The 144,179-nt window shown below is 42.2% G+C and overlaps 5 protein-coding genes across 15 annotated transcripts in view; 2 read left to right on the top strand and 3 right to left on the bottom strand.

Moving 5' to 3' along the window:
* Nucleotides 1-42,861, bottom strand: part of LOC139576363 (protein prenyltransferase alpha subunit repeat-containing protein 1-like) — a 72,054-nt gene extending 29,193 nt beyond the window's left edge. The window contains exons 1-4 of the mRNA XM_071402398.1: nt 42,777-42,861; nt 38,286-38,455; nt 25,127-25,193; nt 14,505-14,609 (exon numbers count right to left, since the gene is read on the bottom strand). Coding sequence (XP_071258499.1) covers nt 14,505-14,609; nt 25,127-25,193; nt 38,286-38,455; nt 42,777-42,859 — 425 coding nt within the window. The 5' untranslated portion in view covers nt 42,860-42,861. The remainder of the gene's footprint in view (nt 1-14,504; nt 14,610-25,126; nt 25,194-38,285; nt 38,456-42,776) is intronic.
* A 23,874-nt stretch (nt 42,862-66,735) lies between these two features.
* On the top strand, nt 66,736-81,601 carry ascc2 (activating signal cointegrator 1 complex subunit 2). 2 transcript variants are annotated; one of them, XM_071402376.1, is made up of 19 exons: nt 66,736-66,887; nt 67,331-67,454; nt 67,786-67,944; nt 68,063-68,236; nt 68,534-68,663; nt 68,775-68,842; nt 69,018-69,131; nt 69,392-69,504; nt 69,733-69,807; nt 71,816-71,920; nt 72,099-72,167; nt 72,405-72,479; nt 72,690-72,930; nt 76,007-76,203; nt 76,409-76,528; nt 76,749-76,976; nt 77,237-77,321; nt 80,144-80,238; nt 80,392-81,601. In XM_071402376.1, the coding sequence occupies exons 2-19, from the start codon at nt 67,368-67,370 to the stop codon at nt 80,567-80,569; spliced, it is 2,313 nt and encodes a 770-aa protein (XP_071258477.1). In that variant the 5' UTR covers nt 66,736-66,887; nt 67,331-67,367; the 3' UTR covers nt 80,570-81,601. The 2 variants fall into 2 exon arrangements, with proteins under 2 accessions (XP_071258477.1, XP_071258476.1); XM_071402375.1 differs by having other exon boundaries at nt 66,742-66,887; nt 67,312-67,454.
* Nucleotides 81,012-89,931, bottom strand: rnf215 (ring finger protein 215). Of its 4 annotated transcripts, XM_071402383.1 has the most exons (10): nt 89,540-89,928; nt 89,102-89,263; nt 87,767-87,838; nt 87,431-87,516; nt 87,019-87,073; nt 86,759-86,863; nt 86,403-86,519; nt 86,096-86,233; nt 83,609-83,711; nt 81,012-83,455 (listed from the first exon to the last, which is right to left on the bottom strand). In XM_071402383.1, exons 1-10 carry the CDS (start codon nt 89,774-89,776, stop codon nt 83,433-83,435), a joined length of 1,098 nt encoding a protein of 365 aa, XP_071258484.1. In that variant the 5' UTR covers nt 89,777-89,928; the 3' UTR covers nt 81,012-83,432. The 4 variants fall into 4 exon arrangements, with proteins under 4 accessions (XP_071258484.1, XP_071258483.1, XP_071258481.1 ...); XM_071402382.1 differs by having other exon boundaries at nt 81,012-83,711; nt 86,403-86,516; nt 89,540-89,931; XM_071402380.1 differs by having other exon boundaries at nt 81,012-83,711; nt 89,540-89,929.
* A 1,023-nt stretch (nt 89,932-90,954) lies between these two features.
* Nucleotides 90,955-94,671, bottom strand: LOC139576360 (putative nuclease HARBI1). Of its 5 annotated transcripts, XM_071402389.1 has the most exons (11): nt 94,270-94,671; nt 93,904-93,974; nt 93,640-93,816; nt 93,488-93,549; nt 93,322-93,405; nt 93,193-93,234; nt 92,951-93,124; nt 92,836-92,871; nt 92,183-92,737; nt 91,790-91,901; nt 90,955-91,695 (listed from the first exon to the last, which is right to left on the bottom strand). In XM_071402389.1, the coding sequence occupies exons 1-8, from the start codon at nt 94,425-94,427 to the stop codon at nt 92,836-92,838; spliced, it is 804 nt and encodes a 267-aa protein (XP_071258490.1). In that variant the 5' UTR covers nt 94,428-94,671; the 3' UTR covers nt 90,955-91,695; nt 91,790-91,901; nt 92,183-92,737. The 5 variants fall into 5 exon arrangements, with proteins under 5 accessions (XP_071258490.1, XP_071258489.1, XP_071258488.1 ...); XM_071402388.1 differs by having other exon boundaries at nt 92,836-93,124; XM_071402387.1 differs by having other exon boundaries at nt 92,183-93,124.
* Nucleotides 94,672-94,949: 278 nt separating this feature from the next.
* On the top strand, nt 94,950-142,311 carry LOC139576358 (SEC14-like protein 2). 3 transcript variants are annotated; one of them, XM_071402377.1, is made up of 13 exons: nt 94,950-95,510; nt 95,590-95,648; nt 96,373-96,448; nt 107,697-107,740; nt 115,448-115,510; nt 115,699-115,887; nt 119,142-119,237; nt 119,356-119,416; nt 119,957-120,040; nt 120,336-120,442; nt 135,807-135,946; nt 139,324-139,493; nt 140,455-142,311. In XM_071402377.1, exons 2-13 carry the CDS (start codon nt 95,595-95,597, stop codon nt 140,637-140,639), a joined length of 1,269 nt encoding a protein of 422 aa, XP_071258478.1. In that variant the 5' UTR covers nt 94,950-95,510; nt 95,590-95,594; the 3' UTR covers nt 140,640-142,311. The 3 variants fall into 3 exon arrangements, with proteins under 3 accessions (XP_071258478.1, XP_071258479.1, XP_071258480.1); XM_071402378.1 differs by lacking the exon at nt 107,697-107,740; XM_071402379.1 differs by lacking the exon at nt 96,373-96,448 and having other exon boundaries at nt 94,950-95,648.
* Nucleotides 142,312-144,179: the final 1,868 nt, after the last annotated feature.

Genomic DNA, 144,179 nt, shown 5'->3' with positions numbered 1-144,179 from the left:
GCTGATGATCAGTGTGCTGATCATTGAAGAGCTGCTCATGGTGGTGGTCGAAGGGCTCTGCAAACTTCTTTGCTGCATTGTAGATGTGATGACAGGAGACTCCATCAATGTCGAGCAGGGTTAGAAGGATCCTTGTCTCGATGCCGGTCTTGCTACCTCTCATGACGCTACAAGAATCCATCATCATGCTCACCAGATTTTTCCATGTTATGTTATGGTTGAAGAAGTCGCAGAGCACGTTGTCCAAACTGACGGCATTCACCTTTATGACTTCCAGGGACCCCAAGTGCTCCACCACCACCTTTCTCATGTCATCATGGTAGTAGCTTACCAGCATGGAGTGGACCTTCAAAAATCAAATCAAACAAAATCAGGGTTATTTTGTCAAATGCACAGTAAACAGATGTTGACTGGACAATTAAATGCTTTCTACTTGAGCTCTCCAACAATGTAAGATAAGAATAAAACAAGATACAAGTAGTGCAAATAGACTGAATAGAATGCCAAATTGATAAGATAACAATAATTAAATATGAGAACAACCTTTTTGTTGCTGTTAGATGTGCTCTCATCCAAGTTCAAAGAAAAAGGAAACCTCCTCAGGTTTGAGAAGGTCCTTTCGGAGAAGGTCCGCCCTAGGCCATTGACCATCTTGTAGGATGCCGCTGTTCACGAGAGCTTCATCCTCTCCAAAGCCACCTTGTCAATGGCAAGATTTTGCACTAGCTCAACAATTACTGGAGCAATAGCAAAGGGGAGGGAATGCTCTGCTAGGACACCAAGGACCATAGCCTATGCCCTCCTGGATGGAGATCAAAGGTGCCTTCTAAACAAAGGTTGCAAGACCCCACTCTCCTGGGGGAGTTGGCCAGTTTTATGACGGTCGTAAATACCTTGCAGGAACTGTCTCTCCCTGGCCACGCAGTATTGAGGGGAAATAACCATTTTGTTACAAGCAGATTCTTCCCGCCAAAACTACAACATCCAAAACTGGATAATGAAACAACATTCCTAACACAAAGAATGTGGGAAATGGTCAGGAGGGACTTAAAGAACAATCATGTCTGCATTTATTGTTTGGTGATATCATTAAAGACGTTATAACGGAAACATTGTAACTAAGAGCTTCAAATGTATGTCAGAGTTAAATCTAAATGTTGTAAAACTTATATAATTAAATATGAAACTATTTGTGAGAAGACCCCTCCTGAGGTGCGGACTCCGAACGCACCCCTAAAACTCAAGGGGAGGGTCTGGGTGGGCATCTGTCCGCGGTGGCGGCTCCGGCGCAGGACGAGGCCACCACTCCACCATTGTCTTTGTCCCCCTCCTTAGCGTCCTTTGAGTGGCGACCCTCGCCCCCGACCTTGGCCTAGGAATCCTCACCAAGGTCCCCACTAAATTGAGGAGACAGCTCAGGACAGAGAGGTAGCTCAGGACAGAGGGGCAGCTCCGGACAGAGGGGCAGCTCCGGACAGAGGGGCAGCTCCGGACTGAGGGGCAGCTCCGGACTGAGGGGCAGCTCCGGACTGAAGGGCAGCTCATGACTGAAGGGCAGCTCATGACTGGAGGGCAGCTCATGACTGGAGGGCAGCTCATGACTGGAGGGCAGCTCATGACTGGAAGGCGGCTCATGACTGGAGGGCGGCTCATGACTGGCGGGCGGCTCATGACTGACGGGCGGCTCGTGCGGCTCCTGACTGGCGGGCGGCTCCTGACTGGCGGGCGGCTCGTGCGGCTCCTGACTGGCGGGCGGCTCGTGCGGCTCCTGACTGGCGGGCGGCTCGTGCGGCTCCTGACTGGCGGGCGGCTCGTGCGGCTCCTGACTGGCGGGCGGCTCGTGCGGCTCCTGACTGGCGGGCGGCTCGTGCGGCTCCTGACTGGCGGGCGGCTCGTGCGGCTCCTGACTGGCGGGCGGCTCTGGCGGCTCCTGACTGGCGGGCGGCTCTGGCGGCTCCTGACTGGCGGGCGGCTCTGGCGGCTCCTGACTGGCGGGCGGCTCTGGCGGCTCCTGACTGGCGGGCGGCTCTGGCGGCTCCTGACTGGCGGGCGGCTCGTGCGGCTCCTGACTGGCGGGCGGCTCGTGCGGCTCCTGACTGGCGGGCGGCTCTGGCGGCTCCTGACTGGCGGGCGGCTCTGGCGGCTCCTGACTCCTGACTGGCCGCGGCTCTGACGGCTCCTGACTGGCGGGCGGCTCTGACGGCTCGGGACAGACGGGCGGCTCTGACGGCTCGGGACAGACGGGCGGCTCAGACGGCGCTGGGCAGGCGGGCGGCTCAGACGGCGCTGGGCAGGCGGGCGGCTCAGACGGCGCTGGGCAGGCGGGCGGCTCAGACGGCGCTGGGCAGGCGGGCGGCTCAGACGGCGCTGGGCAGGCGGGCGGCTCAGACGGCGCTGGGCAGGCGGGCAGCTCAGACGGCGCTGGGCAGGCGGGCAGCTCAGACGGCGCTGGGCAGGCGGGCAGCACAGACGGCGCTGGGCAGGCGGGCAGCTCAGACGGCGCTGGGCAGGCGGGCAGCTCAGGCGGCGCTGGGCAGGCGGGCAGCTCAGGCGGCGTTGGGCAGACGGGCAGCTCAGGCGGCGTTGGGCAGACGGCCGACTCTGACCTGCTGAGGCGCACAGTAGGCCTGGTGCGTGGTGCCGGAACTGGTGGTACCGGACTGGAGACACGCACCTCAAGGCTAGTGCGGGGAGCAGGAACAGGGCACACTGGACTCTCGAGGCGCACTATAGGCCTGGTGCGTGGTACCGGCACTGGTGGTACCGGGCTGAGGGCACGCACCTCAGGGCGAGTGCGGGGAGAATGAACAGTGCGTACAGGGCTCTGGAGACGCACAGGAGGCTTGGTGCGTGGTGCCGGATCTGGAGGTACTGGGCTGGAGACACGCACCACAGGGAGAGTGCGTGGAGGAGGAACAGGGCTCTGGAGACGCACAGGAAGCCTGGTGCGTGGTGTAGGCACTGGTGGTACTGGACTGGGGCGGGAAGGTGGCGCCGGATATACCGGACCGTGCAGGCGTACTGGCTCCCTTGAGCACCGAGCCTGCCCAACCTTACCTGGTTGAATGCTCCCCGTAGCCCGACCAGTGCGGGGAGGTGGAATAACCCGCACTGGGCTGTGTTGGCGAACCGGGGACACCATGCGTAAGGCTGGTGCCATGTATGCCGGCCCGAGGAGACGCACTGGAGACCAGACGCGTTGAGCCGGCTTCATGGCACCTGGCTCAATGCTCAATCTAGCCCAGCCGATACGTGGAGCTGGAATGTACCGCACCGGGCTATGCACACGTACAGGAGACACCGTGCGCTCTTCCGCATAACACGGTGTCTGCCCGTACTCCCGCTCTCCACGGTAAGCCTTGGAAAGTGGGCGCAGGTTTCCTACCTGACTTCGCCACACTACCCTTTAGCCTCCACCCAATAAATTTTGGGGGTTTCTTCTCGGGCTTCCTACCGCGCTGTCGTGCTAACCTCATTCGCCGGTATCCCTCCGCACATTGCTCCATCGAATCCCAGGCGGAGCTCCGGCACTCTCCCTGGGTCAACCGACCACCTGTTTATTTCCTCCCAAGTGGTGTAACCCAGATCCGGCTCCTGCTGCCGAGCTAGCTCCTCAAAACGCCGCCTCTCCGCTTTTGCTGCCTCCAGCTCTGCTTTGGGGCGGCGATATTCCTCTGGCTCTGCCCAGGGTCCTTTTCCGTCAAGCTCGTCCTCCCATGTCCATTTCTCCTGGTCCCGCTGCTGCTGCTGCTGCCGCTGCTGCCCATTGCTACGCTGCTTGGTCCGAGTTTGGTGGGTGGTTCTGTAACGGCAACCTTCCTTCTCTTCAAGAGAAGAGGAGGTGTAGCAGGGATCGGACCAAGACGGAGCTTAGCTCGTGTTCAACATGATTTTAATTACGAAAATACTGAACACTAAACAACTACAAAATAACAAATGTGGCTTACCGATACAGCCCTATCTGGTGCAGACAAAACACAAAGACAGGAAACAACCACCCACAAATCCCCAACACAAATCAAGCCACCTATATATGATTCTCAATCAGGGACAACGATTGACAGCTGCCTCTGATTGAGAACCATATTAGGCCGAACACAGAAACAGACAAACTAGACACACAACATAGAATGCCCACCCAGCTCACGTCCTGACCAACACTAAAACAAGCAAAACACATAAGAACTATGGTCAGGACGTGACACAGACGGCTCTTGCGATTTCAACAGAGAAAGACGACAGACATGCAAGCATAAATATCAGGGATGCAAACTGGTGAGGGCCCAAAAAAGGTGACACTTTTGTTTTGCACTGAAACATGCAATGAATCCCTGCAAGGGGAAATGCAGGTTTCAACTAATTAAACAACATATGATCAAGAATAGAATATGATCTACATGATCAGTCTCTGTGTGCAAAATAAAGTGGTTAATGTGAACCTAACTCATAGCTAAAAAATGTTTAAAAAAGCAATCCAATGTTATTTGTTGCCTAGACTGTTCCACGGATCGGGCAATTTTCAACAGAAAAAGACAAAGACATACAAGCGTAATAATGTACATTGCATTTCCAAATCCGAATGAGCGGTTGTTAGGCTGCTAAATATCCATACTGACGATGAGCGTATTATTCAACTATGTACGATAGTTTAATTAATTTGTCTCACCTTCTCCCGCTCTTTCTTTCCCCACCCCTTTTCATTGTGTAACAAGCTGTCATATCGGTTTAGTACACTAGGGACTTTTCATTGCATTATGTTAGTAATCAACGTATAATCTATCCTCTGTGTTTATGTAATTCTGTCTGATTATTTAGTTAGTAAATAAATAATTAAGCCAATTTGTGTATCGCTGAGCCATAAAGTAGACTAGGGTTCGTGCAGATTTAACCGATTATGCGACATTCAGAATTAGACTGCTATGATATCGAGAATGATATTCGAGTTAATTCGGGAAACAGTAACTCATTAAACAAACTTTTCCCGCGGAGCCCCAGGTTACTAATGAGTTAATTGTTACATTTAGTCACGTAATAATTACACAGTTAATTATTCGATAAATAGCATGTCATCGCATTAATGATAGTCATGTCACAACACCTAGAAGACACAAATTAGGAAATTAACTAAAAGCAGGCACACTACATATCTTGTGTAAATTGCTCAAAAGTGTTTATTTCACCTACACTAGTTGCCTAACGTGCTATGCTGACTTCTCAAATAGTGATGCTATTGACCTAACAAACTGCATTTGCTATGCGGTCTACAGTGGGCACAGGAAGCTGAACCTCTTGTTCCCTAATCTTCTCTGGCCCCTGGTGGAATGGTGCTGGTGGTGGGCAGTATCTGGGCTACACCTGGGCAGTATCTGGGCTACACTGCACGTTATTACGTTGTACACAGTCTACCTGTGGACATCTGTTCTACAATGTGCCAGAAGAGCATGAGACCCTTTGTTGGCATAATTTATCTATTTCAGGCAAAGAGTACACCTGGCATACCCCTTTTTATCCACCTTATTGAAAAACTGTGTGGTGTTATTGAAAGTGTGTGGTGTTCTTTTCACCTCTATAGTGACATCCAGTTTAAACCAGGCCCAGCTCCAGCTACACTTAATCCCTGAATCCACTTGTTAAACAAACAATGCCTTATCTTCACCTAATTCTTTCATTCTGAAAACTAGAGGGAAAACATCAAATCTAATTTTATTGGTCATATGGACATGGTTAGCAGACATTATTGCGAGCGTAGAGAAATGCTTGTGCTTCTAGTTCCAACAGTGCAGTAATATCTAACAAGTAATCTAGCAATTCATAGATATAAATTAGGTCGTTAGCTAGCTATCGAGTTAATATTTCACTCAGATTTCCATCAGGGTCCAGTGAGCAACTAATAGATGTTATAGCTTGAGGAACGTTAAGAGTCGTATACCAGTTAATACTATAGCTAATGTTAGCTCATCTGATGTTGTAACTTTAACTAGCTAGCTAAAGCTAGCTGTCTGACTTTGTTAGCCAGCAAATTTTCACACCATAAACTAAATTATTTGATCAGCTCATGAAGTACACCTTCTCACCTCCGTCGTATCCGTCGGCAGACTTCTAAACTACCTCTTCGTTCTCGTCAGGGGAGCGCTGCTGCTGGCAAACTGCTTTTCCACTTTTTCACTCTTTCCAAAGGGGGCGCTGATGCTGTAACTAGCAAGTTGGTAGTCTCTTCTCTCTTTAGTCGCGTGCTGCATTCTGTTGTTGTGTGAATGATTGGTTGAGCCTTGGATACAGCCAGTATTGCTCCAAACGCGCATCACCCCCCACCCCCCCTAAAACTTTTCTCATCTGATCTACACGAATCACGTAGGTCACCTATTTTGGATTCAAAATGTAGGTCACCTATTTTTGATTCACCTACTCAAGGAACAGGAATTAAATCATCAACATTTATTGATCACATCTTAACTAATGCTGCAGAGATTTGCTTGAAAGCAGTATCCAAATCCATAGGATGTAGTGATCACAATATAATAGCCATATCTAGGAAAACCAAAGATCCAAAGGCTGTGCCTAATATAGTGTATAAGAGGTCACACAAAAAGTTTTGTAGTGATTCATATGTTGATGAAGTAAAGAATATTTGCTGATCTGTGGTGTGTAATAAGGAGCAACCAGATGCTGCACTGGACACATTTATGAAATCGCTAATTCCAGTTACTAATAAGCACGCACCCATTAAGAAAATGATTGTAAAAACGGTTAAATCCTCTTGGATTGATGAGGAATTAAAAAATTGTATGGTTGAGAGGGATGAGGCAAAAGGTATGGCAAATAAGTCTGACAGCCCAACTGATTGGCAAACGCACTGCAAATTAAGAAATCATGTGACTAAGCTAAATAAAAATAAACTATACTATGAAACAAAGACAAATGATATAAAGAATGATAGTAAAAAGCCTAGGAGCATCTTAAATGACATTTTTGACATTTCAGTCGCTGAATTAGATGTCTCATTTATCACAAAACCCACTGATATTGCCAAATACTTTAATTACTTTTTCATTGGCAAGATAAGCAAACTTAGGGATGACATGCCAGCAACAAACGCTGACACTACACATCCAAATATATCTGACCAAATTATGAAAGACAAGAATTGTACTATTGAATTCCGTAAAGTCAGTGTGGAAGAGGTGAAAAAATTATTGTTGTCTATCAACAATGACAAGCCACGGGGTCTGATAATCTGGATTGAAAATTACTGAAGATAATAGCGGACGGTAATTGCCACTCCTATTTGCCACATCTTCAATTTAAGCCAGGCCTGGAGGGAAGCTAAAGTCATTATTCTCCCAAAGAATAGTAAAGCCACCTTTACTGGCTCAAATAGCCAACCAATCAGCCGGTTACCAACCCTTAGTAAACTTCTGGGGGAAAAATGTGTTTGACCAGATACAATGTTATTTCACACTAAACAAATTGACAACAGACTTTCAGCACGCATATAGGGAAGGACACTCAACGAGCCCGGCACTTACACAAATGACTGATGATTGGCTGAGAGAAATTGATGATACAATTATTGTGGGGTCTGTCTTCTTAGACTTCAGTGCAGCTTTTGACATTATCGATCATAGTCTGCTGCTGGAAAAACGTATGGGTTATGGCTTTACACCCCCTGCTATAATGTGGATAAAGAGTTACTTGTCTAACAGAACACAGAGGGTGTTCTTTAATGGAAACCTCTCCAACATAATCCAGGTAGAAGCAGGAATTCTCCAGGGTAGCTGTTTAGGTCCCTTGCTTTTTAAAATATTTACTAACAACATGCCACTGGTTTGAGTAAGGCCAGTGTATCTATGTATGTGGCTGACTCAACAACATACATGTCAGCTACTACAGCGACTGAAATGACTGCAACACAAAGAACTGCAGTTAGTTTCAGAATGGGTAGCAAGGAAGAAAGTTAGTCCAAAATATTTCAAAAACTAAAACCATTATATTTGGGACAAATCATTCACTAAACCCTAAACCTCAACTACATCTCGTAATGAATAATGTGGAAATTGAGCAAGTTGAGGTGAATAAACTGCTTGGAGTAACCCTGGATTGTAAACTGTCATGGTCAAAACATATTGATAAAACAGTAGCTAAGATGGGGAGAAGTCTGTCCATAATAAAGCGCTACTCTGCCTTCTTAACAACACTATCAACAAGGCAGGTCCTACAGGCCCTGGTTTTGTTGCACCTGGACTACTGTTCACAAAGAGGGACTTGGGGAAATTGCTGTTGGCTCAGAACAGGGCAGCACAACTAATGATATGCATGTCAATCTCTCATGGCTCAAAGTGGAAGAGAGATTGACTTCCTCATTACTTGTTTTCGTAAGAGGTGTTGACAAGCTGAAGGTACCAAGCTGTTTGTTTAAAATACTAGCACAAAGCTCGGACACCCATGCATACCCCACAAGACATGCCACCAGAGGTCTCTTCACAGTCCCCAAGTCCAAAACAGACTATGGGAGGCGCACAGTACTACATAGAGCCATGACTACATGGAACTCTATTCCACATCAGGTAACTGTTGCAAGCAGTAGATTTAGATTTAAAAAATTGGTAAAAATACACATTATGGAACAGCGGAGACTGTGAAGTAACACAAACATAGACACAGACACATGCATACACACACACACACGATAACATACACACTATACACACACGTACACATGGATTTTGCATTGTAGATATGTGGTAGTGGAGTATGGGCCTGAGGGCACACATTTAGTGTGTTGTGAATTCTGTAATAAATGTATTGTAATGTTTTTAAAATTGTATAACTGCCTTAATTTTGCCAGAGCCCAGGAAGAGTAGCTGCTGCCAAGGCAGCAGCTAATGGGGATCCATAATGAATACAAAATACTCTGCGTCTCACAAAGACACAGCGGTTGGAAACAAAAACCTCAAATTTGGACTCAAGGACAGATTTCCAACGGTCTAATGTCCATTGCTTGTGTTTCTTGGCCCAAGCAAGTCTCTTCTTCTCATTGGTGTCCTTTAGTAGTGGTTTCGTTGCAGCAATTCGACCATGAAGGCCTGATTCACGCAGTCTCCTCTGAACAATTGATGTTACGATGTGTCTGTTACTGCATTTATTTGGGCTGCAATTTCCGGTTGGTAACTCTAATGAACTTATCCTCTGCAGCAGAGGTAACTCTGGGTTTTCCTTTCCTGTGGCAGTCCTCAGAGCCAGTTTCATCATAGCATTTTTTCAGTACTACTTTAGTGCATGTTTTGGAATATTTTTTATTCTGTGCAGGCTTCCTTTTCTCTCTGTCAATTAGGTTAGTATTGTGGAGAAAGTACAATGTTGTTACCTTATTTCATCAATCAAGTACAAGGGTGGAACAAAAATACACAGACACTTGGCTCTCTGTGGAATGAGTTTGACACGTGCTTTTTTTTTTACCCAAATACCAACAGGTGCCCTTCTTTGCGAGGCACTGATCAACTGAGGGACCTTACAGATAATTGTATGTGTGGGGTACAGAGATGAGGTAGTCATTCGAAAAGCATGTTAAACACAACGATTGCACACAGTGAGTCCATGCAACTTATGTGACTTTTTTACTCCTGGACTTATTTAGGCTTGCCATAACAAAGTGGTTGAATACTTAGTGACTGAAGACATTTCAGCTTTTCATCTTTAATTAATTTGTTTAAAAAAAAAGAAAAACATAATTCCACTTATGGAGTATTGTGTGTAGGCCGGTGACAAAAAAATCCCCTTTTAAATTCAGGCTGTAGAACCACCATTCACCGTGACCATGTCTCAGTGTGACATAATAATCCCTATTCACATACTACAGCATATAAACAAACTGCTGCTGGAATCCCCAACTGGAACCTCCACTCTTCGGTAGACACCACTCTTCGGTAGACAGCACAAGATGCAATAATCCATCCGTCCGTCCGTCCGTCCGTCCGTCTATCTATCTATCTATCTATCTATCTATCTATCTATCTATCTATCTATCTATCTACAGTGACAAGAAAAAGTATGTGAACCCTTTGGAATTACCTGGATATCTGCATAAATTGGTCATAAAAATTGATCTCACCTTCATCTAATTCCCAACAATTGACAAACACAGTGTGCTTAAACTAATAACACACAAATTATTATATTTTTCTTGTCTATATTGAATATATAATTTAGAAATTCACAGTGTAGGTTGGGGAAAGTATGTGAACCCCAAGACTAATGACTTCTCCAAAAGCTAATTAGAGTCAGGAGTCAGTTTACCTGGAGTCCAATCAATGAGTTGATGTTCATCAGTCCATGGAAAGACAACTTGTCTACGAATGGAGAAAGTTCAGCACTGTTGCTACTCTCCCTAGGACTGTATTTCCCGGTTCCGTATTTCACTGAAAGAATAAACATTTTGTTTTCGAAATGATAGTTTCCGGATTCTACCATATTAATACCAAAGGCTCGTATTTCTGTGTGTTATGTTATATTTAAGTCTATGATTTGATATTTGATAGAGCAGTCTGACTGAGCGATGGTAGGCAGCAGCAGGCTCGTACGCATTCATTCAAACAGCACTTTCGTGCGTTTTGCCAGCAGCTCTTCGCAATGCTTCAAGCATTGAGCTGTTTATGACTTCAAGCCTATCAACTCCCGAGATTAGGCTGGTGAAACCGATGTGAAATGGCTAGCTAGTTAGCGGGGTGTGCGCTAATAGCGTTTCAATCGGTGACGTCACTCGCTCTGAGACTTGGAGTAGTTGTTCCCCTTGCTCTGCAAGGGCCGCGGCTTTTGTGGAGCGATGGGTAACGATGCTTCGAGGGTGGCTGTTGTCAATGTGTTCCTGGTTCGAGCCCAGGTAGGGGCAAGGAGAGGGACGGAAGCTATACTGTTACACTGGCAATACTAAAGTGCCTATAAGAACATACAATAGTCAAAGGTATATGAAATACAAATCGTATAGAGAGAAATAGTCCTATAATTCCTATAATAACTACAACGTAAAACGTCTTACCTGGGAATATTGAAGACTCATGTTAAAAGGAACCACCAGCTTTCATATGTTCTCATGTTCTGAGCAAGGAACTTAAACATTAGCTTTTTACATGGCACATATTGCACTTTTACTTTCTTCTCCAACACTTTGTTTTTGCATTATTTAAACCAAATTGAACATTTTTCATTATTTATTTGAGGCTAAATTGATTTTATTTATGTATTATATAAAGTTAAAATAAGTGTTCATTCAGTATTGTTGTAATTGTCATTATTACAAATACATTTTAAAAATCGTCCGGTATCGGCTTTTTTTAGGCCTCCAATAAATCGGGTTGAAAAATCATTATCGGTCGACCTCGACTAACTATAACATTTTCCGACAAGATAGAACTGACAAAGGGGGCGGTGTTGCAATCTACTGCAGAGATAGCCTGCAGAGTTCTGTATTACTATCCAGGTCTGTACCCAAGCTTCTACTTTAAAAAATCCACCTTTCCAGAAACAAGTCTCTCACCGTTGCTGCTTGCTATAGAACACTCTCTGCCCCCAGCAGTGCCTTTGACAACATATGTGAACAGATTGCCCCCCATCTATCTTCAGAGCTCGTGCTGCTAGGTGACCTAAACTGGGACATGCTTAACACCCGGGCCATCCTACAATCTAAGCTTGATGCCCTCAATCTCACACAAATTATCAATGAACCCACCAGGTACAACCCCAAATCCGTAAACACGGGCACCCTCATAGATGTCATCCTAACCAACTCGCCCTCCAAATACACCTCTGCTGTTTTCAACCAAGATCTCAGCGATCACTGCCTCATTGCCTGCATCCGTAATGGGTCTGCAGTCAAACGACCACCCCTCATCACTGTCATACGCTCCCTAAAACACTTCTGCGAGCAGGCCTTTCTAAACGATCGGGCCTGGGTATCCTGGAAGGATATTGACCTCATCCCGTCAGTAGAGGATGCCTGGTCGTTCTTTAAAAGTGTCTTCCTCACCATCTTAAATAAGCATGCCCCTTTCAAAAGAAACTTGAACCAGGAACAGATAAAGCCCTTGGTTCTCTCCAGACCTGACTGCCCTTGACCAGCACCAAAACATCCTGTGGCGTACTGCATTAGCATCGAATAGACCCCGTGACATGCAACTTTTCAGGGAAGTTAAGAACCAATATACACAGGCAGTTAGGAAAGCTAAGGCTAGCTTTTTCAAGCAGAAATGTGCATCCTGTAGCACGAACTCAAAAACGTTCTGGGACACTGTAAAGTCCATGGAGAATAACAGCACCTCCTCCCAGCTGCCCACTGCACTGAGACTAGGAAACACTGTCACCACCGATAAATCCACTATAATTGAGAATTTCAATAAGCATTTTTCTACGGCTGGCCATGCTTTCCACCTGGCTACCCCTATCCCGGTCAACTGCCCTGCACTCCACACAGCAACTAGCCCAAGCCTCCCCCATTTCTCCTTCACCCAAATCCAGATAGCTGATGTTCTGAAAGAGCTGCAAAATCTGGACCCCTACAAATCACCTGGGCAAGACAATCTGGATCCTCTTTCTAAAATTATCTACCAAAATTTTTGCAACCCCTATTACCAGCCTGTTCAACCTCTCTTTCGTATCGTCTGAGATTCCCAAAGATTGGAAAGCTGCCGCAGCCATCCCCCTCTTCAAAGGGGGAGACACTCTCGACCCAAACTGCTACAGACCTATATCTATCCTACCCTGTCTTTCTAAGGTCTTCGAAAGCCAAGGTAACAAACAGATTACCGACCATTTCGATTCCCACCGTACCTTCTCCGCTATGCAATCTGGTTTCAGAGCTGGTCATGGGTGCACCTCAGCCACGCTCAAGGTCCGAAACAATATCATAACCGCTATCAATAAGAGACATTACTGTGCAGCTGTATTCATCGACCTGGCCAAGGCTTTCGACACTGTCAATCACCACATTCTTATTGGCAGACTCAACAGCCTTGGTTTCTCAAACCAACTACTTCTCAGACAGAGTTCAGTGTGTCAAATTGGAGGGCCTGTTGTCCGGACCTCTGGCAGTCTCTATGGGGGTGCCACAGGGTTCAATTCTCGTGCCGACTCTCTTCTCTGTATACATCAATGATGTCGCTCTTGCTGCTGGTGATTCTCTGATCCACCTCTACGCAGACGACACCATTCTGTATACTTCCGGCCCTTCTTTGGACACTGTGTTAACTAACCTCCAGACAAGCTTCAAAGTCATACAACTCTCCTTCCGTGGCCTCCAACTGCTCTTAAATGCAAGTAAAACTAAATGCATGCTCTTCAACCGATCACTGCCCACACGTCCAGCATCACTACTCTGGACGGTTCTGACTTAGAATATGTGGACAACTACAAATACCTAGGTGTCTGGTTAGACTGTAAACTCTCCTTCCAGACTCACATTAAGCATCTCCAATCCAAAATTAAATCTAGAATCGGCTTCCTATTTCGCTACAAAGCATCCTTCACTCATGCTGCCAAACATACCCTCGTAAAACTGACCATCCTACCGATCCTCGACAATGTCATTTATAAAATAGCCTCCAACACTCTACTCAACAAATTGGATTCAGTCTATCACAGTGCCATCCATTTTGTCATCAAAGCCCCATATACTACCCACCACTGCGACCTGTAAGCTCTCGTTGGCTGGCCCTCGCTTCATTACCTGTCGCTCCAGGTCGTCTACAAGTCTCTGCTAGGTAAATCCCCGCCTTATCTCAGCTCACTGGTCACCATAGCAGCACTCACCCGTAGCACGCGCTCCAGCAGGTATATCTCCCTGTTCACCCCCAAAGCCAATTCCTCCTTTGGCCGCCTTTCCTTACAGTTCTCTGCTGCCAATGACTGGAACGAACTGCAAAAATCACTGAAGCTAAAGACTCATATCTCCTTCACTAGCTTTAAGCATCAGCTGTCAGAGCAGCTCACAGATCACTGCACCTGTACATAGCCCATCTGTAAACAGCCCTTCCAACTACCTCATCCCCATACTGTATTTATCTTGCTCCTTTGCACCCCAGTATCTGTACTTGCACAGTCATCTTCTGCACATCTACCATTCCAGTGTTTAATTGCTATATTGTAATTACTTTGCCACCATGGCCTATTTATTGCCTTTACCTCCCTTATCTTACCTCATTTGCACACACTGTATATAGACTTTTTTTCTTTTTTCTACTGTATTATTGACTGTATGTTTGTTTACTCCATGTGTAACTCTGTGTTGTTGTATGTGTCAATCTGCTGTACTTTATCTTGGCCAGGTTGCAGTTGTAAATGAGAACTTGTTCTCAACTAGCCTACTTGGTTAAATAAAGGTGAAAATAAATAAAAAATTTAAACCTGACTCCGTTACACCAGCTCTGTCAGGAGGAATGGGCCAAAATTCACCCAACTCATTGTGGGAAGCTTCTGGAAGGCTGGAAGGTTTAAAGTCTGGAAGGCTCCAGTCCTACCTGTGTATCCATGTCTCGGGGCTCTTGGGGAACTTGGTGAGGGCCAGTTTTCCCAGGTACAGGTCTCTCTCTGGATTTAGGGCGCCACATTGCAGCAGCTCCTTCCTGCCAAAACAGACAGAAGAGAGGAACTATTCAATGACTGTCAATCTCAATGTTCTCTACCGGATGTGAATTTTATGTTACTGCATTGGGCACATTTGTATGCATACTTGTTTTTGTTTTATGAAACAAAAAACTTCTCACAGGAAAAATAAGTCATTTGAATTAATCTAAGTTAGGCAAGTTAGATCCTCAAAGACACTCAATGTACACCATGGTAGTGCTGACTACTTTTTTTATTATCTGCCAAATGAGCAAATGTTTGAAGGCGGCTAGGGCTTAATGAAATATACCAGGCAACGATTAGGTATGTGACCTTGACAGTTGGATACGTATTTTGTATGACAGAATGATTTGACCAGGGTGTTGTCTTTAGCCCTATTCGCAAGGAACTAGTAATACAAGAGAACGTTGGTTATGTATTTATTACCCCAGAATGTCCGTTATACCAGAGAACGATTCGGACGGGATTAGGCTTCTTCCTTGCTGAGCGACCTTTCAGGTTGTCGATATAGGACTTGTTTTACTGTTGATATAGATACTTTTGTACCTGTTTCCTCCAGCATCTTCACAAGGTCCTTTGCTGTTGTTCTGGGATTGATTTGCACTATTCGCACCAAAGTACGTTCATCTCTAGGAGACGGAACGCATCTCCTTCCTGAGCGGTACGACGGCTGAGTGGTCCCATGGTGTTGATACTTGCGTACTATTGTTTGTACAGATGAACGTGGTACCTTCAGGCTTTTGGAATTGCTCCCAAGGATGAACCAGACTTGTGGAGGTCTATAATTATCTTTCTGAGGTCTTGGCTGATTTCTTTTGATTTTCCCATGATGTCAAGCAAAGAGGCACTGAGTTTGAAGGTAGGCCTTGAAATACATTCACAGGTACACATCCAATTGACTCAATTATGTCAATTAGCCTATCAGAAGCTTCTAAAGCCATGACATCATTTTCTGGGATTTTCCAAGCTGCTTTAAAAGCACAGTCAACTTAGTGTATGTAAACTTCTGGCCCACTGGAATTGTGATACAGTGAATTATAAGTGAAATAATCTGTCTGTAAACAATTGTTGGAATAATTACTTGTGTCATGCACAAAGTAGATGTCCTAACTGACTTGCCAAAACTATAGTTTGTTAACAAGAAATTTGTGGAGTGGTTGAAAAACGATTTTTAATGACTCCAACCTAAGTGTATGTAAACTTCCGACTTACGTTAATGAATGATTTACGCATTAGTTAAGCATGCATATTTAGCCAATGTGAAATGGCTAGATAGTTAGTAGGTAATAACCTCTTAAAATAATAGTAAATAAATAATATTGTTTGTTCTATCTCTCATACAGCTGTGGTAGAGAATAGCCTATGCCTAGGCTATAGACTTCCATTCTTGTTCTTTTTGAACGTGCAACTTTAGGACAACACCTTCTTAAACTAGAATATTTGGGAAATAAGTTACTGTTCATAACTTTAAAGCTGCAATATGTAACATTTTGGGCGACCCGACCAAATTCACATGGAAATGTGAGTTATAGATCTGTCTGTATCATTGAAAGCAAGTCTAAGAAGAGGTAGATCTGTTCTATGTGCGCTATTTTTATGCTTCCCATTCTTAAGTTTGTTCTGGAGTCTTTTACTTTCGGGTTTGGAACATCAGCTTCACAGTTGAAAATACTATCTTTTTGGTTATTGAACATATATTTCACAGCTGTTTAGATGGTACAATGATTCTCTACACTTGCTTGCTTGTTTTGTCACATAAACTGAAATTAGGCAAACTATTAGAATATTAGCAACCAGGAAATGGCACAGTAACGTCTGCATATTGCAACCTTTAACTTGTCTTAAAGCTTTTATGATAGGCTTAGTAGGAGGATATGTTACTGGCTGAATTTTTCTGGCGCCCATGGATCATTTCTTTCTTAATAAGCTTAAACTTGATTAAACTTGTCATTCGATTTTATTATAGGCTATTGACATTGTTCTCTCTCATTATTAGTCCCCTGGCTACCTTACGTTTTAAGGCTATTCAAATAAGGTTTTGAGATGTAACTCCGTTAGATTCATTGTTTTATTGGAAGAGGGCCATGCACAAAACGATGGAAGCAAAGCCAATAGCCCAAAGTCATACTCATAGCCTATCGAATGGAGAGAGAATGGAATATAGGCCAAGTTTTTAAAAACAGCTAGACAATATAGTTATGTTCTACATTTTTTTAATAGGTTTAGGCTGTAGCCTAAGGCCCATGCATCCGACAGAGAGAGAGAAACAATATTTTCTGACGACATTTTCCACTGCTTTGGTAGGATTCTCCGCTTTGTCTGGCCTACATTCCTCTCTAGCGTTCTGTAGAAAACATATTTATTGAAATAGGCTACAGCAAATAGAAATAGACAAATTACTCGGAATGTCACTTGTGTGCTACCCCGCTGTGCACTGCGAGACTACGTTAAGTTCAGATAGACCACCGTCTGTCACATCACAATGTCGTCACCATTGACGAAGGCCGTCAAGCCTCGTCGAAAGACGATGCTATCGGAATATCGCCCAACTCTAATTCAGAGGGTTACTGGTTCAAGCCCAGGTTGGGGCAAGAAGAGGGAAGGAAGCAATACTGTTACACATGGTTATCTCAACTCCGAATTCATGGATTGCAGCTCCATCACTCTGTCTCGTTGTTTCCATTGTTATGAACGTTCTACAGACGCCGCAGCATTGGTGCCCAAAAGTCGAGTGATGCCCAGTCATTTTGAACAGTGGCTAATGACTGTTTAGTCTAAATTACACTATAGTGGCCTGGAAATACACTGAACAAAATTATAAAACGCAACATGCAAAGTGTTGGTCCCATATTTCATGCGCTGAAATAAGAGATCCCAGAAATGTTCCATACACACAAAAGGCTTATTTTTCACAAATTTGGGGCACAAATTTGTTTACATTCCTGTTAGTGAGCATTTCTCCTTTACCAAGATAATACATTCACCTGAGAAGTGTGGCATATCAAGAAGTTGATTAAACAGCATGATCATTACACTAGCGTACCTTGAATCCCCAGCAGGACAATAAAAGGGCACTCGAACACAATGCCACAGACTTTGAGGGAGCATGCAATTGGCATGCTGACTGCAGGAATGTCCACCAGAGCTGTTGCCTGAGAATTTAATGTTAATTTCTCTACCATAAGCTGCTTTCAACGTTGTTTTCGAGAATTTGGCAGACCATGTGTATGGTGTCGTGTGGGCGAGAGGTTTGCTGATGTCAATGTTGTGAACTGAGTGTCCCATGGTGGCGGAGGAGTTACGGCATGGGCAGACAACGAACACAATTGTATTTTATCGATGGCAATTTGAATGCACAGATATACCGTGTCGAGATCCTGAGGCCCATTGTCGTGCCATTTATCCGCCGCCATCACCTCATGTTTTAGCATGATAATGCACAGCCCAATGTCGCAAGGACCTTTACACAATTCCTGGGAACTGAAAATGTCCCCGTTCTTCCATGACCTGCACACTCAGACATGTCACCCATTGAGCATGTTTAGGATGCTCCGGATCAGAGGTCGACCGATTAATCGGCATGGCCGGTTAATTAGGGACAATTTCAAGTTTTCATAACAATCGGTAATCTGCATTTTTGGATGCCGATTATGGCCGATTACATTGCAATCCACGAGGAGACTGCGTGGCAGACTGACCACCTGTTACGCGAGTGCAGCAAGGAGCCAAGGTAAGTTGCTAGCTAGAATTAAACTTATTTTATAAAAACCAATCAAAAGATAATCACTAGTTTACTTCACATGGTTGATGATATTACTAGTTTAAGTAGCTTGTCCTGCGTTGCATATAATCAATGCGATGCCTGTTAATTTATCATTGAATCACAGCCTACTTCGCCAAACGGGTGATGATTTCATTCGCCAAAAAAAAGCACAATCGTTGCACCAATGTACCTAACCATGAACATCGATGCCTTTCTTAAAATCAATACACAAGTATATATTTTTTAAACCTGCGTATTTAGTTAAATAAATTCATGTCAGCAGGCAATATTAACTAGGGAAATTGTGTCACAGCTCGTTGCGAACTGTGTGAAGACCATTTCTTCCTAACAAAGACCGTAACTAATTTGCCAGAATTTTACATGATTATGACATAACATTAAAGGTTGTGCAATGTAACAGCAATATTTAGACTTAGGGTTGCCACCCGTTCGATAAAATACTGAACGATTCCGTATTTCACTGAAAGAAAAAATGTTTTGTTTTCGAAATGATAGTTCCAGATTTGACCATATTAATGACCAAAGGCTCGTATTTCTGTGTGTTTATTATATTATAATGAAGTCTATAATTTGATATTTGATAGAGCAGTCTGACTGAGCGGTGGTAGGCAGCAGCAGGCTCGTAAGCATTCATTCAAACAGCACTTTCCTGCATTTGCCAGCAGCACTTCGCAATACTTGAAGCACAGCTCCATTTATGACTTCAAGCCTATCAACTCCCGAGATTAGGCTGGCAATACTATAGTGCCTATAAGAACATCCAATAGTCAAAGGTATATGAAATACAAATGGTATAGAGAAAAATAGTCTTATAATAACTACAACCTAAAACTTATTAACTGGGAATATTGAAGACTCATGGTAAAAGGAACCACAAGCTTTCATATGTTCTCATGTTCTTTTTTACATGGCACATATTGCACTTTTACTTTCTTCTCCAACACTGTGTTTTTGCATTATTTAAACCAAATTGAACATGTTTCATTATTTATTTGAGACCAAATTGATTTTATTTATGTATTATATTAAGTTAAAATAAAAGTGTTCATTCAGTATTGTTGTAATTGTCATTATTACAAATATATATATAAATAAATAGGCTGATTAATCAGTATCCAATAACCAGCAACTTCACACAGCCATTGAAGAGGATTGGGACAACATTCCACAAGCCACAATCAACAACCTGATTGACTCTATGCGAAGGAGATGTGTTGCACTGCATGAGGCAAATGGTGGTCACACTAGATACTGACTGGTTTTCTGATCCACACCCCTACTTGTTTTTTAAAGTATATTTGACCAACAGATGCATATCTGTATTCCCAGTCACGGGAAATCCATAGATTAACGGCAATTTTTTTTTCTTCAATTGACTGATGTCCTGTAACTCTGTTTCTTTTTGATTTATCTTTGAAATTGTTGCATGTTGAGTTTATATTTTTAGTTCAGTATACAATGACATTTCTAAAGTAAGCAGGTGAACAGTGTTCAATCCAACACATTGGTGCGGCTGGCTTCCGGGTTAAGCGGGCGGGTGTTAAGAAGCGCGATTTGACGGGTCATGTTTCGGAGGACACGTGACTCGACATTTGCCTCCTGAGCCCGTTGGAAAGTTGTAGCGATGAGAAAATATTGAAATTGAGGAGAAAAAGGGGGGTAAAGTAAAAATATATATATATCTTCATCAGTGTCAATTGACAATGCAATGAGGAAAACGTTGGGCGTCAGTTCTTAAACAAATGTTCATGAAACATGCAATTCATGAATAGGGCCCACAACTGAATACAACCTATAGCTGGCCAAAATACACTACATCAACAGAAGTATGTGGACACCTGCATGTTGAACATATCATTCCAAAATCATGGGTATTAATACAAAGTTGGTCCCCCCTTTGCTGCTATAACAGCCTCTACTCTTCTGGGAAGGCTTTCCACTAGGATGTTGGAACATTTCTGCGAGTACTTGCTTCCATTCAGCCACAAGAGTATTAGTGAGGTCAGGTACTGATGTTGGGCGATTAGGCCTGGCTCACAGCAGACGTTCCAATTCATCCCAAAGGTATTCGATATAATTGAGGTCAGGGCTCTGAGCAGGCCAGTCAAGTTCTTCCACACCGATCTTGACAAACCAGTTCTGCATGGAACTCGCTTTGTGCACAGGGGCATATTTTTTACTTAACACTTATTTTTCTTAAAACTGCATTGTTGGTTAAGGGCTTGTAAGTAAGCATTTCACTGTAAGGTTTCCTTTCCTGTTGTATTTGGCACGTGACAAATAAAATTGTATTTGATTGTCATGCTGAAACAGGAAAGGGCCTTCCCCAAACTGTTGCCACAAAGTTGGAAGCACAGAATTGTCTAAAAGGTCATTGTATGCTGTAGCGTTAAGATTTCCCTTCTCTTGATCTAAGGGGCCTAGTCCGAACCATGAAAAACAGCCCCAGACCACTGAAACATGAAAAACAGCCCCAGACCATTATTCCTTCTCCACCAATCTTTACAGGTGGCACTATGCATTCGTGCAGGTAGCGTTCTCTTGGCATCCTCCAAATCCAGATTCGTCCGTCAGACGGCCAGATGGTGAAGCGTGATTCATCACGCCAGAGAACGCGTTTCCACAACTCCAGAATTTTACACGCTACGTGCTTCAGCACTCGGCGGTCCCGTTCTGTGAGCTTGTGTGGCCTACCACATTGCGGCTGAGCAGTTGTTGCTCTTAGATGTTTCCACTTCACAATAACAGCACTTACAGTTGACCCTGGCAGCTCTAGCAGGGCAGAAATTTGATGAACTGACTTGTTGGAAAGGTGGCATCGCCACGTTGAAAGTCACTGAGCTCTTCTATAAGGCCATTCTACTGCCAATGTTTGTCTATGGACATTGCATGGCTTTGTGCTTTAATTTATACCACTGTCAGCAGCGGATGTGGCTGATATAGCCGAATCCACAAATTTGAAGGGGTGTCCACACACCTTGGTATATATAGTGTATCTCCAGAAAGAACAAATTGGAGAGTAGAGACCGACCGATATGGGATTGTTGCGTCCGACACCGATTTTTAGGGAGGCAAAAGTCCCCGATATATACACACACACATACATATACACATATACACACACATACATACAGTGGGGAGAACAAGTATTTGATACACTGCTGATTTTGCAGGTTTTCCTACTTACAAAGCATGTAGAGGTCTGTAATTTTTATCATAGGTACACTTCAACTGTGAGAGACGGAATCTAAAACAAAAATCCAGAAAATCACATTGTATGATTTTTAAGTAATTAATTTGCATTTTATTGCATGACATAAGTATTTGATACATCAGAAAAGCAGAACTTCATATTTGGTACAGAAACCTTGGTTTGCAATTACAGAGATCATACGTTTCCTGTAGTTCTTGACCAGGTTTGCACACACTGCAGCAGGGTTTTTTGGCCCACTCCTCCATACAGACCTTCTCCAGATCCTTTAGGTTTCGGGGCTGTCGCTGGGCAATATGGACTTTCAGCTCCCTCCAAAGATTTTCTATTGGGTTCAGGTCTGGAGACTAGCTAGGCCACTCCAGGACCTTGAGATGCTTCTTACGGAGCCACTCCTTAGTTGCCCTGGCTGTATGTTTCGGGTCGTTGTCATGCTGGAAGACCCAGTCACGACCCATCTTCAATCCTCTTACTGAGGGAAGGAGGTTGTTGGCCAAGATCTCGCGATACATGGCCCCATCCATCCTCCCCTCAATACGGTGCAGTCGTCCTGTCCCCTTTGCAGAAAAGCATCCCCAGAGAATGATGTTTCTACCTCCATGCTTCACGGTTGGGATGGTGTTCTTGGGGTTGTACTCATCCTTCTTCTTCCTCCAAACAGGGCGAGTGGAGTTTAGACCAAAAAGCTCTATTTTTGTCTCATCAGACCACATGATCTTCTCCCATTCCTCCTCTGGATCATCCAGATGGTCATTGGCAAACTTCAGACGGGCCTGGACATGCGCTGGCTTGAGCAGGGGGACCTTGCATGCGCTGCAGGATTTTAATCCATGACGGCGTAGTGTGTTACTAATGGTTTTCTTTGAGACTGTGGTCCCAGCTCTCTTCAGGTCATTGACCAGGTCCTGCCGTGTAGTTCTGGGCTGATCCCTCACCTTCCTCATGATCATTGATGCCCCACGAGGTGAGATCTTGCATGGAGCCCCAGACCGAGGGTGATTGACTGTCATCTTCAACTTCTTCCATTTTCTAATAATTGCGCCAACAGTTGTTGCCTTCTCACCAAGCTGCTTGCCTATTGTCCTGTAGCCCATCCCAGCCTTGTGCAGGTCTACAATTTTACCCCTGATGTCCTTACACAGCTCTCTGGTCTTGGCCATTGTGGAGAGGTTGGAGTCTGTTTGATTGAGTGTGTGGACAGGTGTCTTTTATACAGGTAACGAGTTCAAACAGGTGCAGTTAATACAGGTAATGAGTGGAGAACAGGAGGGCTTCTTAAAGAAAAACTAACAGGTCTGTGAGAGCCGGAATTCTTACTGGTTGGTAGGTGATCAAATACTTATGTCATGCAATAAAATGCAAATTAATTACTTAAAAATCATACAATGTGATTTTCTGGATTTTTGTTTTAGATTCCGTCTCTCACAGTTGAAGTGTACCTATGATAAAAATTACAGACCTCTACATGCTTTGTAAGTAGTAAAACCTGCAAAATCGGCAGTGTATCAAATACTTGTTCTCCCCACTGTATACATATATATATATATATTTATTTATTTTTGGGGGGGCAAAAGTCACTGAATCCTGGGGTGAAATGAAAAACCAACCGTTTCTTACACAAATTGTGCTCTAAAGGATTAGCAGATAATATAAATTATGATTTCTTAACAAAATATTACAATTAACATTATTTAAGAACATTTTATTTGTGATTTACAGGATATCCACCAAAAGGAAACTATATCCTCTATAAATACAATAGTAAAACTTGTTTAGTTTACCTTCTTAGGTACAACTTAAAGATGTGTCTATCTATGGCAGTGGATAAGAAGAATGCAAAAGTATGTGCTAAACCGCCACAAGGGGATCTGGCTGAATGAATTAAACTTTCTTTCAAAGTAAATCTGAAACTGCACTGTTCACAAATAAGCATTGAAATGGAGTAACATGTTGTTCCTAATCTCACCGCTAGGTGTCAGCATTTGTCTTGAGTAGATATACTACAGTGTTTACAATAGTCAAAGGTCATGTAAACAAACACTTTATGGCAACCTCGCAATGAGAGTAAGTTATGACAAGCACAAGCTAGCTGTTCATTACAACAATGTTTTCTCACAGAAACCATACGTACATTACACTGCAAAATGGCATGCGCGGATGACTGAAAACATTTATGCAGGCAAATGCTTGCCGCACTGGTTTTAGTCACACGTTCTAATTTATCTAGCTAGCAAACGTTAGCTACTTATCATGAATGCAAACACATGGCCTTAGTGATGAGGACAGGGATGCTTGCTTGGTGAAGTGTTCTTTTGATTATTTACTTATTCATATACACTGGCTGTGGCAAGCTATTCACCGTCAAACTACCATGCCTACTCTCTCTCACGTTGTGACCTAGGGCTGAATGATGTCAGGCACTCTTCAGGCAACCATTGACATTTTCAAAACATTACTGCAAATGAGCAGACGTATTTGTTTATTCTATGTATATAATATCGGTGCTTTATCTGTGGAATAAAGACGGATATAAATATTTTTGTGAAAGGCTAATATCGACTGATAACATCCGTCAACCGATTTATCGGTCTGGCTCTATTGGAGACTGAATCTCTTGAAACCTTGATGAAGACAGCTTGCTGTCGAAACGTTGATGAATAAATGATTGTAATTAGTGTTAAGAAATGATTGCATCAAAGCTACCCGAGTGTGTGGCTTTTCCTTTTCTTTTGAAAGATAGTGAATGTCTAACATCAAACCGTGAGATTGAAATAGCTAGAAAGAAGAACAAAAGACTGATGCAATGAGACAATATACAGCGCATTCGGAAAGCATTCAGGCCCCTTGACTTTTTTCACATTTTGTTACATTACAGCCTTACTCTACAATGTATAAATAAATGTTTTCCCTCATCAATATACACACAATACCCCATAAAGACAAAGCAAAAACAAATATGAAGGGACTCAGCGAAGGTTCAAACAAGTAAAGACAGCTTGGCCTAATTTCTTCAGAGCAGCTAAGAATTCAGGGTAGTTAATATTTCAACACAGTACTGACTGAAGCGTTCTAGAGAACGTCATTTAAAAAGCAGCCTCTGAGATCATAAGGAATACGTTTTGTTGCATGAAGAATTTATATCAAGGAATCTGGTCGTTTTTGTCTGTCTAGCTGATAGGGAGTGAGTGGACGGAGTGGGTCTATTTACAGGACTTTGTTATTGCAGCCACAACATATATACACACGTAGCTTATACACAATAGGGCCGGGATGATACTAGTATTGCAATATTTTTCCATGGCAAAAATGTAAACATGAAGCAGAACGAAAGCTTTGGTCCTTTCTAAACCTGCTGTATGTAAAATATTGCATGCTATAACTTGGAATATAAATAAATGTGACTCTGGATGACAAAATAATGTTTGTTTCCAATACTAACGAGTATCGCGATACTGCTATCGTCCCAGCCCTAAAACACAACACAGCTGGTGGGAGCTGGAGTCATTGGCTGGTGTCCTTACCTGACATTCCAAGCGGTGGTAAAGTCTGAGTTGAGCAGCAGTAGAGTGCAAGTAATGTCCACCAGAGCTGGAAGAGGGAGAGACAGAGCAGAGACAGGTTAGAATATCAAGTGATTATTTGTACAACTAAAGCTGTCTATAATGCAAAATACATTCTGGCCGTCCAAAAGGGTAACGAAAGGACCAGAACACTTGACAATTTTGACACATCCCCAAAAGCTCATCTATATGATTAACACTAGAGCCCGGCCGATAAATTGGTTGACCGATATTATCGGGCGATATTAGCCTTTCACATATTCCACAGATAAAGCACCGATATAGTGTACATAGAATTAACAAATATGTCTGGGGAACAGAGGGCACATACAGTTGAAGTTGCAAGATTACATACACCTAAGCCAAATACATTAAAACTCAGTTTTTCACAATTCCTGACATTTAATCCTCGTAAAAAATCCCTGAATTAAGTCAGTTAGGATCACCACTTTATTTTAAGAATATGAAATGTCAGAATAATAGAAGAGAGAATGATTTATTTCAGCTTTTATTTCTTTCATCACATTCCCAGTGGGTCAGAAGTTTACATACATTCAATTAGTATTTGGTAGCATTGCCTTTAAATTGTTTAACTTGGGTCAAACCTATCGGGTAGCCTTCCAAAAGCGTCCCACAAGAAGTTGGGTGAATTTTTTGGCCCATTCCTCCTGACAGAGCTGGTGTAACTGAGTCAGGTTTGTAGGCCTCCTTGCTCGCACACGCTTTTGCAGTTCTGCTCACACATTTTCTATAGGGTTGAGGTCAGGGTGTATGTAATCTTTCAACTTCAACTGTATGTGAAAAATAAAATTTAATTCGATGTTGATTTGATTTACTCAATCCAAATGCTGACACTGACACCTAGTGGTGACATTACAAACTGCATTTCACCGAACTTCACTCCATAGTTTGTATAAAGATTTACTTTGAGACAAAGTTTAATTCATTAAGTTATTCTTGTTTATTAGTGTGCTTGTGGTGCTTCAGCATAAACACTTCTGCAATCTTATCCACTGCCATAGATAGCTTTAAGTTGTACCTAAGTTATCTAAACTGAACAAGTGTTTTTTATTTACTTATGTATTTATAGAGGATGTAAACCACAAGTAAAATGTTCTTAAATCATTTAACTAATTCGTAGCACAATTTGTGAAAAAGGTCTGTTTTTCTTCCCACCTACATAAAAAAATATATCAGCAGATATATCGGTAATCGGTGACTTTTTGCGTCCCTAAAATCAGTATCAATCCCATATCGGTCGGGCTCTGATTTATACCATTACTTAATCCTTTCTCTAGATACCAATATGTGTGTAGAGGTAGGTTGTCAATAGGTAGTTATACAGTGCCTTCGGAAAGTATTCAGACCCCTTGACTTTTTCCACATTTTGTAACGTTACAGCCTTATTCTACAATGGATTAAATTAAAATTTTCCTCATCAATCTATACACAATACTGCATATGGACAAAGTAAGAACAGGTTTTAGATTTTTTTTTGCAAATGTACTAAAAATAAAAAACAGATACCTTATTACATAAATATTCAGACCCTTTGCTATGAGAGTCAAAATTGAGCTCTGGTGCATCCTGTTTCCATTGATCATCCTTGAGATGTTTCTACAACTTGATTGGAGTCCACCTGCGGTAAATTAAATTGATTGCACATGATTTGGAAAGGCTTACACCTGTCTATATAAGTTCCAGCAGTTGACAGTGCATGTCAGAGCAAAAACCAAGCCATGAGGTTGAAAGAATTGTCCGTAGAGCTCCGAGACAACATTATGTCGAGGCACAGACCTGGGGAAGGATAACAAAACATGTCTGCAGCATTGAATGTCCCCAAGAACACAGTGGCCTCCATCATTCTTAAATGGAAGAAGTTAGGAACCATCAAGACTCTTCCTAGAGCTGGCCGCCTGGCTAAACTAAGCAATCTGGGGAGAAGGGCCTTGGTCAGGGAGGTGACCAAGAACCCGATGGTCACTCTAGCAGAGCTCCTCTGTGGAGATGGGAGAACCTTCCAGAAGGACAACCATCTCTGCAGCACTCTACCAATCAGGCCTTTATGGTAGAGTGGCCAGACAGAAGCTACTCCTCAGTAAAAGGCACATGACAGCCCGCTTGGAGTTTGCCAAAAGGCTCCTAAAGATTCTCAGACAATGAGAAACAAGATTCTCTGGTCTGCTGAAACCAAGATTAAACTCTTTGGCCTGAATGCCAAGCGACGCGCCTGGAGGAAACCTGGTACCATCTCTACGGGGAAGCATTGTAATGGAAGCATCATACTGTGTGAATGTTTTTCAGCGGCAGGGATAAAAAACACTTGTTCAGTTTACCTTCTTAGACAACTTAGCTTTAAGTTGTACCTATCTATGGCAGTGGATAAGATTGCAGAAGTGTTTATGCTGAAGCACCACAAGCACACTAATAAACAATAATGGCTTTGGTCTCAAAGTTCAGTGAAATGCAGTTTGTAATGTCACCACTAGGTGTCAGTGTCAGCATTTGGATTGGGTAAATCAAATCAACATCGAATCATATTTTATTTGTCACATACAGTTGAAGTTGGAAGTTTACATAGAACTTAGCTAAATACATTTAAACTCAGTTTTTCACAATCCCAGACATTTAATCTTAGTAAAAATCCCCTGTCTTAGGTCAGTTAGGATCACCACTTTATTTTAAGAATGTGAAATGTCAGAATAATAAGAGAGAGAGTAATTTATTTCAGCCTTTATTTATTTCATCACATTCCCAGTTTACATACACTCACATAGTATTTGGTAGCATTGCCTTTAAATTGTTTAAATTGCCTTCCACAAGCTTCCCACAAGAAGTTGGGTGGATTTTGGCCCAGTCCTCCTGACAGAGCTGGTCTAACTGTGTCAAGTTTGTTGCTTGCACACGCTTTTTCAGTTGTGCCCACAAATTTTCTATAGGATTGAGGTCAAGGCTTTGTGATGGCCACTCCAATACCTTGACATTGTTGTCCTTAGCCATTTTGCCACAACTTTGGAAGTATGCTTGGGGTCATTGTCCAATTAGAAGAGCCATTTTTTTTTTTACACCTTTATTTAAATGAGGAAGTCAGTTAAGAACACATTCTTATTTTCAATGACGGCCTAGGAACGGTGGGTTAACTGCCTTGTTCAGGGGCTGAACGACAGATTTTTACCTTGTCAGCTCCGGGATTCAATCTTGCAACCTTACGGTTAACTAGTCCAACGCTCTAACCACCTGCTTTACATTGCACTCCACGAGGAGCCTGCCTGTTACGTGAATGCAGTAAGAAGCCACGGTCAGTTGCTAGCTAGCATTAAACTTATCTTATAAAAAACAATCAATCAATCAATCATAATCCTTAGTTAACTACACATAGTTGATGATATTACTAGTTTATCTAGCGTGTCCTGCGTTGCATATAATCGATGCGGTGCGCATTCGCGAAAAAGGACTGTCGTTGCTCCAACGTGTACCTAACCATAAACATCAATGCCTTTCTTAAAATAAATACACAAGTATATATTTTTAAACCTGCATATTTAGTTAATATTGCCTGCTAACATGAATTTCTTTTAACAAGGGAAAATGTGTCACTTCTCTTGCAACAGAGTCAGGGTATATGCAGCAGTTTGGGCCGCCTGGCTTGTTGCGAACTGTGTAAAGACTATTTCTTCCTAACAAAGACAGCCAACTTCGCCAAACGGGGAGGTTAGCAGGCAATATTAACTAGGTGAAATTGTGTCACTTCTCTTGCTGTCACGTTCCTGACCTGTTTTCCGTTGTTTTTGTATTTGTTTAGTATGGTCAGGGCGTGAGTTGGGGTGGGCAGTCTATGTTATTTGTTTCTTGTTTAGGTTCATGGTTAATTAGCCTTATATGGTTCTCAATCAGGGGCAAGTGTTTGACGTTTCCTCTGATTGAGAACCATATTAAGGTAGGCTGTTCTCACTGTTTGTTTGTGGGTGATTGTCTTCCGTGTCAGTGTTTGTACCACACGGGACTGTTTCGTTTGTTTTGTCTGTACCTGTTCGTGCGTTCTTCGTGTTCTGTAAGTTCTCATGTTCAGGTCGGTCTACGTCGTTTTTGTTATTTTGTAATTCATTCAAGTGTACTTCGTGTTTCGTCTTGTCTAATAAATTCATCATGTATTCATCACCCGCTGCATTTTGGTCCGATCCTTGCTCCTCCTCGTCCGAGGAGGAGAACGACTTAGACGCCCGTTACACTTGCGTTCATTGCACGCAGAGTCAGGGTATATGCAACCGTTTGGGCCGCCTGGCTCGTTGCATACTAATTTGCCAGAATTGTACATAATTATGACATAACATTGAAGGTTGTGCAATGTAACAGGAATATTTACACTTATGGATGCCACCCGTTAGATAAAATTTGGAACGGTTCCGTATTTCACTGAAAGAATAAACGTTTTGTTTTCGAGATGATAGTTTCCAGATTCGACCATATTAATAACCTAAGGCTCGTATTTCTGTGTGTTATTATGTTATAATTAAGTCTATGATTTGATAGAGCAGTCTGACTGAGCGATGGTAGGCACCAGCAGGCTCGTAAGCATTCATTCAAACAGCACTTTCGTGCGTTTTGCCAGCAGCTCTTCGCAATGCTTCAAGCATTGCGCTGTTTATGACTTCAAGCCTATCAACTCCCGAGATTAGGCTGGTGTAACCGATGTGAAATGGCTAGCTAGTTAGCGGGGTGCGCGCTAATAGCGTTTCAAACGTCACTCGCTCTGAGACTTGGAGTAGTTGTTCCCCTTGCTCCGCAAGGGCCACGGCTTTTGTGGAGCGATGGGTAACGCTGCTTCGAGGGTGGCTGTTGTCGATGTGTTCCTGGTTCGAGCGAGGAGAGGGACGGAAGCTATACTGTTACACTGGCAATACTAAAGTGCCTATAAGAACATCCAATAGTCAAAGGTATATGAAATACAAATGGTATAGAGAGAAATAGTCCTATAATTCCTACAACCTAAAACTTCTTACCTGGGAATTTGGAAGACTCATGTTAAAAAAGGAACCACCAGCTTTCATATGTTCTCATGTTCTGAGCAAGGAACTTAAACGTTAGCTTTCTTACATGGCACATATTTCACTTTTACTTTCTTCTCCAGCACTTTGTTTTTGCATTATTTAAACCAAATTGAATATGTTTCATTATTTATTTGAGGCTAAAATGATTTTATTGAGGTATTATATTAAGTTAAAATAAGTGTTTATTAAGTATTGTTGTAATTGTTATTATTACAAATACATCAATAAAATCAGCCGATTAATCTGTATCGTTTTTTTTTGGTCCTCCAATAATCGGTATCGGCCTTGAAAAACCATAATCGGTCGACCTCTAGTCTTAGCCCTCACCCTCCGATCCAACAGGTCCCAGACGTGCTCAATGGGATTGAGATCCGGGCTCTTTGCTGGCCATGGCAGAACACTGGCATTCCTGTCTTGCAGGAAATCACGCACAAAACGAGCAGTATGGCTGGTGGCATTGTCATGCTGGAGGGTCATGTCAGGATGAGCCTGCAGGAAGGGTAACACATGAGGGAGGAGGATGTCTTCCCTGTAACGCACAGCGTTGAGATTGCCTGCAATGACAACAAGCTCAGTCCGATGATGCTGTGACACACCGCCCGAGACCATGACAGACCCTCCACCTCCAAATCGATCCCGCTCCAGAGTACAGGCCTCGGTGTAACACTCATTCCTTCGACGATAAATGTGAATCCGACCATCAGCCCTGGTGAGACAAAACCGCGACTCGTCAGTGAAGAGCACTTTTTGCCAGTCCTGTCTGGTCCAGCGACGGTGGGTTTGTGCCCATAGGTGACGTTGTTGCCGGTGATGTCTGGTGAGGACCTGCCTTACAACAGGCCTATGAGCCCTCAGTCCAGCCTCTCTCAGCCTATTGCAGACAGTCAGAGCACTGATGGAGGGATTGTGCATTCCTGGTGTAACTCGGGCAGTTGTTGTTGCCATCCTGTACCTGTCCCGCAGGTGTGATGTTCGGATGTACCGATCCTGTGCAGGTGTTGTTACACGTGGTCTGCCACTGTGAGGACGATCAGCTGTCCGTCCTGTCTCCCTGTAGCGCTGTCTTAGGCGTCTCACAGTACCGACATTGCAATTTATTGCCCTGGCCACATCTGCAGTCCTCATGCCTCCTTGCATCATGCCTAAGGCACGTTCACACAGATGAGCAGGACCCTGGGCATCTTTCTTTTGGTGTTTTTCAGAGTCAGTAGAAAGGCCTCTTTAGTGTCCTAAGTTTTCATAACTGTGACCTTAATTGCCTACCTTCTGTAAGCTGTTAGTGTCTTAACGACTGTTCCACAGGTGCATGTTCATTAATTGTTTATGGTTCATTGAACAAGCATGGGAAACTGAAGTTATTTTGATTTTTTTTTTTATCTTTGAAAGACAGGGTCCTGAAAAAGGGACGTTTCTTTTTTTGCCAAGTTTATATTTTCTTTATCCCCTTCTCCTCAAATTCGATCTTGTCTCAGCCCTCGTTTTTGATCGAGTTTGAGAGTGTACAATTATGTTCACTCCGGGCCTGAATCGCCCCATAATTCAATTCACCATGATTGTACATCTGCTAAGAAAACTTACAACCAGCATTAATATGGAGAAGTCAACATACAAGTGTAAGTAAAAATGAATGTCAATATGTTAGAAATTGTGCTACCAATGCACGTCACAGCTCAAACACATATCATAAAAGTAATTATGTTTTTGTTTGGTTCGTTTTTGGAAATGTTATCTTGCACACAACTTTCCCTGACATCACACACATACATTGTAATTTTAGATTTACCTGATAATAGGATGGCTAACATTCGATGTCTGCGGATGCGTTGTCTTCCAGCCAAGATATGAAATGCAATCATAATTGACTGCAGCGCACAGAAGGCACACACAATAGTTCCATTTTGACTGAACGAGTGACAAATTTCCCTGCAAGTGTCAACTCGTCAGACGTCATGATACGTCATCAGTGTCCACTTAATTTGAGGGCTGAGGGTAGAGGGTATGTCTTAAGTGTTTGGAATGCAGCCCCTGACTAGTATCCGAGTAGCTTCTCTTCCCTATCAGTTGAAACTCAAACATTGAAACACAACCTAGCTTGAGAACAAAACAATGCAAATAGCCAAGAAACACAAGTACAAAGTCTCACTCCAGTAGACTTCCGTTTAAGTAAATTAAACACATTTGTATGCCTTCACGTGAGCACGCACAGCCCCAAGCCAGGCAGTGTTGCAGCACGAGGCAGAAATACTTTGCACATTTCAGTGTGCATTCAGTTCAGGGAGATACAACCATATTCTCTAGAATACCATAGTAGCTAGCCATAGCCTACAAACAATGCAAATGCCACATCAACTCCCGGCACACGAAACCTCGGCTCCAGGCCGACGGGCCCACAGACAGGCTGGGAGAGTAACATTTGCATTCTAATAGGCCTATTTTCCCAACATTGGAATGATGTTCTAATATTATACATTTCCATAAACAAAATATTATCATTTACATAAACAAAATATTGACTTTTTTTATTTTATTTAACTAGGCAAGTCAGTTGAGAACAAATTATTATGGGACTCACGGCCGGGTGTGATACAGCCTGGATTCGAACCAGGGACTGTAGTGACGCCTCTTGCACGGAGATGCAGTGTCTTAGACCGCTGCGCCACTCGGGAGCCCAGCCAGCCATATCATTGTTTGAAACCTGGACATTTTACATAGCCTATCTTACCTTGCTTTTAATAATGTACAGCCAAAATCCAACCATAGAAAAAAAGCAAAGATTTCCTGATATGCCATTGATACCAGCATTTCTTCTTCTACTGTCCAAAGGTATTAAGGCACAATCCTGCTGTTGCATATTCAGATATTCCCTTTTTCTAAGTTTCTACCATTAGGCTGCATATCCATCTCTGTCACATTATAAAAAACGCTCGCATCAGGTGCGCGTTTGAGAATGGCGTTCTCCCGTAATAGCATTTTGGAACATTCACGCATATGGCCGAGACAAGTTAACACATTGCTGCACTTGTAATGTGAATTATTCAGTTTATCAACTTTTAAGCTAAATGTTGTGATCTGTTTCATCAGCCTCATCTTTGTATTTAAACATTTTAGTATGGAAACACTGTTGTATGCATTTTATATTTTTCTGGTCTATCATCCCGCAACTGTTCCAACATGTGTTTAAAACAGTCCCAGACATATTTGTTTTTTTAATCATCCCCAGGATGACGGGACACTAGGGCTGGGCGATATGGCCAAAATCTCATATCCCGATATGTCATTTCATATCACGATATAGCACATTTTCTGTAAATTCAATTAATAAACAGTTTATATAAAATGACCACATGTAAAGGCCTATTTCTTATTACATTTTGAATTATACTCAACAAATAAAAGGTACTTACTCATATTTGATTATTTCGCCTTTTATTTAGAGCCTTGGTGCAAATTTGCAATTAAGCATGTAACAAAATAATAATGTATAAAATCTAAAAAGGTAAATAGAAAACAAAATAAATATAGGCCTAAAATATATATTTTGGGAGCTTGCCTGTTTTGCATGTCATTTTGGCATTAATACCTGTCACATATCAATTTGCATTTGGTACCTTGGGTCGAGTGTTAGCACCAACTCACGAAACCCCCGTTTCTCGATCGTGTAAATTGGGGCCATGTCTTTGCAGATGTAAGTTGTAATCTCCTTCCATGGAGGAGACTTAATCAAGCTAGTCGTCTTGACTACTTTCTTGTCTCTTTCTCTCTTGCATCAAAGGTTAAAACAGTTTTAATAGAAGACAGAAGGTGATCGGATCATCATCTAATTGGCATTCACATAACTCTTATAGATTTTCCACGTGGACGGGAATATTGGAAATTTAATCAAAGTTTACTGGAGGACAACTTTTTTTAACTAAGACAAAATAATTTATAACAGAATTTTTCCAGTATAATATAGGTTCAGCAAATCCCCTTATTGTTTGGGATACCTTTAAATGTACCTTCAGGGGTCATTTAATTCAATATTCATCAATAATAAAAAAGCAGTTTCTGGCTAAAGAAACAAGACTAACAAGGGAAATACATAAACTAATAGTACAGGTAGATAGCAATAAAAACGATACTACAGAGATACAAAATAAGTTAGAGGAAAAACAAAAAGAACTTGAGGAACTTTTTAAAAGAACGATCTAGTGTAATCTATTACAAAAATAAAGCAAACTGAATGGAATATGGAGAAAAATGCACAAAATTCTTCCTGAATCTCCAATACAGGAACGCAGAAACTCATTTGCAGAAACTCATTACTGAAGACGGAGTCATATATGATTCTCCGAATGCTATTTTAAAATAGGAAGCTAATTATTTTAGGCAGATGTTCTCTTTTCCGTCTCATCCTCTCCCACTGAATGAAGATTACAGTAAGGAATTATTTCCAAATAATATTTAAAAAATGTAATTAACAAATGTACAGAAAGATCAGTGCGAAAGCCAAATTACAGAGGAATAACTTTTTGAGGCTATTAAATCCTTTCAGTCTGGAAAACCCCCAGGGCTTGATGGCATACCGGTTTAGGTATATCAAGTATTTTTTGATATACTAAAAGCTCCATTGTTGGATTGTTTTAACTACTCCTATAGAAATGGTAGTCTGTCAGGTACTCAGCAGGAAGGTCTGATTTCTCTATTATTAAAACAAGACCCAGATGGCAAATATAAAGACCCAGTCTATCTAAAAAACTGGAGGCCCCTTACACTTCAATGTTGTGATGCAAAAATACTAGAAAAATGCATAGCACTCAGAATTAAAAGGGTTTTACCAGGTATTGTTCATTCTGATCAGACAGGTTTTTTACATGGACGATACATTGGAGATAATGTACAACAACTACTAGAAATAATAGAACATCATGAAACATATAAGAAGCCAGGAATGGTATTTATAGCGGATTTTGAAAAGGCATTTGATAAAGACTGGATTTTATTTATAAATGCCTGGATTTTTTCGATTTCGGTAATTCTCTTATAAAATGGGTAAAAATAATGTATAGCAACCCCAGGTGTAAAATAGTAAATAACGGCTACTTCTCAGAGAGTTTTGAATTGTCAAGAGGAGTTAAACAAGGGTGTCCTCTGTCACCATATCTATTCGTTATGGCCATCGAAATGCTAGCTATTAAAATCAGATCCAATAACAACATTAGAGGATTAGAAATCCTTAGAAAAACAAAGGTGTCCATGTATGCCGATGACTCAAGTTTTATGTTAAGTCCGCAAGCTAGATCCCTGCAATGTCTCATTAAAGATAACTTTTCTGTACTCTCTGGACTAAAACCTAATTATGATAAGTGTACAATACTATGTATTGGATCCTTAAAAAATACAACTTTTACATTACCCTGCAGCTTACCTATAAAATGGGCTGATGGTGAAGTAGACATACTCGGTATTCATATCACAAAATATATAAATAAGCTCTCCACAATGAATTTCAATAGAACACTTGTAAAAATAGACAAGATTCTGCAACCATGGAGAGGTAAACACCTGTCTATTTATGGAAAAATTGCCCTGATTAACTCCTTAGTCATATCTCAGTTTACTCACTTACTTATGGCGCTGCCTACTCCTGATGATTTGTTTTTCAAATCATATGAGCAACAAAATATTTCGCTTTATCTGTGATGCTGAACCATACGAAATAAAACGAGCCAATCTATATAATGAATATGAATTGGGTGGGTTGAGATTATTAAATATAAAAGCACTAAACCTCTCTCTAAAAGCTTCACTCATTCAAAAGTTTTATTTGAAACCTAAATGGTTCTCAAGTAGATTAATAAGAAAAGCTAATCCATTGTATAAAAATTGCCTTTTCGATTAATTGAAAATGATATATCTGTCTTTATCAAACAAGCATTGTAGAGCTGGCTACAATTTCAATTTCATCCCCCTGAAAAGATAGAACAAATATTACAACAAATATTATGGCTGAACTCAAATATGCTGTTTTTATGGGAAAGATGTTTGAAAAGGGTATTTTGTTCTTAAATTATATTGTAATGGTAGAGTTATGTCCTTCATGGAGTTATCAGAATTGTACGGGAAGGTCTGCTCAAAAATAGGAAAGTATACCAGTTTCATTTTAGGACCAGGATGTTGACAACTGTGCCATACAGATTGCAAAATAGTTGGGAAGAGATTTTTGATGTACCGATTCCATGGTACAGGGTGTATGAGTTTATATATAAAACAATGCAAGATTCAAGACTTCATGCTTTTCAGATAAAATTCCTATTTAGAATTCTTGCCACCAACAAAATGTTGAAAATTTGGGACATAAAATCATCGAAGCTCTGCAGATTTTATTGTGAGGATACAGAATCAATAGACCACTTATTTTGGTATTGCCCTCAGGTAGCCTGTTTCTGGTCTCAGGTTCAGGAATGGCTGAAAATGCATAGCATTGATCTAAAATTGACACTAGAAATAGTACTGTTAGGAGATCTGGAGAGACCGGGTCACTCAATTACTAATATACTAATACTCTTAGTAAAAGTATTTATCTTGAACACGCAAGCTGTAGATTCTATTCGATTAGATAGATTGAAATTGTACGTTAAACATCATAGCATAGTTGAAAGATATGTGTTGCGTAGAAACACGAAGTGGGTGGCCAGCAGAGATAGATGGGATGGGCTGAGGGAAGCTGAGGGTTGGTATGTGGAATTGAAGACAAGTGATAGTATAGTTGGAAAAAGGGCGAAAAAAAAAGTCAAAATAAAACATAATAAAAGTACATTTGAATGACACTAAGTGGCAGTGTTTTTACAACTAATGCCGGTTTGCCTGAGGCTGATGCCATGCAGGTGTTAGTACACATGCATATACACACACTCTCATTCAAATCAACACATACAAGAACACACACATACATGTAATAGTGCCAGACATGCACGCAAACATATACAGTTGGCATTGCTGTTATGATTTCAGTTGTCCTTGATGTCCTTTGTTTTAAATTTTTTTTGCATTATTTGCTGTTTTCTTCTGTCTTTTCATTTTTTCTCTTTAGTTCATTCTCTTGGTTGTTGGTGCAGTCGGGGGTTCTTGGGGGTGGGGAATGGAATTAATCATTTTTTTGTGTTTTTTTCCCCCGGGGGGGACGACTGTGGGAGGGGTCTCGAATGGTTAAGGGACAGCTATTGGGGAACTGTGGTGGGATCTTGGAGGGTTCGGGTTTCACAAGATTGTGATCATGAAAAAGGAAACTATGACATATATTTTATATCACTACCATGCACATGCACCCTCACACATAAGGATGGCTCTGTTGCGGAAAGACTGATATATGTTTGATAGTGTCTTGATGCTGTATTGTTTGTCCTTCATGTTCTAATACTTTAATGTTACCCCTTCCTTGTGTTTTTTGTAATAAAAAATAATAATAAATAAAACTCCTTCCATCTTCGTGATTCTTTACCATATGGTGTGCAGCGTGCAAAATCCTCTTGCAACGTCTGAGTCTGTTTTTTTTTTTTTTGAGCACTCAACTGTACTTTTTTGGGTCTGATCCGTAGACTCTCGCCGTACTGTTTCACATGATTCTTGCGTAGGTGGTAAAGGAGGTTAGTGGTGTTTGAGCCTGTTGTCGGGACCGGCCTGCGGCATATTTTGCAGAGGATGGTTTTCTGGTCCTTGTCAGACTTTTCATACCCAAACCACATCCACATCCTAAGTAGCCCCTCTTTTAGGTACGAGCTCTGTTTCACCGTGCTCTGTGTAACGTTCACTCTCCTCTGTGTTTGTTTGTGTTGCAAATGTCCTTCCACACGGCACGCAAAGCATTATTCAATTGATAAAAAATATTGCTGTAAAGAGTGTGATTTGCGACACAATAAAATAAACGATACAGCATAATATGAAACGACAGAAAAACGTCTATCGTCACACGATATTATATCCTCATATCGCCCAGCCCTACGGGACACCCTTAATTTCGAGCCCTGGGGTGTGTGTGTGTGTCACAGTAGACTAAGGAAAATGGATAAAGAATAAATAATTATTCTTCTTACCTTCCCTGTCCAGCCACTGTTTGCGCTGCCTGTAGAGCAGCAGTTTGTTGTGGACATAGGGTAGCAGGAATTTGACACACCAGCTCTCCACCCCCAACTTGTTCTCTACCAAGACGATGGGGCTGCGGTTGTACCTGGCCTCAGGACAAAGGATCAGACCTATCTCATCACTAGGAGGGGGGGGGGGGGGGGGGGGAGGAGAGAGAGAGAGAGAGAGTGTGAACCTGCATGCTCATTGCTCTAACACAACAACTACACAAACACACACACGTTCTCAGATACCCATGCTCTCTAACATGCATGCTCACACATACAGTAATAACCTTTTAACCTCAAGACACAGCAGAACCCCTGTCTGATGGTGGTCTTTATTCACTGCCTGGTTTAGGGAGTAGGGACCCTTGTACTTAGCCTAAATGTCTCTAGTTGACGGAGAAGGAGCACACTTTAGATGCCCAATACAACACTGGTCTGGAGTACGAGGCACAAGCCTTGTAGAGAGCAGCCTAGTTTGCACACGTGCATCTCCAGACAGTCTACGTCTCACTGAGCACACAACAGAGCCTCAAACTGCGGTGCGCGCACACACATACAGTCCCCTTTGCAGCAGGGCCATGTTCAGTAAGCAAAATGGATTGGAATGTTTCAGATATAAATGTCACAAATAGAACTGGAGTGATTCCTTATTCTACATGTCAGAGAGGCATGTTTGTTCTAGAGGTCGAACGATTAATCGGAATGGCCAAATAATTAGGGCCGATTTCAAGTTTTCATAACAATCGGAAATCGGTCTTTTTGACACCGATTTAAAAAAATTGTTTACACCTTTATTTAACTAGGCAAGTCAGTTAAGAACACATTCTTATTTTCAATGACGGCCTAGGAACGGTGGGTTAACTATCTTGTTCAGGGGCAGAACAACAGATTTTTACCTTGTCAGCTCCGGGATTCAATCTTGCAACCTTACAGTTAACTAGTCCAACGCTCTAACCACCTGCCTCTCATTGCACTTCACGAGGAGCCTGCCTGTTACGCGAATGCAGTAAGAAGCCAAGGTAAGTTGCTAGCTAGCATTAAACGTATCTTATAAAAAACAATCAATCAATCATAATCACTAGTTAACTACACATGGTTGATGATATTACTAGTTTATCTAGCGTGTCCTGCGTTGCATATAATCGATGCAACGCAAGGGGATGATTTAACAAAAGCGCATTTGCGAAAAAAGCACAATCATTGCACGACTGTACCTAACCATAAACACCAAAGCCTTTCTTAAAATCAATACACAGAAGTATATATTTTTTAAACCTGCATATTTAGCTAAAAGAAATCCAGGTTAGCAGGCAATGTTAACCAGGTGAATTTGTGTCACTTCTCTTGCGTTCATTGCACGCAGAGTCAGGGTATATGCAACAGTTTGGGCAGTTTGCTCGTTGCGAACTAATTTGCCAGAATTGTACGAATTATGACATAACATTGAAGTTTGTGCAATGTAACAGGAATATTTAGACTTATGGATGCCACCCATTAGATAAAATACGGAACGGTTCCGTATTTCACTGAAATAATAAACGTTTTGTTTTCAAAATGATAGTTTCCGGATTCGACCATATTAATGACCTATGGCTCGTATTTCTGTGTGTTATTATGTTATAATTAAGTCTATGATATGATATTTGATAGAGCAGTCTGACTGAGCAGTGGTAGGCACCAGCAGGCTCATAAGCATTCATTCAAACAGCACTTTCGTGCGTTTTGCCAGCAGCTCTTCCTTGTGCTTCAAGCATTGCGCTGTTTATGACTTCAAGCTTATCAACTCCCGAGATGAGGCTGGTGTAACCGATGTGAAATGGCTAGCTAGTTAGCGGGGTACGCGCTAATAGCGTTTTCAAACGTCACTCGCTCTGAGACTTGGAGTAGTTGCGTAGTCGCGGCTTTTGTGGAGCGATGGGTAACGATGCTTCGAGGGTGGCTGTTGTCGATGTGTTCCTGGTTCGAGCCCAGGTAGGGGCGAGGAGAGGGACGGAAGCTATACTGTTACACTGGCAATACTAAAGTGCCTATAAGAACATCCAATAGTGAACGGTATATGAAATACAAATGGTATAGAGAGAAATAGTCCTATAAATACTATATTAACTACAACCTAAAACCTCTTACCTTGGAATATTGAAGTCTCATGTTAAAAGGAACCACCAACTTTCATATGTTCTCATGTTCTGAGCAAGGAACTTAAACGTTAGCTTTTTACATGGCACATGTTGCACTTTTACTTTCTTCTCCAGCACTTTGTTTTTGCATTATTTAAACCAAATTGAACATGTTTCATTATTTATTTGAGCCTAAATTGATTTTTATTTATGTATTATATTAAGTTAAAATAAGTGTTCATTCAGTATTGTTGTAATTGTCATTATTACAAATACATTTTTAAAAACGGGCGATTAATCGGTATCGGCTTTTTTTGGTTTTCCAATAATCGGTATCGGCGTTGAAAAATCATAATCGGTCGACCTCTAGTTTGTTCTATATTTTTTTTTGATGGATGCGACCAAATCATGGGCTGGTGCCACCAACTGAAAAACTTAGTGGGGAAATTGTTGGTATGGAACCCTGGTGTGTGTATGCACACAGCATAGCGCTCAGCACAGGTCACTCACAACACCAGAGGGATTGAGCCTACACAAACACTACTAATCAGGCTTAGATGTTGTTTTTATTGAAGGATGTTTTGCCCTGTAAAAATGCCTTTACTTTATTAAGAAGAAATGAACTCTGTTCAAATAAGTTCAGACAGGTCTGTGTATGTTTTACTTCTGATAAACTGAAACTGAAATGTGCATCAAATCAATTTTATATGAAAAGTTATATTTTACATTCCATTGTGCCTTGTACTGCGAAGCCTCTTTTGATATCTCTCAAAAGAGGCTGGTGGTTATGAGTTGGCTACCAAAACATGGAGATGCAAATGAAAGGGAAAAGATCTGGACTGCTCAGCATCAAGAACACTCAGTCAGAGAAGCTTCTAAACAGAATGCATCTAGCGAGCTGACACTCTAAGCCCAACAGGGCATTATTTACCATGTTATTATAACAATTTATAAAAAATATTACCAAGTAATAATATGATCATTATTGGATATGATTAGCTAACAACTTGAAAAGCGTAGCTACAAAGACAGTAGCTATGTAATCACCAGAGTAGATCTCCATTGGAATCAAAACAGCAGGTGTGAAACCTGACAGGTTTCTGAGATAAGATGATAGATAAAACTTCTATGAATCATAGAGCCATACTCATCAGTCAACTCTGGGGTGAGGAATGACAACTATACTCAACAAAAATATAAATACAACATGCAAAGTGTTGGTCCCATGTTTCATTAGCTGAAATAAAATATCCTATAAATGTTCCATATGCACAATGTATGTCTGTAATAAAGCTATTTTGTGGGGGAAAACAATTTCTGATTGGCTGGGCCTGGCTCCCCATTGGGTGGGCCTGGCTCCCAAGTGGGTCGGCCTATGCCCTCTCAGGCCCACCCATGGCTGTGCCCCTGCCCAGTCATGTGAAATCCATAGATAAGGACTGATAAGGACTGATCTAACTTTCAATTGACTTATTTCCTTGTATGAACTGCAACTCAGTAAAATATTTGAAATTGTTGCATGTTGTGTTTATATTTTTGTTCAGTATAGTCGTGACAAATTTTGGATATAAAGGTGACAGACCTTTGCGTGCATAGGTAGCCTAGTGGTCAGAGCGTTGGACTTGTAGCCAAAGGTTGCAAGATCGAATCCCTGAGCTGACAAGGTAAAGCATCTGTCGTTCTGCCCCTGAACAAGGCAGTTAACCCATTCCTAGGCCGTCATCGAAAATAAGAATTTGTTCTTAACTGACTTGCCTAGTTAAATAAATGTGTAAAAAAAGTAAGGAATCTGGAAATGTCACTCCCACATAACAGGCTATGACGTTGCATGCGAGAGGACAGTCGCGAGCCGCAGACTGTTCCAACAGTATTTGGCTGGCTGTTTACTTTAATTTGTGGTCAAAACAAGCACTTTCTGATCACGTGATTTATGCATGCCATTCCAGAGCTGGGAATAACAAGGCTGTGTAAACTTTTTCTGCAAATCAAGTAGTTAGCCTTCTTGGCTAAAGAATAGTTACTGTAGCTAGCTACTAAGTGGCAAACGAATTCCGCTGCACAGTCAGAGATATATCCTCTGCAACGTGTGGCTAAATGTATGCAAAGACACAAGCTAGGCTACCCTCCGGGCTCTGCAGATTGCTTTTTATCCTGAATGTTTGCTTGTTAGCTGAACAACAAGCTGTGATGGTTAGATAGCTAACGTTCGTTAGTTTGCTAATAAAGCAGCAAATGATAGCTATCTCGTTCGAGCACCATGCCATGATTAGTTTGCTGTTATCTTGTAAGCTAGCTACTCGTACTCGTTATTGACGATACATTGGATAAAGCTACGTACATATTGGGATTTCTCTTGAAGGCGTTATTGATATCTTTTACAACTCTCTGGACCAAGACATCCTCCTCCTCCGACTCGGCCATTTTTGTGCACTGATGACGTCAATGAATTCTCTCATGTTCATCCGGGTCATTAAAAATGAACACACTAGGCAAAAATCTTTGATGAACATCTCCGCTACACCAGGGCCGTCACTAGATACCAGACACAAAGTCATAAACCCCGCCTATTTCTACAATTTATCTTCTTAAAATCTGATTTTAAACCTAACCTTAACCACACTGCTAACCATACGCCTGACTTTAAACTAAGACCAAAAAGCAACAAAAGACGTTTTGACTTTGTGGCTGTGGTAACTAGTGAAAAACCTCAATGTTGGTACTGTACTCTAAAATCAACTGAGAAAAACGAGGTCAAATAATATCAATGATCTTTAGTTCAGAAAGTCGGGGGTCTAGAAAGAGGCCCGCGTTCCCGACTCCGAGTTCCCAGTTGTTTTGAACATGGCATATTTCCAAAGTCCACAGTAATTCAGTTATCAATTCATTCATTTCATAGAACTCGAGCTACAAGGATTACGCATTCTATGCGTGCGTTGGTAAATTCACTCTGGCTATCTACTACTATTTTTTTCATTGCACTTTCATCTGAGTGTGCCATAGCGCAGAATAACTGATGAATTTACGAAAACGCCATGCTACTCACATTCTACTCTTTGTTTTGACAGTCCAAGTGAATCATATGACGTCACAGAATTTGGAGGCCTCTTCACTTAGGCTAGAATCCTGAGTGCAAAAGGCTTCAGTTCAGTGGAAGTTTTATTGGTGAATAATGGTTCAACCTCCTCACCATAGCAGCGGGAAGTAGGAGTGCTAAGGGTGCCGCAGCACCCTCTGAAGATCTAATGAATTCTACACCTATTATTTCCATCATGCCATAAAAACAGAGGCCGAGCCCAAAGATTATGAATACACTGTGTCCAGAGGGAGAGAAGAAACTCAGTAAATCTACCTACAAACACTTTGGGACCTACATGGATGCTGTGAGCCTTACCTCTTCTTCATCATACAATAACACAAGACATACTACTGAATTGACATCAACTTGTTATCAATACTTTTTGCCCTTGGTCTGGGTAGTTCATGTAAATTCTACCAATAGGTCTTTAAAAATATATACAATTGAAGTCTACATACACCTTAACCAAATACATTTAAACTCAGTTCCCACATGCTTCATTTAAACTTGTTCCCAAGAAAGCGAAGGTAACTGAGCTAAATGACTATCGCCCCGTAGCACTCACTTCCGTCATCATGAAGTGCTTTGAGAGACTAGTCACTGACCATATCACCTCCACCCTACCTGACACCCTAGACCCACTCCAATTTGCTTACCGCCCCAATAGGTTCACAGACGACGCAATCACACTGCACACTGCCCTAACCCACCTGGACAAGAGGAATACCTATGTAAGAATGCTGTTCATCGACTACAGCTCAGCATTTAACACCATAGTACCCTCCAAACTCGTCATTAAGCTTGAGACCCTGGGTCTCGACCCCGCCATGTGCAACTGGGTCCTGGACTTCCTGACGGGCCGCCCCCAGGTGGTGAGGGTAGGTAACAACATCTCCACCCCGCTGCTCCTCAACACTGGGGCCCCACAAGGGTGCGTTCTCAGCCCTCTCCAGTACTCCCTGTTCACCCATGATTACATGGCCATGCACAATCTAGAAGAAAAAGAAATGCACACCTATTTAGGCGAGGTGCTGGCTAGCGGAGTAGAAAACTTAAAAATAAAGGAGAGCCGCACACTCTAGGAGCTCAGATGCAAAAATGTAATTACCAACGTTTCGACAGCCAAGCTGTCTTCATCAGGGTATAATCACAAACACTGCGGGATGACTTGTTTATATAGTGTCAAAAGACACACAGGTGTCTGTAATCATGGCCAAGAGTGGCCTAATATCATTGGTTAATTCTCAAATATTAAAATGGCATACAAAGAGCAGCATACAAAAAACAAATGGATAGCATACGATCATAGATTCATTTTAGACTACACAAGCTTACAAACAATTACAATGGCAAAGTCACAATAATCACAAGAATGGCTTCAGATCAAAGTCTACGTTGAGACCGAAGGGAGCAAGGGTCTTTAAGTTAAAGATCCAGGCAGCCTCTCGTTTTAACAATAAATTATCAAGGTCAGCCCCTCTCCTAGGGAGGGTGACATGTTCGATGCCAATATAACGCAGAGACGAAATCGAGTGGCCTGCCTTCAAAAAGTGAGCCGCAACTGGGTAAGTCAAGTTTTTGCACCTAATGGTGCTACGATGCTCTGAGATACGTACTTTTAATTCACGCTTTGTTTTACCCACATAATTTTTACCACAAGGACAAGTTATAAGATAAATAACTGCCTTAGTGGAGCACGTAATAACACCTTTGATTGGGATCTATTTCCCTGTTTGTGGGTGTTTGAAGGATCTGCATGTATAAGTGCCATTGCATTGAGCACAGCCATTACACTTGTAATTTCCATCCAGTAGGGGCGCAAATAGACGTTGTTCAGGAATATCTTGGGGTGGTAAATCAGAGTGTACCAATTGGTCTCTGAGATTTCTGCCCCGTGAAAATACGACCAAGGGAAGGTCCGAAAACACATTACCGAGACTATCATCGGATTTTAGAATGTGCCAATGTTTGTGAAAGATTCCCTTAATTTGTTCAGAGCGCTTTGAATAGCGGGTAGTTAGAATGCAAGAATGCGTCTTTTTGCGAGACTGCCCTTGAAAAAGGTCATGTCTCGTTTTGTTTAGAATTTTCTCAATGGCAAGATTAATCTGATCATTTTTCTACCCCCTCTCCTTGAACTTTCTTTGCGTCTCAGCCATATTTCTGTCGAAATCTGATTGTTTTTTGCAAATTCTTTTGATTCGACAGAATTGGCTGTAGGGCAAACTATTTTTCAAGGGAAGTGGGTGACAACTGTCAGCCCTCAACAAACTGTTACGATCAGTAGGTTTCCTGTAAAGATCAGTGTATAGAACATTATTTTCACACAAGATCAGAAGATCAAGAAAACTGATTTGACGTGTATCAGATTGCATAGTAAATCTTAAATGCTCAGAACAGGAGTTAAGAAAAGTATGGAATGACTGGAGCTGTTTTGCATCACCCCTCCATAGAACAAAAATATCATCAATATACCGTTTCCAAATAATGATGTTAGGCAAGAAAACATTTTTGAGAGGATTGAAAATAGACTGTTTCTCCATGTAACCCACATACAAATTAGCATAGTTAGGAGCCATGGGGGATCCCATAGCAGTACCCTTCGTCTGAATAAAGAAATAATTTAGAAACATGAAATAATTGTGTGTGAGTACTATTTCAGCCAATGTTATAATGCATTCACTGGAAGGTAGTTTATTAGGGTCACGTTGCAGAAGAAAATGTTCCATAGCTTCAATACCACCCTTGTGTGGAATATTTGTGTATAACGACTCAACATCAAAAGTAACTAACAAGGTATTCTCAGGGAGAGGATCAAGAGATTCTATGATAGAGATCATACTGCTGGTGTCCTTTACAAAGGAGGGGAGCTGTTCTGCGAGTGGTCTAATAAAAAAGTCAACAAAAGTAGATAGAGGGGCCGTTACTGCAGCAATTCCCGCTACAATAGGGCGCCCTGGAGGTTTTGTAACATTCTTGTGTAATTTCGGCAAAGTATAGAAAGTGGCAATTTTAGGGCGTTGAATAGCCAAAAAGTAATGTTCTTTTTTGGTTATCTGACCAGAACTTAAATACCCATCTAGGACAGTCAAAATAGTGTTCTGAAATTGAGAAGTAGGGTCACTTCTGAGTTTCTTGTAAAAAGTGTTGTCAAGCAGCTGTCTATGACACTCATTTACATAAACAGTCCTATCCATGAGTACAACCGACCCACCCTTGTCAGCAGAATAAGGACTGAGGTATCGGATTATAAATCAAGCAAAGCTTGTTTTTCATCCTTAGGTAAATTGTGGAAAGATTTGGACTACTGTTTGTTCTTAAGGAGATGAGCAACATCTTTTTCAACAAGTCTACAATATGTCTTGATAGAGTGATTGCGATTGGTTGGTGGTATAAAATAACTCTTGCTTCTAAAAGGAGTCGGAGTATGTGCAGGTGAGCAACATACTGGTTCAATAGAAATGTCAGGATTAGGGGAGCTAAAGTATTCCCTTAAACGGATGTTTCTAAAAAACGTAAACATGTCTACCTTAACATCAAAGTCGTTGCACTGGTTTGTAGGCACAAAAGATAACCCTTTATTAAGCAAAGAGACATGGGCAGGGCTCAATATCTTGCTTGATAAATTAAAAACACTCAGTCCCGTGGGTTCTGGGACCGTGTGAGCGTGCCTGCGGCCTCCTCCGCCCTTCCGTCCCTCCAGTCTCTCGTTGAATTAAAAACTACCACTGGAAGCCGATGAGGCGCTGGTTGTAGAGTGTTGATCAGACGGGGGTGGATCGAAGTAAACGGCAGCCCTCCTGCGTCTGCCATGGAGAGGAGGAGCAGGACCTCTCTTGTGTCACGTTCCTGACCTTATTTCCCTTGTTTTGTATTTATTTAGTATGGTCAGGGCGTGAGTTGGGGTGGGCATTCTATGTTATGTGTTTCTATGTTGGGTTCATTGTATTGGCCTGATATGGTTCTCAATCAGAGGCAGGTGTTTGTCATTGTCTCTGATTGAGAACCATATTAAGGTAGACTGTTTCTCACTGTTTGTTTGTGGGTGATTGTTGCTGTGTCTGTGTTTGTTCGCCTCACGGTACTCTTTCGTGTGTTCCTTCCTGTTCGTGCGTTCATGTGTTATGTTCTCAAGTTCAGGTCTGTTCACGTCAGTGTTCTGTTTTGTTGGATATCATTAAAATTCGACATCATGAACATTCACCACGCTGCGCCTTGGTCCTCCTCTCTTCCACATAAAGACGAGCGTTACATCTTGTCAGGGTTTCTCCAGAAGTAGACTTTATCCTCGGCCTTGTCTTGGTTGAATTACTTGATTTTAAGTTCCTTTATTTCTGTAGACAACTTGTCCTGGAGCGCTTGGTTAGTTTCATCAGTTCATTGAATATGCCATCATTAACAGCTATTTGTAGAGCTGTGCGTTTGTCTTTAATCGTGTTATCCATTTCACTAAAATCCTTTCAACTGGTCAACAATTAATGTCATTGAATCAATAGAGCATTTGTTCAGGATGGCACACCAGGGCTCACAGAAATCATCTGTGCGCTGTCCCAATGATGGTTATTTTTGCCACCATAATGCCTTGATGCACATAATCATTAAGAGTGACTATATGTAGATGCGTTCTCGTCTGGCGCTTAGATAAATGTAACAGTTCTTTAGAGAGGTCAGAATTACCTCCCGGCATGTCAAAAAGGGACTCCGAAGCAATGATCTTATCACGCTCCCTTTGGCTATATTCAAAGTAATCTTGTTTGGATCTATGACCAGTGTCAGGAGAAGAATTATCATTTCGGCATAGTTTTAGAGCTTTTTTTGTCGGTAGGGTGCTGTTTACTGGGTAACAGAACAATCTAGAAGAAAAAGAAACGCACACCTATTTAGGCGAGGTGCTGGCTAGCGGAGTAGAAAACTTAAATATAAAGGAGAGCCGCACACTCTAGGAGCTCAGATGCAAAAATGTAATTACCAACGTTTCGACAGCCAAGCTGTCTTCATCAGGGTATAATCACAAACACTGCGGGATGACTTGTTTATATAGTGTCAAAAGACACACAGGTGTCTGTAATCATGGCCAAGAGTGGCCTAATATCATTGGTTAATTCTCAAATATTAAAATGGCATACAAAGAGCAGCATACAAAAAACAAATGGATAGCATACGATCATAGATTCATTTTTTTCCAACTCAATCACTAACATTGAGTGGCTGCTGCCAACATACTGACTCATCTCTAGCCACTTTAATAATGAAAAACTTGATGTAATAAATGTATCACTAGCCACTTTAAACTATGCCACTTTATATAATGTTTACATACCCTACATTACTCATCTCATATGTATATACTGTACCCTATACCATCTACTGCATCTTGCCTCTGCCATTCGGCCATCGCTCATTCATATATTTTTATGTACATATTCTTATTCATTCCTTTACACTTGTGTGTATAAGGTAGTTGTTGTGAAATTGTTAGGTTAGATTACTTGTTAGATATTACTGCATGGTCGGAACTAGAAGCACAAGCATTTCGCTACACTCGCATTAACATCTGCTAACCATGTGTATGTGACAAATAAAATTTGATTTGATTTGATTTTCACAATTCCTGACATTTAATCCTAGTAAAAATTCCCTGTCTTAGGTCAGTTAGGATCACCACTTTATTTTAAGAATGTGAAATGTCTTACATCACATTTCCAGTGGGTCGGAAGTTTACATACACTCAATTAGTATTTGGTAGCATTGCCTTTAAATTGTTTAACTTGGGTCAAACCAGACTTGTGGAGCCTATCAGAAGCTTCTAAAGCCATGACATAATTGTCAGGAATTTTCCAAGCTGTTTAAAGGCACAGTCAATTTAGTGTATGTAAACTTCTGACCCACTGGAATTGTGACACAGTGACACACATAAGAGAAATAATATGTCTTTAAACAATTGTTGGAAAAATTACTTGTGTCATGCACAAAGTAGATGTCCTTACCGACTTGCCAAAACTGTAGTTTGTCAACAAGAAATTTGTGGAGTGGTTGAAAAACGAGTTTTAATGACTCCAACCTAAGTGTATGTAAACTTACAACTTCAACTATATATATATACTTGTTGTAGAATAATGTCAGCTAATATGAAGCTGCATAAGAGTTTATTCATTACCCCTGTCATCTCAAATGACATGGCTGCAGTTACATAATCTACTCCTGTCCTTACCCATGTTCCTTCTGGGAAAAATAAACAAATTATATTCCATTCTGTTCTATTAAACCTCCAGGACTGGAGCACCAGCACAGAAACCCGTATGGTGAAGGTTGACCCTTTTCACTCTGCACACTTTGACAGACGTATAGTCAGGTAGGCTGTAACTGTAGGACTGTAGTGTCTGTAGGACTGTAGTGGCCCAGGAGTGTGAAGGTGAACGGAAAGGCTCTGGAGCAACGAACCGCCCTTGCTGTCTCTGCCTGGCCGGTTCCCCTCTCTCCACTGGGATTCTCTGCCTCTAACCCTATTACAGGGGCTGAGTCACTGGCTTACTGGTGCTCTTTCATGCCGTCCCTAGGAGGGGTGCGTCACTTGAGTGGGTTGAGTTACTGACGTGATCTTCCTGTCTGGGTTGGCGCCCCCCCTTGGTTTGTGCTGTGGTGGAGATCTTTGTGGGCTATACTCGGCCTTGTCTCAGGATGGTAAGTTGGTGGTTGAAGATATCCCTCTAGTGGTGTGGGGGCTGTGCTTTGGCAAAGTGGGTGGGGTTATATCCTTCCTGTTTGGCCCTGTCCGGGGGTATCATCGGATGGGGCCACAGTGTCTCCTGACCCCTCCTGTCTCAGCCTCCAGTATTTATGCTGCAGTAGTTTGTGTCGGGGGCTAGGGTCAGTTGGTTATATCTGGAGTACTTCTCCTGTCTTATCCGGTGTCCTGTGTGAATTTAAGTATGCTCTCTCTAATTCTCTCCTTCTCTCTTTTTTTTTCTCTCTCGGAGGACCTGAGCCTCAGGACTAACTGGCATGATGACTCCTTGCTGTCCCCAGTCCACCTGTCCGTGCTGCTGTTCCAGTTTCAACTGTTCTGCCTGCGGCTATGGAACCCTGACCTGTCCACCGGACGTGCTACCTGTCCCAGACCTGCTGTTTTCAACTCTCTAGAGACCGCAGGAGCGGTAGAGATACTCTTAATGATCGGCTATGAAAAGCCAACTGACATTTACTCCTGATAATTATTTGACCATGCTGGTCATTTATGAACATTTGAACATCTTGGCCATGTTCTGTTATAATCTCCACCCGGCACAGCCAGAAGAGGACTGGCCACCCCTCATAGCCTGGTTCCTCTCTAGGTTTCTTCCTAAGTTTTGGCCTTTCTAGGGAGTTTTTCCTAGCCGCCGTGCTTCTACACCTGCATTGCTTGCTGTTTGGGGTTTTAGGCTGGGTTTCTGTACAGCATTTCGAGATATTAGCTGATGTACGAAGGGCTATATAAAATAAACTTGATTTGATTTGATTTTGTTTCAGGTGAAGAGCTTTCACTTTTTTAATTAAACTTGGCAAGTCAGTTAAGAACAAACTCTTATTTACAATGACAGCCTACACCAGCCAAACCTGGACGACGCTGGGCCAATTGTGCGCCGCCCTATGGGACTCCCAATCACAGCCGAATGTGATACGGCCTGAGTTTGACCAGGGACTGTAGTGAAGCCTCTTGCAACGTTTCACCTCAGTATTTTTCTCTCTTTCGCCTTGATCTAGTGCTGTTTGTATTTTTACTTGAATAAAGCATGTATTGCATGCCCAATGTTTTTGTTTTCCTAGAAGTGTTTCATTTGAGTCGTTTCAGTGGAATTGGACAACATCCCCCAGTGCAAACTCCCCCAGTGCAAACTCCCCCATCGCTCCCCTGGGATCTGACCTGTACGTGAGCTGAAAAAAAACCTTCCGTTGACCCTACGTGTTGTGGGGGAGGAGGGTGGGCATGTGTGTGTGCGTGCATGGCGTGTGTGGGTGTCTATTAACTTGTTCCTATAAACCATCGACATGACTATGCTGTGTATGCCAATTTCATTTACCGGTAGGCTCTCTTAAAAAAGAAGAATAATTAAGCCTCAAATCAGTGTTTGGGTCTCCATGCATTTAGAAAAGCAGTGGTCAGAGAGAGAGAGGGAGAGAAAGGCGTAGCTGTCCATCACCGTCTTTTGGTGGTTTCTCTACCAACACGACACTGAAATTACAGTTTTAGTAATGTCACTGTGGAGAGAGACTTCCACAGAACCCTTATACAAACCTAAACATCTATCACTGCCCTAAAGCAGTATTTTTAGGAAGCCAGTGTCTGATCAAATCATCATGCTGTCTGAAAACCGTCACAACAATCATTTTGGTTGACAACAAAACCCTGTGCAGGATGTGATAAATGTTTGTCTTTTACGAGTATGTATGAGAAACTGTTCAGTTTGAAGTGTAAGCACCCTGTTGAAGGCTAGTTATTCAATAATAAAGTTTTTAATTTAACTTTCAGTTTCCCCCAGAGAGAATACAGTAGACGGCACACGTCAAACGTGTGATTTATGACCCTATGTCATGGGTCACGTGTGTATCCCCATATATGGGCATCCTGTCAGGACATCCTGGCGGGAAGTTATCACGTATGGCCCCCACCATGTTTTAGGGACCTTAGGGCTGTTGTCTATGAAACAGGAATGTCCGGGGTTATTGGGGGCCGACGCATTATAAATAAACCCCAGAACACCACAAGCGCCCACTATAAACCACTAAAGAAATTAAACATGGATTTTGTGATCAGTGACACAGCCATGATGACCGTAACAACGGAAGCAGGACCTCGGTTGAAACATAGAGAAAGGTCCGAGTATAAAGCATCAATATACGATGCGCCAAAAAAGCGGTTTATAAATATGTATAGAACCCAAATACCGCCCGCAACAGCGCTGAAAGATCAAGTGATGATGTGTAATGGACAGCAATGGGGTTATCTGTTTGATTACTCAGCCTGTAGAGTGAAACTCTATACCGTAGCCGAAGGAGAAGAAAATACAGACCAAACTTTAGGAGTGGACAACGGGCTTGAAGACTGGCAGGTTTTTCGCAAGGTGTGTCCCGAACTGAGAGTTATCACAAAGGGGTATAGCTTGTTCACGGGCTACGAGACCCGTTGGGAAGGTGCCCCTGACTCCCCAGGAAGAATATTTCATGGGGTGAAAATACAAAGAAAGAATGGACTTCCATATGGGTGCGTGGAGTTCTATATCAGCAACGAGGAAATCCACAACCAAAACATTCGTCATGATGCCCTGACGGGATTTTAGGTTGCGTATGCTTATTCCTTTTAAAAGTTGTGATCTAATGGAATTGAAAATGTTAGAGTTGGTGGATGCTCTTTTTGTCCAGAGCCAACAATGGCAGAGCAAATATGATACATGTTACAATTATGGTGTTTCAAACAAATAAAGTAAACTTTCTGGCGAAATAAACCGCAAGAGACCGAGTAACAATATATGTTTTTTATTTAGATGTAAAGCAATGGGTAACTATATGCATACAATGTTAGAGAGAATAAATAAAATGTTTCTTTTGAGAGAACTTACAAATGTTATGCAGCAAATTATTGAAAATAAAGTGAACAATGTATCGTTCTACACAACCCACAATACATGGGCTAATGCAGAGCATGTGCTAAAAATGGAGCAAATCATGAATCATGTACGATATACGGGCGAGAGTCTACAATGGACACAACTGGTATCCCGTCTTGTGGATGATTCTGAAGAACTAGAAAAAAAACAGTTCCTGGTTCGAATCCAGGCTGTATCACAATTGGCCCAGCGCCGTCCGGGTTTGGCCGGGGTAGGCCATCATTGTCAATAAGGATGTTCTTAACTGACTTGCCTAGTTAAATAAAGGATAAATAAATAAAAAAATAAAACATTCTGGATCTTCTGATAAAGGGGTGGATAGTGAAACCTAAGTGTCACGGTTCATGAATCCACTGCCTCACTCTCTCTTTTCTCTCTCTCTTTCTCTCTCTCTCTCTCTCTCTCTCTCTCTCTCTCTCTCTCTCTCTCTCTCTCTCTCTCTCTCTCTCCTGTGTTTGTGTGGGCGTGGTTCCCAATCTTGGCCTGATTGTCTGCGCCAGCTGGAATTAATTATCTTCCCCTTTATATGTTCTGTAACCTGTGTTTCTTGTTGTCAGATCGTTGTTTCTTCCCTGAGGTTGTGTCGTGTGTCAGTGCTCATTCTCTCGCCGCCCTTGTGTGGATTATCTGCTGTGCTCCTTCCTACCCAGCCGGACACACTCCCTTGGATTTCTCAGCACGCTATCATCAGAGGATGCGCCCTAGGCCCTGGGTTGGATTCCGTCTGAGTATATTCTGTCTGTCCTGTTGATGCTGTAAACTATTTCATTAAACCATCGTTGCTTGCATCTTGCATCCGCCTCTGTATTGTGACACTAAGTCTCCTTACTCCGCTACTGTTGTGTACGTCTGTAAAAGGATGGAACGTTGCGCCTCTGTATTGCCTACTGCCTGTTAAATCAGAAGACGTAACCTGACAGGCACCCATTACCCAGAATCCAAGACCTGACAGATACCCTTGGTGGCTACTCCTGGTTCAGCATCTTAGACCAGGGTAAAGCCTACCATCAAGGTTTCATAGCAGAGGGTTCCCAACATCTCACTGTCTTCATCACCCCCTGGGGACTCTATGAATGGGTGAGAATTCCGTTTAGACTGTCCAATGCACCCGCAGCATTCCAGGGGAGCATGGAGGAGATGCTGAGCTCCCTCAGGAACGAGGGACCATACCTGGACGATGGTCTTTGCTATGCAAAGTCCTTTGACAAGCATGTGGATGGAATCCGCAAAGTCCTCAAGGCTCTCCAACGTCATGGAGTAAAACTCCGGCCAGAGAAGTGCGACCTCTTCTGCCGAGAGGTCCGGTACGTGGAGCGCCTCGTGTCGGCCGAAGGGGTGAGGATTGACCCTAAGGACCTGGAAGCTGTGCTGTCCCTGAAAACCATGACACCACAGACAGTGGGCGACGTCAGGAGGATCCTTGGTTTCCTCAGCTACTACAGATCGTACGTCCAGGACTTTTCTCAAATAGCCAAGCCACTCTATGACCTGCTCCAAGTGAAATCTGGAATGCCACAAGTCCAGCCGCGCAGAATAAAGACCAAAGGCCCTCAGCTGTCCTCCAGGACTCTTGTGGACTGGACAGGCGAACACCAGAGCACCCTTGAACGCCTCGTTGGCATGCTTGTGAACCCACCTGGGTTGGCATACCCTAACTTTGATTTATCACTCGTACTGCATACCGACACTTCAACGAAGGGACTCGGAGCCATCCTTTATCAGCAGCAGGATGGGAAGTTGAGAGCTGAGAGGAACTACAATTTGCACAGCGGAAAGCTTGAGTTCCTTGCTCTAAAATGGGCAGTGTGTGAACAGTTTAGGGACTACCTATGCTACACCCCGCACTTCACCATTCATACAGATAACAACCCACTAACCTACGTCATGAGTACCGCAAAGCTTAATGCTGTCAGCCACCGCTGGGTTGGAAAACTGTCAGATTTTCGGTTCAACATTAAGTACAGGCCTGGAAAAATAAATATAGATGCGGATAGATTGTCTTTTATCCCCATTGACATCAATCAATATGTGACAGAATGCACTGAGGAGCTGTCACAGGACGTTGTGCGTGCAACTTGGGAAGGGAGTCAAGCAGCCCAGAGGAAGGATGTGGCCGGGATCACTGCCCTCCACATCTCCTCCGTAGACTCCAGTCAACAGCCCAGTGCACTTCTGCCAATGATAGGTCATGATGAGCTGGTGAAAGCACCGCGTGAAGATGCAGCCATTGGAGAGATTGTAAAGCTTAAGGAGACTGCTACAGTAGTTACTGATGAAATGAGAAAAGTGGTGAACGGGGTCACAAGGAAGATGCTCTACGAGTGGAGCAAACTGCACCTGGAGAATGGGCTCCTATATAGACGGACCAACGAGAGACAACAGCTCATCCTTCCTGTAAAGTACAGACCGGTAGCCCTTAAACATCTCCATGATGACATGGGACACATTGGTACCAAAAGAGTACTCCACCTTGCGAGAGGTTCTACTGGCCGTATATCGAGAACTATGTCACAAGGAAATGTCAGTGCATAAGGCTGAAGAAACCCGTCATGCATGTACGAGCACCTATGGGTAGCATCATAGCTAGCTCACCCCTGGAGCTCGTCTGTATGTATTACTGACATCTGGAGACCAGCCGAGGAGGTACTGAGTACATCCTGGTGGTGGTTGATCATTAATTTACAAGATTTGCTCAAGCTTACCCGACAAAAAACAAGTCCAGACGGACTGCAGCAGAGCGTATCTTTAATGACTTCCTACCCCGATTTGGATACCCCTTGAAACTGCTTCATCATCAGGGTCGGGAGTTTGAAAATGTCCTGTTCCAGCAGCTGTCAGGGGTTGGCCATTTCAGAACATCACCATACCATCCCCAAGGTAGCCCAGCTGAGAGATTTAAACGCACCTTGCTACAGATGTTGCGAACGCTGGCAGACAAAGAGAAGGAGAGATGGACTGCACCCGACATGAGTCCATTGGTTACTCACCCTACTATCTGCTCTACGGTCATCAACCACACCTTCCAGTGGACTTGTTGTTTGGCTTGTTGGGAGAGAGAGACCGGAAGATGAAAGGGGTAGTTCTGCAACCTGGAGACCAAGTTCTGGTTAGGCACCTCAGTGAGCCGAAAGGGCCCGGGAAGCTAAGATCATACTGGGAAGGAAGGAACAGTTTGCAGACAATCTGGTAGACATAGTTCATCCCGAGGTTGGAGACAGGCATAAAACCAGAACATTGCACCGAAACTTGTTACTAATTGTGAATTACTTACCGGTTGAACCTCCACCACCGCTTCCAACTAAACCAGCACCGAAGAAGCGATCTATGCAGAGAAACAGACAGTCAAGAGTCAGTGATGAGGAAGAACACACTCACAATGGGGACACATCTGACTTGGATGATGAATTGGCTAAGGAGGCTATTGGCTAAGCAACCATCTGACTAGGACAGAACAATGAACTTCAAACCAAGTATCTGCAAGACCTCCCATGATATAAAGAGATACAGTCCAAGTACCTATACGGGAAGAGGAAAGACAACCTGCAAATGAGTACCTACCTGATACAGTTCCAGTACCTGTAATGGAAGTACAAAGTCAACCTGAGAACGAACACTTACCTGATCGAAACGAACCAGAGCCAAAGAATGAGCACAAGGAGCATCTCGAACATCTCCCGCCTGTAGTTGATGCACACACAGAGTAGGCAGTCAACTTCAATGCAATCACACCATACAGTTAACACGCTTGGTGTAACATACTGTGTGCCTTACTTACCAGTATGGGAAACACCTTACTACAGTGGTTGTTCCTGTAAAAGTTGTGTCATACAGCAGCACAAATTGCAGTTATTTACTTGTCAGCCATTGTTGCCATTAATACTAGTTTGACTACCGGAGGGCATCTTTGAGAAGCATTTGACATCTCTTCAATATTGGCTGTACTAGAGAATTTAAAATCTTTTTTTGTAAGAACATAGTATGTGGGATTGATTACAAAATTTCGCTTAATTCATTTGATTAATATTATGGTGTTTAAATTCCAAGAAAAACGAAACCCTCAGGGTTGGCGCTGTAAAGCGTGACGGTCGGAAGTAGGCTACAGTACTAAAAGCAGAACATTTCCACAACCTAATTGTAGCCCAACCAATACCCAAACGGAGATTCAGTGAAAATAAAAATCTAATTGATTTATCAAGACCAGTCCCTATGCTTGTCTCAGAGCAGTGCTGTATTTTCCCCCTTCCACTTGCCTCTTCCATTAATTTTTAAAAGAGTATTTTCCAGTAAGAAATTTGTTTACCTTCATTAGCCTACAGTACTTTGTTCCAAAGTGGCGCAGGAAGAAATGGCAGCAGTTTTACGGGCGCCCAACCAATTGTGCTATTATGTGGGTTTTTTTGCGTTATTTGTAACTTATTTTGTACATAATGTTTCTGCAACCGTATCTTAAGGCAAAAAAGAGCTTCTGGATATCAGGACAGCGATCACTCACCTCGGATTAGACAAATATTTTTTCCTCAACAAACAAGACACACAAGACATTCTCCAAACACCCGGCATCCACGTTATTTGCAAGAGGAAGCGACGCAGGTACAGAGGACAAAGAGCCGGATGCCTGGTCAGGACCCGGAAAAGGCGAGTGGGAAAGCTGCCGTTACCGTCAATACTACTCGCCAACGTGCAATCATTGGACAATAAACTAGACGAGGTACGATCACGAATATCTTACCAACGGGACATCAAAAACTGTAATATCCTATGTGTCACGGAATCGTGGCTGAATGACGATATGGATATTCAGCTAGTGGGATAGACGCTGCACCGGCAAGATAGAACAGCACACTCCGGTAAGACGAGGGGGGGGGGGGGGGGGGGGGGGGCGATCTGTGCATATTTGTAAACAACAGCTGGTGCACGAAATCTAAGGAAGTCTCTAGATTTTGCTCGCCTGAAGTAAAGTATATTGTGCTATACTTTCGTGGCTGTTTATTTACCACCACAGACAGATGCTGGCACTAAGACCGCACTCAGTCAGCTGTATAAGGAAATAAGCAAACAGGAAACCCCTCACCCAGAGGCGGCGCTCCTAGTGGCCGGAGACTTTAATGCAGGGAAACTTTAATCAGTTCTACCAAATTTCCATCAACATATTAAATGTGCAACCAGAGGGAAAAGAATTCTAGATCACCTGTACTCCACACACAGAGACGAGTACAAAGCTCTCCCTCGCCCTCCATTTGGTAAATCCGACCACAACTCTATCCTCCTGGTTCCTGCTTACAAGCACAAATTAAAGCAGGAAGCACCAGTGATTCTGTCTATAAAAAAGTGGTCAGATGAAGCAGATGCTAAACTACAGGACTGTTTTGCTATCACAGTCTGGAACATGCTCCGGGATTCTTCCAATGGCATTGAAGAGTACACCACATCAGTCACTGGCTTTATCAATAAGTGCATTGAGGACGTTGTCCCCAAGGTGACTGTACGCACATACCCCAACCAGAAGCCATGGATTACAGGCAACATTCGCACTGAGCTAAAGGGTAGAGCTGCCGCTTTCAAGGTGCTTTCAAGGACTCTAACCCGGAAGCTTACAAGAAATCCTGCTATGCCCTGCGACGAACCATCAAACAGGCAAAGCGTCAATACAGGGCTAAGATTGAATCATACTTCACCGGCTCCGACGCTCGTCTTACGTGGCAGGGCTTGCAAACTATTACAGACTACAAAGGGAAGCACAGCTGTGAGCTGCCCAGTGATACGAGCCTACCAGACGAGCTAAATCACTTCTATGCTCGCTTCGAGGCAAGCAACACTGAGGTATGCATGAGAGCATCAACTGTTCCGGACGACTGTGTGATCACGCTCTCCGTAGCCGACGTGAGTAAGACCTTTAAACAGGTCAACATACACAAGGCTGCGGGGCCAGATGGATTACCAGGACGTGTGCTCCTGGCATCTGCTGACCAACTGGCAGGTGTCTTCACTGACATTTTCAACATGTCCCTGATTGAGTCTGTAATACCAACATGTTTCAAGCAGACCACCATAGTCCCTGTGCCCAAGAACACAAAGGCAACCTGCCTAAATGACTGCAGACCCGTAGCACTCACGTCCGTAGCCATGAAGTGCTTTGAAAGGTTGGTAATGGCTCACATCAACTCCATTATCCCAGAAACCTTAGACCCACTCCAATTTGCATACCGCCCCAACAGATCCACAGATGATGCAATCTCTATTGCACTCCACACTGCCCTTTCCCACCTGGACAAAAGGAACACCTATGTGAGAATGCTATTCATTGACTACAGCTCAGCGTTCAACACCATAGTGCCCTCAAAGCTCATCACTAAGCTAAGGATCCTGGGACTAAACACCTCCCTCTGCAACTGGAGATTAGACTTCCTGATGGGCTGCCCTCAGGAGGTGAGGGTAGGTAGCAACACATCTGCCATGCTGATCCTCAACACTGGAGCTCCCCAGGGGTGCGTGCCCAGTCCTCTCCTGTACTCCCTGTTCACCCACGATGGCATGGCCAGGCACGACTCCAACACCATCATTAAGTTTGCAGACGACACAACATTGATAGGCCTGATCACCGACAACGAGGAGACAGCCTATAGGGAGGAGGTCAGAGACCTGGCCGGGTGGTGCCAGAATAATAACCTATCCCTCAATATAACTAAGACTAGGGAGATGATTATGGACTACAGGAAAAGGAGGACCAAGCACGCCCCCATTCTCATCGACGGGGCTATAGTGGAGCAGGTTAAGTTCTGCTTCAAGTTCCTTGGTATCCACATCACCAACAAACTAGAATGGTCCAAACACATCAAGACAGTCGTGAAGAGGGCACGACAAAGCCTATTCCCCCTCAGGAAACGAAAAAGATTTGGCATGGGTCCTGAGATCCTCAAAAGGTTCTACAGCTGCAACATCGAGAGCATCCTGACTGGTTGCATCACTGCCTGGTACGGCAATTGCTCGGCCTCTGACCGCAAGGACCTACAGAGGGTAGTGCTTACGGCCCAGTACATTACTGGGGCTAAGCTGCCTGCCATCCAGGACCTCTACACCAGGCGGTGTCAGAGGAAGGCCCTAAAAATTGTCAAAGACCCCAGTCACCCCAGTCATAGACTGTTCTCTCTACTACTGCATGGCAAGCGGTACCAGAGTGCCAAGTCTAGGACAAAAATGCTTCTCAACACTTTTTACCCCCAAACCATAAGACTCCTGAACAGGTAATCAAATGGCTACCCGGACTATTTGCATTGTGTGCACCCCCCCCACCCAAACCCACTTTTTACACTGCTGCTACTCTCTGTTTATCATATATGCATAGTCACTTTAACTATACATTCATGTACAGTGGGGAGAACAAGTATTTGATACACTGCCGATTTTGCAGGTTTTCCTACTTACAAAGCATGTAGAGGTCTGTAATTTTTATCATAGGTACACTTCAACTGTGAGAGACGGAATCTAAAACAAAAATCCAGAAAATCACATTGTATGATTTTTAAGTAATTAATTTGCATTTTATTGCATGACATAAGTATTTGATCACCTACCAACCAGTAAGAATTCCGGCTCTCACAGACCTGTAAGTTTTTCTTTAAGAAGCCCTCCTGTTCTCCACTCATTACCTGTATTAACTGCACCTGTTTGAACTTGTTACCTGTATAAAAGACACCTGTCCATACACTCAATCAAACAGACTCCAACCTCTCCACAATGGCCAAGACCAGAGAGCTGTGTAAGGACATCAGGGATAAAATTGTAGACCTGCACAAGGCTGGGACGGGCTACAGGACAATAGGCAAGCAGCTTGGTGAGAAGGCAACAACTGTTGGCGCAATTATTTTGAAAATGGAAGAAGTTCAAGATGACGGTCAATCACCCTCGGTCTGGGGCTCCATGCAAGATCTCACCTCGTGGGGCATCAATGATCATGAGGAAGGTGAGGGATCAGCCCAGAACTACACGGGCAGGACCTGGTCAATGACCTGAAGAGAGCTGGGACCACAGTCTCAAAGAAAACCATTAGTAACACACTACGCCGTCATGGATTAAAATCCTGCAGCGCACGCAAGGTCCCCCTGCTCAAGCCAGCGCATGTCCAGGCCCGTCTGAAGTTTGCCAATGACCATCTGGATGATCCAGAGGAGGAATGGGAGAAGGTCATGTGGTCTGTTGAGACAAAAATAGAGCTTTTTGGTCTAAACTCCACTCGCCGTGTTTGGAGGAAGAAGAAGGATGAGTACAACCCCAAGATCACCATCCCAACCGTGAAGCATGGAGGTGGAAACATCATTCTTTGGGGATGCTTTTCTGTAAAGGGGACAGGACGACTGCACCGTATTGAGGGGAGGATGGATGGGGCCATGTATCGCGAGATCTTGGCCAACAACCTCCTTCCCTCAGTAAGAGCATTGAAGATGGGTCGTGGCTGGGTCTTCCAGCATGACAACGACCCGAAACACACAGCCAGGGCAACTAAGGAGTGGCTCCATAAGAAGCATCTCAAGGTCCTGGAGTGGCCTAGCCAGTCTCCAGACCTGAACCCAATAGAAAATCTTTGGAGGGAGCTGAAAGTCCGTATTGCCCAGCGACAGCCCCGAAACCTGAAGGATCTGGAGAAGGTCTGTATGGAGGAGTGGGCCAAAATCCCTGCTGCAGTGTGTGCAAACCTGGTCAAGAACTACAGGAAACGTATGATCTCTGTAATTGCAAACAAAGGTTTCTGTACCAAATATTAAGTTCTGCTTTTCTGATGTATCAAATACTTATGTCATGCAATAAAATGCAAATTAATTACTTAAAAATCATACAATGTGATTTTCTGGATTTTTGTTTTAGATTCCGTCTCTCACAGTTGAAGTGTACCTATGATAAAAATTACAGACCTCTACATGCTTTGTAAGTAGGAAAACCTGCAAAATCGGCAGTGTATCAAATACTTGTTCTCCCCACTGTACATACTACCTTAATTGGGCTGACCAACCAGTGCTCCCGCACATTGGCTAACCTGGCTATCTGCATTGTGTCCCACCCACCACCTGCCAACCCCTCTTTTATGCTACTGCTACTCTCTGTTCATCATATATGCATAGTCACTTTAACCATATCTACATGTACATACTACCTCAATCAGCCTGACTAACCGGTGTCTGTATGTAGCCTCGCTACTTTTATAGCCTCGCTACTGTATATAGCCTGTCTTTTTACTGTTGTTTTATTTCTTTACCTACCTATTGTTCACCTAATACCTTTTTTGCACTATTGGTTAGAGCCTGTAAGTAAGCATTTCACTGTAAGGTCTACACCTGTTGTATTCGGCGCACGTGACAAATAAACTTTGATATGATTTGAAATAGAGGCTTTTTTGCTGGCATTCTATAAGAACTCCTCCTTGTTCTGCCACCGATTTATATACATCGCCCTCATGCGGCAATATTTGTAAACACAGAAAGGGGTCTATAAGAAGTCCTTCTAAAATCCCCTACGGAAAAAATAATTTTTTTAAAATGGTTGCGCGGTAGCTTTTATGGGTATTATGACTCATACTGTGGTACTCAATGGAGAGAGATGCTATGCTACTAGCCTCATGACATGAATATGCATAGCCATCTCGAGATAACTCCGATAAAAGTGTTTTTTCTCAAAGTTGCCGGGATGTCACGTGTCGTACTTATAACAGTACACTCGTAACAATTTAAGCATTACGATACTTCTATTCGATCAAATAAACCTCATATCGGCCATCATTGTAAATAAGAATTTGTTCTTAACTGACTTGCCTAGTTAAATAAAGGTTAAATAAAATAAAATAATAAATGTAGCAAATAATAGGATGACTTCCCACAGTCAAAGTCCTGCAATAAGAGCTAATATTAAGACACTAATATTTGTGTAAACTTTACAGAGTTGTGTTCTGTGGGTGTTACTGAGTAGGCTGATCAGGTTTAGTCTAGGATACAGTTTTTGTCATACACACACTTTCTCACTCTCTCTCACCCTTCCTCCCTCCATTCCTCACACCTCTCCTCCTCTCCAACAGGACTCTCAGAGCCTGGGTGGAGGGAACAGCAAAGGAGGCTGCTATTGGCTGAAGGGTACGGAGTATTCTGACATTGGCACGCTGGCCTGGATGATCACGCTGAGTGACGGTCTCCATAACTTCATTGACGAGCTGGCCATCGGAGCATCATTCACTGCCTCAACGTTCCAGGGCATCAGCACATCTGTGGCTATACTCTGTAAGGAGTTCCCCCATGAGCTAGGTGAGTCTACCTACAGTTTGAAATCCACAGAAATTAGAGGATATAAGGTTATATATATAAACAAACTCAGCAAAAAAAAGAAGTCCTCTCACTGTCAACTGCGTTTTTTTCAGAAAACTTAACATGTGTAAATATTTGGATGAACATAACAAGATTCATTAATTGAGACATAAACTGAACAAGTTCCACAGACATATGACTAACAGAAATTGAATAATGTGTCCCTCAACAAAGGGGGGGGTCAAAATCAAAAGTAACAGTCAGTATCTGGTGTGGACACCAGCTGCATTAAGTACTGCAGTGCATCTCCTCCTCATGGACTGCACCAGATTTGCCAGTTATTGCTGTGAGATGTTACCCCACTCTTCCACCAAGGCACCTGCAAGTTCCTGGGCATTTCTGGGGGGAATGGCACTAGCCATCCCCCTCCGATCCAACAGGTCCCAGACGTGCTTAATGGGATTGAGATACGGGCTATTCGCTGGCCATGGCAGAACACTGACATTCCTGTCTTGCAGGAAATCACGCACAGAACGAGCAGTATGGCATTGTCATGCTGGAGGGTCATGTCAGGATGAGCCTGCAGGAAGGGTACCCCATGAGGGAAGAGAATGTCTTCCCTGTAATGTGTAACAGTATAACTTTAGACCGTCCCCTCGCCCCGACACGGGCGCGAACCAGGGACCCTCTGCACACATCAACAACAGTCACCCACGAAGCGTCGTTACCCATCGCTCCACAAAAGCCGCGGCCCTTGCAGAGCAAGGGGAAACCCTACTTCAAGGTCTCAGAGCAAGTGACGTAACCGATTGAAAGGCTATTAGCGCGCACCACCGCTAACTAACTAGCTAGCCATTTCACATCCGTTACACATGCACAGCGTTGAGATTGCCTGCAATGACAACAAGCTCAGTCCGATGATGCTGTGACACACCGCCCCAGACCATGACAGACCCTCCACCTCCAAATCGATCCCGCTCCAGAGTACAGTTCTCGGTGTAACGGTCATTCCTTCAACGATAAACACGAATCCGACCATCAGTGAAGAGCTCGTCACTCGTCAGTGAAGAGCACTTTTTGCCAGTCCTGTCTGGTCCAGCAACGGAGGGTTTGTGCCCATAGGCGACGTTGTTGCCTGGTGAGGACCTGCCTTACAACAGGCCTACGAGGCCTCAGTACAATCTCTCTCAGCCTATTGCGGACAGTCAGAGCACTGATGGAGGGATTGTGCGTTCCTGGTGTAACTCGGGCAGTTGTTGTTGCCATCCTGTACCTGTCCCGCAGGTGTGATGTTGGGATGTACCGATCCTGTGCAGGTGTTGTTACACGTGGTCTGCCACAGCGAGGACGATCAGCTGTCCGTCCTGTCTCCCTGTAGCGCTGTCTTAGGCGTCTCACAGTACCGACATTGCAAATTATTGCCCTGGCCACATCTGCAGTCCTCATGCCTCCTTGCAGCATGCCTAGGGCAAGTTCACGCAGATGAGCAGGGACCCTGGGCATCTTTCTGTTGGTGTTTTTCAGAGTCAGGAGAAAGGCCTCTTTAGTGTCCTAAGTTTTCATAACTGTGACCTTAATTGCCTACCGTCTGTAAGCTGTCTTAACGACCGTTCCACAGGTGCATGTTCATTAATTGTTTATGGTTCATTGAACAAGCATGGGAAACAGTGTTTAATCCCTTTATAATGAAGATCTGTGAAGTTATTTGGATTTTTACGAATTATCTTTGAAGGACAGGGTCCTGAAGTAGGGATATTTTTTGTTTGTTGCTGAGTTTATATATATGTATAATATGTATCACACAGTACCATTTCAAAGGTTGGACACACCTACGCATTCAAGGGTTGTTCTTTATTTTTACTACATTTAAGTCACTACATTGTAGAATAATAGTGAAGACTTTAAAACTATGAAATAACACATGGAATTATGTAGTAACCAGAAAAGTGTTAAACAAATTAAAATATATTTGATATTTGAGCTTCTTCAAAGTAGCAACCTTTCCCTTGACAGCTTTGCACACTCTTGGCATTCTCTCAACCAGCTTCATGAACACGGAATGCATTTAAATTAACAGGTGTGCCATGTTAAAAGTTAATTTGTGGAATTTCTTTCCTTAATGTGTTTGAGCCAATCAGTTGTGTTGTGACAAGGTAGGGGTGGTATACAGAAGAAAGCATTATTTGGTAAAAGACCAAGTCCATATTATGGCAAGAACAGCTCAAATATGCAAAGAGAAATGACAGTTCATCATTACTTTAAGACATGAAGGTCAGTCAATTTGGAATAATTCAAGAACTTTTAAAGTTTCTTCAAGTGCAGTCGCAAAAACCATCGAGCGCTATGATGAAACTGGCTCTCATGAGGACCTCCACAGGAAGGGAAGACCCAGAGTAACCTCTGCTGCAGAGAATAAATTCATTGGAGTTACCAGCCTCAGAAATTGCAGCCCAAATAAATGCTTCTTAGAGTTTAAGTAACAGACACATCTCAACATCAACTGTTCAGAGGAGACTACTTGAATCAAGCCTTCATTGTCGAAATGTTGCAAAGAAACCACTACTAAAAGACACCAGCAATAAGAATAGACTTGCTTGGGCCAAGAAACAAGAGCAACGTTCATTAGACCGGTGGGAATTTGTGCTTTGATCTGATGAGTTCAAATTTGAGATTTTTGGTTCCAACCACCGTCTCTTTGTAAGACGCAGAGTAGGTGAACGGATGATCTCCACGTGTGGAGGAGGTACGATGGTGTGGGGGTGCTTTGCTGGGGACACTGTCAATGATTTATTTAGAATTCAAGGCACACTTAACCAGCATGTCTACGACAGCATTCTGCTGCGATACGCCATCCCATCTGGTTAATGGGGCTATCATTTGTTTTTCAACAGGACAATGACCCAACAAATCAAATCAAATCAAATGTATTTATATAGCCCTTCTTACGTCAGCTGATATCTCAAAGTGCTGTACAGAAACCCAGCCTAAAACCCCAAACAGCAAGCAATGCAGGTGTAGAAGCACGGTGGCTAGGAAAAACTCCCTAGAAAGGCAGGAACCTAGGAAGAAACCTAGAGAAAAACCAGGGTCTGAGGGGTGCCCAGTCCTCTTCTGGCTATGCTGGGTGGATGCTTTGACAAATGTTGCACAACTCATCGTTCATCATTTGCTTCCTTTATTATGCATGATATTCGCATATTAAATATTTCTGAAGAATCCATGAAGGCCTCATAAATGGCTAACTTAGCTATCAAGCACAAAGATTCTTCCTTTCTGCTATCCATCCCAGGGTGTACATCATTTGCGTCACCCAAACAGACATTGAGCTGCGCGTGCGCAATGTGCAATGTCAAAGTGCTTGGGAACTTCCGGCTCGCCTCATTCGCAAAACAGAACAGTGGCTAGGCTCGTAATGGCTTGAAAGAGCCAAACATTATATAAAATAAGAGGTGAGTTTATCGTTATTGATAATTACATATGATGTTAAAATAGCTAACATAATTCGATTAGCTTAACTAACGCGTTGTGGTTCAGCTTCCTTGCCAACTCTTGTGTGGCTCAGCTGTCTGAATGGCAAGCTGAGAAGCTCGTGCTAGCTAACTGTCTGCAATTAGCTGGCTAGTTATGTCTTTCTTTGCCAGTGCCACGTTGATTTGTTGTAGCCACTTCCTAAATTATTAATGCACATTCTGTTATCGGCAAACTACACACCGGCGTTGCCTAGTTAGGTAACATTACTGATTCATACTTTACGGTTGTACCTAGCTTAGTTAGCTTAATCGATTTTGATCTAACCCAGCTAAACTTACAGTTTGTTACCTAAACAGGGAATCGTCTAACTAATTGGATGTGTGTCCTATCCATTGCATACAGTAAGTTATCTCTCTATTAGAAGAATCAACTTGAACTTGAAAGAGTGAAGAGAAACGATGGCGTGTGCAATGATACCTCTTGATGAGCAACAGGTGACAGAGGCTACTGGGCCTCTGGGAAAGGAGCGCACCCTGCCAGCCCTGGTAAGACAGCCAACATTAAAAACCATCTGACACTGCTTCCTCGTGTACATTATGTCCAAAGCTGTGGTTGTCACATCACAAACGAACTGCGTTGTGGTATGTTATCGGCATTAGTTAGTTTGCTACTGTAAGCTATCATCGAAGTCTGTAAATTCCCATTGGTTATGTGCCAGTTCATCAGACATATTTTATTGTCATAGTTGTTTTCTCATAACCCCACTCTAGTATATGTTTCCCTCAACTGTAGAAGTTAAGCTATATAATATCAGTTTGTTTGCCTATGTCTGATGTCTCTGAACCATTGCCCACTGTCCTTGTGTTGCCATGGCAGCATCCAGACAGGAAGGAGGAGCGGTGTTTTGTGACTTATAAGCCCCCTCCTGAGGACAGCTCCCCCGCCCAGGTGGAGGAGTACCTGGAGCATGGCAAGTTCATCACTGAGGACCTAGACTGGCTGCTGGCCCTGCGACATGACAAGTTCTGGTGCCAGGTCAGTCACTGTGGCTGTCATACACCATATGATGTGGAGACGGGAGGTTTTGACCTGACCAAGAAGGACCTAAACCCATTGTGTCCATCTTTAACACGCATATCCCCCTCCCCCCCAGGTGGTGTTTGATGAGTCATTGCAGAAGTGTCTAGATTCCTACCTACGCCACTCCCCTCGGGGATTAGACCCCTCCTCCTTGCCCTCCTCCCCGGCTGTTGCTGACATGCAGCGCTGCATCCACCGAGCCGTCTTTATGACCTTCCTCAGAATGGCCACGCACAAGGAGTCCAAGGTACCGCTGCTTTCTAGGTATTCTGGGGGTCTGTCTGTTTCTGATAAGGCAATGATGTAGTGTTGTTGAATGGAGAAACTGTCTTATGCACGTCCAGATACCTGTAATTTAAAAGCAGATAACTCGGCTCACATTTAAAGGTCATGTTTAGACTGCGTTAGAGACAAGTTATATTTAACCTCTGTTAGAGGCAAAGAATTTTTGGAACATTCATTATTCTCCGTCCGACTCTTATATTGAGAGGAGAATTGTCTGACTGAACATAACTTTTATCTCCTGTTTTCTCTTCTCTCTCAGGAGAGCTTTATAACTCCGACTGTGTTCGGAGAGATCATTTACAACAACTTCCTGTTCGACATTCCCAAGATCCTGGACCTGTGTGTTCTGTTTGGGAAAGGAAACTCCCAGCTGCTCCATAAGATGATAGGTGAGCTCAGCAATGGGCCTTTTCTCAGGTGTAGCACTTTACCTACTCAAATGGATCTAGGACAGATTTTTTTTCTCTAAAAATGATATCAATGTTTTGTTTATCTCCCAGAAAACATCTTCACCCAGCAGCCGTGTTACTATGGAGACCTGGATGAGGCGGTTCTCTCAGTCCTACAGGTAAGAAGCACAACCGTTTTGTGCTCTTTGAAAATAATCTAGGTGACGCTGAAATTTTACCTCAATTCAAATTTAGTGTCACGGCATTTTAAGATGTCTCAGCCTGCAACTTTTAAGGAATGCACATTGTAGAAAATAGGGTGCCATTTCAGACTTGCCCTTTGTTTCTCCCCAGGTGTTGGACACTATCCTTGCTAAGTGTGGTCTCCAGTGTGAAGGAGCTACTGCCATCGAGCCTCTGAAGCTCAGCTCATCCGGCCGACCCACCGCCATGACCATGAGTCAACAGGTTATGATAAACATACTGCTGATGCATTTTACACCATGACCGACTAGAAAGACCACAGTTATAAAGTAAAGTCCACTGCTTGTCAGAGATTGGTGTCTTTAAAACATGTCAGCTGAAGTATAAAATCTCTTCAATGAGTCACCGGTTTGTTTTAACTGATTGTTGTGACTGGTTGTGAAACCTCTTCCATCTCCTCAATGAGTTGACATTCTCCTAGTACAGGAGTGACTTTTTCTGACTGGTTGTGCCTCCTCTTCCAGGACCTAGTGGATTTGGTGCTGTATCTGTGTGACACCTGTACAACCATCCAGGCCTTCCTGGACATCTTCCCTGCTGCCTGCTCCACCTTTCACTGTCACAGCTTCCTCAACAGGTAGCGTGCGCGCTCGCTCACACACCGTCCACTCAGTTTCCTCAGCAGTTTGAATTATTTTATTTGATAAACATATACAGCCAAGAACAAGCAGTATTTAGCTTGTTTCCCACCACCACTATTCAACTACACTGTTTCCACAGTGGTGGAACATTTGTTTATTTCAATATTGCATTTGTCAGAATTGATCACTTTTGCTCTAACTTTTTACCTTATTATTCTTCTTAGACTAGCCTCATTCTACGAGGTGGCTGTGCCTGACATAGAGAAGGCTGTGAGGAAAAGAAACTTTGACGACAAGAGGTGTGTTTCTTTTCATAGACGTGTGCTTTTGCCTGAAAATCAGACTGTTACCATGCTTACCCCATGGATATCAGCAAGAAGTTGCTGTAAAAAAATACTTTGTCGCTACAAATAAAATTATATTTGAGGTTACTTTCCCGGTTGGTTCTTTTGGCGGTAGGAGGTGGAGATGGAGTATCCACAGGAAAGTGTTGTTTACCAAACTTTTTGAAAGTCTGATGTACTGAAAGTCATCTGAATAACACTATTCTGTGGATATTTTGTCTCAGTTTTCAAGCAGCAGAAGGACAAAATGCACCGACAACCGGTAGATCAAGTTTAAATGTAATTTTATTAAACATTCTGGCTTATTAAGAAAATTCACACAAATGGCTGTATATACCAATTAATAGTGTATTACAACCTTATTAATCATGTATGTGTGTGTGGGTACTGTGCATGAACTGTCTACAGTTGAAGTCGGAAGTTTACATTCACTTAGGTTGGAGTCATTAAAACTTGTTTTTCAACCACTCCACAAATTTTTTGTTAGCAACGTATAGTTTTGGCAAGTCGGTTAGGACATCTACTTTGTGCATGACACAAGTAATTTTTCCAACAATTGTTTACACTTATAATTCACTATTCACTATCACAATTCCAGTGGGTCAGAAGTTTACATACGCTAAGTTGACTGTGCCTTTAAACAGCTTGGAAAATTCCAGAACATTATGTCATGGCTTTTGAAGCTTCTGATAGGCTAATTGACATCATTTGAGTCAACTGGAGGTGTACCTGTGGATGTATTTCAAGGCCTACCTTCAAACTCTGTGCCTCTTTGCTTGACATCATGGCAAAATCAAAAGAAATCAGCCAAGACCTCAGAAAGATAATTATAGACCTCCACAACTCTGGTTCATCCTTGGAAGCAATTTCCAAATGCCTGAAGGTGCCACGTTCATCTGTACAAACAATAGTATGCAAGTATAAACACCATGGGACCACGCAGCCGTCATACTGCTCAGCAAGGAAGAAGCCACTGCTCCAAAACCACCATAAAAAAGCCAGACTACGGTTTGCAACTGCACATGGGGACAAAGATCGTACTTTTTGGAGAAATGTCCTCTGGTCTGATGAAACAAAAATAGAACTGTTTAGCCATAATGGTCATTGTTATGTTTGGAGGAAAAAGGGGGAGGCTTGCAAGCCGACGAACACCATCCCAACCGTGAAGCACGGGAGTGGCAGCATCATGCTTTGGGGGTGCTTTGCTGCAGGAGGGACTGGTGCACTTCACAAAATAGATGGCATCATGAGGAAGCAAAATTATGTGGATATATTGAAGCAAAATCTCAAGACATCAGTCAGGAAGTTAAAGCTTGGTCGCAAATTGGTCTTCCAAATGGACAATGACCCCAAGCATACTTTCAAAGTTGTGGAAAAATGGCTTAAGGACAACAAAGTCAAGGTATTGGAGTGGCCATCAAAGCCCTGACCTCAATCCCATAGAATATTTGTGGGCAGAACTGAAAAAGCGTGTGTGAGCAAGGTGGCCTATAAACCTGACTCAGTTACAACAGCTCTGTCAGGAGGAATGGGCCAAAATTCACCCAACTTATTGTGGGAAGCTTGTGGAAGGCTACCCAAAACGTTTGACCCAAGTTAAACAATTTAAAGGCAATGCTACCAAATACTAATTGAGTGTGTGTAAACTTCTGACCCACTGGGAATGTGATGCTGAAATAAATAATTCTCTCTACTGTTATTCTGACATTTCACATTCTTAAAATAAAGTGGTGATCCTAACTGCCCTAACACAGGGAATTTTTACTCGGATTAAATGTCAGGATTTGTGAAAAACTGAGTTTAAATGTATTTGGCTAAGGTGTATGTAAACTTCCGACTTCAACTGTATGTTCTGTGTGTGTATGTACTGTGCATGTATGTACCGCGCCTGTTCATTTTTGCATCCATGTGTGTGTGTGTACGCACTTGTGTGAGTGACTAACCCCCCCTTCCCCCCTGCCAGTCTCCAGGAGGACCTGTGGAGGAGGGTGTGTCACGCCCGGAGGAGGATGGTGGAGATGGCACACCTGCTGCTACAACACACCTGCCTACAGCCCATACTAGAGGGGTCAGAATAAATTGCCTTTATCTCTTTCAATTCTCTTTTTCATACTTTCTTTATCCACCTACCAAACCTTCATGCTGGAACGGGGATCCCTAAGATTCATATTTTCTTTTAGTATGGTGATCATATTTGCTCATAGCCTTCCTGCAGCCTTTGAACATTGTTGTTAATTTGTTTTTAGCTCAGAGAACATTCAGACATTTGTGGAGGAACTCCTGCAGCATTTCACTACTTTCCTACCAGAGAAGAGGTACAGTGCATACTTGTTTGAATCCTGATATGGGAAGAATTTACTTTTGAAGGGCCATAAACGTCTTCAATCAATCAATATTTTTGACCATTGCATCCCTGACCTAGAGTTACTAGAGTACTAGAGTTTTCGTACGATATCTGCTGTTGTTAGGAATGCTGTGTAACTGATTGGAGGTTGTCCATTGAGGAGATAAAGAATGTTTGTTTATGCCATCCTTGTTGCTGTCTGTCTCAGGTTCCTATTGGACTACGATGAGCAGTTCCCCATAGCTGATGATATCAGTCTTCTACAGCAGGCCTTCCCTCTCCTGTATCCTTCCTCCACATGGTCTCACACACTCAGACACATGTTCCTCAATGAGTCCACCAGTCAGCCACTCAGTCATAGAAACATACACGTCCCCCTCATTGGAAGAACCGTATCCATCCATCCAACCTAGAGCAGTGATATTAACACACCTCCACCACCCTTTCCTCCAGCACTGCCTGTTGTCTTTCCTTAACCCTCCCTCCCTGTCAGAGATGAGACTAGGACATCATATCTGCTCCAGGGGGTGGAGGATGCCTGGGACAGCATCGGCCGGAGGAGAACCCAGTACAGACCCCAGCAGACACACTCCTCTGCCGGGCTGACTGGCCAGGGAGTAGAGGGTGGGGCAGGGGCCTGGGGGGGAGAGATGGGGATCAGAGAGCCAGGGGAAGGAGGGGAGACCCCCAGAGGAGCAGAGGCCATGCGGGATACGCCCCATAAAGGAGACAACGTGAGTTCTGAATAGGGGATACCAGTTTGGGCAAATGGGGTGGGGTGAGCTGTGTTGTAGTTTGTTAGTTAAACCGCCAAAATAACAGGGCCATACTTGCGAACATAAGTGACCATTTCAATTTACACCGTTTCTCTCCGACTCATAATGCGTATCGGCCAATTCAAATAGGCGATTTACTTGCACGTGACAGAACGCTAAATTGTAGCTGGTCCCATCCGATAACATGGCATATATTAGCTTTATGCTAACCTCACCAGGTGGCAGTGATTATAACCTGGAACAAATTCTTCATCAGCCGATCAAAGATCTTAGACTTTATATGCACCAACCAATGGCATTTCTTAAAATAGGTCAACCCTGACCAAGGGGGTATATTTTAAACCTACAAATTAAAGGTTTACTTTTGTTACTTTGGTCTGTAACAAAATGTTGTGTGCCAATATGATGCATCCTTGACTAGGCTCCTAGCAAATATGAGAATCTCAAGTTTTTGTGTTTTTATGGAAAAAAGATAAATGAGGTCCTTACAACATCTACGTTGATTTATTTTCTGTATTTATTTAAACTTTATTTAATTAGGCAAGTCAGTTAATAAGAACCAATTCTTATTTACAATGACGGCCAAACCCTGGGCCAATTGTGCGCCGCCCTATGGGACTCCCAATCACGGCCGGTTGTGATACAGCCTGGAATCGAACCAGAGTCTGTAGTGGGTTCGAGACCCCCTCGCATGAAGCTTTTTTGTTGAGGAAAAAATAGGTCATTACTGGTCGTTGACACTCGATTCAAAACGCATGTAATGAAGTGGAGGAATATAATAATGAATAGCCTATAAAACGTTGCAGCCGTTTTAAGTGAAGCCTACACAATAATTTAACCTAGTAATGATAGCCTACACCAGGGGTAGGCAACCCTGTTCCTGGAGTACTGCAGGATTTTGTTCCAACTAGGCACCACTCAAGACCAACTTGAGCTAATTGAGCAGTGATTGCCTAAAATCAACACATCTGGTCTTTCAGATGGGTTAAATAAAAAACATGAAGTTCCTGCGCCATTCCAGAACCAGGGTTGCCTACACTCTCCTCGCCAGGAGAGGGCGTAATCACTCTATGGGTGGCTCACCGGCCAGTTGTTCATGAATTGAGTTGTACCATTCAATGTCCCATATGCATTAGTAGGTTATAGCATAAGGAGGACACGATCTGATGATAATTAATGTAAGCTATAGCTATGTTGATTGGAGTTCCTATAGTAGCATACAGAAAATGCTAATCATAGAGTTAGATTAAAAAAATTCACAGCCAATTGTCTTCCTCTGTTGATTCGAGTCCTTTGGACTTGGGATAAACTTTTTTTAAATAACAATACCGCCATCTGTAGGATGATAATGAGAGTGCAACCTACACAGTTTATTAGGTACCCCCATAGGGTATTGGGTTGGAACCCCCTTTGCCTTCAGAACATCCTTAATTATTTGGGGCATGGATTCTACAAGTCAGAAACATTCCACAGGGATGTTGGTCCATGGTGACGCAATGGCATCACGCAGTTGCTGCAGATGCACCAGCCTGTACCATTGACACGAGGCAGGGTGGGACTCATGCTGCTTACGCCAAACCCTGACTCTGCCGTCAGCATAACGCAACAGGAACTGGGATTCGTTGGACCAGGCAACGTTTTTACACTTCTCAATTGTCCAGTGTTGGTGATCGCGTGCCCCTGAAGCCACTTCTTCTTGGTTTTAGCTGATAGGAGTGGAACCCGGTGTGGTCGCCTGCTACAATAGCCCATCTGTGACAAGGATCGACGAGTTATGCGTTCCGAGATGCTGTTCTACACACCACTGTTGTACTGCGCCGTTATTTGCCTGTTTGTGGCCCGCCTGTTAGCTTGCACAGTTCTTGCCGTTCTCCTTCGACCTCTTTCATCAACAAGCTGTTTATTGCACCATTCTCAGAAACCCTAGACGCTGTCATGCGTGAAAAGCCCAGGAGGGCAGTTCTCAGATACCGGATCCGGCGTGCCTGGCACCAACGATCATACCACGTTCAAAGTCGATTAGGTCACTCGTTTTGCTCATTCTAATGTTAAATCTAACAGTAACTGAAAGCCTCAATGCCTGCCTGTCTGCCTGCTTGATATAGCAAGCCACGGCCACATGATTCACTGCCTGTAGGAGTGATACATTTTCTTAAACTGGGTGTTGTACCTAATAAACTGGCCAGGGAGTGTATAATCCTACTGTACACTTTGTAATGCTCATCCTCCTCGAGTCAAGTAATGCATATGTGACAAAGCAGATGATTAAAAATGCATTTAAAACGTTTTAGGCCTACATTTAGGTGTACACCTCCATGTAATAAAGCCTATGCTATATGATTATTAGTGTTTGTGTGCAAGGCTGAAGAGAGAGCTCCTTAATAATAAATGCAATCTTCATTTTCAAGCTGTTGGCTACGTCCCTTTTCAACACACTAACACAATACATGTAAATCTACATTTCAAATGTGAGGACTCGTGAGATTGGAACTCATGCCACAATCTGCAACAATTATGTGGACTAGGCACTTTACACAGAGCGCAATTTGACCAGTCAGTCAAATATAGTTGCTTTGATGATCAGGACATGCTGTTGGGGGTATGTTAAGGACGCTTCCGTGAGCAAGTTTTTGAAACTCGTCCAACTACATCAACGATTTTAATTGGCTGATGCAGAACTTGTTCCAGGATATAATCACTGCCGCCTGGTGGGGCTAGTTTAGCGCAAACGTGTGCCATGTTATCTGATGGGACCAGCTACAATTTAGTGTTCTGTCACGTGCAAGTAAATCAACAATTTTAATTGGCTGAAACGCAACTGTTTACATTTAAATGGTTGCTTATGTTTGCAAGTATGACCTCCAGATTTGTAATTTTAGCAGGCAAAATAATACACATATAACCAAATCATTTTGAGAGCTTACCCATCCTATATGAGACAACACACAGTCAGACAATACACAGTAGCCTCAGTCCTGTGTAGATGCTGTTGTAATAGTGCGTGCCCGTGTCTGATATGTGTTATGTTATCCAGGGTGCTGCGTGTACGATCAGTGCGGGGGAGCTGGAGTCTCTGTTAACCCACATCAGAGACCTGCTACCAGACCTGGGAGAGGGATTTCTACTGGCCTGTCTCCACCAGTACAACTACAGCTCTGAATTGGTCATTAACTACATCCTAGAGGACAGACTACACCCTGACCTGGACAAACTGGACAGAGCCATGCCCAGGTAGGGAGAGGGGTGTGTGGGTTGGTCTGTGTGTAGACAAACAAAGATACACAAGCTGAGTCGTGCTGCGCTGGCCTGGTTACGCATCCACCATAATTGTGGGAACTGTTCTGTAAATAACAATGTGAACGGAAAATGACAGAGCCAGCACCGGTTGGGGTAGTCTGAAAAAGGTATTAATTTTGATGTTCGCCTCTCTCTCCAGGCCGGTAAAGGAGGAGCTTCCTCCTGTACTCAGCACCAGGTCCAACGTGTTTGACGATGATGAGTTTGATATCTTCAACAGAGACCAGGTGGACATGACTCGTGTCTGGAAGGGCCGGAGGTGAGACACTATCGACTATTTAATTGTGGCCAAGATGGCCTGATGACTCGGTCACAGACCGTTTCCTGTGCTGTTTTGTCACGCCAAACCACACCCAAAATAAAAAGAATAATTTTTAGATAAATACCAGGTCAATAGTGAACTGTACAATAAAGCCTGATCTCTGTATCTTTGTGTGTGATCTATAATCTCTGTATATCTGTCTGTGTTTTCCCTTCAGGAAAGGAGAGAGTGTGCGGGACCTGCTTAATGACAAGCAGCACATAGCAGAGCAGAAGGAACGCTACCTGACCTATGAGACTGTGGTGGATGAGGTCATCGTGACTCCCAGCGAATCAGGAGACGTCTACAATCTGAACGATTATGATGATGAGTATGATGACACATATGACATCAACCAAGTAGGAGCCAATGATCTGGACGGAGACTCCAACCTGCTCAACCGCAGGTAACATACACACCTGTTTACTGATTAAGATTTTAGCTAGTCATTATGCTGATTTAGACTAGAGCCTCCCATCTGAGTTTGGTTGCTCAGTCTCAAGGTTTCTTCCCTCTTGCCAAGGTGCTACTGCTTGCCTTTGAGATCTAGCTCTGTTTAATGAAAACACTTTGTGACAACTCTTGTACCACATTTATGTAAAAAGGGCTTTATGAATACGCTTTATTTATTGATTGTGACACATTCTCTCTCTCTCCCTTCCACAGGCCGTTCACCATCCCTCAGGTCCTACGGCAGGGAGGCAGACCACAGATGCAGGAGGAGAACGTAGAGGAGGAAGAGGACGAGAAGGTAGGTTGTATAGAAATGGATTGTACTGTATAGAACAGTGGTCACCGACCGGTCGATCTTCAAAGAATTCCTAGTCGAGCACCAAACATTTCTGTAGAAAAGCCTACGATAAAGGCTTGCGCTCCTTATTTTTTATTCGTGTTGCGGTGTTGGTGGTAGGTGAACTTGATTCAGAAGCCCTGCGCACTGAGTAGGCAAAGTGTTCCTATTTTGAACCATTTAATTTGTCTGAAAAGACAAACTCCGCCTACCCGGCGGACTGGGAGATCTGGAAGCCTACAGCTTCGCCGACCCCGGCCACAGCAAACTTTTAAAAACAATGACCAGAGAGACTGTCAAAGAACACAGCAAAGAGCTGCTATTTTTTTGAGTTGGTTCATGTCTTAAGTTTTTATTCAGCACTGTCAACACTGTTTTTATTTAACACTATTACAAAACATAACACACGCTTATCCCTACTTCCACTTGCGCTGCAGCTGCAATGAATGTGTAGCCAAGTGTATCAATTAGCCCTGTGTTTTTATTATTTATTAGCAGCTCGTCATGTCTTTTCACTTTCTCTGGTCATAGAAAAAACATGAATTTGTGCATGAGGCAGATGCGGTGCGACTCAAGTTTCGCCATCAGGTGGAAGACTGTCCCATCTCTCTAGTCAGTCTTACCGGAGGAAAGGAAGGAGAGAGCAGGGACTGTGAAAGGCAGACCCTCTGCTGCTCTCTCCCTTCCTCCGCTGAGACTAATGCCTAAACTAAAACAACTGGAAACTCTGAAATCTCAGACTTCCGACTTCCGTTCTGGGAACTCAATTTAAATAAAAAATAATACATGATTATAATAAAAAGATCAGACTGAGAAACATTTCTAAAAATCTGAGCGGTAGAGCTTTGCTTTTTGACTGCAAATGTGATCTTGACTCAGAAAAGGTCAGTGACCACTGTCTTGACGTGGACTTTTCATTAATGTGATGACTGTTATATCAAATCAATTCTCTGTGTAATTATTATTACTTGATTAAACCAGTCATGTAACATTAATTAACTAACGAGAAGGTAGCACCACCGGAAAATGTTTAAAGAGTTACTATTTCCAGACTTGAACTCTCTTCAGATATTTTCAAAGCTTATCGATTAGTCACTTATTAATGTATTATTACCTCATCAGTCATTCTGAACGTCGTAATTTCTTGAAGTCTGCACGAACCCTACTTCATTGATGAATCAGCGATACACAAATTGGCTAAATTTATTTATTTACTAACTAATTAAACAATTACAGAATACACACTAACATTATACAGTAAATAGTCTCTAGAAGACTAACAAAACAGGACAGTTTGGTTATAACACGGTGGCGAATTCAGCGAGGTGGGGGAAGGGAGACAAAGGAGTTACTCTATTGGACATTGGGAAGCTTCGCTCACGAAAATACAAAATCTTAGGCACTCTGATAGCCGTTCATTTGAAAAAAAGAGAATGCAATTTATATATTTACGATTGAGCTGTCCTTGATCGTCCAAATCCTTTGGTAACGGAGATGTTGGGTGTATGACTCTGGTTTGGCCACCAGAGATCACCATGTCCTTATCAACCAGCTCCTGGTTGTGCTGGTGGTAAGAATGGATACTTTGAAGTACCCTGTACAGTAGTTCTCAGTTGATCTCGTTAGAATGCTTGAGGTTGTCGGTGTTCTCATCCCTAGGCTACGTACGTCTTCAGCTGCAGACTGATAACGCGATGTTTAGGATTTGCTTCTTCTGTATTGATTGATAGCTTCAGAATTTATAACCATTTTGCAACATTTGGCTTATGCCTTAGTCTGCTTGGTCTATAGAGTGGTAGATTTCTTAACCATTAGTAACGTATTCAGCTGGCGCTGCACATAACTGGTCTAATATGTTAATTCTTCAGCGCGTCCTTTTAAACACTTGGGGAAAAAGGGCATTCCATTACGTTTTGCATAATCTCTGTGCTCACGTGGGCATGGTTACGGACTTGGTAAACTTTACATGAAAAACTATTTTCTCATTTAGAAGACTAAAATCACTTTTCTGTCTTTTCAAAAGTATTCTGACACTTAATCATTCATTTTATACAACATTCAGATGCACACCTCATAATTGAGAAGTGTAGACAGAGGTACCGTTATGTGGTTCTACCGTCTTTCATGATGTCACAACATTAAAAAGAACCCTCATGTTGAAGTCGTTTTGGTCTCCACTGACCATTTCCACATTCTCAAAAATAGAAATATTGTTTAATTCTCCAATTTTGGGGAGGTAGTAGAACAAAGGACCTTCTCCTGCCAAAATTCATAAGGTCTCTCCCTTCATACTGCTTGGCAAGGGAAGGTATTTACGACCATCATAAAACTGGCCAACAGCCCCAGGAGAGGGCACCCCCAATCTCCATCTCAGGACTGGCAAGTCATGACAACTTGTATAGAACACTGCTGGTTCACACGAACCGCTATGGATGTAAGTTAATAGCAATACCTGCCACTTTCCTCAAATATCACCCTTGATCCCTGTTCTTTATTATTCTAACTATACGGTTGCTTGCCTTGTTATTACGATCAACAATATGGGCATGGTAAGTGTTATCTATTGATTGTATGGCGCTGTTTAAAATCTTGCCCACAAGATAGCTAGCTACCTAAGGCTGTCTATGTACCATGTTTTGTTATCCAGATTATTTATATTAGGTTTGACATAGTTGAACCAGTGGCTATGCTGTAATGTTATTCTTATATCTAGGTTAAGCTGTTTAGATGGATCAGTCAGTATGTGTTGTATCATTAACCCTTTCCATGGTGTGTGTTCTCAGGATGGCGCTGTGAAGAGAGACCAGTTTGTTCAGGACCCAGCTCTGCTGAGAGAGAGGGCAGAGGCCAGGAGAGCTACCATGCAACACAGGAAGGGGTACGGAGACACACACACCAACTTAAATCCATGTCTTATATTGTCCTTAAGTTCTGCTACATGTCTTACAATTACAATGTAAGACATCCTAAATTGAGGTTTGCTTATGATAAATGTGTGCATTTCCCATTTGAACCCCTCTCCTCCTCCTAGGTACCGTCCGGAGCCTGCCAGAGAGAGAGACGTGGTGGGTAAACCTAAAGGCCAGGGCCAGTCAACAGAGACACTTCTGGACCGACGCAAGAAGGAGGCCCACAAGAGCAGGGGAGCCAACCACAACCGCAGGGCTATGTCTGACCGCAAGAGGAACAAAGGAATGATCCCCTCCTGATGATAGGTGTTGCCATGGAGACCAACCAACTGACCTAGCGGACGGTGCGTACAAGACGGGACGCGGAAAGGAAGGAAACGTGGAAAGGAAGGAAAGAGAGAAAGATAATCTGGGCTCAAAGGTCATGAGCCCTGATTGATGTCCCCTCCCAGAGTCCTCTTCATCAGTCAGATTCTTTCTGCCGGGATTCACCGACCAGGCCATTTTTATAGGCCTTTTTCTGTTATCTTTTAGTAAAGACATTCTAGTTTTCCATTTTCTATCGCAAAGGGACACCAATTATTAGTTCCATGATAACAGAACTTTGGTTGCCAAGTGGCCTGTTGGTGAAATGTTTAGAGACACGTTTGAATTGTTTAGTTTCAGTTGTTTAGTTCAATATTGTAGATTGATTCAGTTAAACCAAAGTGCTGACTGAAAATGGAGTGAGTGAAGGACAAGATTTATTTTTTGCCATGTAACAAATCCATTTATTAAGATTTGGAGTGATGGAATCATTAGCTTTGACATCGTCATCAAATGAACAAGGAAAACGAGAGAGGAGACTCCAATAGGACAAGAGAACCAGTGCGACCGGCCTGACTGTCACTGAAACCACTGTCTGCTGGATCTGGAAGAACAATGAATGTCAGTTAAATACAGGACTAGACATCAAAATGACAGGCAGGCCAGGACCAGGGGTGGCAGCGTGTGTGTGCAATGTCTGAACGAAGTGAGAGTGTCTGTGGTAGTTCATATCTCCTCACCCAGCCAATCCCCACCCACCATGGTTCAGCCTCAACCCAAAAAGTGAGCTGCTATAACAACAGTTGTGTGTGTGTGTTTGGAAGTGCAGCCTAAGAGGCCAAATGTCCCTCAGACAGACATTGAACAGCTTCTAGAGGCTTCTGACTCGCCATGCACAACTACTTTATAACAAGAGAATCCTATAGAAAGATCTATAAGAGCATTTTTGTTAAAAAAAACATTACAATTTGCTTTTTGAAGTTCTCTTTAAAAACAAACAAAATAATAAATACATTTAATACTGTGGTTAGAGCTTTTCCAATGGAGTATTTCTGTGTGAACTGAGCGTTGACTTTAAAGTGTTCTAGTGGCAACATAATACCATAGGATGGTGAAAGATGGGAACTGCAGCTATATTTCTCTAGTGATTAGCTGATGGTAGGAAGCATTTATAGTATTCACATTTCCCTATAAGGTGTTGCTAGATTTTAAAATGTTATTTATTTAACCTTTATTTAACTAGGCAAGTCAGTTAAGAAAAAAATCTTATTTACAATGACGGCCTGTGGGATGTGGTTGAGTGAAAGTGGTTGAAGTGTGATTACAAGTGACTCCATCTGACCTTTCCATACTATACTTATTGGTTAGCCAAGGTCAAGTCTGTTTCAGTTCTGCAAGGTCACTGGTTTATAGTAAAATAATTTAAGGAATACATAAAGGATTAATATAACATAAGTACTGTCAAGTAGTACACTCTAAGTGTGGATGTGTTTGTAACATGCTGTCTGTCTCTGTACAGCTACTCTGGTTATCTGGTTAATAAGGCATTTACCTCACAGAGCAGTCTCTACAGAGTTTAACAAAAGTAGGGGTAACAATTTAATTGTTCTCTCCCTGCCCTTATTCCTATTAATTCAGAATCAACACAAACTTTGAAATTGTATTCTTTAAGAGTACACAATAATAGTCTGGATGAAATTAGTCCATCTATACAAATTTAAATTAACTTTTGAGATTATACCGACCCTGTGATATGGTGGAATATGGGACCGAAATGACCAGATGTGTTTTGATGCCAGTTAGCAACACACTGTTAACCATGCTTTGTACCATATTGCATTTAACATCCATGCAAATATAACTTAACCTAGCTATATCTTATTTTTTCACATTTAAATGCCTTGGACTTAACATTAATTTCCCTGTAAAGAACATACATGGAATTCCACCACAGATTCACAGAACATTAGAATGCCCTTCTAGAATTTTCGACATGTATAGACACTTTCACCATGAGGCACTAGTACTCTATGACACATACAGAGTGGGAGAGAATAGAGTAACGTCATTGTACAGTATGTTATCCCAGGAAGAAAGTACTGTTTGTTTCAACACTGGTACAGTAACATTTGTTTTACAGTACCACATAGATAAGTGAAGCTGCTTCAGGATTGGCTGTCCCTAAAAGGGCAGAGGTCAACATTGTCCAATAAGAAGGCCAGCTGCTGGGAGAAGTTCCCCTGCCCACAATCCAGTGCAGGAGGAAGAGGTGAGGCCTGGAACTGCTACTGAAAACTAGTCACGAAAGACAAGACAACTTGATCCCAATGTTCTGGGCCCAGCTTTTCAGAAGTTATCTGATCGGATTCTGCAATCGGACAGGATTAAAAATTATTACAAAAGTGTAACTGAAAAATATGATTATGATCCTCCGGATAAGGATTTGGTAATCCAATCTGACCTTTAATCATGTCATTTTTGCGTTTTTTCAAAACTCTAAAAGGTAGTGATGGGATGGTTTTGATGCCAAAACCCTGGATTATCTTGATCCCCCATTCATGTAATTTACTCATCTCGTTTACCCTATGACAGTGTAGAAGTAGTACCACAATTCGTCCACTTGATGGCAAGATTTAGGCCTGTTCAAAACACTGAAAATCCAAATTGTGTGATCCTGATATTGTGGTATCTGGATCAGAATGATCCTTATTTTCTTCTGAAAACTGGCTCAAAAACAGCCAGATTGATTTGAACCTGGATAGCAAAATTGGGGATTAAAGAATCGAAATTCTGATACATGAAAAGTTTTTAAAAACGGCCCTGGTCAGTGGGGTGAGGAGTTGGGCCAAGGCTACCATTAGCTGTCTCTATAGAGGTTACCTGTGGATGGAAGGGAAAGATGTCAGTCAAAGGGAATAGCTGATTAACCCGGGTACCGAATACAATCACCAACGCTACATTAGATTTCAAATGTGTTAATTCCATATGGCAAATAAAGTTGCACTTAAGTGTACAGGCAAGTAGAGATCTTACTAAGTATGCTGCGTTTACACAGAGGACAGGTGTGCTGCAGGAGCAACCACGGATCCACACAGTCCCTGTGGAACTCATGGAGGCAGGGCAGCACGCGAAGACACTGCAACACACAGTCACACACCACCAGGTGAGTTAGCATACTACTAACACTCTTGTGTCTAAAAGTAGAATTTACAGAATTGTTATGTGTTATACATCTTACTTTCTATGTAACATATGACATGTTTATGTGTGTTTCTGAGTAGTTCCAGAGGGGTATACTACAAAGCAGGATCAACGAGTTAGTGGCAGCTAACAACAAAAAAAGCCAGAAATAACTGTTGATTTTCTGGTTCATTAACGCTGGAATCACTAAAGCAGTAATTTGGACTGCTATTATATATTTTTTAAATATTCCCCCTTTCGTCTTTTACTTTTCCTAAATAAGTCTTATCACACTGACGCTGTTAGAATCTTAATATCACAAACAGAACTGGAGTTGCAACTCGTTTTAGGAGGACATGTAATCTTTTTAATGGTTTTCCCCCGTTGCCCCTCCTCCCGACAGTAGGGCCTGCTCCCCTCCTTTTCCCAACAGTTGAAGGTGCTGTGCCCTGTTGACAATCACCCCGATAACTGTCATGAAACTATATTAAAACTAATTTCACACATATAAAAACAGATGAAATAAACAAAGTAAAGTATGATGGGGGAGAATGGGTAAGTTGATGAGCGAGGGGTGGCGAACAATGCATAATTATGTACTCACCAATTGTGAATGAAGAACAGGTCGTTCCATTCTATTGTATTGATCTATTCTAATTATAATGTCAAAATGATACATACACTATATCAGTCCATCGAATCCAAACAGTCTTATCAGCTTATTCTGGCCTATTAGGAGTACACAGTGAGAGCGTGTGCATTTTACAATGGCAAGAAGACCTAGATGAATAGATGCACGTGCTGCGTTAGCGTTACTACAAAATCTGAATGAAAACGACACAGAAATGACATCTCTGATGATTATTCTTCTGATTCTGAGCCTCAGCCTAAACCTCCAAGGCCTAAGTGCAAAAAACCCAGACCGGTGCGCACTGAGCAGGTGCCCGCGCCACCACCAAATGAAAATGGTGAGACAGGAGAGAGGAAGGGACGGCACCACTTGGATAGAACAAGACGGTGACAATGCTACGTGTTAGGAATTTTGTTAATAAATAGTTAAAACAAATTCTAGCTTTAGATAAAACTATAACAAATTGAACTCTGCATGCCTGGTGAAAAGAGATTTGTGTTGTGGGTCATAAAATAAGCAGAAAGGGTCGTTAAACTATGGTTGAACTGACCCAACTTAGCCCTGAGGTGTTTAGATAAACTTTTTAGGTATTCCATTATCTTGAGTTGTCTGCTAAAGTGGTAATCAATTATAGTGAGCCTTCAGGATAAATGATTATATGGTGTTTCATGTGAGTGCCCTGTGAGGTTAGAATGAACTTTTGAACCTGTTTTCTATTTGTCAGGACAATGAGACTCATTCTGTAACCTATGACGTCATATCTTGTATATAAACCTGTGTTTATGATCAAATGGGAGCGTGCTCTGAGAATAAACACTATTATCTAATTTTAATATGACTGTATCCTGTCTATTTTATGTTAATAAGTATCTTACAAATTCTTATAAATAGACAGATTGAATTTAATTAATGAGTATATTAGAGGAATTATTAAATTCCACTAACACTACGGGACGATTATCAGCACAAAATGTCATCACAAAGAGCAGGCCCTACATCTCAAGCAAAAAAACAGCATAGGCAACACACTCACCAGCTGACAATTGACTATTTTTGACTGCTGTCATATCGACACATGAATTATAATGCAATTATTGCTTTTGTGCCGACTTTCACTATTTATCAAGAACACTGCTCTTATAATGATGTTTAGGATACTGACCGTGCGTCTTGCTGACCGTGAGTCTTGGACGTTGGGGTATTTATTTTATTTAGACGTAATAAAAATAAGCTGTTACCGCATTCCAACACAAGCTTTCCGTTTCATAGTTGTAACTAAGGCACTACACGAATAAAATTGATTTTACACTTGAATTTGTGTTTTTTTGTTTTTACATATAGCCTACAGTAACAAAATAATGAAAATGCTACTGTATTATTTTACATTTTAATAAAATGGTAATCTAATGTTACCTAAGACTTTCATAAACACAACCAAATTATTATTTTTGCGACAGCATATATGAAATGTATTAATTACACTGTTAGAATGTTGCAGTCAAAATGACTGCTCATTAACTTGAAAGGGGGGTCCCTAGAGGCCCATCGGTTCTAGTGTTAAGAGTTTTTTGTTGTTGAGTCAATTTGACCATGCCCAAGTCAAGCTTAGCTGTAAAAAACAATACTATTTCAGAATATTTAGACAAGTTAGCTGGTTAACTCTTTGATCCTGCTTTGTAGTATACCCCTCAGGAGTCAGTCAGTCTGACCTGGTTGTTGTTGAACTGTTCCAGACAGACAGCACAGTTGTCTGTCTCTAGCTGCGCTGGGTCACACCACGGTTTGGGCTGCCGGTACATCCTGGTCTTCAGGGAAGACAGTCTCTTCAGGATGTCCTGTTTTGGTAACTGTAGGAATGATTAAGTCATGAATGTTATGGTGAATGTTTCTACATTATTAATTTTAAAGCATCTCATTGAAATAATGTCGTTCAGTGTCTGTTTACTTAAATTTGCTCTAGATTAGTGTGTCTGCTAATTGCTGAATGGTTAAAAGAGGAAAATGGTTCAACTCTACCTCCAGGTCGTCATTGAGTTGGTTGTCCTGGTACTGCCATCGAGCCTGAACTATGACCCCTGTACAGAGGATCAGAGCCACCAGTAGGACCGTGTTCCACAGCTGATGCAGGTACTTCTGGAGGACAACATATAACAGGACCGGGCATGGATGTTAACCTACCTCTAAATCATTTGTTTACGTTTGTCACACAACAGAGATGTAGGAAAAAGCAATGAGTTGCACGGATCAGTGATTTGTTAGATCTAGCCTGTGAGGAGTTGTAGCGTAAAATTCCGATTATCTTTGGTTACAATGTCATTGATTATTTATTTTGTTGTCCCTATTCATTTGAATGTATGCCATGGTGTTCACACCTGGACCTGCGAGTTGGTCTCTCCGGTGCAGATGACCCCCTGCCACTCTCCATACAGACCGCCTCTGGAGAGACCGCACGTGGACCACAACGTCAGGGTGGCCCCCTACAATACCACCGGAGAGGAGGTTTTACACACATCCAAAGTAATAACATGAGCTGGACAGTAGAGTGATACAATGCATAGAAAACTGGAAATGTCCGCTGACTATTTTGCTGTTCTTTAAGGTGATAAAGTTTATGGCAAAAATATGATCTTACCAAGTTGTCCTGTAGAATAGTCTTGTATGTGATTTTCACAGTAGCATGAAGGCCCCTATGAAATAAACCACAGAGTTAACTCACTCAGTGTCTCTATATTAGTCAGTATGCTATAGTATATTCATACAATCAAAGCTATACTCCCGAGTGGCGCAGCCCTAAAGCACTGCATCTCAGTGCTAGAGGCGTCACTACAGACATCCTGGTTTGATTCCAGGCTGAATAACAACTGGCCGTGATTGGGAGTCCCATAGGGCGTCGCACAATTGGCCCAGCGTCGTCCGGGTTTGGCCGATGTAGGCCGTCATTGTAAATAAGAATTTGTTCTTAACTGACTTGCCTAGTTAAATATATACACAGAGAGGGATCCTTGTGTAGACTAGTATTGTTTCGTTTTCCACCACTGTGGTACCTGAGGAGTGCTCCGATAAGCTTGGTAACATTTTCTGATGTCTGGATGACAATGACTGGCTTAGAGAGGACTTGGGACAGATCCATCTAGAAAGAGAATACAGGAGAGAATAGTAGTTATCATAGACCATATATCATTGTTCTATCTATATGGGGGTTATACTGTAAAGCAGTAGTAGAGGAGTGGTTACTCTAACAGCTGACAATTATAGAGCAACATTGGTGTTATGCTCTATAGTAGTGGTCACCAACCCTGGTCCAGGAGAGCTACAGGGTGTGCAGGCTTTTGTTCCAGCCCAGCACCAACACAGCCAGTGTGTAAGAAAATGACTTTTACCTCTCTGATAGTGTTCTGATTGAGGGCTAGGATGATGAGTGCAGAAGCCCCCAGGACCAAGGCTCGTTTCATCTAACAAAGAGAGATAGTGGTTATACTTACTTCAGACTTACTTTACCCACACTGATATATTTGCATGTGTTAAAGGCATGTAAAAAAAATATGAATCATATTTCATGCTGAAACTCTCCTACTAAACACTATTCACTAAGTTAAAGATTTATATTTAGGTTAACGTTTTACAGTATTCTATTTTTTTATTTGAAAATCATCTTTGTTTAATAATTTCATATTTTACATGTGATAAGGCCACACAGAGGGCCAGAGATAATTACAGACACCTGTACAAAGTACCCAAAAGGGCCATTAAATGTCATGTGATAGATTACAATGATAAAATCCTGGATTTAAAAAATCTGGTCGTTTCCTGGTAAATTTCCTGTAATATACCCTCCCTTTGCAACCCTAGGTGAAACTCTGTGGTGCTGAAGAACAGATACAACATTCAGACAGTTATTCATCTCTCACTGATCAGGGTATAGTTTGTTGTGTGTCACAATACTTATTTCACCAAATATACAAATTATTCAACAAAACAGTAGACTGACTGTTCTTCCCATGCCCATGTGAGTGATTCCTCACAAAACCAGGACAAAAAAAGATTTTGGGGATTATCACTAAATTGAATCCATACAATTATCCTTTGGAGGAAGGATTGTTGATGTACACTAAGTATACAAAACATTAAGAACACCTGCTTTTTCCATGACAGACTGACCAGATGAAAGCTACTGTATGATCCCTTATTGATGTCACTCGCTAAATCCACTTCAATCAGTGTAGATGAAGGGGAGGAGACAGGTTAAAGAATGATTTTTAAGCAATTTACCAGTAGGCCTATGGTCTCAAGTACACCCAGGGGTCATAGTACCACTGGTTGGGAACCACTTAGCATATTATGTTCAACAATGTATATATTTTTTAAGTTACCAACTCAAAACTTTTATATTTTCAATATTAATGTTTACATTTTATTCATAAATGAATGTACACAAATTGTGTTTAAATCCAAAATAATACTCATATTACAGAACAAGCGGTAAAGCTTAATATGAAATAAAATGTTGCTTTGTAGCACCTACAGATCATGGAGTCTTAAAGGAAGCCTAGGTAACGCCAGAAACTTTGATAAATTATTTTTCAATTATGCTTTTAGATACAAATGTCAAATATATGTCAACAATCCTTCCTTCAAAGAATCATTCTATGGATTACATTTTGTGAAAATCCACAAAATCATGGTCTTTTTTTGTCTTGTTTCCTCCCTGAACTCACTTTATTGACAACGGCAGCAGCAAAGGATTCCTGGCTGTTCCCAGCAGTGGAAGCTTTGCTCTCCTCCACTTTGACAGGCACCACACCTATCCATGGCTCCTGGTCTTTGGCTTGGACACCCTCACCTTTGCCCCGGCTCACCTGCGGCTCCTCATCCTGCACCTGAACAATGGCAATTGGAAACACTGGGGTCATTATATGATTGTTACTGGGTAATATCATAGACGTATCCTATGCAGACATTGCATGCTTGATGATTCAAAATGCAGTGGTGAAAATAACACATTTTAAGCTATTGCTAGACAATCTAGATTACTGTATATATACACTGTATATGTTATTTTCTCAGTAACTGTAATGTTTATATCCATGTCATGTTACACATACAAATCCAGTGGTTTTACATAGCAGAGCCTAGCTAGCTGTAACATAACTCACTAATATGAGGTCCCCTTCGAGATCATGCTCTTGTTGTTGATTTTGTTTTTCGGGTACGCTGCTGCTTTCCCAGTTCGCTTCGAGCACCTCGCCTTGTAGAACGGTGCTGACATCTGGACGTTCTATCAGCAGAACCTCGACCAAGGCGACCTGAGCGCCCGTAACTAGCAGACACGACAAGAACGAAGGAGCCGAGACCAGAAACACCACGGTAAAATAGCAGCAGCTTGCAGACATGGCCGAAGAAAAGCGTAAATTAAAAATACTATAAAATAAATAATCCTTATCAACTGTCAACCATTATTTTACAGAACCAACTAAAGTTACTGTACTTTTTGGCTTGGACCCCAAAAATGTAAGCAAGAAACCTACTTCCTGTAGAACAGGAAGCTGAGATGTGAGTTGACGTTTGCTTGCAAATCTGCCATCTACTGGGAAATTGAGAAAATGCTTGTTTTAGTGAATATATAACAATAACAAAAAAAAGTTGTGTATTGTGCTTGTTTCCAGGCCCAAATGCAAGGTGTGGACTGATACTGCATGGTGTGTAGCTGTTAATGTATTATTTTTTGTTGTTGATGCAAACCCAAGTTTTATTGTGTTGCATAAAAACAACTTGTGTTGGTATGTTTTATTGTTATTGTAATGAAACAGGCAGGGAGCAGGGGCCTGTTGCACGAAACTAGGATAAGGGATTAAGCCAGGATATCTTGGTGATCCTGGCTCAATTGATCCGTAATCCGGTTGCACTAAAGATGGATAGGGGGCAGGAGGATATGTTATGGTATAAATTACCATGGAGATTTATTCTGTGGAGCTAGCCTGCTCCAGACCAGGCTAAATTCCAGGATCTATTTAATCTCATCCCTAATGTCAGTCAGCAGTCACCACAAATGGAAACCAATAGTTATTTCACTGCTCACTATACATTGTTATCACATATAACTAGACCCACTGTTATTATTTAAACGTTTGTGATCATTAATTTCAATGATTTTGGATAAAAAATGATTTTTAGATGATGTTGCTATCATTAGATAATTTACAGTTTCCCATAGACTATAAGGCTATATATAAAATGATAGAATATTAGGGCCACAGAGGGGAAAAAAACACAAGTCATAATATTGTAACCAGTTGTTTTAAAGGAGGACAGTTGTTAAAATGACAGATGTGGGGCATTTCGTGAAATTGTACTTCAGTATGGTTTCATAAACAAAGACATGCTGATGTGCCAGAATATTAAGTATCACATTGTCATAAGTATCAAAACTGTAAAAACAATATGTAGCTTTTCTGCAGAAAGAACCAGCCTCATAAATTTATGACTTTATCCTTTTTCTTCAGTGTGGCCCTAGTACTCTGTCATATAAACAAATACACATTCCATATGAATATAAAAACACAATGTGTAACATTATGTTCCTTTATTGAATAAGGACAAAACAAAGCAGGTAAACCATCAGCTCCTTTCGAAACTGAAGTCACAGTGACTCTACAAGATGGAAAGCACAGAATCCAAGCATATTATACAAAATGATACATACACATTCAAAGGTCTGTATATATGCATGTCTGCACACTAAAATAAATGCAGGACAAATCCATACACATCAACTGAACAGACAAATGAATGGATGCAGTAGCCTCCCTGCAGCCTTGTATTACACACAGTATACCGCACAAACATCATAAGAGGCCAAATTCGTCAAAAAACGAACCCAAAAAAACCCAAATTCCTCTGCCACCGCAGGACATATTTAACCAAAATTGAAAGCACACATACTAACTAAAATAATTCAACACATATTGGTCCCTCAGCAGCCGACCACTGTCGTCATCAGGGAAGATTGCCGGATTGTCCCAGTCCATGGCTGGTGGCACTCTGGGGGCCCTCTCCTTCCTCAGGCAGGCCACATTGTGGAGGACAGCACAAGCCACAGTAATATCACATGCCCTAACAGGGCTGACCCTTAATTTGTGAAGGCAGTGAAAGCGTGCCTTCAGGAGGCCAAAGGTCATTTCAACTCTGGCCCTGGTCCTGGCATGGGCATGGTTGTAGGCCTGCTGTGCTTCCTGGGGGTCTGTGAAAGGTGTCAGGAGAAAAGGCTGGCAGCCATACCCCCTGTCTCCCAGCAACACACCAGAGAATTCACCTGTCAACACAAAATCTCATCATTACTACCTCATAAACACAGTGATATTCTTGACACAGCCATGATGGTTATAAATAGGGGTTGTGTGGCTTACCTTGTGATAGGCACTGATAGATTTCAGAGGCCCGAAAGATTCTGGAGTCATGGACTGAGCCAGGCCATTTTGCCACAACATTGCTGATCACACAGTCAGCATTGCAGACCATCTGAAATCATAAGATGAGGAATATTACACCAATCAATGCACATCACTGGCAATGCAGAGTGTTCGTCAATGGACAATATCAAAAAGTTATGTTCACCTGAACATTAATGCTGTGAAAGGATTTCCTATTCACAAAATCGGCCTCATGGGCACCTGAGGGGGCTTTTATCCTTATGTGTGTGCAGTCCACTGCACCAATGACATTGGGGAAACCTGTCACACAAAGTAATGAGTATCCTACTATGTGTTAACAGTTGTCCTGTAATTTGTAGATCCTCTTACCTGCAATCCTATAGAACTCCTCTTTGATGTCACAGAGTCTTCTGTGGCCAGGGAAGGAGATGAAGACATCTGCTAATGCTTTGATAGCCAGACACACACTCCTTATTGTGCGGCAAATTGTGGCCTTGTTCAGCTGTTCTGCATCCCCCACTGAGTACAGGAAGGCTCCACTAGCAAAAAAGCGCAAGGCCACACAAACCATTTGCTCCACACTCAGTGCATGGCTCCGTGCAGTGCGGTGCTTAATCCTGGGACCCAGTAGTCTGCATAGATACCTGATGCCATCTGCAGAAAACCTGTATCTTTCATATAGATGGTCATCAGGGAAGGCCAGTGGGTCCAACCGGTCCCTGAAGACCCTTTCTCGCCTGAAGGCTCTCCTCAGCACAAGTGCTTCTTCATCCACCACATCTCGCACGAATGGGCATGCCATTGTCAGAGCAGAAAGGAACACACAATTTTGGGCCTTCATATAGGCTAGTGGCCACACCTGGTGCTGGGGGGGTGGGCAAAAGAGGGCGATGCCTTATAACGATGACTTGGTTGTACTGATTGCTGGGAAAATAAAAAAAACCTTAGAAAGATGCCACCGTCCTGTGTGCTCACAATAAGAGCTCATATGTCATGGCTCACTTGACTTTACGAGAATATACCTAATTTTTATTTTGAGCTGTGTCATCTTCTTGGAGCTGGGGGAGGAAAGAAAAATAATGATTAATACATTTGTGTTACAGTTAGCATACAGTGTACATTGAAGGCATATCTCACCTCCCTCTCAAGTTTTTTTATTTCAAGGTCCAGTTTCCTAATTGTCCTCTTTTTTATTTCGGACTCCAGTGCAAGATTTTCCATATTTTTCTTCTTGTACTGAATGTCTATGTCTGCCAGTTCTATTTGGCGCCGGAGGTGGTTGCCATACAACTTTCTGATAGCTTGTGAGCTCTGTGAACACAATACAATTAGCGCAGCTGGAATTTGGCAGGATGTGGTGTCCTTTTATTAATACGCACTATGTTGCCAGGCTGGTTTTCCCACTGTATAGCATCTGGGTCCTGTAAAAGAAATTAGATTTTTTGATTTTGATGAGGACTCCTCACCATTGTAGAGTAAATAGTACTTTCACAGTCTTAACATGATACCTCATGCCTTCTGGAATCCAGAGAGATGGTCTCCTCCTCATCGTCTCCATCATGTGCTGTTGCTGCTGCACTGGGGCCTTCACCCTATCACATTTAATCGGATTCATATTGAAGCTAGTAGACAAGACATGCCAGGCCTACAGTATGCCTTTGATGGAGTACTCACTGGATCAGCATCGTCTGGTGCTTGTGCTGGTGGCTCTAACAGGAACACAGTGCTGCCAGACACTGCAAGGCAATAGGTAAACCAAAGTCAGACAGTCCAAATTGATTCAATATGAATGTGGTTGTATCCCATGTAGAGATGGAAGGACATACCTTGAATGAAGCGGGTGGCATCTTGGGAGGAACCTATGCTCGTCTCTTTCCCCCCAGGGATCCCCTCTAAGACGGGCCTGCCTTTATTTAGCTCCAAGGCCATGTCCTCTGCTGGGGTAAGGTCAGCCTTTGGTGACCCACCACCCGTGCCTTGTCTGTGGGTATTCTTTTTCACTGCTAAAACAGTACAGACAATGTGTGAGCAGGCACCTTCTGGGTACAATATATGCTTGTGCTTTGTTAAATATTAGTCAGGGACCATACCATTCTGCAGAATGTTCTTGTATTTGATTTTGACCTGCTGCCATGTCCGTTTTGGCCCGTTCATGTTTAATCTACACACACACACACACACACACACACACACATTTAATGGAGTCACACTGCAAAAAATTACTTGGTATTTTTGTCTTGTTTTCAGTAAAAATATCAAAAAATTTATCATAGCTTTATACAGTGTGATGGAGTTACTTTACACAATTTCACTCATATCTGCAGTGCATTTCAATTAAAAATTTAACCGTTTCATAATTACAGTACAACTGCATTTTTGGAGATGTGAATTAAATATTTGAATTGTAATTGTGATGTTTCAGCGGAGCGGTGAGTGTGTAATTGTGCACTACTTACGCATTCAGGCGGTCTGCAATACTTTGCCACGCTTTTTCTCTTTGCTTTATCACTGTGGCGGTGTTGCCTTTCTTCTTAATTATATCTTTTACCTCCTCGTATGCCTCCATGAGGATTTGTGCTTCCGACGGGGAAAAGTACGCGGCTCTAGTTGCCATGGTAAATCAGTTAATCTGTGATCTGTGGCGGGGTCTATTTGAGTGAGCCGTGAGCGCGCACCTATCCAGGATTGGTTTCACCTGGCTTAATGAATCCGTGTCTGCTCATCCTGGCTTGGTCTTTGTGCAACCAATTAAGCCTGGACGCACATGTTTTGGCTTCATTGAGCTCAGCTGAGTCATTTATCCCGGATGTCTTAATTCTACTTTTGTGCAACAGGCCCCTGGTCTCGAACCCTCGACCTTCTGTTTCTGTCGTGGATGCAAGGTCCGATTCAACTTCTGACACCAATGTAATGAAACAGGAGGGAGCAGGTCTCGAACCCTCGACCTTCTATAGTCCGAGGTCCGGCGCGCTATCGACTGTGTCGCAAAAGCATGCTCGTGCGGCAGAGTCGATTTCCGCGCTTATAAATCCAGGGTCGTTACATTATTTTTGAATTAACCCACTGCAAAATGTGAACGCTGGATCAGGTTGGGATACTGGCCCTTTAAATGGGCGTGTCCTCTCGTGTTTACATTTTTAGAGTTTCTAAACCCAGAGACGCAACTTCGCAAGACTTCTGGGAACGGTTGAGAAACAGGCCAAACAGACCAGTCTGGGGTTTGGGGTTTGAGAAGTCAATGATATAAATTCAATATTCTTCCTTAGATGTTAATTTTCTCAAAATCTAAAGATACAACCTAGATTAGATCCGACGTCTTAAGTAGTTGAGCATGTTAGTACTCCAAGCTCATGAAAGTGAAAAACTGAAACGTTTTCATTTTCGTCAAAAACAACGTTATATCGACGGAGTGCCGTTGATTTGACGGCCTGCACATGCGTAGTTCGGCACGAGACGACCGTTGTTGACATGGCCTGTTTCTACATATGAGTTTAGTGAGCCAACGTCGCCATCACGTCGTCTACAAGTGTGCTCTGGGATTTATACTGAAGAAGCAGTTTTAGCCTATCTCCATAGTGTACTGTCTTTGATACGGTCATTGCTTTTTACGACTTGACTGACAGGGATGAAGAAGATAACAGCGCCCTCGTAGAGCAGCTTCACACAGTGGGATCAGTCCAGCGACGAGGGCAGAAAAGTGCGTGGCATTCTCTTCGGGTCTTCAACTTCCATTAACGGAATAAAAACTGCCATTGTATCTTGTTTTGCTTTGACAGACGTGATGAGTGGCAGGGTTGGCGACCTAAGTCCGAAGCAGGCTGAGGCATTGGAGGAGGTGAATTGCTGTACTGTACATTTCTGTATCTGTGTCGCATTTATTTATGTTTGATCTGACAGTCATGATGCTTTTGGAACTTTGAACCTTCCTATCTTTTTCCACCACACGCATACAGACAGTGTTGGCTGCAATGTACGTTACGAGATATGATTATATGTAGAAACATGTCATGGCTACAATACGCTGTAACCTATTTATGTATTTTATCAAGCTTTTCCTTCTGAGGTTTCTCGATAATACGGGTCAGTAATGTTGATAGGTGGTTCCATCATTTTAATCACCTAACTGGGTAAAAAAAATCTACCCTAGACCTATTATTATATGAATTATCATGTTATTAATAATTCATTATTTATGTAATTGCAATTTACTGTATAGAATTTAGTATATGTATCTCCCTTGAAAGGTTTGGTTCTAGTGTATGATTTTAGTTTAATTTCCTAAAATATATAACTATCTGAGATGTGAGTGGAAAAACTCTTATTGAATTTACTGTGACCAATGTGCTTTGTTTTAAGAGATGAACTTCCACACAGAAGTCTGAAGCTTTCATGTGGCTTATAACAATTCATTTCACATGCTTGCTTCCATGTTTACCACTAAACCCATCATCACTAATACACCTATACCCCTTTTGGCCCTCTCGCTCTCTTTCTTTCTCTTGCTCTCGCTGCCCCTCTCGCTCTGTCTCTCTCTGCCACCCGGTTTTATCCTTGTGCAGTTTCGAGAGAGGATTCAGGATGTTCTTCCACTACTTCCTGCTCAGCATGACCACTTCCTGTTGCGCTGGCTCAGAGGTAAGGCAGACTAATTACCCGCCTGTTGCTTCACCACGGTGGGCTTGGAACTGGAATTATCTGTTCTGGTAGGAGAGCTGCAAGGCCATTAAGACCATGCTTGGGTAGGGTCAGACTCTCCAGTCCAGTCTAGCTTGGATAGATAGGCTTCTGAAGACGGTGATTATCATCTTTGATGGATACTTTGTTACACAGCAACAGATATTTCAGCTTCAACAGTTAAAACTCAATGGTTTTGCAAATAGAGAAGTTACCAACTGGTTTTGGAACGGTTACTGACCATGAGAATACAACACCTGCGTAGCTACAGTAAATGCTTTCAGTTGTGTGCGGTTGGGGTGGAAGGTGTTTGTAAGGTTTGAGAGAGAGGGCTATCTTTATAACTGGTATATAACTGTAATAACTTTTGAATACTTGGCTAATAGCTGGTTAACTTGGACATGAACAGTGTTAGAGCTTTCGTTAAAACTCTTCACACGGTTGCAAGTGACAGTTACAGGGCCAGAGAGAAAGAGAGAGGTCTGTGGTCTAGAGTTGATTAGTGGAGTGACAGGTTGTAGTAACACAGCGAGTGAGAGGCAGGCGTTGTAAAGAATGCCTTGTTCTACATTGGAATAGATTGGACTCACGTAGGCTCTCTGAATCCTTATAATCTAGGACTAATCTAGGGCTAATTGCATTAAACCTGTAAAACAGTGACTCATGCATCTGTTATTAGTTATGGCAGCTTAACATACACTTAGCCCTTCCACTGATGGTCTGTGTCTGTCAGGTTTTCATCTATAACTATTCCTATTCCATTTGTAATTAGAAAGAGCTTGTTACTATGTGTTGATCCCTGGCAGACCATAAAGATCTAGTCTAATAATCAGAGCTGCACTCACTGCATAGAAATGTATTGGTCTTAATGGTCGACTTTGGGCAAAAACACAAAAATAACGTCTTTAAACTGTATAACTGATCAATGCACCATCATATCAGGTAATTTAATGCTTATAAACCAAACATATTTATGAATAAGATATTTGGCTACAGAAGTGCAATTTCTTACTGATCTTTACAGCTTCAGTCCAAAAACAAATCCTTTGAAATGATGTCAACACATACTGGAAGAGTTACTGGCTAGCTACAATGACTAGCTTAGCTAACGAACTAGCTAGACTATATATACAAAAGTATGTGGACACCAATGTTCCAGGACTGCCGTTCAGAAGAAGAGATTGAACTTCACTGTGTTCTCCCCATTTGTTTGCACTATATAGATCAATGTTTTTTCTGTGATCGAATCAACATGATATCAGCCAATGCAACAAACCAAAACAAATTAGATTGAGTCTGTGATTTTGTTGTAGGCAGAGCCATAGCGCAGTGGAATAGAATTCTATTGGCAGAGGAAGCCCAAGAGTGTTCTTTCACCCACATGAGCTGTCTTTCACCCACATGAGCGGTCTCACCCACGAGTGACTGCGCTTTTCAGATCAGATCAGTGTAACGGTCGTCGTAATCCTCCTCCTCGGACGAGGAGGAGAGGCGAGAAGGATCAGACCAATATGCGGAGTGGTTTGTGTCCATGATTATTTATTAACAAAATAAACGGAACACTCACGAAACAAAAAGACAAAAGAGAAACGAACCGACAAACAGTCCCGTGTGGCACGAATACAGACACGAGATACAACCACCCACAAACACACACGTGAACCCCGGCTGCCTAAGTATGATTCTCAATCAGGGACAACGATTTACAGCTGCCTCTGATTGAGAATCATACCCGGCCGAACACAAACAACCCGACATAGAAAAATAACACATGGACAACCCACCCCAACTCACGCCCTGACCAACTAAATAAATACAAGAAAAAGGAAAAACAGGTCAGGAACGTGACAATCAGAGTGCATTTGTTGATATTCTTTGCTAGTTAGCGAGTTATTAGCCCAGTTATAGATAGGTATAGGTCAACAATGGGGAGTTCCTGCTACAATTTACAGTCACCTATTTTGCCCATGGTGTTACAGACCAAGTTACAGAACAAGTAAATCATTATTTAATGTCAAGCCCATCATAATGTAAAAACATTTTTTTAAATGCAATGTAGGCCTGCATTGAACACCACATACAGTATAGTCTACTGTAGGCTATATCATAGAAATTAATACCTATTTCCATGTGAAAATGTTATGGGATTTGCTTAATTGGTTTTGTTGGTAGGCCTACATTATGCTCAAATAGCAACAATAAGGGCCTTCTGAGTGGTTCAGCGGTCTAAGGCACTGCAGTGCTTGAGGTGTCACTACAACCCCGGGTTCGATCCCAGGCGGTGTCACAGCCGGCCGTGACCGGGAGACCCATGAGGCGGCGTACAATTGGCCCAGCATCGTCCGGGTTAAGGGAGGGTTTCACCGGCTGGGATTTCCTTGTCCCATCGCGCTCTAATGACTCCTTGTGGCGGGCCGGCGCCTGCAAGCTGACTTCGGTCGCCAGCTGGATGGTGTTCCCTCCGACACATTGGTGCGGCTGGCTTCCGGGTTAAGCAAGCAGTGTGTCAGAAGCAGTGTAGCTTGACAGGGTCATGTTTCGGAGGACGCATGGCTCTCGGTCTTCACCTCTCCCGAGTACATAAGGGAGTTTCAGCGATGAGACACGAAATTGGGGAGAAACATGGCTAAAAGTACAAATATATATATATATATTGGCTACTGTCTAAAACTGTAAGGGTACAGCCTCAGCGTTCACTGTGCACAAAATTCTCACAATGTTCAAGTTTTCACTCACAAGACCAAAAATTTGCTCAGTGTCTCAAAAAATTGGAGGGAACATTCAATACACCTTCAAATTTGTGGATTTGGCTTTTTCAGTCACACCCGTTGCTGACAGGTGTTTAAAATCGAGCACACAGCCATTCAATCTCCATAGACAAACATTGGTAGTAGCATGGCCTTACTGAAGAGCTCAGTGACTTTCAATGTTGCACCGTCATAGGATTCCATCTTTCCAACAAGTCAGTCCGTCAAATTTCTGCTCTGCTAGAGCTTCCCTGTTCAACTGTAAGTGCTGTTATTTTGAAGTGGAAACGTCTAGGAGCAACAATAGCTCAGCTGCGAAGTGGTAGGCCACACAAGCTCACAGAACGGGACCGCTGAGTGCTGAAGCGCGTAGTGCGTAAAAATCATCTGTCCTCAGTTGCAACACTCACTCCCGAGTTCCAAACTGCCTCTGGAAGCAATGTCAGCACAAGAACTGTTCGTCGGGAGCTTCATGAAATGTGTTTTCATGGCCGTGCAGCCGCACACAAGCCTAAGATCACCATGCGCGGCGGCTGGAGTGGGGTAAAGCTCGCCGCCATTGGACTCTGGAGCAGTGGAAACGCGTTCTCTGGAGTGATGAATCACGCTTCACCATCTGGCAGTCCGATGGACGAATCTGGGTTTGGAGGATGTCAGGAGAACGCTACCTGCCCCAATGCATAGTGCTAACTGTAACGTTTGGTGGAGGAGGAATAATGGTCTGGGGCTTTTTCATGGTTTGGGCTAGGCCTGTTCGTTCCAGCGAGGGGAAATCTTAACACTACAGCATACAATGACATTCTAGATTATTCTGTGCTTCCAACTTTGTGGCAACAGTTTGGGGAAGGCCCTTTCCTGTTTCAGTATGACAATGCCTTTGTGCGCAAAGCAAGGTCCATACAGAAGTGGTTTGTCGAGATTGGTGTGGAACAACTTGACTGGCCTGCACAGCGCCCTGACCTCAACCCCATCGAACACCTTTGGGATGTATAGGAACGCTGACTGCGAGCCAGGCCTAATCGCCCAACATCAGTGCCCAACCTCACTAATGATCTTGTGGCTGAATGGATTTCTGTTTTTTATTTTTAATACATTTCCAACATTTCTATAAACCTATTTTTGCTTTGTCATTATGGGGTAGTGTGTGTAGATTGATGAGGGGGAAAAAAAACTATTTTAACCATTTTTGAATCAGGCTGTAATGTAACAAAGTGAAAAAAGTCAAGGGGTCTGAATACTTTCCAAATGCACTGTATATTATTTAGTATATGTAAAGACAAGATTAAATTAAGAACAGTCTGATGGGTGACAATATTATCACTTGTGAATTATGTATTATCACTTGTGAATGATGCCCAGCATGTGAAGTAAGGCAAGAAACAGCACATACGTATTTTTGCGCAACTTTTTCTAGTCAGTCGCACACATCATGTAACCTAGCCCATAGGCCTATGCTTTGATAAGGTTTGTATCACAACTAAAGTGGCCAAATAACTCCAAATGTAGGACCCCTGGAACACGGTTAGAGAGCACATTGAAAGATGTGTCATTGCGCAATCGCATGTGAATACAGAGTTTTGACTGGCCACTATTTAAAAGAGGATCCTAGCTTTCTTGTGCTGCTATATTTTTTACTCAATTCTTAATGTTGCTAAATTCTTAAATTAAGCACAATAATCCACTTTACAACATGGCATACAAAGGCGCGTGAGTCTCAAGTTTGGGGAGGCACATTTTCACCATAAAAATGCACCTTTATAAGAAAGCATTCCATGCATCATCACATTTGCAAACTTGTGTAAGATTGCCTACTATTCATAATGTGATGAGTAGATTGAATAGTCATAATTTAGGCTACAAATATAACTCAATCACTGTTCGCAAAAAAAGACTGTTCAATGCATAGCTGAGCAACTATATCACTGCATAGCTGAGCAACTATAGCATAGAGGAGGCCTAGGCTAATTCCGATACGTTTCTTCTTTCTTTGCATGGGAAAAATGTGGTCTTTTATAAACACATTTCATAGAATATGACGTCCATCTAAACTGGTGGACAAAATTATTGTAAAAAAACGATGATAATGATAATTAGTGAATTTGCGCAGTTCGCACTCACTGGGGATATTACAGATGCTCTCTGCTGGTGCCAATAAGATAGGCTATACTGTTGTTTGCGCAATTAAATTGAGAATTTTGATAACTTAAAGACAGATTAGTCTTTTCATTGTCTTTTCTTTACAGCAATAACAGACAGTTGCAACTCAACAATAATCTGCCCAAATTGCGAGCGCTGATTTTCCTTCCGACTGTAGGCAATACAATTTAAAACAATCCACGATATTTTTTTGAAAAATGAGCTAATGATCCTCTGTGGCCAAATCATGCTTTAGTATCCTATTTTGAATTATTTTATTTATTTTTGTATAGACAGGAGTAGGCTAATAACGCTATATAATTTCGGCAATATAATTCAATTTACTTTAGGAAAAGCTTTCCCTAGCCTTATGGATGTGCTGCCTAGCTTGCATATTAAAAACGTAACTGCACGTAACCTCCATTCACTTGAATAGTGTGATTGAACGTTTTTTTTGGATAACGTTTTTTTTTTTGTGGGCCGTTCTAAATAAAAAATAATTTCACCCATAGACTATATTTAAAGATCAGATTAAATTAAGAATAGTCTAATGGGTGAGAATATTATCAAGTGTGTGCAGCCTGCACAAGAAGCAGAACTCATGTTTTTCATGCAACTTTTTTCAAAGTCGCATTATGCAGCCTTAGAATGTAATACACATCTAAACATATAGCCTAACGTTTGTGTCACACCTAATGTAGCGTAAATAACACAAATGAAGCATATAGGAGGACCGGTTTCTTTGTTAACACAGAATAGTCGCGTGTATGCATTTCCTCTGAAATCCTTTGGAGAAAATATCCTTCCTATTTTATTTAGCTATGTTTATTGTATTCTTCATACAATAAAATACTATACAATAATGCCACGGAATTCTAAGCAAATCTTGTCTGCTAAATTAACTAGTGTAGCCCACAGCCATATGGCATAGCCAGATCAGGGCCTAGCGTAAGGACAACTCAGAATATGCTATTTTGTTACAGTGAAATAGGCAACATTTTCTTCAGATCATGTTTATTTATACCTGTCTAAAATAAATAATGGATTTATTGTGATGGTGTAGACTATATTAAATAGATTTTATTAGACTTTTTAAAATGTAGATGATCCAATGGTCTGCATCAGTGGCTTGTAGGCTATGCGTGGAAGCCAGGAGATGCTAGATTCAAAATTTCATCACCGCCGCAGCCCTAGTACTGACCCACCCCATTTCTGTTTGAAATTTGAGAAAGGCGGAGTTGACGTTTAATTGGTTAGACTGAGTCGACGTTTGATTTTGGCAACCATCCTCTCAATGTAGAGAGGGCTGTACAGTCACTATGGGAACTCTTTCTTGAGCGCCCGGTTAAATTGTGCATAACTATTTTTTCAAACTCTTAAATGGTTAAACTAGTGGGAAATATATGTGATTATTGTACAAATCTGTCACTATTATCCTAAATTAAAATATATCATTATTTTGGTCATATTTAATACGTTTATATTACGTTACTTTCCTTGATGTGGACAGTATGTGTCACTACATTACACAAGCTCATGTTTTGACCATATCGGTTTGGGAGGATTTAAACATCATTTTTACCTCAGATTGGTGATGTTAGTATAAAAGTTTATAGTCAGCATGATGACACAAGATGAAATGCTTAAAACAGATCAGTACATTTGGTTTTGTACTGCTGATTTTGTCATACATGCTGGGGGTTGCAGGACTTAGAAGTCTTCCTGTCATTTTCGAACTCAAATGGCACGTAGAAATCAGGGTGGTCTCTATAAATGTCGCTGGCCTCACACCAATACACAGATTTGAGAATCAAACTATCTCTCAAATAACAGCCAACCCTAGTCAGTGTTGATATTCTATGTCGGGTCGTGATTCATTGAAGTTAAATAACAAAGCAACTGATTTGTTCCTTCCCCATTTCAACAGCCTCCCAGAATCTCCATCTGAGATTCCAAAGAATTGACCACTGCCTTCAGCAAATGATCTTCTAACCACTGATATAAAAAATGATTCTCAGATTCAGTGTGTCCTTTGAATAGTGTTAGTTTAAACAGCGCATACAACCCAAATGTTTGCCCTCTCTCTATTGATTTCAATGTGATATCGATATAAGTGATTAACAAAATAGTGTTGCGTTTACCTTTCCGCGTTGGCAACCCACTTGAAACAAAATGCAACAATCCAAAATGTAGCTGGCTGTCTTCTACAAGGTGTCCTCTAAGCGGTGATATACATTTTATTCCCAGATTCCGTGTGTTTTGTCAGTAGTGTTAGTTTGAACAGGATGTGCAAACTGACTCCACCCATCTTGTTCTAATGATTTCAACGCAATATCGATATTAGTAATTGACAAATCAGTGTTGCATTTCTCTTTTCGTTTTGGCGACCCCCAAATCAAAATGCATCACTCAAAAATGTAGCTGACTGTCTTCAGTAGGTTGTCCTCTAACCAGGGATGGTAACAATATTTAGAATTTCGGTGTGGTTTTTTAGTTGTGTTAGTTTTAGCAGTGCATACAACCTGATTTTCACCCCTAATCGATATGAGTGATTTAATGCCACTTATCAAACCAACAGCGTTTTGGTGCGTATGCAGTATATAAGGTGCTCGTTTAAAAAAAAAATACAAGTAATATTATTATTAATGTGACACATGTACAGTGGGGTCCGAAATGATTGACACCCTTGATAAAGATGAGCAAAAAAATGACTGTATAAAATAAATAATTCCAAATACTGAGCTAAATTGTATGCTACATTTTTTTGTGAAATTATATTATTTTATACTAATACAATTGCTCAAAGAAAGAGATTTTGTTTAACAAGTAATACTATTTTTTTATCAAAAAGGTAGGAGTCAAAATGATTGACATCCTTGTTTTCAATAGCTAATTTTGTGAGGATAACGGCACTGAGCCTTTAAAAAAAATGTTTTATGAGTTGGAGAACACATTGGGAGGGATCTTAGACCATTCCATACAGAATCCTGTGCGTATGGACTGTCCACAGGTTATCAATTCCGGAGACTAAGATGGCCGTTGCAAAATTTAGATTTTCTGTCCAATTAACAATTTCTTTGTGGATTTTTATGTGTGTATATGTGTGCTTGGTGTTATTATATACAAGCGCCTAAGACTAGTGTTGGCTCTATTTTCATGTCATCTGACCAAAGCACCGGTTACAATCCAAGGGCCAGTGCCGTTTAGCAACTCAAGGCGTTTACATTTTTTGGGATGACATGAAAATAGGACTCTTTCTAATCAAATCAAATTGTATTGGTCACAAATACATATTTAGCAGATGTTATTGCGGGTGTAGCGGAATGCTTGTGTTTCTAGCTCCAGTAGTATCTAACAATTCACTACAATACAGATCAAATCTAAAAGTAAGGAATATAATTTTAAAAATATATAAATATTAGGATGAGCAATGTCGGAGTGGCATTGACTAGAATACAGTATATACATGTGAAATGAGTAAAATAGTATAAACATTATTAAAGTGGTCAGTGTTCCATTATTAACGTGACCAGTGATTCTATGTCTATGTACATAGGGCAGCAGCCTCTAAGGTGCAGGGTTGAGTAACCGAGTGGTAGCCGGCTAGTGATGGCTATTTAACAGCCTGAGGACCTTGAGATGGAGGCAGTTTTTCAGTCTCTTAGTCTCAGCTTTGATGCATCTGTACTGACCTCGTCTTCTGGATGATAGCGTGGTGAACAGGCTATGGCTCGGGTGGTTGATGTCCTTGATGATCTTTTTGGCTTTCTGTGACATCGGGTGCTGTAGTTGTCCTGGAGGGCAGGCAGTGTGCCCCCGGTGATGCGTTGGGCAGACCGCACCACCCTCTGGAGAGCCCTGCGGTTGTGGGTGGTGCAGTTGTCGTACGCGGGCGGGGCAGTTGTCGTATGCACACGTGGTGGGTTTGGCGTCAAAATGAGAATGCATGAGCAGTAAATAACCCTGTACCTATTGTAAAATATGCTTTGCTGCTTTGTCAGGGTTTCATCTCAGTTCAGTTGGTAATGGTCATTGATGTGTCTGTCTAGACCACTCTTCTTCAGCAGGTGTGACTGTCTGAATCCCAAATGACAACCTATTTCCTACAGTGGTTCCTCCTTTAAAAGTTGTGACCTTGCACCGTGGAACTTAGAGGTACCCAGCGTCACGGCTTCATTGCTCAGACCACAACTAGGGGGAGTTAGAGCACTCATTATGCATTTGGGTCCCAAGGTTTTTATATGACCAATGATATCGAGTGGTTTCAATGACAAATTTTGACGCGAGCCACCGTGCCTGGTGGCGTTCTTCAACAAAGATGGCTGACAAAACATTACGGTGGAACCAAATGTAAGTTGTTATAACGTCATAACGAGTCAAGCAAAACATTTACAATTGATAGGAATATGTTAGTTAATGTAGAGACAAACATTTGTGCGTATTTTTTTGTCATGAAGTTAATTTACGTTAATTGACTAGCTAACATTAGCCAGTGTTAGGAGAATGAATTTGTAATTCGTGTTTAATGTTTTAGGGACTCCTGAGAAAACCAGCAAAACAGGCTGTCGTCTTGTGAAACAGTGGATGTAAAGAATCTAGCTAGCTAAAGCATTTACTGCAAATTGAATGTACAATTGTGTAAGCTTGCCTTGCAATGCAGCTGAAGTAACATAGCTAACTATTTATTTGCTTATTGTGTAGTGGAGGATAAAAATAACTGTATGCCTATGGATGTGTATCTAGCTACAGTGTGTAGCTGATCTGTGTATGGACCCTAAAACATTAGGTTCTGAACTAATATTCATTCCAATCTATGAACCTCAGCTATCATAGTTGTTGTATCAAATTCAAGCCTGAATGAATTTGCTAGGTAGCGGGGTATGCGCTAATAGCGTTTCAATCGGTGACGTCACTAGCTCTGAGACCTTGAAGTAGTTGTTCCCCTTGCTCTGCAAGGGCTGTGGCTTTTGTGGAGCGATGGCTAACGATGCTTCAAGGCTGGCTGTTGTTGATGTGTGCAGAGGGTCCCTGGTTCGAGCCCAGGTAGGGGCGAGGAGAGGGGCGGAAGCAAAACTGTTACACGGGCACCATTTTAATTAGCAGAATCTCCTCTTTGTAATTATGTACGTCTGGGCAGCGAGCTCATTTGTCATCGATCGCTAGACCAGAAATAGTCAGAAGTTTTTATTTTTTCCCTACTTTTTCATTACGCAGACATGAGCACAGTTGACAGCATCGAGGTTACGGATGTTTACTTTCTACACAAGTTTTTTTTCTCCCAGTTCCGTCCGACGAACAGACTAGTGGGAAAATAAAAAGGGATACATTTTTTATGGAATTCTAAGCATCACTCCAGTCAAAACAGGCCCTGCGAACGTTTGATTCCATTAATATGCTATGGGCTCACGCTAGTGTTCCAGTTTAGCCAATGTTCTTAAGCTGTTTTTCAGCCTTGGGTGAATTTTGACTCGTTCTATTGTCGTAAGGACAGTGTAACTAACAAATTGTCAGCCAACATAACGTTGTAAGGTAACTTATTTGAAAAGTCATTACTTTATTACATTGAGTAGCAAGCTACCCCTTGGTCGTTAGGGCAAATCTGGTCTATAATAGGAGGGGGGTTTTGGGACAGAGCCACTGACTGACCACTGCTGTCAGCTGGCCACTTAATCACCTTAGCTATTAGAGTATTAGATAAGCTGCTTAGTGTCCTCTCTCCCTTCTGGGTCAGTACTGTACGGTGCTGCTACTATACAGGGGAAGTCTGATGTAAGGTGTTGGCACACAGTGGAAGAAAGCCTCTCAGTCAGGCAACTGGCTGCTCTTAATCTCCATAAAAATCCCTAATGGAGGCTAGCTACAGTGTGTTGTTATGGTGATACCACCAGCCCTACCCTGCTCATTTACTGACACCCGGAGTGAGGAAGAAATTAGTCATGTCCAGATTTATAAAGAGAGATGAAATAAAAATTGCACAGTCACATGGCTGACTGAAAAGACTGCCATTTGGGACACAGCCAGTGTCTCACCGGTCAGATGTAAAACTGAAGACTCTTCTTATGAATGAAAAGGGGACTTGGGGTCATTTCCTGCTTGTTTGCTTGTGGTTAGTTATCTGCTGTTCATGTTTATAACGTTAGTAGTGGAGGACCAAAATGCTCTGTGTTTCTCAAATAGAATGTCCTTTACATGTTAAATAACAGCATACACACACACACAAAATCACCATCAGCTCTGATCTATAACCAATGGCGCCATGGTATTCACACCCACTCACTCTCTCTCTCTCTCTCTCCATTTATTCTCTCTTCTCTCTCCCCTCACAGCCAGGAACTTCAATGTCAATAAGTCAGAAGCCATGCTTCGAAAGGTAGGCTTAACACTCCCCCTCTCCTTTCTTATGTTGCTATTGAAATATATATGACTAGTTCTGTTGTATATTTTCATTGCTACCATTAGAGTACCCCTGGTGTGACCAACAGTTTATCCAGCCAGTAATCTGAAATACTGTGGGGAAAAGCATGTGGGAAATATCAGGAATGTAGCCTAACCACAATACAATACAGGCGCTTTCAAAGAGTGGATTGCGTCACGTGAAAGTGCTGCTTAAAAAACTGAAATACATCCATCACATTCATTTGATTAAACACCTTTGCCAAGCCAAGAATGCTACTGTAGGGGAGAGTGGGGTAATTAATGCCAAAGGGCTAATTGAGCCACCCCTTGTTTCTAGGAAACACAACATTAATCATGTGACCAAATATTTAGGAAGAGGTCATAATTGCGTGGCATCTGTGAAGGAAGAAACCACATAGAAGTGGTAAGCAAGTTAAGTCCAAAAAACGGATTTTCACAAAAGTCCAATTAATTTGTTGTGTTATATGTTTCATGATGCTAATATCTAAACCAAGTAGATAGGTTTAAGACTGTTTTACACATCAGTTGGGGTCCTAAATATAGCATGATGTCCTAAACCTATATGAAAATGCATCCTTGTAGCTGTGTGGGCTAATTTAGTCATAATGGTTTCTTTGAGGTAAATTGTGCCATTTGGCCAGGGTCAAGTTGAGCCAATGGCACAACATACCCCATACAAATGATGATTACATTTAGTCAGTTTTATGCATAATATGAATAGTATTCTAATTTTTCATGCATTTGAACTCAAGATATTGCATTTTTATTGTTACAGAGCAGACATTATCATGCCTCATGTATACAAACGTAAGACAAGCAGGGGTCGTCGACCTGTGCGAAAGAGAGGCTATGATAGAGTAGCAGAAGCACGTAAGGTCTTGTCTGATGACATGGAGTCTGAGCTTGTCAAGAATATCAAGAATCTCAGGGAACAGTTTAATGGGCTTAGTAGCCTCAAATGCATAGAACTTGCCTACGAATTGAGGCGGCTCAACTTACCCTGTCCCTATGCTCAATTTACCCCATACCCATGGTAAGTTGTGCTAAGAGACCACTGTTTTTGGACAAGCTACATTTTCAAAACGGTTACGTTTACATAAATTCAGATTATTTGAGGGGATACACAACATCCTAAAATATATGTAGATGTCTTTGTTAGATATAATACTATACTTCCCTTGACATAGCGAAAGTAATAAATGGCTCAACATACCCCACTCTCCCCTGTACGTCCATGACTGTACGTCCATTATGTCATGTCATATTTTTGTTAGGTGTTAGAGTGTTTGCCACAGTCTTACAGTACAACCAGCCTACACATCTTTACACATGTTATATTAGACTCAGGAGGTGTGGCCCAGAGGCCAGAGCCTGAATTCATAAAGTAGGAGTGCTGTACTAGGATCAGGTCCCCTCTGTGCCTTCAGAAAGTATTCAGACCCCTTGACTTTTTCCAAAAATGTTTGTGGTCCAGCTTGAATTTAAAATGGATTAGATTGACATGTTTTGTTACTGGCCTACACACAATACCCTATAATGTCAAAGTGTAATTATGTTTTTCGAAAATTTTACAAATTAATAAAAAAAAAAAATGAAAAGCTGAAATGCCTTTGTTATGGCAAGCTTAAATAAGTTTAGGAGTAAAAATGTGCTTAACAAGTCACATAATAAGTTGCATGGGCTCACTCTGTGTGCAGTAATAGTGGTTAACATGATTTTGTAATGACTATCTTATCTATGTACCCCACACATACAATTATCTGTAAAGTCCCTCAGTCGAGCAGTGAATTTCAAACACAGATACTACCACAAAGACCAGGGAGGTTTTTCCAATGCCTCGCAAAGAAGGGCACCTATTGGTTTTTAAAAGCAGACATTGAATATCCCTTTGAGCATGGTGAAGTTACTAATTACACTTTAGATGGTGTGTCAATACCAGTCACTACAAAGATACGTGCATTCTTCCTAACTCCGTTGCCATAGAGGAAGGACACCACAGAGTTTAATGGCTGAGGATAGATCAACAACATTGTAGTTATTCCACAATACTAACCTAATTGACAGAGTGAAAAGAAGGAAGACTGTACAGAATAAAAAATATTCCAAAACATGCATCTTGTTTGCAATAAGTCACAAAAGAAATCCTGCAAAAAATGCGGCAAAGCAATTCACTGTTTTTTCCTGAATACAAAGTGTTATGTTTGGGGAAAATCCAATACAACACATTACTGAGTACCACTCTCCATATTTTCCATATTGGTGGCAGCATCATGTGATGGGTATGCTTGTAATTGTTAAGGGCTAGGAAGTTTTTCAGAATAAAAAAATAAGCATAATGGAGCTAATCACAGGCAAAATACTAGAGAAAAAAATGGTTCAGTCTGCTTTCCACCAGACACTGGGAGATGAACTCACCTTTCAGCATGACAATAACCTAAAATGGTTGTCTAGCAATGATCAACAACCAATTTGAGAGTGCTTGAAGAATTTTGACAAGAATAATCAGCAAATGTTCCCCAATCCAGGTGTGTAAAGCTCTTAGAGACTTACCCAGAAAGAGTCAGAGCTATAATTGGTGCCAAAAAGTGCTGACTCAAGGGTGTGAATACTAACACTAAGTTTTAGAACACCTACTCATTCAAGGGCTTTTCTTTATTTTTACTATTTTCTACATTGTAGAATAATAGTGAAGACATCAAAACTATGAAATAATACATATGGAATCATGTAGTAACCAAAAAACTATTTAACAAATCAAAATATATTTCATATTTGAGATTGGAAAGCTGCCGCGGTCATCCCCCTCTTCAAAGGGGGAGACACTCTAGACCCAAACTGCTACAGACCTATATCTATCCTACCCTGTCTTTCTAAGGTCTTCGAAAGCCAAGGTAACAAACAGATTACCGACCATTTAGATTCCCACCGTACCTTCTCCGCTATGCAATCTGGTTTCAGAGCTGGTCATGGGTGCACCTCAGCCACGCTCAAGGTCCTAAACGACATCATAACCGCCATCGATAAGAGACATTACTGCGGAGCCGTATTCATCGACCTGGCCAAGGCTTTCGACTCTGTCAATCACCACATTCTTATTGGCAGACTCGACAGCCTTGGTTTCTCAAATGATTGCCTCGCCTGGTTCACCAACTACTTCTCTGATAGAGTTAACTAACCTCCAGACGAGCTTCAATGCCATACAACTCTCCTTCCGTGGCCTCCAACTGCTCTTAAACGCAAGTAAAACTAAATGCATGCTATTCAACCGATCACTGCCCGCACCTGCTCACCCGTCCAGCATCACTACTCTGGACGGCTCTGACTTAGAATACGTGGACAACTACAAGTACCTAGGTGTCTGGTTAGACTGTAAACTCTCTTTCCAGACTCACATTTAAGCATCTCCAATCCAAAATGAAATCTAGAATCGGCTTCCTATTTCGCAACAAAGCATCCTTCACTCATGCTGCCAAACATACCCTCGTAAAACTGACCATCCTACCGATCCTCGACTTCAGTGATGTCATCTATAAAATAGCCTCCAACACTCTACTCAACAAACTGGATGCATTCTATCACAGTGCCATCCGTTTTGTCACCAAAGACCCATACACTACCCACCATTGCGATATGTACGCTCTCGTTGGTTGGCCCTCGCTTCATACTCGTCGCCAAACCCACTGGCTACAGGTTATCTACAAGTCTCTGCTAGTTAAAGCCCCGCCTTATCTCACCATAGCAGCACCCACTCGTAGCACGCGCTCCAGCAGGTATATCTCACTAGTCACCCCCAAAGTCAATTCCTCCTCTGGTCGTCTTTCCTTCCAGTTCTCTGCTGCCAATGACTGGAACGAACTGCAAAAATCTCTGAAGCTGGAAACACTTATCTCCCTCACTAGCTTTAAGCACCAGCTGTCAGAGCAGCTCACAGATTACTGCAGCTGTACATAGCCCATCTATATTTAGCCCAAACAACTACCTCTTCCCCCACTGTATTTATTTATTTATTTTGCTCCTTTGCACCCCATTATTTATATTTCTACTTTGCACATTCTTCCACTGCAAATCTACCATTCCAGTGTTTTACTTGCTATATTGTATTTACCTCGCCACCGTGGCCTTTTTTTCCTTTACGTCCCTTATCTCACCTCATTTGCTCACATTGTATATAGACTTATTTTTCTACTGTATTATTGACTGTATGTTTTGTTTATTCCATGTGTAACTCTGTGTTGTTGTGTGTGTCGAACTGCTATGCTTTATCTTTGCCAGGTCGCAGTTGCAAATGAGAACTTGTTCTCAACTAGCCTACCTGGTTAAATAAAGGTGAAATTAAATAAATGTGTACAATTTTGGATGAACACAACAAGAGAGACATAACCTGAACAAGTTCCACAGACATGTTACTAACAGAAATGGAATAATGGGTCCCTGAACAAAGGGGGGGGGGTCAAAATCAAAAATTAATTAATGCAGTGCATCTCCTCCTCATGGACTGCACCAGATTTGCCAGTTGTTGCTGTGAGATGTTCCCCCACTCTTCCACCAAGGCACCTGCAAGTTCCCAGACATTTCTGGGGGGGAATGGCTCTAGCCCTCACCCTCCGATCCAACAGGTCCCAGATGTGCTCAATGGGATTGAGATCCGGGCTCTTCGCTGGCCATGGCAGAACACTGACATTCCTGTCTTGCAGGAAATCCCACACAGAACAAGCAGTATGGCTGGTGGCATTGTCATGCTGGAGGGTCATGTCAGGATGAGCATGCAGGAAGGGTACCACATGAGGGGGGAGAATGTCTTCCCTGTAACGCACAGCGTTGAGATTGCCTGCAATGACAACAAGCTCAGTCCGATGATGCTGTGACACACCTCCCCAGACCATGACGGACCCTCCACCTCCAAATTGATCCCGCTCCAGAGTACAGGCCTCGGTGTAAAACTCATTCCTTCGACGATAATCGCGAATCCGACCATCACCCCTGGTGAGACAAAACCGCAACTCGTCAGTGAAGAGCGCTTTTTGCCAGTCCTGTCTGGTCCAGTGATGGTGGGTTTGTGCCCATAGGTGACTTTGTTGACGGTGATATCTGGTGAGGACCTGCCTTACAACAGGCCTACAAGCCCTCAGTCCAGCCTCTCTCAGCCTATTGCGGACAGTCTGAGCACTGATGGAGGGATTGTGGATTCCTGGTGTAACTCGGGCAGTTGTTGTTGCCATCCTGTACCTGTCCTGCAGGTGTGATGTTCAGATGTACCGATCCTGTGCAGGTGTTGTTACACATGGTCTGCCACTGCGAGGATGATCAGCTGTCCGTCCTGTCTCCCTGTAGCGCTGTCTTAGGCGTCTCACAGTCCGGACATTGCAATTTATTGCCCTGGCCACATCTACAGGCCTCATGCCTCCTTGCAATATGCCTAAGGCACGTTCACGCAGATGAGCAGGGACCCTGGGCATCTTTTCTTTTGGTGTTTTTCAGAGTCAGTAGAAAGGCCTCTTTAGTGTCTTTAGAAGTTTTCATAACTGTGACCTTAATTGCCTACCGTCTGTAAGCTGTTAGTGTCTTAACGACCGTTCCACGGGTGCATGTTCATTAATTGTCTATCTACTTTGAAGAACTAGTAAAATGAAACTCAGCAAAAAAAGAAACGTCCCTTTTTCAGGACCCTGTCTTTCAAAGATAATTCGTAAAAATCAAGCATGGGAAACAGTGTTTAAACCCTTTACAATGAAGATCTGTGAAGTTATTTGGATTTTTACGAATTATCTTTGAAAGACAAGACAAAAAACAAAAAAGTTTCTTTTTTTGCTGAGTTTAATTTGACTAGTTCTTCAAAGTAGATAAGGCATACTTTCGCGAACTTTCTCCGCCCCTCTCGTCGTTTGTTGTGTACATTCCACCCTCATGCAGTCTGTTTCTTTTACCTAATTTAGCAGACGTAAAAGTGTATCCGTCCAGAGATCTGTATATAATGACGAGATGCTCATGTCTCCGCTCTAACAATGGGAGTCGTTGTCCCAAAGGCGGGAATGAAGGCAACAAGCTTAGTTCCAAAATAAGCCCATACATTTACATTACATTTAAGTCATTTAGCAGACGCTCTTATCCAGAGCGACTTACAAATTGGTGCATTCACCTTATGATATCCAGTGGAACAACCACTTTACAATAGTGCATCTAACTCTTTTAAGGGGGGGGGGGGGTTAGAAGGATTACTTTATCCTATCCTAGGTATTCCTTAAAGAGGTGGGGTTTCAGGTATCTCCGGAAGGTGGTGATTGACTCCGCTGACCTGGCGTCGTGAGGGAGTTTGTTCCACCATTGGGGTGCCAGAGCAGCGAACAGTTTTGACTGGGCTGAGCGGGAACTGTACTTCCTCAGAGGTAGGGAGGCGAGCAGGCCAGAGGTGGATGAACGCAGTGCCCTTGTTTGGGTGTAGGGCCTGATCAGAGCCTGAAGGTACGGAGGTGCCGTTCCCCTCACAGCTCCGTAGGCAAGCACCATGGTCTTGTAGCGGATGCGAGCTTCAACTGGAAGCCAGTGGAGAGAGCGGAGGAGCGGGGTGACGTGAGAGAACTTGGGAAAGTTGAACACCAGACGGGCTGCGGCGTTCTGGATGAGTTGTAGGGGTTTAATGGCACAGGCAGGGAGCCCAGCCAACAGCGAGTTGCAGTAATCCAGACGGGAGATGACAAGTGCCTGGATTAGGACCTGCGCCGCTTCCTGCGTGAGGCAGGGTCGTACTCTGCGAATGTTGTAGAGCATGAACCTACAGGAACGGGTCACCGCCTTGATGTTAGTTGAGAACGACAGGGTGTTGTCCAGGATCACGCCAAGGTTCTTAGCACTCTGGGAGGAGGACACAATGGAGTTGTCAACCGTGATGGCGAGATCATGGAACGGGCAGTCCTTCCCCGGGAGGAAGAGCAGCTCCGTCTTGCCGAGGTTCAGCTTGAGGTGGTGATCCGTCATCCACACTGATATGTCTGCCAGACATGCAGAGATGCGATTCACCACCTGGTTATCAGAGGGGGGAAAGGAATAGAATCCATAGAATCGCATTGTGCTTATTTTAGATTTTGTCAAGAATGAAGCTTCTCACTTTGCCTCTTCCTCTCTGATCCATCTGTCTGAGCCAGAAAAAAACTTTCATAATGGAATGTAGTCATTGTAGTTCATTACCACATTTCTGTTGTCAACTAGGTTGAATATTTGTTTAATGAAAACTACAAGTCCCTTCAGCCCAGTGTCCCACATAGTCCTTGACTTGATTTTTCTCGTGAATGGATACATTTTTCTCTAGAGAAACGGCGCAATGGGCTCACAAAAAAACACAGAACTAAATGGAATTCAAGTAATTGAACCAATGACGGTCAATTAGTTGTTTGATAACCCCAAAAATGACGAAAGGTCAGTTATTTGCTCAGCTCTATCATTTCCTGAAGTGTGTAGTGTATCATCCCCTTTATGCTGATGGGGTATTTATGCAGGTATTGTCACACTTGCAGTCTAAACCTACTGATCCACTTAACTCACTATAGTCTCTGTTCTCCTGACACAAACAGTGTGTTTGTGTGCGTGAGAGAGAGAGAGAGATATTTCAATCCATTACATGTAAAACTATTGGAGCCATTCATGTTCTGTCATGCTTTATTTCCAGCACCTTGACTTCAGGAAACACATGAAAGCAGACACAATCACCACAGAATGGCAGCCTCCAGAGGTATGACAGTCTGTTATCACCCTTATTCAATTGACCTATTAGCAGAGTATATTTTTATCTTTTTCGATTATTAAAATATCAGATAGGTCTAAATACTGAAATAGTTGAAATTTGACTGTATAATAGTGCCATGGTATTAGTCTGTTACCATGGTGTTAATAGTGTGTTTCCATTGCATTTGTGTCCAGGTTATTGAGAAGTACCTGTCTGGTGGGATGTGCGGGTTCGACCGGGAGGGAAGCCCCATCTGGTGGGATGTCATCGGCCCTGTGGACCCTAAGGGCCTCTTCCTGTCTGCCTCTAAACAGGACTTCATCAAGTCTAAGATCAGAGACTGTGAGATGCTGCAGAAGGAGTGTGACCTGCAGTCTGAGAGGGTATGGGGAGGTTTCATTCATATAAATAGAATTATTAGAATGAGGATTCCAATTTAAATCAATGAGGCCACTATCTATGGTTTTCAGTACTGTATGTGGAGGGTCAGGAGTTTTACATGAACATACAGTATGTTTGAGAAGACCAGGAAAAACACCTGGCACCAACCTTACTGAGATTCTATACCACTAATGAAGTGTTCCTGTAGAATCTTTGTCATCCTTGTTGAAACCTTACCGATGGTCACAGATGTGACATAGCCTAATTTTCTATATATAGTGTAATTCAGCCACACCCATTACTGACAGGTGTGTAAAATTGAGCACACAGCCATGCAATCTCCATAGACAAACATTGGCAGTACAATGGCCTTACTGAAGAGCTCAGTGACTTTCAACGTGGCACCGTCATAGGATGGCTCCTTTACAACAAGTCAGTTTGTCAAAATTCTTCCCTGCTAGAACTGCCCCGGTCAACTGTAAGTGCTGTTATTGTGAAGTGGAAATGTCTTGGAGCAACAACGGCTCAGCCGTGAAGTAGTAGGCTACACAAGCTCACAGAACGGGACCGCCAAGTGCTGAAGCGCGTAACTCATAAAAATCGTCTGTCCTCGGTTGCAACACTCACTACCGAGTTCCAAACTGCCCCTGGAAGCAACGTCAGCACAAACACTGTTTGTAGGGAGCTTTATGAAATGGGTTTTCATGGCTGAGCAGCCGCACACAAGCATAAGATCACCATGCGCAATGGGTTTGGCGGATGCCAGGAGAACGCTACCTGTCCGAATGCATAGTACCAACTGTAAAGTTTGGTGGAGGAGGAATAATGGTCTGGGGCTGTTTTTCAAATCAAATTTTATTGGTCACATACACATATTTAGCAGATGTTATTGCGGGTGTAGCGAAATGCTTGAATTCCTAGCTCCCACAGTGCAGTAGTATCTAACAATTCACAACAATACACACATCTAAAAGAAAAAGAATGGTATTAAGAAATATATAAATATTAGAACGAGCAATGTCGGAATTGCATAGACTAAAATACAGTATATGCATATGAAATGAGTAAATCAGTATGTAAACATTATTAAAGAGACTAGTGTTCCATTATTAAAGTGACCAGTGATTCCATATCTATGTACATAGGACAGCAGCCTCTAAGGTGCAGGGTTGAGTAACCGGTTGGTAGCCGGCTATTGATGGCTATTTAACAGTCTGATGGTCTTCAGATAGAAGCTGTTTTTCAGTCTCTCGGTGCCAGCTTTCATGCATCTGTACTGACCTCGCCTTCTGGATGATAGCGGGGTGAACAGGTCGTGGCTTGGGTGGTTGATGTCCTTGATGATCTTTCCATCAGGAAGTCCAGTACCCAGTTTCATGGTTCGGGCTAGAACCCATAGTTCCAGTGAATGGAAATCTTAATCTTAATCTTAGTCTTAACCATCCAATGACATTCTAGATGATTCTGTGCTTCCAACTTTGTGGTAATAGTTTGCGGAAGGCTCTTTCCTGTTTCAGCATGACAATGCCCCCGTGCACAAAACATCTGATATATGGCTTTTTCTTTGCAACTCTGCCTAGAAGGCCAGCACCCTGGAGTCGCCTCTTCACTGTTGACGTTGAGACTGGTGTTTTGCGGGTACTATTTAATGAAGCTGCCTGTTGAGGACTTGTAAGGCGTCTGTTTCTCAAACTAGACACTCTAATGTACTTGTCCTCTTGCTCAGTTGTGCACCGGGGCCTCCCATTCCTCTTTCTATTCTGGTTAGAGCCAGTTTGCGCTGTTCTGTGAAGGGAGTAGTACATAGCGTTGAACAAGATCTTCAGTTTCTTGGCAATTTCTCGCATGGAATAGCCTTCATTTCTCAGAACAAGAATAGACTGACAAGTAGAAGAAAGTTATTTGTTTCTGGCCATTTTGAGCCTGTAATCAAACCCACAAATGCTGATGCTCCAGATACTCAACTAGTCTGAAGAAGGCCCGTTTTATTGCTTCTTTAATCAGAACAACAGTTTTCAGCTGTGCTAACATAATTGCAAAAGGGTTTTCTAATGACCAATTGGCCTTTTAAAATGATAAACTTGGATTAGCTAACACAACGTGCCATTGGAACACAGGAGTGATAGTTGCTGATAATGGGCCTCTGTACGCATATGTAGATATTCCATAAAAAAATCTGCCGTTTCCAGCTACAATAGTCATTTACAACATTAACAATGTCTGTATATCTGATCAAATTTATGTTATTTTAATGGACAAACATTTTCTTTCAAAGACAAGGACATTTCTAAGTGGACCCCAAACTTTTGAACGGTAGTGTATATAAACTGTATGTACAGTTGAAGTCGGAAGTTTACATACACCTTAGCCAAATACATTTAAACTCAGTTTTCAACAATTCCTGACATTTAATCCTAGTAAAAGTTCCCTGTCTTAGGTCAGTTAGGATCACCACTCTATTTTAAGAATATGGAATGTCAGAATAATAGTATCAAGAATGATTTATTTCAGCTTTTATTTCTTTCATCACATTCCCAATGGGTCAGAAGTTTACATACACTCAATTAGTATTTGGTAGCATTGTTTTTAAATTGTTTAACTTAGGTCAAACGTTTTGGGTAGTGTGGTGGCATTTTTCTTCGTTACCAAATGAGGAGAGTCGCAAACTACACACCAGTCAGAGTTATACTTAAATTACATATTTTTTTATAAGAGCTTTGCAATAGCCCTTTGACTTTCAACAATTCACTATTTCTAATGACCCGTTGAGAAGTGACTACAGAAAAATACAAAGATATTTTATAGCCAAGATACACCCCTCTCAACTTACATGATGAACCACAGATCTTAGGAACTGTTCACAAAGAAATACTTTGTGTATCCCTTAGCCAGATAACATTCGCTATAAATTATCGTTCAGTTTGGTCCCTCAGACGAGGTTCTAATCTCGTTCCTGGTACTTCATAGTACAAAAACACCAACTCATCCAATGGCATATATCAATTATCAACTCTAGATACTCCCATCTCAAGTAAACCCCCTCTTGACCCCACTCCTGGACAAGCTCACTGAGGGGAGTGAGCCTCAAGGTCATACACCGTCCCAGGATAAGTGTAAGATGAGAGAGGACATACAATTTTTTCAGACACTCCCTTCCACTTTCTCCCTCTGTTTTCTGCCTTCCTTCTCATCTCTCTTTCTCTTTTCCGCCCTCCCTATTTCTCTCTCCATCTGTCTCGTTCTCTCTCTCCTCCAGCTCGGGAGGCATGTGGAAGCCATTACTATGATCTATGACTGTGAGGGTCTGGGTCTCAAACATTTGTGGAAGCCTGCCATCGAGACTTACGGAGAGGTACACGCATGTACACGCATGCACATGCACACACGCACACACACACAGTTCTGTTGAATCCATAGGGGGAAAGTGATCTGAGATGATACTGTCTGATCAAAGTGTTATATCCTTACAGATCCTGACCATGTTTGAAGACAACTACCCTGAGGGCCTCAAGAGACTATTTGTCATTAAAGGTAAGTTTCACCACCACTTTTTCGTCATCAATCTATTATATCTGGATGTGGAGAAATGATCTGGACAAGACAAACCATGCTATTGTTTCTTTGTACATTTGAAAAAGATAGATCCTAAAGAAACCATGAATAATGGACATGACTCGTTTCAGATCGATTCCGCATTTGGGGAAACAGAGCCACTGTTTGCCCCACCACCTTACTTATTATTTTTGTTTTGTTGATGAAACGGAGAAGAGGAACTTCCGGCAGTATAAATTTAAAAAATAAAATAATAATAAATGCAGTACATATTCTGCTGTTTTATCATGCGTGCAATGATGTCCGAGGGAAAAGAACCATGATCGTTGCTTGCAGTAACTTCTTTGTTGTTGGAATATCCCAAACGGAGGTGGCAATTTCACCAATTAAGGATTCCAGAGGGAGATGTTACCCCTTAGTATCCCAGTAGTAAACTTACTTATGTTGTGTGTCTCACATCTCTCAAACCTTAATTAGACACCATTGTATCACACATGTTCTCTATTTTCCACTCCTCAGCCCCCAAGCTCTTCCCCGTGGCCTACAACCTTGTCAAGCACTTCCTGAGTGAGATCACCCGCAACAAGATCATTGTCCTGGGTGGTAAGACACTTCCGTATTTCCATTGGAATGTTCCCATAAAAATATACTGTTCCAGAATGCTGAATCATGTCAGCTCTATGCATGGCATTTCTATTACAGTAGGAACATTCCATATGTTGTGAATACATACAGTATATGGTTGCATCGTCTCTAACTCTACCCAGCTTAACCCTTCAGGTCAGTAAAGGTAATGAATGCACTTACTGTAAGTCGCTCTGGATAAGAGCGTCTGCTAAATAACTGAAACATAAAATGGTAATATCAGTCTCTCTCTCTTTACCCGTCTGTTTTGCAGCCAACTGGCAGGAGGTGTTGCTGAACTACATAGACCCAGAGCAGCTCCCTGCTGCGTACGGAGGGAAACTCACCGACCCGGACGGGGACTCTCGCTGTAGGACCAAGGTGAGCTCACCACCAGGAAGTGGGATACTTTTTTTTCATGACCGCCCCCCCCCCCCTCGAAATGAGGCGAGAGACATCCAAATCTGTAGTCATTGCTGCTCTTCAGTAGATTTAGGAGAAAAATAAAATTATACATGGAGACAACATTTAGGGCTTGCAGTGCCAGCTATTAGTAGTTGCTCCACACCTGCCTAAGGGCTTTTGCAGTAGGATGGACTCAATATGCTGCAATATTGAAGTCATGCTGTGAGATGAGAGCAGCTTTGCTTTGCTGCCTGCAACCACAAGATACTGCAGGCAGGGCTAATAACGTTCCTAAGCTACATCCTGCTACTAGTGGGGCCAGTGGAATTAGATGAGGATTCTCTGTCAGACTGTTGGACTTGTATGTGTGATACATTGAGATTGTGGGCTATATATTATCATGAAACAATTCACAATGAGTCTTGACAGTCTTTTTATTCCTTCTGGTCATTGAGATGTTATAGGAGTTCCAGGTGGTTTCCTCTGAGTCTGCTTCAACAGGTACAGTCTGCTGATTGGGTATTTTTCGTAGACAATGCCGCATGGATATATCATGGATCTGCTTATTTTTGCTCTTCAGTTCAATTCTGCCTTGCCACAAATGACCTTGCTGCCAGCCAGCTACAACCTCTCAATGGCTCTGTAGTCATCTACCTGCCAATAAATGCCATAACAGTTGATAGTTGGGTCTAGATGCATTTTAAATGTTCTTACCTAGGAAACTGACCATTGCTCTGATGTCTCTGTAGATACATAGGTAGAGATGTCTTCCTAACCTGGAGAGGAGCAGAAGGAGTAGGAGGACAGTTCTTTGTCATCCCAAATGAGACCCAGGAAATGACCTTTTGAAATCTTCCGGAAGACTAAGATTCTACGGACTGAAATTCTCCCTAACTCCATGATTCCATTTTATTCAACTGAGTAAATTAGTCTTTCAACACAGGATTGAACAGGAACTTTAGCTTTTATCATTAGTAGCTATCCTATGGGGTTCTGTGGAGTGTTTAGATCAGGGACTTAGTTGGTAATCTCGGTTAACCCAGAACTAAATTATTGCGTAATTTGGTCAGATGCCATCTGTTAGGTTCTGAAAAAACAGAGTAAAAACTCAAACGGACGACTAGAAAAAGCTCACTGGGTCATACAGCTGCAAAGACAAGGTATGATTACACAAGCACATATAACCTCCTACTAGGCAGGGTCAACTCCTTACACATCTAGACAGCCAATACATCTCTGTTGCTAGGCAGGAACTTATTGGTTCCTCACTGGTGTAGTCATGGCCCTGCCTGATGCTAGAACCTTCGTGGGTGTGGAAGTGTATGTATATGAGATAGAACTGTAGTAGGAGAGTCATTGTGGTGGGCCCCCCTCCCCAAGGTTTCTTCTCACTTCATATGTTGACTTGACCTCGAGTTGAATTCCTCACTCTTCCCTTGTTCCACAGCTGGTCTGCCTTATCAGAGACTAACTAGACTGTTGCCCTTTGCCTATCTCCTTACGAACAGAAATCAACTTTCTGCACTTCCCCTTGTCTCACTCAGTAAATGTCCATACACCAAATTCCTATCCACCCTTCATTGACCCCAACATATACATTCCTTAAACATGTAAAATAATCAATAAGTTCTAGTATGGTAACATGAATAAGTATATTTCAAGCTACAATCCAACAGTCCCTCTTTTTTTAATTGTAGCTCCATACTGTTCAACATTAAATAAACTTAGAAATTACTTATAAATAAACAGAAAAGAAAACATGATTAATATTCTCAGTTGATTTGGATGTTTACACCTCCGAGACTTATGGCCTCTGACTATGTAATCTGCTTTCATGGCATAAAGCCCTGGCCTCAAACCTATAATCACACTATGCACACTTTTACTCCCCCCCTTTCTGCCATTACCCCTCCTGTTGTACAACTGATGACATTTCAGCGGGAGATTTTGACTTTCTCTTCCTCTTTCCTGTTCCTAAGAGAGTGATAGCAAAAGACTTGAAAAGAAAACACAATATATGACAAGTGTTAGTAATGCGTTAAGCTATGCATAATCATATATGGAAAAAACAGAAGTTTCATAATATGACGACTCTCACTCTCCCTTAGCCTAACTATACCTTTGGATACTGTTCTGCTGGGGTCCACAAAAATTAAGGCTCAAAATACCTCCTTATGCTTGTACCCAGACTTCCCCATCAGGCTGCAGGTTTTACAGGAGGTGTTCCCACGCGATGTCATCCTCACTTTGGCCCTCTGTTTCCCCAGACAAGCCCTCCCCTCTCCTTTGTCTAGGATGTACAATGAATCTCTGTATCTAGGCAGGTGGTGTTATCCTCCCATCCCGAGTCCAGAACCTTTGGTAATCCTCCACACATCTCCCGGTCTTCTTATCAGTAGTATACATTCTTGCACTTTGCCTCAGTCCATTGTTAGTAACCTGGACTCATACACAAACAGCTATTTGAGAATAAGTGACCCATTCCTACTCAAGTGAATATCATGATGCAAAACTTAGAGAGAATACAATAATATCAATCAGTAAAGCTAGAAGACAGTATTATAAGGCAATAGTTCACAATCTATGGTATAAGCGCTATCATATGACTCCTATCTCACCCTTACGGGAACAAGTACAAAGAGTCTCTGAGACTCTTTGTACTTTGCCTCCGGCCACAAATACATTTGCACATAGATCATTCCATCTAAACCATAACACATTCGTTACTACTGCTAGGCCACTTATATAGTTATAAACATACTAAAATGTGCTCAAGTCAATTAGTCAGTTTCCAACAGTCCCTCATCTGGAACAATGATCACACACATGTTCCACACCACCTAGAATACATATACAGCAATAACCTTTCTCAGCACGGCCCCCGTTTTTCCCTATCTTACACTGTCGCGAGTGGCATGTTAATGACAGATCGGTATCTCAATGCATGTTTTGTCTGAATTACTATAAATCTCCCAGTGTGCAGACCCTCACAATCAACCTTAGGCAACCCTAAATCAATTACGGGCACGGTTGACCACCCCCCTCCCTTCCGGCACTAATTCTTCTGGTGTCTCTTCATTTTCTTCTTCAGATAGCTTTACAGTTCATCCTCACAATGGCACACATGTAACTAATGCCTGTCAAAGTGGATGGCCCTTCATAATGTCCCGATTTCAATATCTGGGGAGTAAATCAGATTTTTCCAAGCAGACAAATCTCACCTGAGCCGCCACCACCATCCTTTACGGTCCATTCTGTTTTATCCATTTTCCGACCAGTACACCAGCAGCATGAGAGAAGTTTGGATGTGATCTCTCTCTATGCTCACTCCACATGGACGGTCTCAGGACTCATGCCGCACTCCTGAGAGAAAAGGCAGTTGATAGCTTCGACTGGAGCTATCACTACACAGGTTGCTGTCTCGGACTCAAGTCTCAGGTAGAAGTGGTGAAGAATAGTGAACGCCATTGTCGCCATTACTTCAGCCGGTTAGAGGGGGTGAATTATCCCGTCCATGCATCGAGATACCATCTGGAGTCACTATCGCCATAACCTCGAGAGAAGACAGACCAGAACAACAGTTTAGGGCATTTCTGATTCAGGAAATCCAGACAAAACTATTCACTGTATGACTAATTATTACATTCTTAATACACATTTCTAAGACAAATGTCAAAGAGAACAACAACACACTGTTGAAACCATTTAGCAAACTGGCTTATATTCCCATATCAAATTGGCGACCTCACTGCAGAGTTACAGGGTCAGGAAGTTAGAGGGCTAACCCTTGGGGAGAAATCCCGACCATTCAGCAGACCCAATCTGGTGAGAATTGAAGCAAAGATGAAAAACAACAACAGCAATACACTTCTTCATATTTACCAGCATTACATATTCTACTTAAATCTTACCTGATGTCTCTAGCCTTTCTGGCGAGGGTGACCAGAAAGTCAGAACAGAGGTTATACAACACCATTAAGTGAGTCTGTGTCTGTTGGCCTTTTTCTCGCTCATTTTACGTTATTTGAAAGCAAAACCATCTTCAAAATATTGTTATTTTTTAAACAAAGCGATTATTATTAATTTAGAATTATATAAAAGCCCCTTGGATATTCTCACAGATATATTATTAACCCTGTTATTAGGAGGACCATATTTATTGGTCATGGCTCCCGAGTGGCACACAATTGGATTGCCTTGCAGTTCTCCAGCTGTATCCACTGAAAGCGCATGAGGTTCAAGGCATGAGGGCAGGGGGCACGGGATGGGCCGCAGAGCTGCGCACAGAAGACGGACCTAGCCCATGGGGAAAGAGGAAGGGGGGTGGATTCCCACCCCACCACACTGGGTAGCACAGAGCAACACTTTAAGGGGCATTGCACTAATAATGGCGCTGACTAGGGAAACGTTCCCGCTGTTCTTAGTGCCAGTCTGCACATTCAAACAAAAACAATGTAACTAATAATGGCATCTTTATGCTTACGTTAATAAAATAATGATAAAAATACTCTTTCACAATGCCAATATTTATTTATTTATTTATGGATCCATAACAAATTACTATGGGAATAAATATCACTGAATTACAGAAATATTGGAACAAAGTTCTCTAATGAAGGTAAACTAATTGTTGCTTACTGTAAAATACTCTTTCAAACACACACGGTCATGTTGTACAGCGCCATTATGGCTATTAGCATTAGCATTATAGCATGGACAATAGACTTAGAATTCTCCCCCTACCTTCCTTCTATCATCAAATGTATTTCTTAGTTAGGTTGGCTGTATCACAACCGGCCGTGATTGGCTGTAATTTCAGTTTTATCCACCAGAAAAGACCAAACAAATAATACAACAAAAAGTATTATTATTATTATGTATCTCATCTGACCGTAATTGAGGGTCTCATTTTATTTATGTAGGGCGGTGCACAATTGGCCCAGCATTTCTCTCCCTCTAAAAACAGAAATAAATGTTTTGGCCTTGACAAATATTATTTTGGCCTTTATTCAGATTACAATCTCTCACTTTAGTTTTTTTGAAAACAAAATAACCTCCAAAATATTGTTATATATTATCAAGTTGATGGCACAGTCAGGCACCTATATAAAGCTGAGTGACTCACTCATGCATGGCTTTGGATCAGAAAGAACAAGTACCAACATTCTTTCTGATAGTCTTTAATAAATACATGTTTTGGTTATCCTGACCTGGACACCATGTACAGTATTATAATAGCCCATTATGGGGTATAAGCAGGACAATATACCTTTACCAACACCTCTCTGTATTTTGATACTTTGTGGATGGGGCCTCCCCAGTGGCACAGCTAAGTCACCGCATCGCAATGCAAAATGCGTTGGTACAGATACAGTGGGGAGAACAAGTATTTGATACACTGACGATTTTGCAGGTTTTCCTACTTACAAAGCATGTAGAGGTCTGTAATTTTTATCATAGGTACACTTCAACTGTGAGAGAAGGAATCTAAAACAAAAATCCAGAAAATCACATTGTATGATTTTTAAGTAATTAATTTGCATTTTATTGCATGACATAAGTATTTGATACATCAGAAAAGCAGAACTTAATATTTGGTACAGAAACCTTAGTTTGTAATTACAGAGATCATACGTTTCCTGTAGTTCTTGACCAGGTTTGCACACACTGCAGCAGGGATTTTGGCCCACTCCTCCATACAGACCTTCTCCAGATCCTTCAGGTTTCGGGGCTGTCGCTGGGCAATACGGACTTTCGGCTCCCTCCAAAGATTTTCTATTGGGTTCAGGTCTGGAGACTGGCTAGGCCACTCCAGGACCTTGAGATGCTTCTTACGGAGCCACTCCTTAGTTGCCCTGGCTGTGTGTTTCGGGTCGTTGTCATGCTGGAAGACCCAGCCACGACCCATCTTCAATGCTCTTACTGAGGGAAGGAGGTTGTTGGTCAAGATCTCGCGATACATGGCCCCGTCCATCCTCCCCTCAATACGGTGCAGTCGTCCTGTCCCCTTTGCAGAAAAGCATCCCCAAAGAATGATGTTTCCACCTCCATGCTTCACGGTTGGGATGGTGTTCTTGGGGTTGTACTCATCCTTCTATTCCTCCAAACACGGCGAGTGGAGTTTAGAGCAAAAAGCTCTATTTTTGTCTCATCAGACCACATGACCTTCTCCCATTCCTCCTCTGGATCATCCAGATGGTCATTGGCAAACTTCAGACGGGCCTGGACATGCGCTGGCTTGAGCAGGGGGACCTTGCGTGCGCTGCAGGATTTTAATCCATGACGGCGTAGTGTGTTACTAATGGTTTTCTTTGAGACTGTGGTCCCAGCTCTCTTCAGGTCATTGACCAGGTCCTGCCGTGTAGTTCTGGGCTGATCCCTCACATTCCTCATGATCATTGATGCCCCACGAGGTGAGATCTTGCATGGAGCCCCAGACCGAGGGTGATTGACCGTCATCTTGAACTTCTTCCATTTTCTAATAATTGTGCCAACAGTTGTTGCCTTCTCACCAAGCTGCTTGCCTATTGTCCTGTAGCCCATCCCAGCCTTGTACAGGTCTACAATTTATCCCTGATGTCCTTACACAGCTCTCTGGTCTTGGCCATTGTGGAGAGGTTGGAGTCTGTTTGATTGAGTGTGTGGACAGGTGTCTTTTATACAGGTAACGAGTTCAAACAGGTGCAGTTAATACAGGTAATGAGTGGAGAACAGGAGGGCTTCTTAAAGAAAAACTAACAGGTCTGTGAGAGCCGGAATTCTTACTGGTTGGTAGGTGATCAAATACTTATGTCATGCAATAAAATGCAAATTAATTACTTAAAAATCATACAATGTGATTTTCTGGATTTTTGTTTTAGATTCCGTCTCTCACAGTTGAAGTGTACCTATGATAAAAATGACAGACCTCTACATGCTTTGTAAGTAGGAAAACCTGCAAAATTGTCAGTGTATCAAATACTTGTTCTCCCCACTGTACCTGTGCCGGCCACCACCGGGAGACCAATGATGCAGCTTTTGGTTTTAATTTAGAATCCTCCAATCCTCTATATGTAATTATTGGCGGAGAGTCCGTCATATTTTTTGATATACTGTAGGCGACATGAGTCTCACTAGTGTTGAGTAATGTGCTGTTAAAAGTGGTGTAGGTCTTATTTATTTAAAGAGCATATTGAAGTTAGCAATAGGATTTGAAGCAATAGCCTACAACTATTTTAGCATCGTTTCGTGCTGCTCTGAGACAAGCATGGGGACTGGTCTTGATAAATCAATGAGATTTTTATTTTGACTGAATCTCCGTTTGGGTATTGGTTAGACAACATTTCTACACCCTAATTGTATAATTTTAATGCTCTTAGTGTAACCTTTATTTAACTAGGAATGTCAGTTCAGAACAAATTCTTATTTACAAGGACAGCCTACTTCTTCCTCCCCGTCGGGGAATTGAAGCCCGGTCTCCCGCGTGCCTGCACGACACGGGGATTCTTTAGCTAAATAGCCCAGTACTGTAGCCTACTCCCGACCGTCACGTTGTACAGCGCCATATTTTCCGTTCCATCCATACAGAAACCCAGAAGGTTTTTTGTTTTTCTTGGAATAGAAACACCATAATATTAATCAAATTAATTAAGCAAAATTTCTTAAAATTAGTCCCATGTACTATGTTCTTAAAAAAAAGGTTTCAAATTCTCTAGTACAGCCGCTATTGAAGGCTATCAAATGCTTCTCAAAGATGCCCTCTGGTGGTCAAATGGCCAGGCCTTACTTAATCGGGACCTCCTTTTACGGCCGGATCCAGGTAACTTAATACTTAATAGAAGTGCATAATTTCACTAACTGCTCTCCCAAGACAACAGACTAGGAAATATTTCAAAAGGAGAGATATGAACACCCTATCCTCTCCTTGAAGAGAAAATTTACATTTCGTTAGTTTTCACTATGCTAAATCTTAATCAGCAACACAACGTTTTAATTACAGACAAAACATTATAATTTCTGTTTACAGAGGCTACTGTCCTCCACTCTTTGAATCACTTGTGTTTTAATCCACCCCAAACTTTACTGTATATACTATAACCAATCTCCATTGGATATTCACTATTTGCTTCACACTCATTAATGTCTACTATTTTAAGATTAATATTCACTAAATCGAGACAGGTCTACTTTTTTGGCCCATTGTAATCAAAGCAGTGTTCTCTCGCCTGTACTGCACTCAGACACGGCGGCATTCCTCTTGCCAAGTCTAATTATTTATTTTTTTAACTAGGCAAGTCAGTTAAGAACAAATTCTTATTTACAATGACGGCTTACCCCGGCCAAACCCGGATGACCCTAGGCCAATTGTTCGCCACCCTATGGGATACAACCTGAATTTGAACCAAGGACTGTAATGACACCTCTTGCACTGAGATGCAATGTCTTAGACCGCTGTGCCTCTCGGTAGCCCAACCATTTACTCCAGTACATGACTGGTCTCTCTCTTCCCCCCCATGATTTTGCTTAACCACCGCACTACAATGCCCAAGCTCATGAACAAACTTTAAAAAAAAAAACTTTACAATTGTTTCTTTAACTCTACGAACAATTACTCACAATATTAACTCGGTTGCAACACTCACTACCAAGTTCCAAACTGCCTCTGGAAGCAATGTCAGCGCAATAACTGTTCGTCGGGAGCTTCAGGAAATGGGTATCTATGGCCGAGCAGCCGCACATAAGCCTAAGATCACCATGCGCAATGCCAAGCGACGGCTAGAGTGGTGTATAGCTCGTCCCCATTGGACTCTGGAGCAGTGGAAACTCATTTTCTGGAGTGATGAATCACACTTCACCATCTGGCAGTCCAACGGACAATCTGGGTTTGGCAGATGCCAGGAGAACGCTACCTGCCCGAATGCATAGTGCCAACTGTAAAGTTTGGTGGAGGAGGAATAATGGTCTGGGGCTGTTTTTCATGATTCGGGCTAGGCCCCTTTGTTCCAGTTAAGGGAAATGTTTACGCTACAGCATACAATGACATTCTAGACAAGTCTGTGCTTATAACTTTTTGCCATCAGTTTGGGGAAGGCCCTTTCCTTTTTCAGCATGACAATGCTCCCCGTGCACGAAGTGAGGTCCATACAGAAATGGTTTGTCGAGATCGGTGTGGAAGAACTTGCCGGGCCTGCAAAGAGCCCTGACCTCAACTCCATTAAACACCTTTGGGATGAATTGCGAGCCAGGCCTAATCGCCCAACATCAGTGCCCGACATCACTTATGCTCTTGTGGCTGAATTGAAGCAAATCCCTGCCACAATGTTCCAACATCTAGTGGAAGGCCTTCCCAGAAGAGTGGAGGCTGTTATAGCAGCAAAGGGAGGACCAACTCCATATTAATGCCCATGATTTTGGAATGAGATGTTTGACAAGCAGGTGTCCACGTACTTTTGGTCATGTAGTGTGTATATTTGTATGTGTGTATTTGTTGGGCTTTATAGATTGTTAATTTCTATATGTTGGGCTTTAGCTTAGGTTATTCTTTACAGAGTCAAGTATATTTGTCCAGGACTCAATTGTTCCTTGACTAGCACCATTCATTCTCCCTGTTGATATTTCTAATGTTTTAACTTCTAATAGTAACTGTATCCACTGGTGAATTGGGAGAGAGTGAGGCGATAGCCATCTATGAGCCAACAACTTTTTCGCGGCAGTGGCACCTGCCAGCAGTAATCATCTCTGATTGATTAAGAGATTCAAGGAGCTATCACCGTTAAGTAATGTAGTAGATGGAAAGCATTGAATATTTACATTCATGCACTTAAAAATTAATTTTTGAAGTGCATGAATGTAAATATTCAAAAAAGTAACTTTTTTGCCAGAAGCATTTAACTGCAGGGCACTCCCACATCATATGAAAGAATGCGTATACCTGATTTAGGGTACACGGTGAACAGTTGGGAGTTGGGGCCAATTTCATTGTAAAACAAATCCTTGGTGTTAAATACAGTCTGTGAAAAAACTTTAAATATACACTGAGTGTACAAAACATTAGGAACACCTGATCTTTCTGTGACATAGACTGACCAGGTGAATCCAGGTGAAGGTTATGATCCCATATTGATGTCACTTGTTAAATCCATTTCAATCAGTGTAGATGAAGGGGAGGAGATGGGTTAAAGAAGGATTTTCAAGCCTTGAGACAATTGAGCAATGAATTGTGTTCCATTCAGAGGGTGAATGGGCAAGACAAAAGATTTAGGTCCCTTTTGAATGGGGTATGGTAGTAGGTGCCAGTGTCGATTTGTCAAGAACTACAATGCTGCTGGGTTTTTAACTCTCAACAGTTTCCTGTGTGTGTGGTCCACCACCTAAAGGACACCCAGCCAACTTGACACAACTGTGGGAAGCATTGGAGTCAACATTCGCCAGTACATGCCCCAATGAATTGATGCTGTTCTGTGGGCAAAACTCAATATTTGGATGGTGTTCCTTATGTTTTGTACACTCATTGTATACAGTTGAAGTCAGAAGTTTACATACACTTAGGTTTGAGTCATTTAAAACTCGTTTGTCAACCACTCCACAAATTTCTTGTTAACAAACCATAGTTTTGGCAAGTCGGTTAGGACATCTACTTTGTGCATGACACAAGTAATTTTTCCAACAATTGTTTACAGACAGGTTATTTCACTTATAATTCACTGTATCACAATTCCAGTGGGTCAGAACTTTACAAACACTAAGTTGACTGTGCCTTTAAACAGCTTGGAAAATTCCAGAAAATTATGTCATGGCTTTAGAAGCTTCTGACATCATTTGAGTCAATTGGAGGTGTACCTGTGGATGTATTTCAAGGCCTACCTTCAAACCCAGTGCCTCTTTGCTTGACATCATGGGAAAATCAAAAGAAATGAGCCAAGACCTCAGAACAAAAATTGTAAACCTCCACAAGTCTGGTTCATCCTTGGGAGCAATTTCCAAACAGTAGTACGCAAGAATAAACACCATGGGACCACGCAGACGTCATACCGCTCAGGAAGGAGACACGTTCTGTCTTCTAGAGATGAATGTACTTTGGTGCGAAAAGTGCAAATCAATCCCAGAACAACAGCAAAGGACCTTGTGAAGATGCTGGAGGAAACAGGTACAAAAGTATCTACATCCACAGTAAAACGAGTTCTATATCGACAGAACCTGAAAGGCTGCTCAGCAAGGAAGAAGCCACTGCTCCAAAACGCCATAAAAAAAGCCAGACTACAGTTGTCAACTGCACATGGGGACAAAGATCGTACTTTTTGGAGAAATGTCCTCTGGTCTGATGAAACTGTTTGGCCATAATGACCGTTGTTATGTTTGGTGGAAAAAGGGGGAGGCTTGCAAGCCAAAGAACACCATCCCAACTGTGAAGCACGAGGGTGGCAGCATCATGTTGTGGGGGTGCTTTGCTGCAGGAGGGACTGGTGCATTTCACAAAATAGATGGCATCATGAGGAAGGGAAAATTATGTGGATATATTGAAGCAACATCTCAAGACATCAGTCAGGAAGTTAAAGCTTGGTCGCAAATGAGTCTCCAAATGGACAATGACCACAAGCATACCTTCTAAGTTGTGGCAAAATGCCTTAAGGACAACAAAGTCAAGGTATTGGAGTAGCCATCACAAAGCCCTGACCTCAATCCTATAGAAAATGTGTGGGCAGAACTGAAAAAGCGTGTGCGAGCAAGGAGGCCTACACAACTGACTCCATTACACCAGCTGTGTCAGGAGGAATGGGACAAAATTCACCCAACTTATTGTGGGAAGCTTGTGGAAGGCTACCCGAAACGTTTGACCCAAGTTTAATTTTTTTTTGGCAATGTTACCAAATACTAATTGAGTGTATTTAAAGTTCTGACCCACAGGAATGTGATGCTGAAATAAAAGCTGAAATATATAATTCTTTATTCTGACATGTCACATTCTTAAAATATAGTTGTGATCCTAACTGACCTAAGACAGGGAATTTTACTAGGATTTAATGTCAGGAATTGTGGAAAAACTGAGTTTAAATGTATTTGGCTAAGGTGTATGTAAACTTCCGACTTCAACTGTAAGTATATGGATGAGCGATGGCCGAGCGGCATAGGCAAGGTGCAGTAGAAGGTATAAAATACAGTATATACATGTGATATGAGTAATGTAAGATATGTAAACATTAGTGGCATTATTTAAAGTGCCATTGTTTAAAGTGACTAGTGATCTATTTATTAAAGTGGCCAGTTATTGGGTCTCAATGTAGGCAGCAGCCTCTCTGAGTTAGTAATTGCTGTTTAGCAGTCTGATGGCCTTGAGATAGAAGCTGTTTTTCAGTCTCTCGGTACTGACCTCGCCTTCTGGATGGTAGTGTTGTGAACATGCAGTGGCTTGGGTGGTTGTTGTCCTTGATGATCTTTATGGCCTTCCTGTGACATCGGGTGTCATGGAGGGCAGGTAGTTTGCCCCCGGTGATGCGTTGTGCTGACCGCAGCACCCTCTGGAGAGCCTTGCGGTTGAGGGCGGTGCAGTTGCCGTACAAGCTGTGATACGGCCCGACAGGATGCTCTCGATTGTGTATCTGTAAAAGTTTGTCAGGGTTTTGGGTGACAAGCCAAATTCTTCAGCCTCCTGAGGTTGAAGAGGCGCTAGAGGAATAACCTTAATTTTTCCGAACAAGAAAAGACTGACGAGCTTCAGAAGAAAGTTCTTTGTTTTTGGCCATTTTGAGCCTGTAATTGAACCTACAAATACTGATGCTCCAGATACACAACTTGTCTAAAGAAGGCCAATTTTATTGCTTCTTTAATTAGAACAACAGTTTTCAGCTGGGCTAACATAATTGCAAAAGGGTTTTCTAATGATCAATTAGCCTTTTAAAACGATAAACTTGGATTAGCTAACACAACGTGCCATTGGAACACAGGAGTGATGGTTGCTGAAAATGGGCCTCTGTACGCCTATGTAGATATTACATTAAAAAGTTATCTGTTTCATCCGACATTTATAGCTTATTTGCTGTAGAGTGAGATCAGACTGGGTCTGTGTGTACACTACAGGCAGATTATGCAACAGTCAGTCAAGTTTTAAAGATAATTTTTAACACCTTTACCATTGACAGTGCCACAAATGCATTTGGATCAAGGTCCTGTTTGTGTCTGCACCTGTGCTCAGCTCAACATTTCCCATGGCTTGCTGTGTTATCCTAGACATGTAATGAATGGTTTTGTGTGATTTGACTGTGGACCAATGCTAATTGCCCTCTGCTTATGGTTGAGGTGAACCATCCCATCTTTCTCTCCCTTCACTCACATATGGAATACATCACCCCTTATTGCCCCCCGGTGGTTCTCAATTACTCAATTACTGCTGCAACCAGCATTTTTAACTTCCGTCTGTGTTTGGTCAGTCAGTATTTCTCAAATCCTTGGTTTGCTTGAGCTGAGGGCTCAGACTGTTTAGGAAGATGAGATCATTAGCCAGTAAGGTGGTCTAAAGAAAATTGTTGGTCTTGTTATTATGCAAATAAATTACAAAATTAAACTCTGAGGCTGATACTCTGGACTTTTATTTCTCAACTGAAAGTATGTGAAGCTCAGAAGCCTATGAGAAAACATGTAACCGCAGCAGATTCATAGTTGTAGAAAGTAAAGCTTTCTTTTTTATTTCCTCGTAAGTTCTTCCCTAAAAAATTTCCTGCTGACTTTCATAGCATTTTTATCAGCTACAGTGCCATGCAAAAGTATTCATCCCCCTTGGTGGTTTTCCTATTTTGTTGAATTACAACCTGTAATTTAAATAGATTTTTATTTGGATTTCATGTAATGGACATGCACAAAATAGTTCAAATTGGTGATGTGAAATGAAAAGAAATTACTTGTTTCAAAAAAAGAAAAATGTAATGGAAAAGTGGTGCGTGCATATGTATTTACCCCCTTTGCTATGAAGCCCCTAAATAATATCTGGTGCAACCAATTACCTTCAGAAGTCACATAATTAGTTAGATTGCACACATGTGGACTTTATTTAAGTGTCACATGATCTCAGTATATATATACACCTGTTCTGAAAGGCCCCAGAGTCTGCAACACCACTAAGCAAGGCGCACCACCAAGCAAGCAGCACCATGAAGACCAAGGAGTTCTCCAAACAGGTCAGGGACAAAGTTGTGGATAAGTACAGATCAGGATTGGGTTATAAAAAATATCAGAAACTTTGAACATCCCACAGAGCACCATTAAATCCATTATTAAAAAATGGAAAGAATATGGCACCACAACAAACCTGCCAAGAGAGGGCTGCCCACCAAAACTCACGGGCCAGGCAAGGAGGGCATTAATCAGAGAGGCAACAAAGAGACCAACGATAACCCTGAAGGAGCTGCAAAGCTCCACAATGGAGATTGGAGTATCTGTCCATAGGACCACTAAGAGCTGGGCTTTACGGAAGAGTGGCCAGAAAAAGATCCATTGCTTAAAAAGGCACGTGGGAGACTCCCCAAACATATGGAAGAAGGTACTCTGCTCAGATGAGACAAAAATTGAGCTTTTTGGCCATCCAGGAAAACACTATGTCTGGCGCAAACCCATCACCTCTCATCACCCCGAGAACACCATCCTCACAGTGAAGCATGGTGGTGGCAGCATCATGCTGTGGGGATGTTTTCAATCAGCAGGGACTAGGTAACTACTGGTCAGAATTGAAGGAATGATGAATGGCGCTAAATACAGGGAAATTCTTAAGGGAAACCTGTTTCAGTCTTCCAGAGATTTGAGACTGGGACGGAGGTTCACCTTCCTAACCCTAAGCATACTGCTAAAGCAACACTCGAGTGGTTTAAGGGGAAACATTTAAATCTATTGGAATGGCCTAGTCAAAGCCCAGACCTCAATCCAATTGAGTATCTGTGGTATGACTTAAAGATTGCTGTACACCAGCAGAACCCATCCAAATTGAAGGAGCTGGAGCAGTTTTGCCTTGAAGAATGGGCAGATATCCCAGTGGCTAGTTGTACCAAGCTTATAGAGACATACCCAGAGAATTACAGCTGTAATTGCTGCAAAAGGTGGCTCTACAAAGTATTGACTTTGGGGGGGTGAATAGTTATGCACGCTCAAGTTTTCAGTTTTCTTGTTTGATTCACAATAAAAAATATTTTGCATCTTGAAAGTGGTAGGCATGTTGTGTAAATCAAATGATACAACCCCCCCCAAAAAAATCCATTCTAATTCCAGGTTGTAAGGCAACAAAATAGGAAAGATGCCAAGGGGGGTGAATACTTTCACAAGCCACTGTAACCCCACAACATCCATCCTCTTACTCTGTCTATATATGTGTGTATTCAAGATCCACTATGCTGGGACAGTGCCTACGTCCTACTATGTTCGTGAGTCAGTGAAGGTGGACTATGAACAGTGTCTAACAGTCAGCCGTGGCTCCTCACAGCAGCTAGAATATGAGATCCTCTTCCCTGGCTGTGTGCTCAGGTGAGTGGACCGATATTACTACCGCTATTTCTTTCTTTCTATCCCTCTTTCTCTGTCTTACCTCTCTAACTCCACTACCTGTCCTGTTCTATCTCGGCCTCCCTTACCTTCCCCCACCTTTATTTTCCTCTCTATCTCGTTATCTCTTTATTACCCTGCTTAACTCTAGTGCAGGGTAGCCCTGCATCGAGTCCGATACCCACGGTTTCCAGTGGTTGACCCGCAGAAATGTCAGCTGGTGGGTGAAATGAAAACGTTCTTTCAACCCAAGGGTCGGCTCGTGATTCAGAACAATTATATTCCGGGTCGAAACATTTTAAATCAATCTAAAAAATGGTTTACAAACCCAGGACTTGTTGTTTTGCATTGTGTTGCGAATTCCATTCTGTGAGCGATGAGGCAGACATATAAGCTACCAGCCACACACGCTGTGGATCAGGGAACTGTCCATTATTTGTGTGGTGCTGAAATTTATGTTTCGTCCCCCACACGAGAATACTTTGCCAAGTGTACTTTTCTTGGCTAGCGTAGCTCATGTGAAAATGGCCAACGTAGCTATTAGTTTACGGGTATTTGTTCACGATAGGCTAATTGAGTTTATTATCAGTTAACTATTACGTTACTCCAGGCATTCATGTGCAGCCTTTCTTAAAGTATTAGTCGCGATGTGTCAGAGTAAATGTATAATTATTTCATTACATTTACATTACATTTAAGTCATTTAGCAGACGCTCTTATCCAGAGCGACTTACAAATTGGTGCATTCACCTTATGATATCCAGTGGAACAACCACTTTACAATAGTGCATCTAACTCTTTTAAGGGGGGGGGGGGGGGGGTTAGAAGTTAGAAGGATTACTTTATCCTATCCTAGGTATTCCTTAAAGAATCATTAGTTACTGGAATTGATTTGGCCATGTGCGCTCTCTGCTTAGCAGTGGTCTCTGCTCAGTTTGGGCAGCTGCGTTAGTGTGAAAGGGAGATGCCCGTGTGCTTCGCGGTTTACCTGATTTTTTCCTGCAGTTTTCTTGAAGAATACTCTGCTACACAGGCGATGCAGCGCTGTCGTTCAGCAGCAGATGATGCGCTGTCTGCCACTGACTTGTCATTCCCACTCGCCATCACTCACCGCTGTCATCAAATGGATTCATGCTAGCTACAAGTTCTGACAGCTCAATTGTCATGAAACGCATATACAGCGATGAGTTTCTCTTTCATATAAACGTATAACGAGGAGCGCCCACAATGTGTTTTGTGCGGGGAAGTGCTTAGTAATGAAACGACACGTCCTGACCAAACATCCACAGCATGAAGGTAAACCCAGAGAGTTCTTTCAGAACAGGGCAGCATGCTTCAGGAAACAGTGCTTTCGACAGTGGAAAAGTAAGTCAGCTAGCAAGGCATTGTTGTCATTTTATAACAGGTGATAAGCAGAAATAAGGGAGTACTAACTAACTCTCATAATAGTAGATGTGAGTTTCTCTTTCAAACAATCCCCTGGCCTTGTACACAGCTAATAGCTATCATTCGCCAAAGCAAGCTAGCTACTGATAGTGCAACCCTAGTAACAGTACAAATGAAGATGAAAAATGATCAGGCCTACTGTACATCTTACTGTAGAAATGATTGTTGAAAACTGGTCTAGGTTGGAACTGTTGCTGTTATAATACAATAATATTTTTGATTCTTAACTGGAGTAAACTGATTGAAGCAATATGCTTTTTGAGGCAAACACAGCTGTCTCCTGCCTGACTGAGAAAGCAGTAGATGTTCTGGTCCAGTTTGGCACATACCTATGCGAGTCAGGTTTCTCAACTCTGACATACTTAAACAACAAGTACAGAAACAGTTTCAAGGCTGAGCATGACCTCAGTATTGCACTGTCAAGAACAGAGCCCAGAATAGACATGCTCTCAATAGGACTGTGTGTGTGTGTGTTTTCTGGTCTACATCTGTGTGATGTGATCAATCACTTTATTCCATTTCAAAATAAAAAATATGTATTGTATTGTAACAGCAACAGTTCCAACCTAAACTTTCTTTCAACAATAATTTCTACAGCAAGATGTACAGTAGGCCTGATCATTTTTCAGCTGTACTGATACTTAGGGTTGCATTATCAAAAGCATGTGTGTGTGTTCTGTTATTCATTTGTGTGATGTGATTAATCAGTTTATTCCAGTTCAGAATGAAAATGATTTATTGTATTTTAACAGCAACAGTTTCAACCTAGACAGATATGTAACTGTCACGCCCTGGCCATAGAGAGGCTTTTATTCTCTATTTTGGTTAGGCCAGGGTGTGACTAGGGTGGGCATTCTAGTTTTTTTATTTCTATGTTTTCTATTTCTTTGTGTTTGGCCGGGTGTGGTTCTCAATCAGAGGCAGCTGTCAATCGTTGTCTCTGATCGAGAACCTTACTTAGGTAGCCCTTTTTTCCACCTGTCTTTGTGGGAAGTTGACTTTGTTTAGGGCACATAGCCTTTAGCTTCACGGTTTGTTTTGGTAGTGTTTATAGTTTTTGTTCAGCGTCATTTTTATTAATAAAAGAAAATGTACGCTTACCACGCTGCACCTTGGTCCTCTTCTTTTCACGGCCGTGACAGTAACAGTGTTTTTAACGGGGGAAAATAAACATTAATATATATTTATATGGATATTTAATTTCATTGTTATTTGTTTTTTGTCTATATTGCATTTGTTTTAGGCATAAGGGCAATGAAATATACCAATATTTATGTATAGTTGTATATTTTTCTACGCTTGGGTCCCAGGAAAACACAGAATTTCTCATTTGGGTCCCAGGCTGAAAAAGTTTAAGAACCCCTGATTTAGACCATAACGCTGGCCATATCAAGTTTAAACCGGTGCTCTGTTAAAGTTTGAGCAGGCCTAGGTTATAGCCTACTAAATAAATGTAGTTTTGCATCCTATATTCGATTCTGGGAATTGTTTTATTGCTTTTCAATTAAACAGTTTTATTATCTAAACAATATTTAATGTGAAGGTCTTGTTTTATTATGTCGGCTATAGGCTTTCATTAGGTAAGAAGGCTAATTAGAAGACCCTTTGTCAGAGCAATTTTAGTTGTCAATGTGCCACATCTCATTGTAAAAGATTGTATTATGTCGTTCTGGCATGGTTTCATGGCATAGTTTCCTTTTATCTAAATGTTGATTAGACATGCTGATAAGATATTAGATACAAGATATTAATTCATGCAGGGAGGGGAATAATAGCCTATGACTGGAGTCATAAAAACTATTAAATAAATGAATGTTATTTGGTGGGTCACGGATCGGCTCTCGGAACAATTCTATGCGGGTGTGTCGGGTTATATAATTATATAATGTAATATAATATCTCCCCCCATGCAGGTGGCAGTTTTCTAGTGATGGGGCAGACATCGGCTTTGGGGTGTTTATGAAGGGGAAAATAGGAGAGAGGCAGAATGCAGGGCAGATGCAGGAGGTGGTTCCCAGCCAGAGATACAACGCACACCTGGTGCCCGAAGACGGCTCTCTCACCTGCAGCGAGCCTGGGGTCTGTGAGTATAGGACAACTAGACAGAGACACATAAGCGATTTCTAAACTTATACCCCTTTCACACTATCGTGCCATTCCAAACCAAACTGTGCTGGCTTGGGTATTTTCTTTTCACATTGCCTTTTTTTCATGGTTCCAGCAACTTTAAAGCTTGGTTTGATTAGTCTCAGTAGTGTGAAAAGCCCTACAGTGGGCTAGAACAGGGGTACAGTGACACATGAAGACTTGGGTAGGGCCACATAAGAACCTAGTGCAGTGGTACTAGACAGAGATTGGATCTCGGCCTACCAGTATAACACTAGCCCACCGTGTGACTACTTTACAGACCTGTGTCTTTGCCTGTTGGGTGACGCTTTTCCTACTTCCGAGGGTATATCCGTGGTCAGTGGATCGTTCTGATAAAGAATGCGTTGTTTGCATCAACTAGCGGTGCCCAGAAAATAATTTAAACCAATTGTTAGATGCTACCACCCCACCTCCAAATCAAAACCAATGTTTGTGCGCATACACTCTATTCTACTTCTTGTCTGCTTCGTGTCTCCAAGGCTGATTAGCTAGACAAAAAGGTGTGAAACACAGACGTGTGCGTGAAAAGTGAGAACACAACATGGAATCCATGTTTGATCTTGATTTGGAGGGGGGTATCAGATATCAATTATATTGAATTCTTACTTGGGCACTGCTCAGCGACGCAAACGACAACTTCCTAATCAGAACTGTCTACCGATTGTGGATGTAAGCTCGGTCGTGGGAAAAGTGTCACCAAACAAGCATAGGAACGGTCAGCAAATAACTAGCAAGGTGGGTGCATGTTTAAAACTAGACCCAGGTTCCACTCAGGTCTAGAAACTGGGCAAATAAGAACCAGGACTTGCATATAAGCACACAAAGAGGACAAGGGCCGGAGTAAAGGTGTAGGACTTGACTTAGTCGACATCCATGTTGTTTTCTTTCTTCTTCAGATGTGCTGCGGTTCGACAACACCTACAGTATTTTCCAGTCCAAACGCATCAGCTTCACCGTCGAGGTCCTGCTCCCAGGCCAATCTCAGTCTCCGAAAAAACGGGCCGGCTCACAAGTGGAGGCCAGCAACCAATCGCAGTCTCCGAATAACCAGAGTGGATCAGAATCTGGGGCCAGCAGCTAATTGTGACAGACGTTACTGAGCTAGAGCTAGTCTCAGCCTCGGCCATGGTCAGTGAAGTCAGACCTGAAACCACTGAAACAGACTCCAATGATCAGTACTGAGGTACTTCATCTGACAATGGGCCATTGTGCTGCTCACGAATGAAGGTATGTAGCTCTGGTCCAGTGCATTACATGCGGCTTGCTGATGCTGAGACTTCTACATCTGCAAGCCACACGTAATGCCTTGGACCAGAGCTAGAACGTACAATGAATAGAAACAAGTCCACAACTCAGGGTCCCTGGAGTAGAGGAGATGTATTAAAACACAGACTGAAATAACTTGTTTACTTTTTACAATAAGTGTATGGCTTTTAAAAATCTATTTTATTTTAAAGACCAGGAAGTATAGTATATCTGAATGTCATTGAGGGACCATGGTGTATTATTTTGCAATGCTGAGAGCAGAGCAGCAAGACCTCAGGAGATATTTATTTCGTCAACACTCCTCCATATAACCATCTGTTCATGTAGAATCTCTTTTCCGTGGCAACAACGCATTATGGGCATCACCCTCTCTTTCTCTCTCTCAAGCACTGGGTCAATTTCAAGGTTTTTCCTTGATTGCTCATGACCTTGATTCCTCACCTTCTTCTCAAAAGGCAAGGAATAAGGAAATACTTTTGAGATGTACCCTCTCGCTCTCACTCTTTCTCTCTTCTTTCTGTCATGATTTATGATTCAAGACAAAATTAGGCCATTTTGAGTATGCCTTTTCTTTTCAAAATCAACACAGTTCTGTTCAAATGAATATGTTGACATACCGGTAGTTTTATTTTCAGGGAAAACAAATCTATATTTTGTCTTTTAAATGTTAGAACATGAAAGGCAAGAAATCTTTGAGAATGCTAATATCCACTGTCCAAAATCTGTATCATTAAGCATTATTGCAGTAGAATGACATTCCATGTTGTTGTGTAACCTTCAGCAGCAGTTTGTTCCTGTATAGGGTTGCAATTTGCAAAATTCCAGTAACTTTCCCAAAATTAGGGGTCTGTATTTCCTGCTTATTCCCTCCTGATTCCGGGAATCCTCCAACTGAGAAATCTAGAAAACCTAGGAATTTTGGGCAAATTACCGGAATTTTGCAAACCTTTTCATGTATATCTATATGTAACAACGAGAGACATACATGCCCTGGTGTAAATGCTTGCCTTAAATACGTCAGTGTGTTTAAAGAATGTGCAGCACTAAACGAACTGGCCCTTATGGGCAGTTGAAACACTCAAATCGCTCTATTATATGTAATCTGTAAACTGTACTTCATATTGATTGAAATGATTGAAGTCGTCTTCTGCCAGCATCTTGATAAAGTATTTTGCACATTGAAAATCATGGAATGTAGCTAGCTATTATAGCCTTATTTGACGTTGGTTTGTGCTTACTGTTCAATAGATAATTTATGTTACCTTTATGTATTTTAGTAATGAGTAGGGGGAACAGTACCCACTCCAAAACGTTTAAATTGTTATCTTTTTGTGAACATTTGTCAATCTTTTCTTTAGTTAAAATTGGAAACATGTAATTTATTTTTGTAGAATTCATGTAGTCAGTGCATATTTAATGTAACAGAATCAAATCTGAGCTGTATCAATCTATTGGGAAAATAATATACATGTTTGAATCAACTTGAATGAATCTCGTCCACTAGCCGTCTCTCTTTCTCTGTCTAACCTGTATGCAGATGTGGTAACAATTAAGCCTGGGGACTGAATATACAGTATACTAACTAAGCAAGTACTTGGATGTACAGTCTGGTACAAAATGATCGCACTTTAGAGCCCTGACAGTACCGTAGTCTACAAAAGTAAAGGTATGTCTGTGTCTTTCTCCAGTAGTTGTATCTATTGTCTGACAGTTAGTTTTCTAAGCATTTATTTTATTAGGAACATATTCTGTTGAAGTCGGAAGTTTACATACACTTAGGTTGGAGCCATTAAAACTCGTTTTTCAACCACTCCACAAATTTCTTGTTAACAAACTATAGTTTTGACAAGTCGGTTAGGACATGTACTTTGTGCATGACACAAGTAATTTTTCCAACAATTGTTTACAGACAGATTATTTCACTTAAAATTCACTGTATCACAATTCCAGTGGGTCAGAAGTTTACATACACTACGTTGACTGTGCCTTTAAACAGCGTGGAAAATTCCAGAAAATTATGAAATGGCTTTAGAAGCTTCTGATAGGCTAATTGACATCATCTGAGTCAATTGGAGGTGTACCTGTGGATGTATTTCAAGGCCTACCTTCAAACTCAGTGCCTCCTTGCTTGACATCATGGGGAAATCAAAAGAAATCAGCCAAGACCTCAGAAAAACAATTGTGGACCTCCACAAGTCTGGTTCATCCTTGAGAGTAATTTCCAAATCCTGAAGGTACCACGTTCATCTGTACAAACAATAGTACGCAAGTATAAACACCATGGGACCACGCAGCCGTCATACTGCTCAGGAAGGAGACGTGTTATGTCTCCTAGAGATTAACGTACCTTGGTGCGTAAAGTGCAAATCAATCCCAGAACAACAGCAAAGGACCTTGTGAAGATGCTGGAGGAAACGGGTACAAAAGTATCTATTTCCACAGTAAAACGAGTCCTATATCGACATCACCTGAAAGGTCGCTCAGCAAGGAAGAAGCCACTGCTCCAAAACCGCCATAAAGAAGCCAGACTATGGTTTGCAACTGCACATGGGGACAAAGATCGTACTTTTTGGAAAAATGTCTTCTGGTCTGATAAAACGAAAATAGAACTGTTTGGCCATAATGCCGTTGCTATGTTTGGAGGAAAAAGGGGGATGCTTGCAAGCCGAAGAACACCATCCCAACCGTGAAGCACAGGGGTGGCAGCATCATGTTGTGGGGGGGCTTTGCTGCACTTCACAAAATAGATGGCATCATGAGGGAGGAAAATGATGTGGATATATTGAAGCAACATCTCAAGACATCAGTCAGGAAGTTAAAGCTTGGTCGCAAATGGGTCTTCCAAATGGACAATGACCCCAAGCATACTTCCAAAGTTGTGGCAAAATGGCTTAAGGACAACAAAGTCAAGGCATTGGAGTGGCCATCACAAAGCCCTGACCTCAATCCCATAGAATTATTTTGGGCTGAACTGAAAAAGCGTGTGCGAGCAAGGAGGCCTATAAACCTGACTCAGTTACACCAGCTCTGTCAGGAGGAATGGGCCAAAATTCACACAACTTATTGTGGGAAGCTTGTGGAAGGCTACCCGAAACGTTTGACCCAAGTTAAACAATTTAAAGGCAATGCTACCAAATACTAATTGTGTATGTAAACTTCTGACCCACTGGGAATGTGATGAAAGAAATAAAAGCTGAAATGAATCATTTTCTCTACTGTTATTCTGACATTTCACATTCTTAAAATAAAGTGTTGATCCTAACTGACCTGAAACAGGGAATTTTTTACAAGGATTAACCTGTCTAGGACCGTCGCCAACAGCCAATGAAATTGGACAGCGCCAAATTCAATCAAC

This window comes from Salvelinus alpinus, chromosome 5, assembly GCF_045679555.1.
Source record: "Salvelinus alpinus chromosome 5, SLU_Salpinus.1, whole genome shotgun sequence".
Lineage (NCBI taxonomy): Eukaryota > Metazoa > Chordata > Actinopteri > Salmoniformes > Salmonidae > Salvelinus > Salvelinus alpinus.
This window is presented reverse-complemented; position numbering and strand designations above follow the sequence as displayed.

Excerpts from the sequence above, each read along its gene's own strand:
- ascc2 (XM_071402376.1), top strand. The coding sequence starts at position 67,368 with ATGGCGTGTGCAATGATACCTCTTGATGAGCAACAGGTGACAGAGGCT. Across the intron at positions 68,664-68,774 it reads GCTGCTCCATAAGATGATAG|AAAACATCTTCACCCAGCAG; the intron begins GTGAGCTCAGCA and ends TTTATCTCCCAG. Across the intron at positions 76,529-76,748 it reads CGTGTCTGGAAGGGCCGGAG|GAAAGGAGAGAGTGTGCGGG; the intron begins GTGAGACACTAT and ends TTTTCCCTTCAG.
- rnf215 (XM_071402380.1), bottom strand. The coding sequence starts at position 89,776 with ATGTCTGCAAGCTGCTGCTATTTTACCGTGGTGTTTCTGGTCTCGGCT. Across the intron at positions 86,234-86,402 it reads AACTCAATGACGACCTGGAG|TTACCAAAACAGGACATCCT; the intron begins GTAGAGTTGAAC and ends TCATTCCTACAG. Across the intron at positions 83,712-86,095 it reads AACAGTTCAACAACAACCAG|TGTCTTCGCGTGCTGCCCTG; the intron begins GTCAGACTGACT and ends TGTGTGTTGCAG.
- LOC139576360 (XM_071402385.1), bottom strand. The coding sequence starts at position 92,654 with ATGAAGGCCCAAAATTGTGTGTTCCTTTCTGCTCTGACAATGGCATGC. Across the intron at positions 92,114-92,182 it reads GGAGTTCTATAGGATTGCAG|GTTTCCCCAATGTCATTGGT; the intron begins GTAAGAGGATCT and ends TTTGTGTGACAG. Across the intron at positions 91,696-91,789 it reads CTATCAGTGCCTATCACAAG|GTGAATTCTCTGGTGTGTTG; the intron begins GTAAGCCACACA and ends TTGTGTTGACAG.
- LOC139576358 (XM_071402377.1), top strand. The coding sequence starts at position 95,595 with ATGAGTGGCAGGGTTGGCGACCTAAGTCCGAAGCAGGCTGAGGCATTG. Across the intron at positions 96,449-107,696 it reads CCTGTTGCGCTGGCTCAGAG|CCAGGAACTTCAATGTCAAT; the intron begins GTAAGGCAGACT and ends CTCCCCTCACAG. Across the intron at positions 139,494-140,454 it reads CTGCAGCGAGCCTGGGGTCT|ATGTGCTGCGGTTCGACAAC; the intron begins GTGAGTATAGGA and ends TTTCTTCTTCAG.